The sequence below is a fragment of the Trachurus trachurus genome, assembly GCF_905171665.1.
Source record: "Trachurus trachurus genome assembly, chromosome: 1".
Taxonomy (NCBI): Eukaryota; Metazoa; Chordata; class Actinopteri; order Carangiformes; family Carangidae; genus Trachurus; species Trachurus trachurus.
In genome coordinates, this window is record NC_139891.1 from 34,742,235 (window position 1) to 34,873,291 (window position 131,057).

At 42.9% G+C, this 131,057-nt stretch overlaps 4 protein-coding genes across 4 annotated transcripts; all 4 read right to left on the reverse strand.

Annotated features, from left to right (window-relative positions):
- Window positions 1-36,641: 36,641 nt before the first annotated feature.
- Window positions 36,642-55,176, reverse strand: LOC310988853 (interferon-induced very large GTPase 1-like). Its single transcript, XM_083975639.1, has 3 exons — window positions 55,130-55,176; window positions 50,984-51,098; window positions 36,642-41,317 (listed from the first exon to the last, which is right to left on the reverse strand). The coding sequence occupies exon 3, from the start codon at window positions 41,312-41,314 to the stop codon at window positions 36,956-36,958; it is 4,359 nt and encodes a 1,452-aa protein (XP_083831765.1). The 5' UTR covers window positions 41,315-41,317; window positions 50,984-51,098; window positions 55,130-55,176; the 3' UTR covers window positions 36,642-36,955.
- Window positions 55,177-82,776: 27,600 nt separating this feature from the next.
- On the reverse strand, window positions 82,777-84,977 carry LOC310985529 (stonustoxin subunit alpha-like). Its single transcript, XM_083971142.1, has 3 exons — window positions 84,880-84,977; window positions 84,629-84,672; window positions 82,777-83,822 (listed from the first exon to the last, which is right to left on the reverse strand). The coding sequence occupies exons 1-3, from the start codon at window positions 84,927-84,929 to the stop codon at window positions 83,278-83,280; spliced, it is 639 nt and encodes a 212-aa protein (XP_083827268.1). The 5' UTR covers window positions 84,930-84,977; the 3' UTR covers window positions 82,777-83,277.
- Window positions 84,978-85,334: 357 nt separating this feature from the next.
- LOC310988941 (ribonuclease inhibitor-like) lies at window positions 85,335-88,769 on the reverse strand (the record flags this gene model as incomplete). Its single annotated transcript, XM_083975758.1, has 5 exons — window positions 88,604-88,769; window positions 86,559-86,726; window positions 86,282-86,455; window positions 85,661-85,801; window positions 85,335-85,464 (listed from the first exon to the last, which is right to left on the reverse strand). The coding sequence occupies exons 2-5, from the start codon at window positions 86,603-86,605 to the stop codon at window positions 85,335-85,337; spliced, it is 492 nt and encodes a 163-aa protein (XP_083831884.1). The 5' UTR covers window positions 86,606-86,726; window positions 88,604-88,769.
- On the reverse strand, window positions 88,769-100,649 carry LOC310989027 (NLR family CARD domain-containing protein 3-like; the record flags this gene model as incomplete). Its single annotated transcript, XM_083975879.1, has 10 exons — window positions 88,769-89,072; window positions 89,411-89,584; window positions 89,694-89,867; window positions 92,240-93,959; window positions 94,129-94,354; window positions 94,481-94,559; window positions 96,172-96,276; window positions 96,517-96,636; window positions 96,725-96,818; window positions 100,532-100,649. 10 exons carry the CDS (start codon window positions 100,647-100,649, stop codon window positions 88,895-88,897), a joined length of 2,988 nt encoding a protein of 995 aa, XP_083832005.1. The 3' UTR covers window positions 88,769-88,894.
- Between the last annotated feature and the right edge of the window lie 30,408 nt (window positions 100,650-131,057).

Consider the following 131,057-nt stretch of genomic DNA (forward strand, 5'->3'; position numbering starts at 1 on the left):
TGGCTCGGGCCCTAATAAACATTGCAATATCTGGGGTTTTTGCTGCCAGGTCTATGCAGTACTTGGTTACTTGCTTGCTTACTTGTTGTTACTCGTCGGCTGGCACGTTGACTAATGTGCATGTCGAATTACAATAGGGTCCTCCCTGGGACGTTGTCACAGGCTCGGGCCCTAATTAAAGCCGCAAGCGGCTATGACGGGCCCTCGTTCCACGCCACTCGGCGTCCCCGCTACCCCCGGGCCGCTCTTCGAAACCCCCGCGCGCAACCGGACGTGGGCGGCTGCGTCGAGGGCGGTCCCCTCGTCGAACACGTGAAGTTTCGAGCAAATCGGACAACGTACGATGGAGTTACGGCAGGTTTACGGTTCGTCCACCAGGGGGTGGTAACGGGATGTGGGCCGTTGTGTTTGGGGTCGTGACCTCATCACACTTGTGAAGTTTCGAGCTGATCGGACAATGTCGATGCAATACACGACATTTCCTGTGTCCACAAGGGGGCGTCTTGAGCGAGCTAGCGTACGATCAAATGGAGGCGTAGAGGGCGGGCCTCTGATCATGTACTGAAATTTTGAAGTGACTACGATCAAGTATGTGGGCGTGGAAGGCAAACGTAATAGCATGGCGACTAAACGAGCTGTTGGCCAACTTTGTCGCCCCCTAGCAGCCACGCCGTTTGACGTAGAGAAAAGCTTTTAATAGTGTTTGACCAGCTTGGTCTCCTGATGATCTGTAGCGAATATGAAGTCAATCGGGCAAAATCCGTGGGAGGTGGCAGTTCACGATGGAGCGCTATTCCTGTCGCCTCCACAAGGGGGCCATTAGCCGTAGCGTCATAGCGTTCATGAAATACTTTCACCAACTTGTTCGGCATGTTTTAGAAGTGGAATGAAGTTGATGGGGTCAACGATGTATTTTTAATGAATTTTAGCGCACTTCCTGTTACCACCGGGGGGCGCTATGAGTGACGTAGAAAAATAATATGTTGGATCGTTCAGGGTCACGCCCTCATCATGTGCACCAAGTTTGAAGCAGCTGCGATCAAATCTGTGGGCGTGATAGCATTTAAACCTTTTTAGCTGACTCGTGGGACTTGGCCGTGCCCTAGCAGCCACGCCCTTTGAGCTACACACCTGCGGAGTACAAGCCGTAATCAGCTTGGTCTGGAGATGTTCCCTACCCAATTTGAAGTCAATCGGACGAACTCCCTCGGACGAGTTCGTTTTGCGTCAAAGAAATGCTAACCAAAATGGCCGACTTCCTGTTGGGTTTAGCGCGTGGCTGCAATTCAATTTCTTGTATGTTTGGGTATGATACACATGTGTGTCGAGTTTCGTATGTGTACGACAAAGTAAGCGAAATTTGTCTATGGAGAATTTCGGAAAAACTTCAAGGGGGCGCTATTGAGGCATTTAGCCACGCCCATGGGAAACGACTCTATCCGCTGAAAGAGCTCGCCATTCTTGACCTGTGGATGAAATTTCGTGAGGACACGACTTCGTTAAAGCCACGAAAAAGGCAAACGTAATTGTACGATAAAAAATCGCCAGTCGCCGCGGCGGCACACGGACGCCGTTCGTCGTATCTTCACAGCGTTCATAATGTAGCTTCAGCAACTGGTTCTGCATGTATTAGAAGTGGAATGAAGTTGATCGGGTGAAGTATGGATTTTAAATTAATTTTTGCGTACTTCCTGTTACCACCAGGGGGCGCTATGAGCCAGGCAGGAAGTCGATATATCAAAACGTTCAGGGAGGAGCCAACGTCATGTCCTTTGAATTTCGAGTGGCTACGACGAAGTATGTGCGCGTGAATGGCAAACGTAATTTAAATTGGGAAGATACACTTTCGCCGCGACGGCACAGGGACGCCGTTGCTCGTAGGGTCAAAGTGTTCATGATGTAGCTTCACCATCCGGGTCTGCATGTATTAGAAGTGGAACGAAGTCGATTTGGTCAACGATGGATTTTTAACGAATTTTTGTACGTTTCCTGTTACCACCGGGGGGCGCTATGAGCGACGTAGGCAAATAATATGTCGGATCGTTCAGGGTCTCGCCCTAGATTTTTGCACTAAGTTTGAAGCGTCTACGATCAAGTATGTGGGCATGAAAGCCGTTCGTATTTACATGGCGAGCACCGAAACAGTCGCCAAACTTCGGGGCACGCCAGAGGCCAAGCGCTTTGAGCTACAGACCTGCGGAGTACAAGATAAGCTCAGCTAGGTCTGACGATGTTCTCTACCCAATTTGGAGCCGATCGGGCGTAACCCCTCGGAGGAGTTCGTTTTGCGTAAACCAAATTTGAAGCAAAATGGCCGACTTCCTGTTGGTTGTCGGGTATGTCCGTAATGAGATTTTTTGAAGATCTCAGGTTGATGAATATGTTTACCAAGTTTCGGACAAATCGGTGTCGCAGACTGCCATTTCCTATGCGCGGTCTAAGGGGCGCTATGGTGCCATTTGGCCACGCCCACATGCGAGACCACCACAGAATGGCAATTTTTGGGCTTCCCCCCCTGCGTGTTAAATTTCATCCGTTTCTCGGCTTGGGAAAGGGGTCGAAATCTTGTTCGAAGTCGCGGAATAATAATAATAATAATAATTAAAGCCGCAAGCGGCTATGACGGGCCCTCGTTCCACGCCACTCGGCGTCCCGCTCCCACGACCCCCCGGTCCCCGCTTCCCCCGGATCGCTCTTCGAAACCCCCGCGCGCCACCGGACGTGGGCGGCTGCGTCGAGGGCGGTCCCCTCATCGAACACGTGAAGTTTCGAGCAAATCGGACAATGTACGATGGAGTTACGGCAAGTTTACGGTTCGTCCACCAGGGGGCAGTAACGGGATGTGGGCCGTTGCGTTCGGGGTCGTTACCTCATCACACATGTGAAGTTTCGAGCAAATCGGACAATGTCGATGCAAAATATGTCATTTCCTGTTACCACCGGGGGGCGCTATGAGTGACGTATGAAAGTAATATGTCGGATCGTTCAGGGTCACGTCATCATCATGTGCACCAAGTTTGAAGCCGCTGCGATCAAATCTGTGGGCGCGATAGCATTTAAACCTTTTTAGCTGAATCGCGGAACTTGGCCGTGCGCTAGCAGCCACGCCCTTTGACCTACAGACCTGCGGAGCACAAGCCGTAATCAGCTTGGTCTGGAGATGTTCTGTACCCAATTTGAAGTGAATCGGGCGAACTCCCTCGGAGGAGTTCGTTTTGCGTTAACGAAATGCTAACCAAAATGGCCGACTTCCTGTTTGGTTTAGGGCGTGGCTACAATTCAATTTTTTGTATGTTTGGGTATGATACATGTGTGTGTCGAGTTTCGTATGTGTACTGCAAAGTAAGTGAAATTTGTCTATGGAGAATTTCGGAAAAATTTCAAGGGGGCGCTATAGAGGCATTTTGCCACGCCCATGGGAAACGACTCTATCGGCTGAAAGAGCTCGCCATTCTTGACCTGCGGATGAAATTTCGTGAGGACACGACTTCGTTAAAGCCACGAAAAAGGCAAACGTAATTGTACGATAAAAAATCGTCAGTCGCCGCGGCGGCACACGGACGCCGTTCGTCGTATCTTCACAGCGTTCACAATGTAGCTTCAGCAACTGCTTCTGCATGTATTAGAAGTGGAATGAAGTTGATCGGGTGAAGTATGGATTTTTGATGAATTTTTGCGTACTTCCTGTTACCACCGGGGGGCGCTATGAGCCAGGCAGGAAGTCGATACATCAAAACGTTCAGGGAGGAGCCATCGTCATGTCCTTTGAATTTCAAGTGGCTACGACGAAGTATGTGCGCGTAATTGGCAAACGTAATTTAAATTGGGAAGATACACATTCGCCGCGGCGGCACACGGACGCCGTTGCTCGTAGGGTCAAAGTGTTCATGATGTAGCTTCACCACCCGGGTCTGCATGTATTAGAAGTGGAACGAAGTCGATTTGGTCAACTACGTATTTTTAACGAATTTTTGTACGTTTCCTGTTACCACCGGGGGGCGCTATGAGCGACGTAGGCAAATAATATGTCGGATCGTTCAGGGTCTCGCCATAGATTTTTTCACCAAGTTTGAAGCGTCTACGATCAAGTATGTGGGCATGAGAGCCGTTCGTATTTACATGGCGAGCACCAAAACAGTCGCCAAACTTCGGGGCATGCCAGAGGCCAACCCCTTTGAGCTACAGACTTGCGGAGTACAAGTTAAGCTCAGCTAGGTCTGACGATGTTCTCTTCCCAATTTGGAGCCGATCGGGCGTAACCCCTAGGAGGAGTTCGTTTTGCGTTTACAAACTTTGAAGTAAAATGGCCGACTTCCTGTTGGGTTTCGGGCTTCGCTATAGGAGGATTTTGTGTTCAGCTTCCATTGATGAACATGTGTGGCGATTTTGGTCCGCTTTCGTTAACGTCGTTTTTTTCCCTATGGGTTTTTGGGAAAATTGTAGGGGGCGCTATTTAGCCATTTGGCCCCGCCCAAATGCGACACTGGCATCATACGTCAATTTTCGCGAAGCCCCACGAGGCTACAAAGTTTCGTTCGTTTCTCGGCTTGGCAAAGGGGTCAAAATGGCAATTGAATCGTCGGAAGAATAATAATAATAATAATAATAATAATAATAATAATAAAAAGAAACACTACAATATCTGGGGTTTTCGCTGCCAGGTCTATGCAGTACTTGGTTACTTGCTTGCTTACTTGTTGTTACTCGTCGGCTGGCACGTTGACTAATGTGCATGTCGAATTACAATAGGGTCCTCCCTGGGACGTTGTCACAGGCTCGGGCCCTAATAATAATAATAATAAACATTACAATATCTGGGGTTTTTGCTGCCAGGTCTATGCAGTACTTGGTTACTTGCTTGCTTACTTGTTGTTACTCGTCGGCTGGCACGTTGACTAATGTGCATGTCGAATTACAATAGGGTCCTCCCTGTGACGTTGTCACTGGCTCGGGCCCTAATAATAATACATATGCCCCCAGACTCCTCTACAGTGGTTCAGTTTGCAAGTATGGTGTGTTTTAAATAGATAAATAGCGTGCGTCCGGCACACACGTGGCACACGCCTGCCAGAGGCACAGAGGCATGTGTAAAAACACAATTTTGACCACTTTATGCTGTTTAATAAATTTTTTTAGTTAATTTTCGTTTCTTTTGAATTTTTGTACGTGTTATGGAGCTGTTTTGGTCCATGTTTGTAAGCCTTTTTTCCCCCTGGATTATGTTTTCCAAAGTTGCAACCAGCGGGGTTTGAGTGTGTGATTGAAAACCGCCAAGGTCTGCTTCCCGTTCACGCATCGCTTCCTTCGGATGCCGAGACTTTGTGTTTATTAGTCTTAAAACATGAAAAATGCCAGAACAGGAGGTGGACCCTCTACGTGTGTTAGGTGGTCCGCAGGGCCGTTGTATAGAGGAGAAAGGTGATGATAATTCTTGGGGCCCAGCGCCCAGTAGGGCCCACAAAAAACCCCAGTAGTCTAATCTTTGTATGACTGATTTATTCTGCATAAGACCCTGACTAATACTCATGCTGCATTAGCATCAAAACAAAGTAGGCTAAATAAAAAATTATAATATATACGCAGTCTAAGAAAAAAAGTGGAAAAGTCAGGGGCCCACTTTAGTATTCTTTCAGGGTCCCCAGAATTCCTAGCAACGGCCCTGGTGGTCCGCAAGTGTTTTTTTTTTATGGGTTAAGTGGTCCCTGGTCTGAAAAAGTTTGAGAAACACTGGTGAATTATGATGTCATGTTTTTCAAACAGAAAGTCATGTGCCTATGCCTTTTAGCCGATATGTCACAAAAAACTGTAGGGTAGGCTACATGGCCATATAAAATGAAAAAAAAAATGCTCCAGCAAACTATAAGCAAACAAATCAATGTTGACCCTGTTCAAAGACAGAAATATGACTGTTCTCATAATAGTTGGAGGAAATAAAATAATTTAAAAAATATATTTTATTGCAGTTTTTCAACATTTATTATGACGGATATTAGCATAATTCATTTGAAGACACCTAACCCTAAGCAACAAAAACAAATATTGTAATACCTGTTTTTACTTTATCATGGTGTGTGTTTGAAAACAGGGTACAAAAAATGTCCGAGGAGGACGTTAGTCATTTTTAACAGGATCTGAGGGTTAAGTGCAACATATAGCCTAGCCTAATGAATATATATATATGAATTGTATAAATCTTGAACGCAATATGTAATAAACTTTGCCGCATTTTCTAATAAGTTGTTACATTTTGCATCAGTTATTACAAATTGCGGGTTTTTATGAAGAAAATGTAATCTTTTGGTGCATTATGTAATGAACCACGAAAATGGATGTCTTAATTTTGTTTTTAAATTATCTGTTGGCATTTCATATTAGTTTTAAATCAGTCAACATAACATTCTAAAAGAGATTTTCTGAATCTGAAATCTGTTGTTAGTTCATACCTTTCCTCTTATTGCCTTTTGATTATTTGCCAGTTGAAGTTAAGCAACAGACAAACTGCTCCCCAAAACTGAAGCTGCATGTTTGGATCTCACCCTGGTGGCTGGCTGTAGTACTGTACATGCATGCATTCTACCAGGGCTCTAACAGGGCTTTAATTGTGAGTGATTTGAGGATATCTATGAGGAAAAATATCACACTATGGGCAACTGTTTCAGTTGTTATATTAAAATAAAAAGTGTGTCATTATGAAAAAAAAAAAACTTGTCCGATTTACGTGGCAGGCAGTTTCCCCTCTTAATTATAAGTGATCTACTGTAACAGGACGGCTCTCTTCTGCTGCTACACTCTCCCATTAATGACGTAAAAAATTTATTACATTATTAGATAATGTGGCGTTAAAGCAGATCATTCAGGGAACGAATATGAGTCAGAGCCTGACACCAAACCTGCTGCAGCCATGCTCAAGAATATGCTATCCATGCTGTGCTTCAGCTTGATATGCTTACGCTCAATAAATGATTTCTTCTCATTCCAGAGTTGTCTGATTGAACTGAGGGTTAAGTGCAACATCTAGCCTAATGAGAGTTGTGTTAGAGCAGGAATGTGTAAGAGTGACTACTGAGGATCAAAGGATCTCATCATTCCCTCTGTTCTAGCTGTCTTATCATACTATCAATTATTGCATGTTATTTAAGAAATACACACTCATATTCACCTTTAAGGTGAAATTCATGGGAATATTAGTTCATGCTCCAGTGATATCATGAAAGTAGGGCAGATCTGTTTCTGGTTTTGTTTTGCTGAGTCTTGACAACATATCCACTAAATCCTCTCTATTTTTGGATGGCTGTAGATGGAGTTTGTTTTTGTATTGTAAAATATAAAACAGAATACAAATTTAAGCAAAAAAAAGGTGTCTGCTATACAATGATACTTAGATTTTCAGAAAATATATAAGTAGTTTTGTACACTCACCTTTTCTCAGGCGTCTCCTTGTCTGTGTCTGTGTCTGTGTCTCTGTCAGGTCCGTCTGTTGCTGCTTTCTTTGTCAGAGGCTCTGTCTGGACTCATCCAATATATAGCCTGAGAGCTAAACTCCTCCCAGAAGACAATAAGCTGCACCAGTAAAAGTGAAAGTAAGAGAGCTGCCCCCAATAGCATTGACTTTTGGGCCACATGTGGCATTTAGCTGGCACCTCTGGTTGAAATGTGGTATGGCAAAATGTATGAGGACCAAATCATAACCACATACGCATTGCCATATATTCAAATTTGGAGGGAATTATTCTTCTGGTATACTTATTTAACTGAGGCACTTGGCCCAGATAATAGAATATTCTTTTGGGCTGCATGTGGTATGTGACTGGTAAAATTGGAGGGAATATCTCTTCTGGGGCAGTTCTGTAATAGAAGCACCTGGCCCTATGTAACTGACAAAATGGCAAAACACATGAGGTCCACATCATAACCACGTTGGTTTTGCCATACCTTCAAAATTGGAGGGAATTCTTCTTCTGGCACAGTTCTGAAATAAGGCACTCTCCCAGATGATAGATGTTAGCTTTTGGGCTACAGTTGGCATGCAACTGGCACAAGTGGCCATGTGTGGAGTTTATTCTGCGACACCCTCCGGACATTTTCATTTTCTCTCACTCAGTTTCTGGACTGGCTGCTGCTTTGGGTAAGTGAATTTTAAACCTTTTACATTTTTGTTGAACTACTGATAATTAATGGCACACACTAGACCTACATCTTTAGAGGAGAAAGCTACAAGTTAGCCGAACAGAACTCGGTTTTAATTTAATAAAGCGTGTGTTTGAAGCCCATGGTGGCAAGAGACAGGCTATGGCTGTGTTAGCAGCTTTAGCAGCTTTGCTAACCCTACTGCTCCTGGGATGAAAAAAAGCTGTTACTCCAATGTCTGATTTATTTTATTTTGATTCACCGGAACTTCACACAATGTTTTTTATAAACGCGTTAACGCAAAAATGATTTTAACGGCACTATTTTTTTTTTTAATTTTAAATTTAATTTTTTTTTTTTTTTTTTTAAATAACACGAAAAAAGAAAACACACGATTAAGTTAACGCTGTGACATTGGAACCTCAGCCGTTGCCGTCTTGTAATGTTACAGAAAAGCTGCATGTTGACACTAGAGAACTTGTTCTTCTTATCACCAAACAAGGCTGCTCTCTCTCTCTGACAGCTGATTTTTAAATACCATGAATGGAAAGCATAAGAAACATCCAGATGTTTCTTTTCTTATGTTTCTTATCCATTCATATTGCTGTGATTTCAAGCAAAAAAGAAAACGATGCGATTAATCACGATTAACTTAGGAAATTTTGAGATTAATCGCGATTTAAAATTTTAATTGTTTGACAGCCCTAACACTACTCTTTCAAAATGTCCCGTGTTCTCAAGGTGCCGTAGACGAAAACCTGACTGCAGCTGTTTCAGACAAGGAGGTGGAGGTGATGGGAAACTGGGCCTTGGTGTGAAGAGAGACAAAAAATACAAGCTGAAACTGACAGTTAAGACAGACAGTTTTGATGCACAAATTAAACTTTCTTCATTTCTAATATATCTTCACTGTTCTTGTATTTTTGTACAGTATTACTGTAACCTATCTGATCAGTTTTTTTTCTGATTCTGTTTTTATATGGATGTAATTTCTACATGATCTGTACAGTTCATTGAAGGCAATTTTGAAGTATGAAAAAATACAATTTTAAAGGGAAACTTGTGTGTTTCTTAATTTTTCATATTGATTTTGTGTGATTTAAGTGATCTATATAGGTATCGAACAACTTAATCAGTACTGCTATTGCACTAAAATTATCATTTTTTAATTTTGGTGCCAGAATTGACCTGTCATTCTCTTCATAATGTGGGGCAGATGGAAGGTGTGTTATCTGATGAAAAAAAAGTACCAGTTTTATTCTGTCAACCACATGTGGGCCACAATGATTCAACAGAACTGAGCCACACGTATTCTGTATGTGACATGAGCCATATAATTATTTGAATTTAGTTTACTCCTGGTAGAAGTCTGGTTTTGTTATGGTTCAGTTTGGGCTTATATACCTTAGGGCCAGATGTGGCCCATCATTCACTTCCAAAAGTGGGCCAGATGAAAGGTTTGGTGTATATTAGTTTAGGTTCTGGGTAAAATCTGGATTTTGGTCTGTCAGCCACATGGGGGCCACATAAGAGCCAGTAGGCTTTACCTGAACACAGCCATACAGGCAGGCCCTATGAAGCCCAGCTATAAGCCATATGTAGTTGGTACAGTTCTGGTAGAGGTCTGGTTATGTTATGGTTAAGCATAGCTTTCATATACTTGGGCCAGATATGGGCCGTCATTCACTTCCGTAAGTGGGCCAGATCTTTGCTGTTTATTTGGGCCACATCCAAGCCAAAGTCATGTGGTTTCAGAGAAATGCGCATTTCTCTGAAACCACATGACTTTGGGGAAAATGATGAGGGGGGTTGTGGTAGAGGTTGGGTGGGGCCGGATGTCAGGGCATTGAACAAATAAAAGCCTGGTCTCTTTTCTGTGCAAACTCTTGTGAATGAACAAAAGTAAGTCAAATTTTATTTATGTAGCACTTCTGACAGATAAGACTCACAAAGTGCTTCACAGATACATAAAAAATACAAACATCATACCATTATTATACAAAGTAAATAACAACAAAGCAGCAGCACAATTGAAAGAGACGTACAGCATCACAATACAATAATACATAATACAATACCCCCAGGCTTATTGAAATGCCTGCCTGAACAAATACGTCTTTAACTGTTTTTGAAAAGTTTCGGCAGAGGGAGCGGCTCTTAACTCAAAAGGGAGAGAGTTCCACCATTTTGGAGCAATGGACTGAAAAGTTCTATCACCTCTGGTTTTTAGTCTGCTGTGTGGAACATGGAGTAGCAGGCTTCCAGCAGATCGCAGTGACCTCACATGGTGGTAAACAGAAAGGAGATCAGCTAAGTATGGAGGGGCTTGACTGTTATGACTCTGTATGTAAGGGTGAGGATTTTGTATTGGATTCTGAAATTTACCGGGAGCCAGTGCAGGGTTGCTAAGACGGGAGTGATGTGAGAGAATTTGTGGGATTTGGACAGAAGTCGGGCGGCAGCGTTTTGAATTAACTGAAGGCGGTCTAGTGAGGCTTTACTGAGGCAAGTGAAAAGGGAATGACAATAATCTAAGCGTGAGGAGATGAAGGCATGAATGATCATTTCCAGTTCTGAGTGAGACACAATTGACCTGAGTTTGGAAATATTTCTAAGGCGAAAAAAGCAAGACCGGGTTATAGTTTTTATATGTTCATTGAAGATCATGGACTGGTCAAAAATAACACCAAGGTTTCTAGAGCTGGTGCGCACATTAGCAGAAAGGGCCCCTAAGCAAGTGACAGCTTTAGAGGCCAAGCCTTCGGGGCCAATAATCAAAACTTCAGTTTTTGCATCATTTAATTGCAAATAGCTACTGGCCATCCAGTCCTTGATTGCTGTCAAGCAGTCCTGCAGAGAAGTTATTCAGTAGTTCTGTCCTGTCAGGGTCAAAGGAAACATGTAACTGAAGGTCATCTGCGTACATATGGTATGAGATACCATCAAATTGAGAAATGATCTCCCTGAGAGGAAGCATATATAAAGGATATAAAACTGAACCCTGGGGAACGCCACAAGAAAAGGGGACCGACTCTGACTCTGACAAAACCTCTCAAAGCCCGCTCCCTGCTTGTTTGAGCAGTTTCAAAGCTGCGTAATTTGTGCTGGGGTTCTCAAAAAGCCTGTAAATTAAAACCTGACCTGGGACGGGTGCTGGAGCCTGGACCTGACATGGCCTGACTATAGCATTATATCAATTCTTGACCTGAACCCAAACGGTAAAAGAAGAAAGGAAGCCCGTGGCCTAGTTGTATTTTCCCAAACCAGACAGGTTGGCCGAGCCTATTAGTGTTGTTGTTGTATTGAACGAGTGAATGAACTGAACAGAGCCACTTCCTGACCTGATTTGTTCTTTTCTGTAAACAGGAAGTCACATCTTCCATCTGCAACCTTGACTGGTACTAGGTTTTACTGTAATTGAATCACTGTTTGCAATTCTTCAACATGCAGGGGTTTTCTGCATTAACAAAGAGCAAAGCAGAAAAGTTGTTGAAGGTCTGGTTACAATGTGTTTCAGTTTTGTTACAAGAGATTTTGGTTTTGAAGCTTTGGTCTAAGCATTCCTTTTTTTGGATGTAAGGATTTGTGTTTTTGTTACACCTTCATCTTAATGTTTCCTGAGGGACTGTTGTTTAGGAACCTGAAGTGTTCAGAATAAAGTAAATGGCTGAACACAAATAAAGAACTCTTTAAATCAGTACATGTCTGGGGATTGCTCCTCAGATGACAACGTGAGCTCAACCAGAATTAGAGATCGTGCGAAACTCAGATCCTCCAGAAACATGACACCTGTCCCCATCGTGGTTGACATCATGGCCGATGACTCCCTTCATCTGTAGAGTTTGTCCAAGGTCCTGCTCTGTTACATCAATACGTCATCTTTTAGGACAAAGAATATTTGTTTCAAGTTTCAGAATCATCAACCACAGTTCTATCACATTTTGAAGGTCATGCCAGGAAGGACACTATTATTGCTTTATAGCCCCCTCCAGGTAATATTTTTGTCTGCACCCACCCACCACCACCCTACAAGCCCCCACTCATCCTTTTCCCTAAGTCACATGGTTTCAGTGAAATGCAGCTCACTTTTACTGATACATCATGTCACTATACCCTTCACAAAGGGAGCCTGGTCTCTCTCACTTCCTCATCCAACAATATGGAGAGTAGTGCGTCTTAAGGTTCAGAGAAAACTGATGCAACTTGCTCAAAAAAAAGGATTACTGTAAATAATAAATCTGGTTGTAAGATAATTACACTAATGACTGATGTAGGTGAAGAAATAGTGCTTATACCTGCTTTCAGCTGCACTCTCCTCCAACTTGAATGCAGAGTCAGAAAAAGCAGAATACAAATGAATCTGACTTGAAAACAGTATTTGTTTTGCAAACCATATTTATTTTATTAAATATTATTTTCAAAAGATTAGATCGCAAATCTTCTTCTTTGTCACTAAAATAGGTAGAAACATTATGTTAATATTGGAGGGGAGTTGTGAGGTGTTCAACAGAAGGTTATGGGCCAGGTTTTCATCAGTCCATCTCTATGGACAGTACTTTGACTGTTCAGACCACAGCCACAGTTCTCCATCAACAAGCACTTCTTCTCCTTTGTTTTGTTTAGTCACGGGTAAAGCTGATCTGGTAACACTTTATAATGAGTACACACTATTAAGCATTAGTTAAGCATTAATAAATATTGAATTCATAATTTATAACACATGAATACTCATTAGTATGTAGTTAGTAAACATAGTTATAAATGTTTTACTCATCATTGATAAGCACAGTAGTTATGGATTAGTAAACACTGAATTCATCATTTATAAAGCATGTTTCTGACGTAAATACTCATTAGTATGTGGTTTACAATCACAGTTGTAAATGTTTTACTCTTCATTAATAAGATCATCTATATAAATGATGGATTCAGCATTTCCAAGCGCTCTTACGCGTTCAGTATGAATGGTTAGTGAGTGTTAGTAAATGTTTTATAAAAACTCACAAATTTAATTTCCAATGGATGACTTATAAACAGTTATTAATGCAGGAATTCATGAATTCAGGCAGTTACAAAGCACTTACTACTCGTTAATTAAGTATTTTGTGTGAGCTCATCTAAAGTGGGCACTATCTGTGCCTTGTAGAGCATTTACAAATGAGATATTAAGGCTGGCAATGCCTCAAGACTCACAAAAGTCTTGGTTATCTTAACTCATTGAGTGCCAACCACGTAATTTCTCGTTTTTCGTTCCCATGCGTTGAGTGCCGAAAACGTAATTTTACGTTTTTTGCTTTTTTTTTAAATTATGAAAATAGACACTTTAATACACATTATATGTAAATTTGGGGACTCTACGACGAGGAGAACTGAAATAGATGACGATCAAAGTCACATGACAGCTCATGATCTGGAAGTTTTTATCATAACTCGGCTTCTGCAAACGAGTTCTGCATGCAGATGCAGCAGCTGCTGCAGCGCAGCTGCTCTGCTCTCACCCGCGCTGCTGCTCCAGCTGCTCCAGCTGCTCGGAGCAGAAACAGGAAGCTCTCAGCCGACAGTCCGCCCGGTCTTCATCTGGAGCAACACCGTGTCCTCCCCAAAGTCCTCCCGCGGTAAAATCTGATGGTCTCTGGACCAAAGCGGACCGGCATCACCGACCCGAACCACAGAAGGACCGCGACCACCGGCGGGACCGGTGTTCCGGAGCCGCTGTGGCCGACAGACCCTCACGCTCCGCGGGGAGAAGCTGAGACACGGCACGGTGCGTCTGTGTTATTGTTGTTTAGTGGCGCCCCCCCCGCCCCCGATGGTGGTTTTGTGAAAAAACAACAACTGTTGTATATATTTATCTTATACGAGCCCTTTGATCCAGAAATGCGAGTGTCAGAAGAGCGACAGACACAAACAGAGCACCTTTCATAAAAGACGCTCTATCTCCTTTTCTAGAAAAAAAGGAGGGATTTTGGTGAAACCCAGCCATGTTTAGCTGGACTTTTCTCAGGAACAGAGGCACGTAGAAACAAACGGTTTGTGGCCACTTGAAGCATTAAGGTAAACCTTTCAATTGAGCCACAGTATGTGTTGGTGGCAATAATATAGAATACACTGTGGCTCTACATAAAAAGTCAAAAATGGTCTAAATTGCCGGTACACTTGACTAAAACTTTGGAAAGGAGCGCGGCACTCAATGAGTTAACAGACCAAGGAGAGACACAACACAAAGGGATAGTTCATATTGCATTGTATTTATTGCAACTTCCTAACATATTGTAACTGTACAACTGTTCTGTTGATGTAAAACAAACAAGGGTAAGCATGGCTGAATAAAAACTTGCCAACACCAACAGTGGATCACAGAAGTTTAAGTTCAGCAAATAATTCTTTGAAAAAAAAGAAGAAATCTTTTGGAGCAGTGTTCCGGTCCATCCCAACACGCTTGAAAACAGCAGACCAAACAGCCAGAGAATTTTCTTGTACCGGGACACGGCCTGATCCAGATTTTGGACTGCAATTTAGACAACAAAAATAAAAAGTAGAGTTATCAACAGTTTAAAAATAAAGAAAAGAAGATATTTAACTTGAACTGAAATGTGTGTTTACATCTCGCGGTAGTAGCCTACGTCAGGGAGTGAGAGCTAAAGCCTTCAGCTGCAGACAAGCCAACGTTAGCTATCATCCATGGACCATGTGTGGCAGCAAACAAAACAAACACATACTCACCACTAGTGCCGCTGACGGCCGCCGACTTCGATATCCATCTCCACACCGGCTTTCTTTTTGGCCCGCGTCCACCGGACTCGTCGATTCTGGGCAGAGTTCTCCGTCTCCAACTCCCCATTCATCTTTAGCTGCTGCACCAGGCTGCACCATGGATGTATTATGGGCTGCACCGGCTGCAGCGTTGCCGCCTCCCAGCGTCGTCACGTTGATGACGTGTTGGGGGCTCGTCGACGTACACGTCCAGCGACCGCCGGTGCGCGTGCAACCCAAACCAGGGGGCAAAAGACTGCTTCGGGGTCATGGATGTATGTTCGGAGCTTTATACAGTCTATGGTTTGGAGTGAACTGATATCAATGTAGATGCCGTATTGTTTGTAGGGCTGAAGCCGATGTCCGAGTACTCGCTCGGCTTGGGCGGTACCCAGGTGCCATTTCACTAGGAACCCCCCCATGGGGGGCGGATAGCAATTTGAACACATTAGCTAGCATTAGCATGTTACCGCCACAACACGACCTGTCCATCTGCCCGTGTGTGCGCCAGCGCGAGAGGGAGAGAGTCGCGGCCGCCACAGACTCGTTTATATACAAATGGTAAACGCTGGATGCGCTGGTTGATAAGTTTCGTTTTTTACCAGAAACTTATAATATTCCCTAGTTGCAATAAATACAATGCAATATGAACTATATCGTGTTGTGTCTCTCCTTGGTCTTGATAACCAAGACTTTTGTGAGTCTTGAGGCATTGCCAGCCTTAATATCTCATTTTTAAATGCTCTACAAGGCACAGATAGTGCCCACTTTAGATGAGCTCACACAAAATACTTAATTAACGAGTAGTAAGTGCTTTGTAACTGCCTGAATTCATGAATTCCTGCATTAATAACTGTTTATAAGTCATCCATTGGAAATTAAATTTGTGAGTTTTTATAAAACATTTACTAACACTCACTAACCATTCATACTGGACGTGTAAGAGCGGCTTGGGAATGCTGAATCCATCATTTATATAGATGAGCTTATTAATGAAGAGTAAAACATTTACAACTGTGATTGTAAACCACATACTAATGAGTATTTACGTCAGAAACATGCTTTATAAATGATGAATTCAGTGTTTACTAATCCATAACTACTGTGCTTATCAATGATGAGTAAAACATTTATAACTATGTTTACTAACTACATACTAATGAGTATTCATGTGTTATAAATTATGAATTCAATATTTATTCATGCTTAACTAATGCTTAATAGTGTGTACTCATTATAAAGTGTTACCGCTGATCTTTATCCGAACATTGTCAATTTACAACATAGAGTTTTTATGAGGAGGATAAAGGACCATTGCCCTGTGTGGTGATCTGCCATTAGGGGCTTCTCTCCTGGTCGGGGCTCTGAGGTCGGCTGAGGGACGGTGGTGTCTTGTCTGGCTTCAGATTGACTTGTAGTGTGCTGTGAGTTTGAGGCTTCAGGAATCATGGTTAGACACAAGCTAACTGACTCAACAATTGTTCGTAATAGACAATATATCTTATCTACATTTATTTAAGGTTAAGTTTATTTTGACAGAGACAGCGCACAGCTCCAAGCCGTACCAGAGTTAGCTAATGTTCATTTTCATATGTAGTCCCTAGGAAGGAAACAGAGAACATAAAAACACAACAGAGTCAACAATGACAACAAGATTTCACGACATTTAAGCCCCACTACGTAGTTTTTTGCAGCCTGAGCGGGGTCGCGTCGGCTGCAACTGCACTACGTCACTTTCCTGTGCGTAGTGTTGCATAGCAACACCGTGTTCCTCCTGGTACACCACAGCTCCTCTAAGCTCCAGAGCCCGAGCTCAAGCCCAGTCTCCCTGCTCCTCTGACCCACACACGAGCGCCCTGTGCTGGGCTGACCAGCCTCCCTTGAGCTCTGGTGTTTTGCTCGACAGTGGTACCGGCAACGACGACCACACTACAGGCGACCACGGTTTGAAGCCTGCATTGGGCGGCCATTTCTGGATGGATGGATGGATGGATAGATAGATGGATAGAGATGCAGAAATTTGTCTTTGACAGGGCTATCATCACTTTTTCGACCTCACTTCCTGCTCCACTCCAACCAGGTCAGAGTCTCTCTCTCTCTCTCTCTCGTCGCTCTGCAGCTGTTTCCTCTGCATGGAGGTCAGGTTACCGTGGCAACAGCACACCTGTCAGACTGAAGGTGCACCCTATTTATAGTAGCAGCACTGACTCCTCCACACATACACACACACACACACACACACACACACACACACACACACACACACACACACACACACACATATTGTAACAGTTGTAATGTTCCTTTAACAACGTAAACGTAATTGCGCCAGGACGTCATGGGTGACGCCTTTGTTTTGGTGAGTTGAGAAGACAAGTACATGATGAGTAGACGCCATTATTGAGCTCCCGTATTTCTCCTTTTTCTTAGATTCTCAACTCAGCTACCAGTTAACGTGAGACGCTTTGTCATGTCTGATAATACAGTGGTGTTCTGCTCAGTAAAGTAGCAACAGTAGTGGAGACCCAAGTAACTGCTGTGTGGACGTTCCTGTTTTTCTGCTCAACCATCACTCACTCACAAACTGTTACAACACACACACACACACACACGTGTAACGGAGGTCCGCAGGTGTGCCACAGTCACGAGGTACCTGCATAGATCCCACCATCAGATGTCCTCCCAAAGTCTCCCACCTGAATGAACCTGAAACGGTAGTCTGCATCCACCAGAGCCAGAAGCACTATAGAGAACGTCTTCTTATAGTTGAAGTATTGACTGCCAGATAGGGGTGGTGCTTGAATGACTATGTGTTTCCCATCAATTGCTCCCAGGCAATTTGGAAAGTTCCATTTTTCCCAGAAGCGTTGTGCTACAGCTTCCCATGTCTCTTCGGTCGGATGTGGAAAAAACTGCGTCATCATCACCTTCTCAATGGCAGCACACACCATGTGAACAGAGTTTATCACAGTTGCGTGGCCGAGGCGGTAGTTGAATGCTAGGCTGATAAGTGAGTCCCCAGAAGCCAAGTACCTGTGAAGTTAATAAAGAAAAAAAGATTAGTCAAATGTATGATTATTTTTTTTTAAATATGTCTCTCATTTTTCAGCCGATCTCTGCAAGGCAAAATGGCGTTCACTAAGGGACAGCTTTGTGAAGAGCCGAAAGAAGGTGCTTGCCAGTGGTTCCAGGGTTCCATTCCGAAGGGCCGCTGTTGGGGCGACTATGGATGGAATTAATGGTCGCCGAGAGACTAAGCGAGGGAAGTGTGTTTTTACTTGTCGGACGCGCTTCAACAATAAAACTAAGCTCCAGAGGTTGTCGTTTTACAAAAGTTTATTAAACTAAAAACATATCAGTGAAACAACCCCACATAAGCCTAAAAACATCCAAAAACAGTGTAAATTGGCGGTCAGCAAAAAGTAAGACCTTCCCCCCTCACCCTCTCAGTTCATTCATCCCCAGGTGAGGAACAGCTGATTTTACTATGCTTGGTGACGTGCATCCCACCTGACTCCTCCCCGGATGTGACACACCCACACACACACCAAACACTACCTGGCATCTACATTCCGGCCCCATAATTATTACACTTACCCCAGTAATAATTACAAATACATAACCCACATAAAAAAGCGCATTACATTTACATTCCTCACTATTTTGCACATTTAATCACATATAGTTCATCATAAAGTTCATTGTAGATCTTCATCCAATCTTCTTAAGTCAAGTCAAGTCATGTCTAGGACAGAGGTTACCAGCACATGTCCTTAGTGAATCATCACTCATGTCAAGTCTGAGTCAAATATGTCAAAAAAACAGCCTTCATGACTGTGCAGCCTCCTGAAGAAGGCAGATCTTGGTCACAGGTCTGCAGAGCCTAGGTTACTGGTCCGGGTCTTAACCTGGACCTGCCGCACCAATCCCCTTCTGTCTGTAACTGCTTCAGTGATTTTCCAATGATCCAGGAATTCCGAGGCGCAGAATGGTCCACTATTGGCACGATGTCTCCAACAACAAAGTTCCTCTTGACCTTTGTCCACTTCTGGCGCTCCTGTAGTTGCGGTAAGTACTCTTTAGTCCACCTCTTCCAAAATAAATCAGAAATATATTGGACTTGCTTCCATCTGCGGCGTGCATAACTGTCCTCCTTGCGAAACAGACCAGGTGGTAAACAGGGCTTAGTTTTAAGAAGCAGAAGATGATTCGGTGTTAATGCTTCTAAATCGTTCAGATCTGTAGACTCCTGTGTAAGAGGTCTGCTATTGGGAATTGATTCAACCTCGCAGAGGACTGTTTGGAGCCCCTCCTCATCCAAACTCTGTGCTCTCAAAGTGGAATTGAGAACCCCTCTGATGGAACGAATTAACCTCTCCCATGCTCCACCATGATGTGATCCGGTAGGAGGGTTAACGGTCCATTTGATTCCTTTCAATGAGAGTGTGTTGTTGATCTGTTCCAGGTTCCATCCTTCAATAGCTCTTTTCAACTCACTGGCTTTGATTTCCTCCAATGAGAGATGGCCACGACGTATCATAACATCCTTGTGCTGCTTTACATTTGATGCAGGCTGAGGAGAATGTACACTCACTTCCTTCCTTTTCCTGATATTCAATAACAAGGCCTTAAGTCTCAATATCCAAGCCATCACTCTTATGAGACGTGTCCAGGATGAGCTGCGGTTTATCAAACATGTCACAGCATTCTCTCTCTCTTGTTCCACAGATACAATGGCAGATACTTTGACTTCTGGGTCTCCTGGCCGAAGTCCTCCCATGTCATCTGGATCAGCGGGCCAGGTTTCCTTTGGTTGCAGGAGAAATGGGGGACCACACATCCACATTTCATTCTTTAGAAAATATTCCACTCTCACACCTCTGGAAGCAAGGTCTGCAGGGTTGTATTTGGTAGACACATACCTCCTCTTCAGGTTAAGAATGCGTTGCTCTGCAATTATGCGGTTGTTGGGCATACTGATATTTCTGTCTTTAAGAGGCAAAGCAATGCTGTAATTACCATTAACCAGTTTCACAGATCTGTCAGCCATTTCCAGGAACCTGCAATCCTCCCTTGACATCCCCAGCAGTTCATTGTGGTTGTTCTCGGGGAAGTCTGTTTTAAACTGTTTGTTCCAGAGCTCATCAAGTGCGATGGCTGAAATCCTATTGACTGAAACTGCTGATTGACTATCACTGCATCCACCAAGCGGCCCATTTACTGTCCAACCCAGCAACGTCTTGACAGCATATGGTCCTCCATCCATGCTCCTGATAACTTCCAGGGGCTCCAGAGCACGAGGAACATTTGTGCCTATCAGAATCTCCACATCTGCATCTATTTCTGGCAAACAGACATGCTTCAAGTGAGGCCATTTTTCCAAGGCTCGCTGTTGTGGGATGTTGCTTTTATCAACAGGCATCCTATTTTGTACAAACAACTTTGGTATTTCACAATAAACATCACTTTCCAATCCAGCAACTTCCAAATAAGATGCAACATGACTGTCCACTACTTTCTCTTGTCCCATCGTGCGCAGAAGAATCTTTGTTTTCCTCCCAGGAAGACCCAGCTTATCCATCAGACCCACTGTGCAGAAAGACGCAGTACTTCCTGGATCTAAAAAGGCGTACGTTTCAACTGACCTTTGACCTTTACTTGATTTGACTCTGACTGGTACGATGGCGAGTTTACAATCCTGGTCACCGGCCCCAGTGAGACCACTAGTTTGCACTTCAACCACACTATCGTCTGCTGCCTTTACAGAGATGCTCCTGTCCTCCTGTTCATTTTCCCTTTGATGGATGTGCAACATGCTGGGGTGTCGTGAGCCACATATTTTGCATGAAAGACGCTTCCTGCACTCTCTGCTGATGTGCCCAGTGCACAAGCAGGCAAAGCAAACCCCATTAGTTTTCAGGAAATTCATCTTTTCACCGTGAGCTTTCCTCTCCAATAGAGTACACGACTCCAGTGTGTGTCCATGGTTCTTACAGTAGAGGCAGAACCTCTCATATCCATCCCTCCTGTTGTCTGGTGGAGCTCCTCTTTGAACTGTGGTAACGGTGGTGGCAAAACTGCTCCCCCCAACATTTGAATGATACATGGATTTTACTCTGCCGCTCTCCTTGACTGTTGGAGCATCCTGTATGTCTCCAAATACAGGGTCCATAACAATCTTCACTTGACGTTCAATGAAAGTTACAATATCAACAAACATAACTCTGCGACTGCACCTTTCCTGTATGTCACAAGCTGATGTACGCCACTTGTCTCTTAGCCTGTATGGAAGCTTCTTAATCACAGTGAGCATGTTTGCTGATGTATTCAGGTCACACAAGTTATATACATCTTTCATGGCATTACAACATCCACGTAAGAACAGACCGAATGCTTGTAAAGCCTTTGTATCTTCTGATTTAATTGACGGCCATGATAATATTTTATTCATGTAAGCAGATGCTATGACATGATCATTTCCAAAATGTTCATGGAGTAAAGCCTTTGCTGTAGCATATCCATTTCCATCAGTCATATGTTGACAGCTTCTGATTAACTGCTGTGGCTGCCCCCTGGTGTATTGCTCCAGGTAGTGCAGGCAGTCCATCCCATTTGCAGCTTTTTGTTCTATTGTTTGTTCAAATGACTGCATAAAGGCATGGTATTGCAATGGATTGCCGTCAAAGATTTGAATGTCCCTTTTTGGCAGTGATGCTTGACTTTGCTGCTGCACCAGCATTGATGTTATTTCATTTTGTTTTTCCATTATAGAAATCATGTTATGTTCACTGCTGATGTTCCTGAAAGAAGGTGCATTAACATTTTGAAGATGAAACACAGGGGGCGCCGCATCCTTAGAAACTGTGATCTGTGGTTTTGTTGGTACCAAAGGCCCCTGATGTAAATAGTTGGCTCCTTCAGAGTGCTTTGATTTTGCACCTCCAAAGCAAGGATTTAAAGTTCTTACCACAGGTGGTGGTCCTCCTCCATCCTTTTCAACTTTGTATGGTGCAAAGGACCCCCCATGCATGATGCACACACAGTTGAACCAAGACGGCGGTCAAAATCACCCACGGTCTCTGCAGACAGGCAGGGAAAACCCTGCAGTCCAAACACTCCAAACACTCGCTCCCCAAACACTCGCGCATGGTGATTTGGGTTCGTCAGCGTTTCTGTATCCCAGTGCAGGGCCTCACAGGCACACACAAACGCTGTGAGCGTGTTTCCATGTCCCAGCGCATTGACTTACAGGCGCACGGAGCCCGAGAAATACAGTATACAGCAATATGTAAACTAGTAGAACTCAGTCGCGGGCCTGATTGGAAGGTTCGGCGGGCCGGATGCGGCCCGCGGGCCGCCTATTGAGTACCACTGCTGTAGTACATAGGCCAGGCGTGTGTGGAGCGTGTGGCGCTGCCACACACAAACACTTAACACAGAGAAGAAGACGGGAAGTCCCCGCTGAAATTCAAGAGAAGAAGAAGTCCCCCGCTGTATTCAAACTCAAACATGGGATTAAATGTTGACAGGGAGTCGTGTCAGAGTAAATATGACGATCAGTGATGATTAAACAGGCGCGATTCAGCTGCAGTGTCTGAGCGACCTGACGGTAGTTGGCCGTTGTTGTTGTTACGTCCATATAGACTGTCAGTGTGTAGCTGCTGCAGCGGTGTGTGTGTGTCTCAGGTTACAGGTAGAGCGGCGGGGGGTATGACATCATCGTTTCAGAAAAAATCAGTTTTGGCCGTCCAGACGAAAACGCTGGGGCGGCGTTTTCAAATTTTCCCACTCTGGACCCGTTTTCAAAAAATACCATTTTCACTCCCCGAAAACGCCGTATTCGTGTGGACGCGAGGCCAATCCGATAAAGTATTTATCCGGATTCGAAAAAAACGGATTCGTGTGGACGGGGCCTGAGCCCCACAGGTCCCGGAGCCCAAGAGAGAGGGGGGGTCAGAAGAGCCAAAGACCAGCGCAGAGCTCTGATGTGAAAGAACGGCTCCTTGAAATTTTACAAGAACCAAATCCAAAACCATCCAGTGACATCGATGAGTGCTACCACTTTGCAATGAGCATAATCCCACAACTCCACAGACTGGACCAGGGGAAAAGGCGACAGGCCAAAATTGGAATTTTGACCCTCCTCGACCACCGCTGAGAGCAGCCCGACTTCTACACAGCCATCACCACACCCAAGCTACACTCGTTCTCAACCCCTTCCTACATCCCACACACACTTTGCACCTCTGCAGAGGCCAGGTACTTTTACCCATCCCCCGCCTGTTAACCCTATTGGGCCCTTTACTCAAATGATGGCCTCCCAGGATGACCTGCAGTGGGGGGGGAGAGCAGCAGCACCCCATACACAGACCTTTAGTTATGTTTGCTGATTTGTAAATAGTTGTTTTCTTGTGATTTCATGTTAATATATTTTTACTGTGATTTTATATTTATATTTGTTTTTACCTATTTTTATTTTTTATTTTTTTGAACTTATTCCTGTTTTAAATTTGTGTGACTTTAATTTAAAATAATAAAAGGTCAAACCTATTGTGGTCAGTGATTCACTGTGTTGTGTACATAAGCTCACCGCAGTCCAACAGCCAGTCTCTGCTTTGCTTCTATGGCAGCTCTGTAGTTTGTGTTCTGCTTGGTGATTTCTGGGCCGATGATTGAGAGAAGCAGATCCATTTGCTGTGCACTCATTCTTAAGTACTGGTGATGCCGTTGACTGTCCAGGCGCAGTTCAGCCACAAGATGATAAAAATCTCCTTGTTGAGGCCTGGGCTGATTTAATGGATGGACCCAGTGCCGGCTTGTTCTCCTTCTACCCCTCCTCCGCAGTCTTGCAAGCAGAATCAACAAAATAGCTGCCCTCCTCCTAGGAAAAGGCACTGAAATACACAGAATAGTTTACTATGTTGTTATTACTATACTATGGGCCTACTGTATTAAATGTTATTGTCACAAGTACAATGTTAACTACAGCTATTTTCAATTTACAACAACAACAACAGTTAAAGCAGAAGTGAGTGATATATTTGTGTTAATATAAGTCTTAAATAGTTATATCTTCCGACAGCAATCACTTACATAGAGTGTTTGGACTGAAACATGGGTCTCTCAGTCCCTCTGCTCTGCTCTGAGCCGAGGAGAAAACATTTATCGTATCCTACAGTTTTTATCCAATGAGGAGAGAGAACGGCATGCAGGGCTGTGTGTGCAGCCAAGGAACGCCGTGAATGTGGTGACGTAGCGACGAGGACTGTTATGGTGCGTTCAAGGAAACTCGTATTTTTCCGACCGTGAAGTGGTACCAGTTCGATCTGGTACGAGTTCACCGGTCGGAAGTTACGAGTGGCCGTTATAGTGACTTTCACCGGTAAAACAGGTCGGAAAAACACGAGTGGGTTGCCTGGAACGCTACAAAGTCGTAAGTTGTGACTTGAAGCTGTAATTTACGATTTCAAAAGCCGGCCTGGAACGCAGCATTAGCGAAAACGACCGGATCACTCACTTCTGCTTTAACTGTATTTACATGGTTTTTCCGACAAATAAACTTAAATAAATGTTTAGTTTATTATCAGTTTCGTTTATATTGCACTTACCCATGGTTGAATCTCCACAAAAAAGGCAGATCTACAGGACAGGACCAAGTCAATCTTCTTCTACTCCTCTGAATGACTATGGAATGAACCTTTTAAATGCTTGTGGTTCTCTTCTGGTTATATTGCGTGATTATGCGTGAATTCGCGAGATCTCGTGCGCCCTCGGGACTCCACTGTCACAGGCGGACCCGCAACAGTGCAGATCACGGACGGAACCGGTGTGAGTTGACGGAGTCGGCGTACGCAGCCGTTCCGTAGCGGACCCGTTTCGGAGTCGTTCCGCATCCAGTGGAATCCCGGCGTAATAAGGCTTCCGGCCCTGATAATATCCAGCCGAGCTAATCCAGCATGGTGGGGATTACCTCTTGAAAGAAATCCACCGCCTTTTCCTCAAGATTTGGGAATCCAAGCAGGTCCCCCAAGATTTACAAGATGCAAACATCGTGACTATCTTCAAGAAAGGCGATCGGTCGGCCTGCGGAAACTATCGAGGAATATCCCTGCTCTCCATCACTGGGAAGGTCCTTGCCCGGATCCTCCTCAAGCGCCTCCATGACCTCAGCGAATTGGTCCTCCCGGAGTCCCAGTATGGTTTCCGACCAGGCCGTGGAACTGCAGAAATGATCCACTGTGCTCGCCAGCTGCTTGAAAAAGCCAGAGAACAACAGCAACCCATGTCAATGGTCTTTTTTGACCTGTACAAGGCCTTTGACTCGGTCTCCCGGGCGATCCTCTGGGGTGTGCTTGAGAAGTTCGGCTGCCCTGTGCACTTTATCCAGCTAGTGCAGGGTCTGCACGATGAAATGAGGGGTTCTGTCATCCAAGGATCATCAGTTTCACCATCTTTTCCAATTGCCGCTGGTGTCAAACAAGGATGTGTGCTTGCACCAACACTCTTCTCACTCTATCTTGCAGACATTCTGATACGTGTCAAAACAACTCACCCTCATCTTGGAGTGTGTATCAGACACCGGGTGGATGGAGGACTTTTTAATAGGGCCCGACCGATTTATCGGCGAGCCGATTAAATCGGCCGATTATAGCCCATTTGAGAATAATCGGTAATCGGCCAAAACTTGCCGATTGTCGCCGATATTTTCAGAAATAAAATGCAGGGAATAAGACTTGGTTTTACTTTGAAAATGTTCCCCCATTTAAAAAGATCCCCCGACATTAGGCTATTTATCCTGTAGAGGGCGCATCCAACTGCATCCACTATCCACTAACCACCTCACAGCACAGCAGAGTGACTGAGCAGGACATGCTTTCCTTTTCTTTTCTTTTTTGCCGCGGTCGGGTGAATTAATTAATACTCGTGACTCCGGCCGTGTTGGGTCCGAGATTCAACAAGCTGGTCGGGTTTTACCGTAGGCTAATTACAGGCAGTATGCCCGTTTATCACCAATAAACACAGTACCTAGATGAGGTGGGTGAGTGACTGAGCTGACTGAGGCTGTAACACGGGGGGGGGAAGGAGGGGCGGCGGTGCGGGTCTCTGACTGCAGCGGGACTATCATGTCTCTGCTCCGTGAGACTGACCGCCTGTGAGCGCTGTGGGACCGGGGCTCGCGGCAGCACCATTGACTGTTTAAAGAGGGCAGCAGCACCCGCTAATGGTTGAAAACAGCGGTGATACGTGCTTCCACGTCGGAGTCAACAAACCAGAAACGTCTGGAACAACATTGGAAAAAGTCGCAAAAAAAAGAGAGAGGGAGAGAGAGAGAGAGAGAGAGAGAGACCGCCGTGCCGTGTAAAAACAACAACAACAAAAAAGTTTCACGTGTCATGACTTCCTGTATCTGGCCCTTCAAATTAAAAGCCTATAGCCTTTCACAGTTCAGTCATATTGATATTGACTTAATTTTGACAAGACAGGGCTCTAAATGTTGTTGTTTTTTCCTGCAACCAATTGACCAAGGAAATTTTGGCAGCCCTAATTTATATATTATATAATTTCTGTAGATATATTACTTAAATTAATACAATTTTAAAACTTTATATAAAAAAAAATAATCGGCCGATTAATCGGTTATCGGATTTTTTCCCCCCTAATAATCGTAATCGGCATCGGCTCCAAAAAATCCATATCGGTCGGGCCCTACTTTTTAACCTTCGGCGGCTGAAAGCCCGAACAAAGACATCTAAAACATACATTTCAGAACTCCAGTATGCCGACGACAACTGTGCCCCAGTCTCTTCTTCTGCAGATCTACAGGAGTCCATTGATGCTTTTGTGGAAGCATATGAGAGTGCAGGCCTGGAGGTCAATGTTGGAAAGACAAAAGTCCTGGCACAACCCCACCCTGCACATCCTCTCCAGCCTTTTGACATCTTCATCCATGGCAAGTCAGTTGGAACAGGTCCCAAGATTCTGCTATCTTGGGTCTATGATCAACAACACTAGCAATCCTGGCGACGACATTAACAACCGGATCCGCTCTGCCCATCAAGCTTTTGGCAAGCTTTACCACCGCGTCTTTTCTCAACACAGCCTGTCCATACAAACTAAGATTAGCGTCTTACAGAGCTGTTGTAATCCCAACCCTCCTCTATGGGTCAGAGAGCTGGACTCTCTATCGAATGAACATCAGGACCCTGGAGAGGTTTCACCAGCAAAAGCTGCGGGCAATCTTAGGAATCAGCTGGGAAGAACGCATCACAAACAACGAGGTTCTAACTCGCGCTGGCCTCCCAAGCGTGGAGGCTCTCATCACCAAGAACCAGCTGCGTTTCCTTGGCCATTTACGTCGCAGGAAAGACTCATCCCTCCCCAAACAGACTCTGTACGGTGAACTGGCTCATGGTTCGAGGCCGATAGGTGGGCCAAAAAGACGGCTGAAGGACCAGCTCAAGCAGCTTCTCAAAAGGTCTTTCCTATCCCTTTAATAATTGTTTATTGTTTGATTAATCGATTAATTGTTGCAGCTCTAGAAGTTATTACAACCAGGCGCTCCTATCTATGTTTTTTTCTGCACTTATTAATTACGTAAGGGATAATGTATAGTTCGGAGGTCGTTATGGAGAAATAAACTCGGACAGGTTGTAACAACCTAGTGTGGCCGGAGCACGGCTCACTCCTCCTCACAGTGGGGCGCTGTGCTGTTCTGGTGCACTGATTTATGGGCGGGGAACACACCTCTATATAGGAGTCTGGTTTTACCTGGCGCGCGCCCTCTTCCCGTTCCGCTCGTCCGTGGTGGTGGCTGTGGCCTGGTGTAGCGGAGCTGGGGTTGGCGTTGTGAAGCCACGTGGCTGCATCGGCAGTGAAGCGTCTCTGGCGTGTTGCCAGGAGAGGCACGCTGTTTCCCTAAGCGCACAGTGTGGCATGCTGCTGGTGTTGGTATTGGTGAAGCCGTTTGGCTGTGCCGGCATTGGAGTGTCTCTGGCGTGGTGCCAGAGAAAGACGCACGTTCCCTCCTTCAGCGCACGGTGTGGCGGACTGCTGGGGCTACGGGGCTGGTTCGCCCTGCTGGAAGCCTTTCGGTGGTTGCTCTGTCTTCACGTGACTACGCCTCCCGGTGCTCCGTAATGCCCTGCTGGTGAGGCCCAAAAACTGTTAAAGCCACCATCTTCTGGACCCGCTGCTGTTTTGGCTCACTGGAATTGCTCTGACTCCTCGGCTCTCCTGAGCTACGACGGAGTGATTGATACGCTCCTCACGGAGCTGGTGTCAGGGCTTGATTGTTACTTTAGGAATTTGTTTAGTTTATTCATTATTGTGAAAAGATTTATTTTGTAGTTATTTGTTTATTTCGTTTGGCGAGCATCATTTATTCTTTTGTTTATTTTGTTTGATGAACATTTGTTTACTTTGGTTTGATTTGTTTTCTTATTTACTTAAAATACATTGTGTGTGTGTGTGTGTGTGCGCGTGCGTGCGTGAGAGAGAGAGGTTGGTGACACGAGCGCTGCATTAACTGGGAGGCTGGTTTATAATTTTGTTTCTTTTCCTTGTGGACAGGTGCTGAGGGCCAAGGCGGCGACCCAATCCCTGGTGGTGGTCTTTTCTTCACGAACCCCCTTGTGTGTGTGTGTGTGGTGCCACGGGTGTTTTTGGTTAGTTACTCCTCCCCTTGATTTGATTTTGGGCCGCCGTAGTGACCCCAGTTCTGTCCACCCTTGCCTCCATGCCCCCAGTCCAAGTAAAATGCAGCCAGTGTTGATGTGACCTGTTGTTAATAATTGCAAATAAAATATTTTTGTACTTTTCTAATATGTCTCTGCCCGTGGTATTGAAACTGTGAGGACCTTATATACGAGAGAAAGGTATTAACTATTTTCCTTTAAGAATATCTATAACTATCTCCTGGGGCGAAACTCCCCAGGTGGCGTTGTTGGTACATTTTCCACCCTCCACTTGCCACAAACTTGGCGTTGTTGGCAGGATCCATGTAGCACTAGGGGTGGGTCCATGGATTCCTAATGTGTGGCAGCCTGCGCGGAAGCACGAGGACGTGCTTGTGAAAAGAGGGGGAGAGATGTGACAGTTGAGGTTCCTGTCACTATGCCTCCAATTGATCATGGGCCCTGGCTACTTGGCCAAGGGGGATGTCCCTTTGGGTGACTGGCAAGCGCACATGACTCTTACCCGGGAGGTGTGGGTTCAATCCCCGCCCGGGCCCTCTTCACCTTGCCACACTAGGGATGGGAATTGATAAGAATTTAGCGATTCCGATTCCATTATCGATGTTGCTTATCAATTCGATTCCTTATCGATTCTCATTGGGTGAGGGAATAAAAGAGAAATGGGTTTGTTTGCATTAATTGCTCTAACATTAAAAAAGTAGACAGGACCGGTTACACCCCGCCTTTCCGAAGCCCCGTCTTTCCGACAATAGACTTCCATTCATCGTAATAGCGGGGTTTTCTATTTTTTCTAAAGACCCCGCTACTCCGAAAAGGCTATTGGGGGAAACCCCCAGCGCGCAGTGCGCATTGATCCTTTTTTCCTTTTCATGTGCATAATTAACTGCAAAACAAGCAAATACTTCATATTAATGACATATAATGTTCATTATGCTTCTAGCCTGTCTAGCCTCTACCTGGTCTTTTTACTAAACTTAACCAACTCCTTTCTTCATTGCCTAAGCCCAACCAAAGCATCTCCCTCAGTCAGCTGTCAGCACGAGCGGCGGCTGCAGCAGCCTCGCGCCCGTGTGAGCTCAAGCCGGCTTCAGCCGTGCTCGAGCGGAGCAGGGGGGGAGAAAAAGAAAAAAAGTTTATTTATTTTACTGTGTGGGAGATCTCCAACAACGGAGTCGGGGAGAAAGCAAGTGGGACAGATCTGCCCAGTCTCTGAGCAGCGCACGTTTCACAGACAAGCCACAAAGCAGAATGTAAACAACGTCACGCGGCTCAGCACCTTGGACAGCTGCGGGGGGGGGGGGGGGGGGGGAGGGGGTGTCGGAGTAGCGGTGTTTCGAAGTGGGGGTATTTCGGAACAGCGGGGTGTCGAAGTGGAGGTGTGTTGGAGTGGAGAGCTGTCCCCGACAGGACCGACCTGCCTAGAGAGGTTAACACTATAGACCACTGTGGCTGTGGGGCAGCTGTGCTCACAGGAGGGAAACAATGTTTCCATTTCATGGTTTTTACGTATTCTTCTCACTAGTTATTGTTTTCACATAACGTTCATTTTTATGCTGAGTGAGCGAGTGAGAGAGAGAGAGCGTGAAAGAAAAGACACAAGGCACCAGATTTCACGTGGCTACGAGCAAAACCTGAAAGAGGTGGTGAGAAATGAAGAGAGAAGAACACAATGAATAGACATGTAGCCTTTGTTCAGGAGATGTTGTCCTGTCCTCCTCACAACGTGAGGGAGGGAGGACCGGATGGTGGCTCACAGGCTTGATGAGGAAACTGTAACTGTCAGCTGCACATCTGTCAGCAGCTCCGCTCCACGCAGACACGTCACTAACTTTATTTTGTGAGAACAAACAGTGACATGTACACTAAGCACCCTCATTTGTAATGATGATTGAATTATAACGTAACATCATTAATCTCTTGTTCAGTCCGGTAATTGTGGGTTCTGTTGTGCCGCCGCCATCATCCCCTCTCGCCCCCCCGTCTGCTGGTATCGGCTGGCCCGCGCGTTTACGTTACGACACAGAGCGGGTCTGTGTGGGTGTGTAGCCACATCACCTCCAGGTAGAACCAGGGGTGGAAGTAACGAGTTACATTTACTCTTGTTACTGTAATTGAGTAGATTTTTTGTGTACTTGTAAGTTTTTTACTTTTACTTGAGTACATATTGTTGGAAGAAATTTACTTAGCTACATTTTAAATAGCTTCCGTTACAAAGTAAAAATAAATAAATAGATGAACTTGCACTGTGTCTGTGGGTTGTCAAAAGGCAAGGCAAGGCAAGGCAAGGCAAGGCAAGGCAAGGCAAGGCAAGGCAAGGCAAGGCATCTTTATATAGCGCATTTCATACCAAGGCAACTCAATGTGCTTTACATAAAGACAAAACATTAAAAAAAAGAGAAGCATAAAACAGAATAAAAACAGACAAACACTAAAAACAGAGTTAAAAGTAAGAGCAAATAAAAGTAATTTTTTTTTATTTTGCGTAAATTATGATAAAGTTCATCAGGTGATCAAGAGTCAGAGTCATTTATTTGCCATTTCATTGCAGTAAAATCCACATTGGAAAGCGATGGCGAGAGATTCATACTTAAGACAGAGCGCCATCTTCTGGATTAACAACATAGTAGCAAATAAAATATTTAAAGGTGTACAGAAATGGCCGTTTGTCCTGTTTGTCGCGCCTAGTTTCCACGAGTTGCTGCAGGAATTTACCCGAGTAAGGAAAACGAATTTGATTGGTTGTTATCGAGCGGGCGGGATATTCAAAGCTTGGGATGAGACCGAGCTCCGTGTGTGTGTGTGTGTCTCTCAGACGTTTGAATAACGGATGACGGATCCAATATCAGTGGCGGATGAATCGTGAGCAACGTGACGTATAATCCGTGCGTCTGCATTATCCAATGCAAAAAAAACACACTTTCATCCCGGATTTACTCAAAAATAGAATTTTGAACAAAGTTTGGGCTCCATCGTCTGATAGATGAGTTATTACACTAATGTTAAGACCCACAGTGGGCTCAAATTCAATTTTCTCTTCTGTACAGCTTTAAGGTTGAGCGAGTTGAAAGATTTAGCAGCATTTAAAAAGTGAGACTCAAGATCTCTCCAAAATGAAGTCACATGACGTCCGAGTTGATCACACTCTAGTCGGTGTGTTGTTGTTAGCACTGTGATGTCAAAACACTGTGTAACATAACAACATGTTATCAGTTGAGGTATTCACTTTTTGTTCAGTGTTGATGATGACAGGGGCCATCTTGGATTGTGAGCTCAGGGTTATTGAAGTTCATTGTGTCATGAATCCTTGCAGCAACGTTTTCTGCAGACGTAAACAGAACTCAGCATTCAGATGTAGGCTACGTCGGCCATTTCCTTTTTGATTCTACCCAGAATTCATTGCAACACAAAGATCAGTCAGTTGATTTTAATGGTATTATATAACAGGTCACAACAAGCTTCATCACCTTCAGAAGCTGCAGACAGAGAGAAGACACGACCTCACTTCCTGCTCCACTCCAACCAGGTCAGAGTCTCTCTCTCTCTGCAGCTGTTTCCTCTGCATGGAGGTCAGGTTACCGTGGCAACAGCACACCTGTCAGACTGAAGGTGCACCCTATTTATAGCAGCAGCAACAGGAAAAAAAAAAACATCAGCGTTGACTCCTCCACACACACACACACACACACACACACACACACACACACACACACACACACACACACACACACACACACACACACACACACACACACACACACACACACACACACACACACATACAGGTGGTAAAATACAAAGAGAGTCTTTTATTTTGTTCCGGGGGTTTTCTCCACCGAGTGAGACCTCCTGTCTGTAGGCAGCCTGAGGATCTTTGATCGGTCTCAGATGCTGTAAACAAACTGACGTCACTTTCCTCCTTTTACACTTAAATCAACAAAATGAGTTTAATTTGTCATTTTACTGATCTAATGACTTGTTTTACAAACTGAAGCTTCTTATTTAATTTGTTCAATTTATTATTATTGATGTGAATGAGACTGGAGCTCCACCTGGTGGCCGCTGCTCCTCATTACATCACCCTCTTCACTCTCTGTCCTTCTCTGATTGGTCGGTCAGAGTTCACTGCTGTCAGTCACAGATGTGTTTGTGCCATGAGTCCAGCAGAGGGCACCAGGACCTGGACCAGGACCAAGACCAGGACCAGAATCAGGACCAAGACCAGGACCAGAATCAGGACCAGGACCAGGACCAGGACCAGTATCTAGATTCATATCAGATCTGGTCTGATAAACAAAAAAAACTTTTCTGTGGACCAGTACCAGAACCAGAATAAAGGACCAGAACCAGGACTAGAACCGGAGCCAGATCCAGGATCGGGACTATACCCAGAACCGGGTCAAGAACCAGGACCAGGATCAGAGCCTGGATTGGGACCAGGACCAGAATTTGGAGGAGAACCAGGACCAGAACTGGAACCGTCTCCAGGACCGGATCAAGAACCAGAACTAGGACCAAAACCAGAACTGAAACTGGATCCAGAACCAGAGCCGTGATTGTGACAAGGACTGGAACCAGAATCAGGATCGGGACCAGGACCGGGACCCGAACCAGGACCAAATTGGGACCAGAACCAGGACCGGAATAAGAACTGAAACTGGACCCGGAACCAGAACCAGGATCGGGACCAAATCTAGAACCGAGTCAAGAACCAGGACCAGGACCAGGACCAGGACCAGGACCAGGACCATCCATCCAATGATTAGCCTACATTTTTAGAAGATTCAATGAACTTTATGTTCTGGAAATTGTAACAGTTCGTTAGTGAGTGGTGTTTGAGCAGAAAACAGGAACGTCCACACAGCAGTTACTTGGGTCTCCACTACTGTTGCTACTTTACTGAGCAGAACACCACTGTATTATCAGACATGACAAAGCGTCTCACGTTACTCACTGGTAGCTGAGTTGAGAATCTCCTCCTCATAGAGTGAATATACCTCAGTGGGAATAGAATATTTTGGACCTTTTGAGGTCAAGTGTGGGGGGAGTATGGTTATGAGGTATGTGGTCTTGTTTACATGTCTCACAGTCAGAGCAATTCATATAGAAGTTGCTAATTCTCTTGAAACTGATTCCTGTATAAATGCTTTTAGACGATGTATAGCGAGGAGAGGCCAGGTGTCTGTAATGACACAAATCTGGTGGGTGCAGAGAAAGAAATGTGTCAAGCAATCAAAGGCTGGAATCAAATGTGCTCATGCAGAAAGAAATCACCTGGATATTCAACCCACCAGCAGGTTCACATTTTGGAGGAATCTGGGAGAGGCAGATTCATTCTGTGAGGAGAATTCTTAACCAGATACTGAAACAGCATCCTCTTGATGACGAACATCTCCACACGGTGTTGTGAAGTCGAGGCGATTGTAAATGGCAGACCTATAACAAGAGTGTCAAATGATCCACATGACACCTAACCATTTACTTCTTTTGAAAAGACAACCAGTGCTGCCTCCTGGAGTGTTTCAAATCTGAAAGAAGATGTGGTCTTATAGTGGACCACAGTGCACCAACAAGTTCATGGTTGATGGGAAAAGTTGAAAAGACAGTTTCTGATGCAAAAGGTCTTGTTAGACGTGCTTTTGTGAAAACTAAAACTAGTGTTTTGGAAAGACCAATATATAAGTTAAGTTTATTGCTTGAGATGGAAGAATAATTCAATGTTGTGTGTGATGTACTTGTGTTTAAAGCATGTGATTTATGCTTCACACTAAACTTGAGTGATAGTTGAGTTACAGTAAGATAATGTTAGATAGATGTGTACTGTATAGAATACTCTTAATGTGAAGACATTTATACTGGTTTATGTAAACAAAAGGAACAAAGGGATATTCATTATTTTCAGTGTTTCAGATTAAATGACGCTTTAATGTGTAGAAATGTAATTGTTATGCCCCAGCAGTAACAATTAAAGCAATACTTACCGATCTGGCATTTCACTCAGCACAGCACAAACATTTGAAAATCAACAGCTCCACCTCCCTCACAAGTCCCACCCACCTCTCCCTCCTGCCCTGCTCCTGCCGCATCTCCACGTGCCCCCTCCCTCCCTGCTGCATGCGTTGGCATGGCAACGGTAAACAGAACAGGAACGTGAGTGAAACGGGAACAACACAAACAAACACAACACCGGAGTTTTAAACCGTATAAACGGACTCAGTGATGATGACTGATGAGTTTTATAATAAACTGTTGTTAGCCTACTGCTACTGGAGACGCAGGGGAAGTGATTGTTACAGATTACAGTTCTCAACGAGCCGGGCTGGCGGCCGGACCAGCGCCACCTGATGCGCTGGTTCAGGCCGAAAATAAATCCAGACCGAGCCGAGTCGAGCCGCGCCGGTCCGGAGTTCAACCGGGTCCGGACCGCTGAGAACTCCCAGAGCTAACAGTAGCCTAGCCGTTAGCACAGAGCTAACAGTAGCCTAGCCGTTAGCACTGGATGCTTTATAGACACATGTGACTTCCTGTGTTTACGTATCACTCGGGGCTGCTCACTATCAAAGTTACAATATCAGACATGAAACGCCACGACCAGCTGCGGCTGCAGTTATTGGTCTTTTAAAAAACTATTTATTTCCAAAAACCTTCTTTCTTGTGTGTTGTGACTCTAGTCTCCTCTGCTCTCTGTGTCCTGCTACTGCTCTGTGTCAATAAGCGTTCTTCCTGGTCGGGAGGGGGGAGAGGAGGAGAGGGGTGCACAAAGTGATTACATATTAAGTAGGTTCGGTCGCTCTTCAAATCTTATTAATCGGACCGAATAATATTATTCGTCAGACTTTTCTCAGAATTATATGAGAATGAAAAAATGATGAGTTTTTAACCCTGTTGGGTTTCTCTTACATTTTAATGTATCATCAGATTATTAATAGCATTTTAACTTAGACAAAGAAATGTGCAAAAGTTCCAGAAAGGTAAGTATTGCTTTAAGGGCTGCAATGTAAGCGCCATTTATTATTGTTTAGTTATTTGCATTGATTTATGCTGATTAATAATCAGTTTGAGTATGCTTTTGAGTTTTGAGCCACCTGTGTTACGGTCGATGTCTCATATGGCTTCCGTAGAGAAAGCAGGAAGTGAAGTGTTGTTGTGAAGAACGTGTTGAATAAACGAGAAAATGGCGGAGCAACACAGTTGTTTTGCTGTCTGTGTCGGCACCCAGCCAGCTCAACGAGTACAGCGCTCTCGTGTCATTTCTCATGAAGAACAAAGTAAAGAAAGTAAGGTAGCCACTACAACACCTATGAGAAAATAAATCAAAACGTTTAAGAGCCTTATGTTATTTTATTATACATTTGAAACAAATATGCCAATAAAGATCGATAAATTCAAGCTGTTTAGATGAATTTACTGTTCACCATGGATCAAGTCAAAACTGAGTCTCCTAAAATAAGATGTTCGTTCTCAAACATGAAAAATGAAATATTTACTGGAGAAATAAAACTTAACATGGTCTTTCACTAGATATGGTGTGGGTATTATATCATGCTCATTAATACCACAAAAGATTGATCACAACAAATATTTATAAGTGGTTGCGGAATCAATTTCATTTAAGCTAAGTTTAATAATTGATACACTTCTTTAAACATTTTCCTCAAATGACCATTGAACCTGAATATCAGAAATGCTCACACAGAACAAAACAACATTCATAAATGATAAAAACCTTAGAAATATTGTCTTTACATGACTTTGATTCTTTGCAAGATTCAATATGAGATAAACATGGACAGAGCACAACAAGAAAGCTCATGCCAACGTAGATAAAATTACAAATTATTATAAATGACGTTAACATAATGTCAGTGAAAACTTCAATTAACATGACTAAACTAAGAGACTTCCACAGGTTTAGAATCTTGCTCTCCGTTTTCTCTTCTCTTCTCCATTCAGTGTCTGGAAACATCTCTCTCACCAGCCTTCTCTCATTCATGTTCACTGAACCTCAAAATTTCAAATTCAAATTTCAAACTAAATAAAAAATCACTGCATTTGTTTCATTTGGTTGATATCGTCAAACAAAACAAACAACAACAAAACAAAAACAAAATAAATGAAATGGCAACATAGTGGGTTTTCCACCACTAAAGAACTCTTGACTCCATTAGTTTTTATGCCAGTTGTTCTTCTGTGCTGTATGTTTTAAGTCTTAATATGAAAGTAACAGAATCTGATTTGTGAATCCTGTTCTTTGCGTTGATATTTTATATATTACAAAAATGATCTGTGATGATGATGATGATGATGATGATGATGATGATGATGATGATGATGATGATGATGATGAAACCAGTTTGGAGTCTGGTTGTTTTTGGTTAATTCAGCTAGCACATCTCATCCAGACTTTGAATTGCATCGTGTTTTTGGATGTCTTTCCACTGTTTGGGAATTTCTCCATCACCCTGGAATTTTAATCCATGTTTCCTCTCCAGGTCACTTTGAAATCGACACACAAACCACTTCCAGTATTTCACTTCAGACCCTTGAGGTGTAATGCTCCAGTCAGCATAAGGTGAACCAGCAGTATGGTACTGCTTATGGGCAAAATGTTCACCTGAACCGGAAGGGTAAAATATCCAGTCACTTGCAACTTGTGTTGTGCAGAATTCAACAACCAAGTGATCTGTGTCTTTCCATTTCCGTCCCTTAATTGCACTAGATCGATGAAAAGGAACACTGTGTTTGTCAGGACTGTGATTTTCCATAGTGTTGGTGCAAACAGCTCCACAGAATGGACATTTTTCCCAGCAGCAGTCACACAGCCGGTCAATCAGGATTTGATCAGGCTTCCGTCTGCATTCATTCACCTTATCCAGTGAGACGTTGCTCATGATGAGTTCAAGGCCTTTCTCTATCTCTTCTCTGAGAACGTCAAAATTGTTTATGTCTTTGATGATTTGGGGACCAACATCAAATATCAATTCTTCTGTTATCACACTGGAAAATTCCTTCAGCCACATGTCTGTGTCTCCTCTCTGAGTTTTGACTTTGTCTGTTGCAGTACATAAGGCCTGATGCACAAGTTTTTTCACATCTTCAACATTTTTCTTGAGTATATCTTGTGCTTTGCCTCTGTGTGACATGAAGATGTATTTCTCTACCTCCTCTCTGATGAAACTCTCTACTTGTTTTCTTGGTTGATCAATGTAGGTCATGAAATCACTGAAGTTCTCTTTCACTGCCAGTGACTTCAACACATGTTTCTCCATGTTCAGTCTGTTCGTATTGAATGCTAGGACATCACTTTTCATCTTATCAGCAAGAGCAATGCCAGTCTTGTTACAGACAACCTCAACAATGGAATCCTTCAGTTTGTTACAGATCAGTTGTCTAGTCTTCTGGGCCTTTTTTTCATCATCAAGCTTTTTTCTCTCCTGTAGCCTCTTGTTCTCTAACTCTATCTCCATGGCCTTTTTTTCATCATCAAGCTTTTTTCTCTTGTTCTCTAACTCTATCTCCTGGGCCTTTTTTTCATCATCAAGCTTTTTTCTCTCCTGTAGCCTCTTGTTCTCTAACTCTATCTTCTGGGCCTTTTTTTCATCATCAAGCTTTTTTCTCTTGTTCTCTAACTCTATCTCCATGGCCTTTTTTTCATCATCAAGCTTTTTTCTCTCCTGTAGCCTCTTGTTCTCTAACTCTATCTCCTGGGCCTTTCTTTCATCATCAAGTTTTTTAAGAGCCTTCTGCTGGATAACTTCATCCAGTTTTTTTTTCACTCCTCCCATCTGTGCATCAAGAAAGTCCTGGATTCTGATTTCAAATTGGCCTCGCCACTGAATCAATGTTTCTTTGTCTCCGTCGTCAAAGAAGTTTGTCATTTTTTCTTTTATTTCTTCATAAGGCTTGCTCATTTTTGTTGAAAGATCATTGACCTCAACCTTGTCAAGTTTTCCATTTTCAATTCTGTTATAGAGCTGGTCTTCAATGGTCAACATTTTCCCCTTCAGGGTCCAGGTCCAGTTACTGTACTGATCCTCAAGTTTTCTGTACACAGCAATTTCATGAGAGTTTCTGAAACTGAAGACAAAGTTTTCACTCAGCAGGGCTTTCCACAGGTCCTGAACTTTGCTGTTGAACTCTGACAGAGTAAGGCCAGTAGACTTTGAGGCTTTAGAGAGGATGAAGTTCTTCAGATCTTGGATGCTCTCACTATAACCTGGATTTGGAGGAGCCATAGGTGGACTTCCCTCCCATAGCTGGGCAAAGTATTTCACATCTTTTTGCACATCAAATGCAATGATGTCACTGAAACACTTGGCATCACAAGCCTCCTCTTTGGCAGCTAGTTTGGCCATCTGGTCCAGCATCTCCTCCAGGCATCTCTTTCCTTCCATGTTCATCTCTGCAGCTGAAATATCTGTAACATTCTGGTGGACAAACACACAACTTGGAGAAAGTTTAACTTTCTTCATCCTCATGAAAGCCTGAACAACAATCTGCAGAATATCTTGCATGTCAGATGGATTCTCTCCAAAGATGTTGATCAATGTCATGTTTCCTAGACCAACAACAAATGTTGCCAGTTCGTTGTCGTGGGTACGAGTCATGTTACCTAATTCAGGAGCACGCAGTCCTTCAGTGTCCACCACCAGGACATAGTCAAACTTCAACTCTGTCTTCATCTCCTCTGACACTTTGACCAGCTGCATGAAGGCCCCCCTGGTGCATCTGCCTGCACTCACTGCAAACTGTAACCCAAACATGGCATTCAGCATGGTTGATTTTCCACTGCTTTGTACGCCCAAAACTGACAACACAAAAACTCTCTGCTTGCCCAGTTTCTTGATGACTTCATCTAAAAGACTAGAGACCCATGTTAGAGGAACATGACCTGCATCTCCATCCATCAGCTCCATGGGGTGTCCTGATATCATCAGCTCTGCAGCCAGCTCAGGGTATTTAGACCAGTCAGTCTGTTTCATCTGTCTTTGTTTCTGCAGGGATTTATGGGCTTCATAGATCTGTCCAATTTCTCTGAAGATGTGCTCCAAGCCAAAATTGGCTGACTGCAGTTTTTTGGAGATTTGTTCAAGCTCAGTTAATTTTTTTTTCAACGTATTAGGGTTGTAATTTGTCTCCACTAGGACCGAGATCTCAGACGACTTGGTCTGATAGCTTTGGAGGATTGACGTGAGATAATCTGTGGAGAGGCCATCCATTAAGATCTGAGTCCATTTCAGGAAATACTGTTTTTCTGGTGATGGCAAAGTTGAGAGACTTTGAATGAACAACTTGAACAGTTCACTGCAGGAAGCTTTACATTGTTCTTGTCGTATTTTCATCAGTTTTTCTTCCTTTTCATTTTTCATCCCCTCAATGTTTCCTTTGTTTTCATTTTTATCCTTCCCAGTGTTTCCTTTGAGGTTATAGGTTTCTCTGTGTGTTTTGCACCACTCATGCCACAGTCGACCATGACAAGGGAGGAATTCATCTTTGATGGTTGAAAGATCCTTCCCCTGAAGTAATCTCACTATCTTCATAGCAGCAGATTTCCCTGTTTGACAGACTGTGTCAGCTTCATCCACTCTGATTCCAGAGACCTTGGCCATGGTTTCAAGCTGGAAGGATGTATGTGGTCCAGACAAGATATCTCTAATGAGCCTTTTTAGTTCTTCAGAAACATCTGACTGGTTCCTGTTTTTTAGACCTGTTTTGTATTTCCCCCCTTTACCTTTAACTGTACTACGATCATCCTCAATGAGAAGGATGAGAGGCTTTGGAGACTTCCAAAGAGCGGAGACTACTTCATCATATTTATCACCTTTTTTCAGAGTTGGGACAAGAACAACATTGACTGAAGATTTTTTAGTGAGTATGTCACGTTGTTTTTCAATCAGCAGAGCATCACCATGAAGATTACAGAAGGCAGTGCAGTCAGTGAAGGTATCATTGGGATTCCCAGCAGGACAGTACCAGGCAATCTCTGCCACACCATCCATCAGATGGCGAGACTTGGTGCTACCTGGACAGCCTCTGTGGAAGAAGGTGTTGTGACGGCCGTTGATCAAAGTGTTGATCAGCTGAGATTTAGACACTGACAGTGAACCCAGCCGGAAAAATGACACCATGGGGGTCTGAGCTCCACTGATGGCCAAAGTCTTGGTGGTCATGATGTTTGATTTGTCTTCAGTTTTCTTCCATGTTTTTCTTATTTGTCTGAATGTCCACAGAGGACACTCAACATCCATTGTGACTGGGTCAGGGACAAGCAAAGGTAAAGCATACTGACACTGTGAGAGCTTGGTCACCATGTTCTGCTTCAGGAAGCTGTCTGAGCAGTGAAACACTGCCATTTGAACGTCCATTGGATGAACATGAGTCTGAAATGACTGATCACCATCATCATCATCATCATCAGCGCTGCTGTAAAGATCTAAATCACTGCCGTCTGTGTCAGCAGTTTCAGACGCTGCATCAGGTTTTGAATGGCTCTCCTCAGCACTTTCTTGTCTTACAGGAATATATCTGGCTTCGTAGTCTAACATCATCAACCTCTGAAGAAAAGTATGAGCGAGATCTTCCTCAGATATTTCATTTTTCTGTTTCACTGGCTGGCCTATTTTAAGAAAATCTGCAGGTGACAACTTCTGCTGTTGTTTGTCTTGCAGGTGAAGTCTCTTAAGAAGAGGTCCAGTTTCTCTCTGGTGATTCGTCATGTTCAGGTCTTCTGAAGTGTTCACCATCCGCTGTAAACGCAAACATAAATGTCATTCAGTGGGACAGAAGTAAAAAGTGCTCGAATCTTGTGGAAAGAAAAACTATTTGTCCATATCGAAGCACCTACAGAACAATGAAACAGATGAATGTGGCATTGATATATTTTATTTTTCCAGGTACCAGTGAGAATTATTTTCAGTGTTGAAGGTTAGTTAATTTAAGTTTCACTGTCAGTTGTATGTGAAAATATGTATTAGTGGCTTTGGCTTTGATGCAATTCACATATCAAGAATGTCATTCTGACAGCTCTAAATGCAATTTCCAAAACAGCAATGCATTTCTCATCACACTACAGTAAATCAATTGTACAAATACTTCTACAACAAACTAGACCTTCTTCACATGTGTTAAATCTGCAAAGTCTGTCAGTGAATCAAACCTTCTCAACAGTGCTTCAATAGTCAAACACCAAGTGATTTACAGATATATAAACCAGATAGATAGATAGATAGATAGATAGATAGATAGATAGATAGATAGATAGATAGATAGATAGATAGATAGATAGATAGATAGATAGATAGATAGATAGATAGATAGATAGATAGATAGATAGATAGATAGATAGATAGGAGTTAGCAGTCCCCGCCCTCGTCCCTACTTCACCACATTCACGTGCATCCCTTGGCTGCACACACAGAGAGGACCGCCCCTTTATGCCGTTCTCTCTCCTCATTGGATAAAGGTTGTAGGATACAAGGAAAGTTTTCTCCTCGGCTTAAAGCAGAGCAGAGTGACTGACAGACCCGTGTTTCAGACCAAACACTCTATGTAAGTGATTGCTGTTTAAGAAAAACGCGCTGCAAATTCCACAACACAACACATTAAGAAAAACGTGCTGCAAACTCCACAACACAATGGAAGTGTTTCCAAGGGACACTTGAAAGTGATGCACAGCCATCTCCACACCATGGATCTCCATGCCCCACACCTGCAGGCAGGGGGATCTCTCTAAAGTAAACGTGGAGTTTGCAGTGCGTTTTTTCTTAATGTGTTGTGACTTTTGCAGCACGCTGTGTTGTGGGATTTGAAGAGCGTTTTTCCTTAATCTGTTGTGCAGAGTCCTGCACGGGTCCAATTTTGGAAACCCGCGCCCACTCCACCCGTAGGTTTTCAAGCCCGGTTACATGCTGCTATTCCGACATGCCGCTATTTCGACATTGACTGCGTTTACATGCACTTCAGTACCCCGATTTCAATCGGGTTTTTTAAGTACCCCGAATTTGTGTTTGCGCATGTAAACACCATTTCCTGATTCCAGAAATCGGGATAAGCTCATATCCCGATTTTGAGAAACCCGATTTTGCTGCCCAGAGAACTCCGAAAGAAACCAGGATACTGGAGCATGTAAACACAGTAGCCCGATATCTGAAAGCTGCTCAGTCAGCTGACGTAACCGTTACCATAGATACGTTACGTACAAAATGCCGGCGACAACAAGAGCGCATACTGGAGCGACGAGGAGGACGAGGAGACTATTACGTTTTTTTTTCTTTTTTTCATGCGAGAAAGTAACTGTTTAGTCCCCCAATGTGCAGTCGGTTTATCCAAACGACGGCTGTTTAGACGTTTGCTACGACGTTTTTGGGAGGAGTGAAGCTCCATCTGTGTGTGAGCTGTGACCAGGGCCGGTTCTAGGCAGGCATATCTGAGGGGGCAGTCAGAAATGTGAAGGGGGCATCATGTGAACACATCATGCTCCAGCACTTTTCTTTCTCTGTGCTTATAGTAACTTCATTGAATTGGGTTGTTGGCTATGTGTCCAACGGCAACCTGGAGAAGTGGATTGCACTTTATCAGGCTCTACCTTCAGACCTGTCCAACTAGGGGCCGGGGGGCCACATTTTAGAAAAGAACACTGTCCCTTTTTCGGCGGATTTTTGTGCTACTGCAGAGAATTTTGTCAATTTGTAGGATTAAGATTATTAAGAGTAAGATTATTCTTCTTTCTGCTCCCTTTTGTTGAGATTTGGGAGGTTTTTGTTTTTATTGTAGCTTTGTTAAAATGCAAGATCATTTTTCTGACTGATTTATTGCCCGATGCCGTGTAGCTATCTCGCTTTCTTCCCCCCGCCCGTTGTCTTCGTTGTCACTTTGTTGTCGCTCCACAGAGCACATGGCTAATTAATATGCACGTGCTGACCATATATGGTTGTGTCGGGGACGGAGGTGCGTTCACGTGCACAACTGCGCACCATTCTTGGATCCAGTTTGATTTATCAAAGAGAAATTTGATTTGATGGATCTGAAAAAGGTGTAAATATTTTGGGTGTCTTTTCGCCGTAGGCCTAAGCAAAACATTTAGTAGCAGCAGTTTTACACTGCTATACAGTTTTGATAAATGAGGCCCCAGTTCATAAGCCCAGAGCCCAGACGCTCACAGATGGAGCTTCTCCGCGGCGCTGTCCGTGGTGCTGAAGGTGACAGGTTAACTTGACAAACAAACTGCAGCATAGTTCTGTTTGTGGCTTGATAGTTTAGTTGTTGAGATTAAGAACATCACTCCCTCATCAAACCGGTGATAGGCATGCTGAAAAGAAAAGAGAGAGAGAGACGCGCCTGGGTATCGCAGCTGTAAAAAAAGAAAAAGAAAAAAAAAAGAGACGCGCGGAATAGCGGTATCAAAAAGTGTCGGACTACCGGCATGTCTAGATAGAGGGATGTCTGAACCCCCAACTTAACTTCTTTCTCTTTGGTAATATACACATTTGTTGAGTATATTAAAATGTGCTTTCTCAACTTCTAAAATTTGGATTTGAGGGGGCAAGACATTTATTTGAGGGGGCACTGCCCCCTCTTGCCCCTGCGTAGAGCCGGCCCCGGCTGTGACCGGGACATCACAGAGGCAGCAACCCCGTCTCCTGACGTGCTCGGCCGGCCAGACTACTCCGTCACCTCGGGAGAGAAGACGGTCGTTAATTAACTTACCCGTAGGTTTTTAGAGGTTAACAGCCGGCTGGTTATATTCTTTTTAGGAGATAAATGCTGGTTTCATTGATGAAATCTAACAATTGTGGCAGTCGCATTAGTTTGTTTGAAGTAAAAGTGAAGCTTCATGTGTGTATTGGAGGAGCAGTGCTGTCTGGAGGCTCTGTCGCCTAACGTGTGTACAGAAATCACCACTTTTACATCAATAAATGCATGTTTTACAATAAACCGATCAGTCTGCATTGAATTTACCTTTCTTTTATTAAGTTATATAACATGGTAGCATTTTTAATTTGTAAATTTTCGGACCTACATATTTCCTAGTAGTTGCGCTTCCTGTTGTAAACGCACGTAAGACGCAGTAATCACAAACCGGGATACTGTATTTATCATGTATACAGGGATACTGAATAACCGGGTTTCTCTAAGTCCATGTAAACGCCATACCCCGAATTTGATCAAAAAACGGGGTACTTAAAAAACCCGATTAAAACCGGGGTACTGAAGTGCATGTAAACGCAGTCATTGACTTCTAATTGTCGGAATAGCGGCATTGAGTACACCCTGAGGAAGACCTATGTGAGGTCGAAACGTCGGTCCTTTTTTAATAAATTATATATATTTTTTCTACATCAAGGCTACGAGTTGAGCGACTGCTTTTTTCTTCCTTCACTGTTTTTGTTCCGGTTGTCAGCTCCTCTTCAATTCTGGTGTGTGCTCCTACCACGTTCTTTTCGGAATAGCGGCATTAACATTATTTTTCAAGCGTCCCACTATTCTGACTTTTTTTTTTTCATTGTCGGAGCAGCGGCACTTTACTATTTTTCAAACATTCTGCTTTTCCGACATTGATTACGTTATAGTCAGACGTGTCCTTCTGATTTTTTTAATTTTTTTATCTGAGACACTGTTTCTCATACACAAATACATAGGCCTATAAGAGAGAAGAAAAAACAAACCCGCCAAGTTTAAAAACACACCGGCAGCAGCGCACACTGATCTGCAGCTACTGAGACTGTTATTATTCTGTCACCTGAGTTAACGAGGTGCACGTGTGCTTGGAGCTGACGAGAGAATAAAGAGTGAGACAACGCGGCCCTGAGGAGGAACTGTGAAGGACTCAGCTGTAATGGAAAATGACCTAAACCGAGTCCAGTATAACTGTGTAGTGGAAAGACGTGCAAAGTAATGGTAACTATCGTCCTGCTTTACATTGTTTTAACATAGGTAAAAGGAAAAAAAAAAAAGATTTTCTGGGATAAAGAGGCAGATTAGATTATTCTTCTTTCTGCTCCCTTTTGTTGAGATTTGGGAGGTTTTTGTTTTTATTGTAGCTTATTAAAATGCAAGATCATTTTTCTGACTGATTTATTGCTGTGCGTGAGTTTTTCTGTGTATGCCTACACACCTTCACCCGCGTACCCACCCGCGTTCATTTGAGTTCCGCCCGTGCCCGACCCGTGAATTTTCACAAGACAGTTGATCCACCCGTTGAACACCGTTTTTGCGGGGTACCCGTTGGATACCCGCGGGGATCCGACCCGATGCAGGACTCTGGTGTTGTGTTGTAGGGGTTGCACAGACTAGTCGACTTTACTGCTCCACAATGACGTTTTGAGCTTGACGTCGACTAGTCGCTGATCATGTGACAGTAGCCTACAAGAGTAGTGGCTTGAACTAGGGCTGTCCCAAACGATTATTTTTCTCCCGATTAATCTATCGACTATTTTTTCGATTAGTTGATTAGTCTAACGATTAATTTTTTGACTAATGTAACAATTATTTTTTGGTTGACGATTAGTCATTTACAAAAAAAAACACTTCTGAACACTTCTCTTATTTAAATTCTTCAGATAGGGCCTACTCTTTCTGGTGTGCATTCCTCTAAATCAGTGCTTTTTTCCTCAAAGACCCCCCTTGCTTTTGTCAAAGACAAGCCTTTTTATTCTATTTTGTGCGATTGTTCCTATTTTTTTTTTTTGATTATCCAGGATGTATTATTGGAATTTTAAAATGTCAATATGCACATATCTAATTTTGATAACCTCACAACCTCAGAACAAACAAAGCTCTGTGGACCCTCTGACATCTCTGACGCCCCTCTGAAGGGGCCCGGACCCAAGGTTGGGAACCAATGCTCTAAAATTTAAATAATCTTTTTTTTTTTGGAGGGGAAAAACTGTGCCACATCAGTTTGCTTTAACCTGGAAAATAGACAGATAAAGCAGAGTGCATACTGAAATATTAGCACAATGATTTTGAATAGGCACATTTATTTAGTATAGTCATGGAGCAGACCAGTGTTTCCTCCAGGGCAGTTGCTAGGAATTCTGGGCCCCCTGAAAGAATATCGATGTGGGCCCCTCAGTGGCACAGCAGTTCACTAATAAACCAAAACAGCCAACCAGTGTCTACATCACTCACTCACCATCAAAAGCATCATTGGACTGCTGGGGGTGAGTGTGCTGTGGGGTCAAAATCAGATGAAGCAGCCACTGCTGATTCTGGAGCAGCAGAGCATAAAGATTTATTGTTCCATTATATATATTGTAATATTTCATGGAAAAACTGATGCAGAACTAATTGGACAAAATCTAAATGGGCTTTTTAGTACCATAACTTAAAAAATATTTTCAAACCATTTTAAACCATTCAAAAGTCAGTGTAAACTGTATTCTAAATAGTCTTTTTTTTTTTACTTTGTTGTTGTCAGCTATTATGGTGTATTTTATTTTATATTGCTATGAAAACAAACAACAACAACAAATCTTTTAACATTTAACTTTTTTGTATTTAGGCTATTCAAATGTCCCACCATAACACATTTTACAAGACCACATTGAACACATCATGATAACGTAAAGACCTTCGTCAGATGGTCATAATTACTGAGTGGAACTTGAATGCGTCATAATACAATTCAATGCAACCTCTGAGTGGGCGCATACTGGAGCACTGTCACTGTCCAGTGATACGTGTGAAACACACACACACACACACACACACACACACACACACACACAGTCACTGTAGTAGCTCCTAAATTAGTAACGTTCAGTTATAGCTACTCTAGGCACCGTTGTTGTAATGAACTGCCGACTTTTTTAAATTTTATTTAATGAACTGGCGACTTGTCCAGAGTGTAGCGCGGCCAGGTGACAGCGAGGCTCCAGCCTGCGCCCCGTCAAAGGTAATGTTACAGACATGAATGAACAAGTAGGCTAATTGTTTCAGCCGCCGTCGGTAGTTTTACTCTCACCATTCTTAGTAAAAAAGTTTTTGATATCCTGGGCCCCTGCTCTGCTGCTCCTACTCCTGGCCTCCTTCTCAACTCTTTTCTGGTGTCCAGACTCGTGCTTTTTGGAGGCCATCCTAACCCTGCTGGAGTTTGCTTGAGCTCACTTTACGTAATCCGAAGAACAAACCGCTGTGTGGACCAAACCATTTTTTAAGAAGGGGCCATAGGGGACGGGTTATTGAAATTATTAAATTTAAATATATGATGTGTGGCTTTGGTTTAATTCGGATTCATTTGTATGAATATATTTTAGTTCAAGTGTATGCATAATAAATTTGTCATAGAGGTTACTGGGGGCTGTGTGTGGGCCCCAGCGGGCTGTGGGCCCTTATAATTGTCATCACCTTTCCCCCCATACGACGGCGCTGGTTTGTGTTGTTGTTTTTTAAGCTGGGGGTGCAGGACATCACCCTCACATACGATATGCATGCTGTGCTGCGTCCGGGTGCACAGAGATGGATACATAAAGCAAGGAGACTGTGGCGGGTGGTCTGATTGTCCGACGAGGGAGGGGGGCGCGGGGGGGTCCGCGATTGGACGGTATGAGTTTTGTTTTTACCGCGCACCCTTCGCTCTGTGTGTGTGTGTGCGTGTGAGAGAGAGAGAGATAGAGAGAGAGCGTCAACAGAAATTAAGGTACTTTATTTGTCACATATACAGCTAGTCAGTGGCGGACTGGGACAGAAAATAGGCCCTGGCATTTTTGACAGAGAGAGGCCACACATTATATATATATATATATATATATATATATATATATATATATATATATATATATATATATATATATTGCTTGAAATAACAGCAATATGAATGGAAAGCATAAGGAACATCCAGATCTGGACGTTTCTTATGCTTTCCATTCATGGTATTACAAAAGCAGCCTCGTTTGGTGATAAGAAGAACAGGTTCTTTAGTGTAGGAACATGAGGAGAAAAAACATGCAGGTTATAACTAAGACTGCGCCACCCCCCCTCCCCCTCTCATCTCCCTCCCCAGGCTGAATGAACAGGCGATTGGGGGAAAAAAAACAAAAAAAACAATTGCTAGTCGAAGCGTAAAAGCGTTAAAAGCATTTCGCGTTAACGCGTTAACTTTGACAGAGTGATCATAATGATGGGGAAAGAAAATGCATTATCCAAACTCAGAGAGTTATGGAGGGATTCGATCCCACACAGGAGCAAGATTTTTGATCACAAGGTTAGGTGCTTTACCAGTTGAGCTACACTTCACACCCACTCCTCACTGTCAACGGCTGAGTGACGAGTGAGCTTGCGCATCTATGAGCCTGCAGGCACGTTGTTGCCACCTATTGGTCTGGACATGGAACAACAGTAGCAAGAGAAAAAAAAACTGTGACGGCCGTTCTGGTGTTCTCCAGAACGTACAGATGGCCAGTCCGCCCCTGCAGCTAGTACAGTGAAATTCTTTCTCTGCATTTAACCCATCCCTGAGGAGCAGTGGGCAGCCACGGGGGACCAACTCCAGATTATGAGCCAGTGCCTTTGGTCAGGGGCGCTGACTGGAGGATCAGGCTAGCTGGCATGTTTTTAGTGGTGGGGGAAACCGGAGCACCCGGAGGAAACCCACGCAGACACGGGGAGAACATGCAAACTCCACACAGAAAGGACCTGGGCGGCCGGGGATTCGAACCCAGGACCTTCTTGCTGTGAGGCAACAGTGCTAACCACTGTGCCACCGTGCCGTCAATAACGGTGAAAGAGCGCTATGCGGAGCTTCAAGTGTTGGGCACAGAAAAGGCAAGAGAATCCGGTCAATTTTCAAAATAAAATAAATGATGATTAAATTTGCTTGTCCGTCTATAAATATTTGTCAGTTGCGTCTGCACACAAGACACACATCCATACATACAGCGCTTGAGACAGACCTGTGTGTGTGGAAAACACATGCTTTGCTTCGCAAGATTGTGGCAAAGCATTTCCCTCCTCCTGTGATTTTAGTTATGATGGGAAAAATATGAATGACGTCATCAGCGACTAGTCGACGTCGACTTGACTTTCACAACGTTAGAGTCGACTTTAAAAAATCTGAAGTCATACAACCCCTATTATGTTGTGGAGTTTGCAGTGTCCTGACCCATCAGGGCCACCGTAGTATTCTCACCTTGGCTAGTCAGAAAGATCAAGTGAGATGTTGAAAACAATCAAAGGATTACTGCCAAAGCTGTCCTGAAGAAACTGATTGCAAGTGGTGTGACTATATCAAGGCAGACACTACAGCAGACACTGCACGAAAACGGTCGCTATAGACCCCTGCTTCAACCAAACCATGTAAAAGTTAATTTGACCTTTGTAAAGTTGCACCTTGAGAAAGACAAAAGTTTCTGGTCATCTGTTCTCAGATGAAACAAAAATAGGCTAGAACTTTTTGGGTAATCAACGTGTCAGGGCTTGCCCCACAGGGGTCATCCCTATGTTCCCACAGCCCTATGTTCCCTCAGCCCTATGTTCCCTCATTTCTAACTTTTGTCGTCACTGAAAATTAGGCCCTATGTTCCCTCAGCCCTATGTTCCCTCATTTCTAACTTTTGTTGTCACTGAAAATTAGGCCCTATTCCCACAGCCCTTTGGTCCCACCATTGGTTGGGTTTAGGCAATGAAGAAAGGAGTTGGTTAAGTTTAGTAAAAAGACCAGGTAGAGGCTAGACAGGCCAGATAGACAGAGTCCAGATAGGTAGAGAGAGTCCAGAGGGAACATAGGCTGAGGGAACATAGGGCTGAGGGAACATAGGCACGCTCCCGCCCCACAAAGCGGCTGGAGGAAAGTGGGTGAGTTGTGTTTTCGTCTCTCTTCAATCAACCAGACAATGTTAGCAGGTGTTAGATGCTTCATATTATGTGCTGGGACCCTATTTGTACTGTTGACAAAGTATGGTGCAGTTCTGAGCATTAATTATGGCTATGAGTGGATTTTAAGTAGACAGCAGTATTTTTGCTATTGTGTGGTCTGCGCTGAAGTTGCTACAACTAGTGACGTTTGCGGTCGGCAAAGTTGTTCCCTTGTTTTACCAGGATAGCCCTAAGTTTTATGACAGATTTGGATACATGAATGAGTCATACTGAATTAATTATAAATGTGATGTGGAGTGGATGTGATGCTCAATAAATGAAAGAATGTTTATTTAAGAGTCCACTCAGAGTTTTGACCAGAGAGACAAGGGGTTTGTGCAACTTTGTAGTGTTGTACTTTTGCACACATAAGACATAACCCCCAAAACAAGTCAATCTGGTTATATGAGAAATTCTGATGTGTTTTTTTTTTTCATTTGATACTTGAGGTGAATGAGAAAACTGTAACTGTTCTGCTTTAAAAAAAAATGTGAAAATGATCTTTTGATAAGAGAATTGCATGGCAGTTACTAACAGTAATTATAATAATAATAAATCACCTTTCACACTGATTGCTGATGTAGCAGAAGGCTTGAGTTGAGATTCTTCTTCGACTATTGTCCTGTCATCGTTCTCCTCTGGGTGTTCAGCAGCTGTGTCATTCTCTGGATCACACTAAGGAAACAAAATATTTTATACAGTCAACTGGTATAGAATTGATAAGTAGTGGAGAGTGGGGTAAGATGAGCCACTTTTTATTTTCAGGATCACGACATAAAGACAATTACTGTATAGGTTTGTTGCTAACAAACATATCAGCACATATTTCAGGATGTTGTGTATATTCCTACAAACAAGCAGCATGAGCGTGAATTGTTGATAATATAGTGTATCCCAAAAAAGTGGTCTCATGGCATAACTTAACCCATGTATGGAGTAAGTTGAGCATAGGAGCAGGGTAAGTTGAGCCACCCCACTCCTTCCTTTCCATTCATCTCCCTCGTCCCCCTTTAACTAATATTCCACCTGTGTTGCAGCTGAACAGAAACTGCTGGGACTTCCTGCATATCATCTCCTTCATCTCTTCGTCTTTTAACTCTCCTCTAGCCATATGTGTATTATGATGTCATGTTTTTCAAACAGAAAGTCACGTGACCATGCCTTTTAGCCGACATGTCACAAAAAACTGTACGGAACATGGCCATATAAAATGAAAAAAATGCTCCAGCAAACTATAAGCAAACAAATCAATGTCAGCCCTGTTGAAAGGCAGACATATGACTGTTCTCGTAATAGTTGGATATTAGCGGTCCCTCACTAAAACAGGCCATGGAAGGGTTAAATTATATATATATATCTTTAAAAATGATGAAATTACACATCATTCATTAGAAGACACCTAACCCAAAGTGACAAAAAAAAATTGTAATACCTGTTTTTATGTTATCATGGTGTGTGTTTGAAAACGGGGTACAAAAAATGTCCCTAATAGGAGGATGTTAGTCATTTTAACAGGATCTGGGGGTTAAGTGCAACATCTAATAATAATAATAATAATGGATTACATTTATATAGCGCTTTTCTACCGTTACCCGATACCCAAAGCGCATACAGTAACCATTATTCATTCATACACATTCACACCAGTGGTGGTAGACTACGTGTGTAGCCACAGCTGCCCTGGGGCAGACTGACGGAAGCGTGGCTGCCATTTCGCGCCAAACGGCCCCTCCGACCACCACCATGATCATTCATCTAAGTGACTACTAAGGATCAAATGATCTCATCATTCCCTCTGTTCTAGCTGTCTGATTATACTACTTATATACTACTATTGTTGTATTTTATTTAAGAAATACACACTCACAAAACGTTAGGGATTGTAGCACCCTATAATCGAATAATTTCCTAAAAATGTAATAACATCTGAAAATTGCACTTAACTTGATCGAAAATGTAATAAAACCCAATAATGTAATAACTTAACCAATAATGTAATAAAATATCCTGACTGATATTGTACTAACATTTTTACCAATAATGTAATACCTTATTACATTATTGGGAATTTATTACATTTTCAGGTGGGTCTTTTTTTTCTCCAAACTGATAATGTAAGACAGATAATATAGCCTAATATATGTTCATTATTAGTCTAGAGCTCTACATTCTGTATTCTGAAAATCCAAGAGTGGATTTGAACCATTTGACTATCGGGTTAAAGGGATAGTTCAACACTTTTGGCAATTTCTATAATGCCTATTCACCTAATTTTCCGGGGGGGGGGGGGGATCAATTCATCAATCATCAATTCAAATGTAATCATCAAATTTAAAATTACGTTGTCATTGTTGTGTTGTAATCCCACCATTTTCGCCTGTGGTACAGTGTTGCATGTTATTGACTCTGTTCATAAATGTGTTCAATACGATGATCAGACCCTGAATTTTTGTACGTGTTATGGAGCTGTTTTGGTCCATGTTTGTAAGCCTTTTTTCCCCCTGGATTATGTTTTCCAAAGTTGCAACCAGCTGGGTTTGAGTGTGTGATTGAAAACCGCCAAGGTCTGCTTCCCGTTCACGCATCGCTTCCTTCGGATGCCGAGACTTTGTGTTTATTAGTCTTAAAACATGAAAAATGCCAGAACAGGAGGTGGACCCTCTACGTGTGTTAGGTGGTCCGCAGGGCCGTTGTATAGAGGAGAAAGGTGATGATAATTCTTGGGGCCCAGCGCCCAGTAGGGCCCACAAAAAACCCCAGTAGTCTAATCTTGGTATGACTGATTTATTCTGCATAAGACCCTGACTAATACTCATGCTGCATTAGCATCAAAACAAAGTAGGCTAAATAAAAAATTATAATATATACGCAGTCTAAGAAAAAAAGTGGAAAAGTCAGGGGCCCACTTTAGTATTCTTTCAGGGTCCCCAGAATTCCTAGCAACGGCCCTGGTGGTCCGCAAGTGTTTTTTTTTTATGGGTTAAGTGGTCCCTGGTCTGAAAAAGTTTGAGAAACACTGGTGAATTATGATGTCATGTTTTTCCAACAGAAAGTCATGTGCCTATGCCTTTTAGCCGATATGTCACAAAAAACTGTAGGGTAGGCTACATGGCCATATAAAATGAAAAAAAAAAATGCTCCAGCAAACTATAAGCAAACAAATCAATGTTGACCCTGTTCAAAGACAGAAATATGACTGTTCTCATAATAGTTGGAGGAAATAAAATAATTTAAAAAATATATTTTATTGCAGTTTTTCAACATTTATTATGACGGATATTAGCATCATTCATTTGAAGACACCTAACCCTAAGCAACAAAAACAAATATTGTAATACCTGTTTTTACTTTATCATGGTGTGTGTTTGAAAACAGGGTACAAAAAATGTCCGAGGAGGACGTTAGTCATTTTTAACAGGATCTGAGGGTTAAGTGCAACATATAGCCTAGCCTAATGAATATATATATATGAATTGTATAAATCTTGAACGCAATATGTAATAAACTTTGCCGCATTTTCTAATAAGTTGTTACATTTTGCATCAGTTATTACAAATTGCGGGTTTTTATGAAGAAAATGTAATCTTTTGGTGCATTATGTAATGAACCACGAAAATGGATGTCTTAATTTTGTTTTTAAATTATCTGTTGGCATTTCATATTAGTTTTAAATCAGTCAACATAACATTCTAAAAGAGATTTTCTGAATCTGAAATCTGTTGTTAGTTCATACCTTTCCTCTTATTGCCTTTTGATTATTTGCCAGTTGAAGTTAAGCAACAGACAAACTGCTCCCCAAAACTGAAGCTGCATGTTTGGATCTCACCCTGGGCTGGCTGTAGTACTGTACATGCATGCATTCTACCAGGGCTCTAACAGGGCTTTAATTGTGAGTGATTTGAGGATATCTATGAGGAAAAATATCACACTATGGGCAACTGTTTCAGTTGTTATATTAAAATAAAAAGTGTGTCATTATGAAAAAAAAAAACTTGTCCGATTTACGTGGCAGGCAGTTTCCCCTCTTAATTATAAGTGATCTACTGTAACAGGACGGCTCTCTTCTGCTGCTACACTCTCCCATTAATGACGTAAAAAATGTATTACATTATTAGATAATGTGGCGTTAAAGCAGATCATTCAGGGAACGAATATGAGTCAGAGCCTGACACCAAACCTGCTGCAGCCATGCTCAAGAATATGCTATCCATGCTGTGCTTCAGCTTGATATGCTTACGCTCAATAAATGATTTCTTCTCATTCCAGAGTTGTCTGATTGAACTGAGGGTTAAGTGCAACATCTAGCCTAATGAGAGTTGTGTTAGAGCAGGAATGTGTAAGAGTGACTACTGAGGATCAAAGGATCTCATCATTCCCTCTGTTCTAGCTGTCTTATCATACTATCAATTATTGCATGTTATTTAAGAAATACACACTCATATTCACCTTTAAGGTGAAATTCATGGGAATATTAGTTCATGCTCCAGTGATATCATGAAAGTAGGGCAGATCTGTTTCTGGTTTTGTTTTGCTGAGTCTTGACAACATATCCACTAAATCCTCTCTATTTTTGGATGGCTGTAGATGGAGTTTGTTTTTGTATTGTAAAATATAAAACAGAATACAAATTTAAGCAAAAAAAAGGTGTCTGCTATACAATGATACTTAGATTTTCAGAAAATATATAAGTAGTTTTGTACACTCACCTTTTCTCAGGCGTCTCCTTGTCTGTGTCTGTGTCTGTGTCTCTGTCCGGTCCGTCTGTTGCTGCTTTCTTTGTCAGAGGCTCTGTCTGGACTCATCCAATATATAGCCTGAGAGCTAAACTCCTCCCAGAAGACAATAAGCTGCACCAGTAAAAGTGAAAGTAAGAGAGCTGCATTTCTCTGAAACCACATGACTTTGGGGAAAATGATGAGGGGGGTTGTGGTAGAGGTTGGGTGGGGCCGGATGTCAGGGCATTGAACAAATAAAAGCCTGGTCTCTTTTCTGTGCAAACTCTTGTGAATGAACAAAAGTAAGTCACATTTTATTTATGTAGCACTTCTGACAGATAAGACTCACAAAGTGCTTCACAGATACATAAAAAATACAAACATCATACCATTATTATACAAAGTAAATAACAACAAAGCAGCAGCACAATTGAAAGAGACGTACAGCATCACAATACAATAATACATAATACAATACCCCCAGGCTTATTGAAATGCCTGCCTGAACAAATACGTCTTTAACTGTTTTTGAAAAGTTTCGGCAGAGGGAGCGGCTCTTAACTCAAAAGGGAGAGAGTTCCACCATTTTGGAGCAATGGACTGAAAAGTTCTATCACCTCTGGTTTTTAGTCTGCTGTGTGGAACATGGAGTAGCAGGCTTCCAGCAGATCGCAGTGACCTCACATGGTGGTAAACAGAAAGGAGATCAGCTAAGTATGGAGGGGCTTGACTGTTATGACTCTGTATGTAAGGGTGAGGATTTTGTATTGGATTCTGAAATTTACCGGGAGCCAGTGCAGGGTTGCTAAGACGGGAGTGATGTGAGAGAATTTGTGGGATTTGGACAGAAGTCGGGCGGCAGCGTTTTGAATTAACTGAAGGCGGTCTAGTGAGGCTTTACTGAGGCAAGTGAAAAGGGAATGACAATAATCTAAGCGTGAGGAGATGAAGGCATGAATGATCATTTCCAGTTCTGAGTGAGACACAATTGACCTGAGTTTGGAAATATTTCTAAGGCGAAAAAAGCAAGACCGGGTTATAGTTTTTATATGTTCATTGAAGATCATGAACTGGTCAAAAATAACACCAAGGTTTCTAGAGCTGGTGCGCACATTAGCAGAAAGGGCCCCTAAGCAAGTGACAGCTTTAGAGGCCAAGCCTTCGGGGCCAATAATCAAAACTTCAGTTTTTGCATCATTTAATTGCAAATAGCTACTGGCCATCCAGTCCTTGATTGCTGTCAAGCAGTCCTGCAGAGAAGTTATTCAGTAGTTCTGTCCTGTCAGGGTCAAAGGAAACATGTAACTGAAGGTCATCTGCGTACATATGGTATGAGATACCATCAAATTGAGAAATGATCTCCCTGAGAGGAAGCATATATAAAGGACATAAGATGGGCCCCAAAACTGAACCCTGGGGAACGCCACAAGAAAAGGGGACCGACTCTGACACTGACAAAACCTCTCAAAGCCCGCTCCCTGCTTGTTTGAGCAGTTTCAAAGCTGCGTAATGTTTTGCTGGGGTTCTCAAAAAGCCTGTAAATTAAAACCTGACCTGGGACGGGTGCTGGAGCCTGGACCTGACATGGCCTGACTATAGCATTATATCAATTCTTGACCTGAACCCAAACGGTAAAAGAAGAAAGGAAGCCCGTGGCCTAGTTGTATTTTCTACCTGAACTTTGCCCAAACCAGACAGGTTGGCCGGGCCTATTAGTGTTGTATTGTTGTTGTATCCTCCAGTCAGCGCCCCTGACCAAAGGCACTGGCTCATAATCTGGAGTTGGTCCCCGGGCGCCGCACCGTGGCTGCCCACTGCTCCTCTGGGATGGGTTAAATGCAGAGAAAGAATTTCACTGTACTAGCTGTATATGTGACAAATAAAGTACCTACCTTGTAATGAACGAGTGAATGAACTGAACAGAGCCACTTCCTGACCTGATTTGTTCTTTTCTGTAAACAGGAAGTCACATCTTCCATCTGCAACCTTGACTGGTACTAGGTTTTACTGTAATTGAATCACTGTTTGCAATTCTTCAACATGCAGGGGTTTTCTGCATTAACAAAGAGCAAAGCAGAAAAGTTGTTGAAGGTCTGGTTACAATGTGTTTCAGTTTTGTTACAAGAGATTTTGGTTTTGAAGCTTTGGTCTAAGCATTCCTTTTTTTGGATGTAAGGATTTGTGTTTTTGTTACACCTTCATCTTAATGTTTCCTGAGGGACTGTTGTTTAGGAACCTGAAGTGTTCAGAATAAAGTAAATGGCTGAACACAAATAAAGAACTCTTTAAATCAGTACATGTCTGGGGATTGCTCCTCAGATGACAACGTGAGCTCAACCAGAATTAGAGATCGTGCGAAACTCAGATCCTCCAGAAACATGACACCTGTCCCCATCGTGGTTGACATCATGGCCGATGACTCCCTTCATCTGTAGAGTTGTCCAAGGTCCTGCTCTATTTGTTTCAAGTTTCAGAATCATCAACCACAGTTCTATCACATTTTGAAGGTCATGCCAGGAAGGACACTATTATTGCTTTATAGCCCCCTCCAGGTAATATTTTTGTCTGCACCCACCCACCACCACCCTACAAGCCCCCACTCATCCTTTTCCCTAAGTCACATGGTTTCAGTGAAATGCAGCTCACTTTTACTGATACATCATGTCACTATACCCTTCACAAAGGGAGCCTGGTCTCTCTCACTTCCTCATCCAACAATAGAGAGCCTAAGCGGAAGCAGGAAGTAACGGCGCCATGGGACCTCAACTCTGAAAAACTCGCCATTCAAATTAATGAGACTGAAAATTTTATTTCGTGATCCGATTGAATTGCGCCATGAGAAAAAAATATGTCCTCTACCTGTTTAAAACATCACGTTTCATGAAGAGAAATCAGCCGTTTATCATAAAACGGCAACAGAAGAATGTATTTTGTGTAAAGACCGCTCCACGGACTACAGATCTGTGTCCCACAGAAAATACGTCACCAACTGACACGGGAAAGGGCGGCATTTGGTGTGTGACGTCACCTACGCAACTTGTAGTCTTTCTGCTTACAGATTCTTCTGAATTTTATTCTACAATAGCTTTACAACAAACTGCTGATTTCTCGGGATGAAACGTGATGTTTTAAACAGGTAGAGGACATATTTTTTTGTCATGGCACAATTCAAACGGATCACGAAATAAAATGTTCAGTCCCGTTCATTTGAATGGCGAGTTTTTCAGAGTTGAGGTCCCATGGTGACCGTTACTTCCTGCTTCCGCTTAGGCTCTCTGTATGGAGAGTAGTGAGTCTTAAGGTTCAGAGAAAACTGATGCAACTTGCTCAAAAAAAGGATTACTGTAAATAATAAATCTGGTTGTAAGATAATTACACTAATGACTGATGTAGGTGAAGAAATAGTGCTTATACCTGCTTTCAGCTGCACTCTCCTCCAACTTGAATGCAGAGTCAGAAAAAGCAGAATACAAATGAATCTGACTTGAAAACAGTATTTGTTTTGCAAACCATATTTATTTTATTAAATATTATTTTCAAAAGATTAGATCGCAAATCTTCTTCTTTGTCACTAAAATAGGTAGAAACATTATGTTAATATTGGAGGGGAGTTGTGAGGTGTTCAACAGAAGGTTATGGGCCAGGTTTTCATCAGTCCATCTCTATGGACAGTACTTTGACTGTTCAGACCACAGCCACAGTTCTCCATCAACAAGCACTTCTTCTCCTTTGTTTTGTTTAGTCACGGGTAAAGCTGATCTGGTAACACTTTATAATGAGTACACACTATTAAGCATTAGTTAAGCATTAATAAATATTGAATTCATAATTTATAACACATGAATACTCATTAGTATGTAGTTAGTAAACATAGTTATAAATGTTTTACTCATCATTGATAAGCACAGTAGTTATGGATTAGTAAACACTGAATTCATCATTTATAAAGCATGTTTCTGACGTAAATACTCATTAGTATGTGGTTTACAATCACAGTTGTAAATGTTTTACTCTTCATTAATAAGCTCATCTATAAATGATGGATTCAGCATTCCCAAGCGCTCTTACGCGTTCAGTATGAATGGTTAGTGAGTGTTAGTAAATGTTTTATAAAAACTCACAAATTTAATTTCCAATGGATGACTTATAAACAGTTATTAATGCAGGAATTCATGAATTCAGGCAGTTACAAATTAAGTATTTTGTGTGAGCTCATCTAAAGTGGGCACTATCTATGCCTTATAGAGCATTTACAAATGAGATATTAAGGCTGGCAATGCCTCAAGACTCACAAAAGTCTTGGTTATCTTAACAGACCAAGGAGAGACACAACACAAAGGGATAGTTCATATTGCATTGTATTTATTGCAACTTCCTAACATATTGAAACTGTACAACTGTTCTGTTGATGTAAAACAAACAAGGGTAAGCATGGCTGAATAAAAACTTGCCAACACCAACAGTGGATCACAGAAGTTTAAGTTCAGCAAATAATTCTTTGAAAAAAAAAGAAGAAATCTTTTGGAGCAGTGTTCCAGTCCATCCCAACACGCTTGAAAACAGCAGACCAAACGGCCAGAGAATTTTCTTGTACCGGGACACGGCCTGATCCAGATTTTGGACTGCAATTTAGACAACAAAAATAAAAAGTAGAGTTATCAACAGTTTAAAAATAAAGAAAAGAAGATATTTAACTTGAACTGAAATGTGTGTTTACATGTCGCGGTAGTAGGCTACGTCAGGGAGCGAGAGCTAAAGCCTTCAGCTGCAGACAAGCCAACGTTAGCTATCATCCATGGACCATGTGTGGCAGCAAACAAAACAAACACATACTCACCACTAGTGCCGCTGACGGCCGCCGACTTCGATATCCATCTCCACACCGGCTTTCTTTTTGGCCCGCGTCCACCGGACTCGTCGATTCTGGGCAGAGTTCTCCGTCTCCAACTCCCCATTCATCTTTAGCTGCTGCACCAGGCTGCACCATGGATGTATTATGGGCTGCACCGGCTGCAGTGTTGCCGCCTCCCAGCGTCGTCACGTTGATGACGTGTTGGGGGCTCGTCGACGTACACGTCGCAAACCAAACCAGGGGGCAAAAGACTGCTTCGGGGTCATGGATGTATGTTCGGAGCTTTATACAGTCTATGGTTCGGAGTGAACTGATATCAATGTAGATGCCGTATTGTTTGTAGGGCTGAAGCCGATGTCCGAGTACTCGCTCGGCTTGGGCGGTACCCAGGTGCCATTTCACTAGGAACCCCCCCATGGGGGGCGGATAGCAATTTGAACACATTAGCTAGCATTAGCATGTTACCGTCACAACACGACCTGTCCATCTGCCCGTGTGTGCGCCAGCGCGAGAGGGAGAGAGTCGCGGCCGCCACAGACTCGTTTATATACAAATGGTAAACGCTGGATGCGCTGGTTGATAAGTTTCGTTTTTTTACCAGACCCTTATAATATTCCCTAGTTGCAATAAATACAATGCAATATGAACTATATCGTGTTGTGTCTCTCCTTGGTCTTGATAACCAAGACTTTTGTGAGTCTTGAGGCATTGCCAGCCTTAATATCTCATTTGTAAATGCTCTATAAGGCATAGATAGTGCCCACTTTAGATGAGCTCACACAAAATACTTAATTAACGAGTAGTAAGTGCTTTGTAACTGCCTGAATTCATGAATTCCTGCATTAATAACTGTTTATAAGTCATCCATTGGAAATTAAATTTGTGAGTTTTTATAAAACATTTACTAACACTCACTAACCATTCATACTGGACGTGTAAGAGCGGCTTGGGAATGCTGAATCCATCATTTATATAGATGAGTTTATTAATGAAGAGTAAAACATTTACAACTGTGATTGTAAACCAAATACTAATGAGTATTTACGTCAGAAACATGCTTTATAAATGATGAATTCAGTGTTTACTAATCCATAACTACTGTGCTTATCAATGATGAGTAAAACATTTATAACTATGTTTACTAACTACATACTAATGAGTATTCATGTGTTATAAATTATGAATTCAATATTTATTCATGCTTAACTAATGCTTAATAGTGTGTACTCATTATAAAGTGTTACCGCTGATCTTTATCCGAACATTGTCAATTTACAACATATAGTTTTTATGAGGAGGATAAAGGACCATTGCCCTGTGTGGTGATCTGCCATTAGGGGCTTCTCTCCTGGTCGGGGCTCTGAGGTCGGCTGAGGGACGGTGGTGTCTTGTCTGGCTTCAGATTGACTTGTAGTGTGCTGTGAGTTTGAGGCTTCAGGAATCATGGTTAGACACAAGCTAACTGACTCAACAATTGTTCGTAATAGACAATATATCTTATCTACATTTATTTAAGGTTAAGTTTATTTTGACAGAGACAGCGCACAGCTCCAAGCCGTACCAGAGTTAGCTAATGTTCATTTTCATATGTAGTCCCTAGGAAGGAAACAGAGAACATAAAAACACAACAGAGTCAACAATGACAACAAGATTTCACGACATTTAAGCCCCACTACGTAGTTTTTTGCAGCCTGAGCGGGGTCGCGTCGGCTGCAACTGCACTACGTCACTTTCCTGTGCGTAGTGTTGCATAGCAACACCGTGTTCCTCCTGGTACACCACAGCTCCTCTAAGCTCCAGAGCCCGAGCTCAAGCCCAGTCTCCCTGCTCCTCTGACCCACACACGAGCGCCCTGTGCTGGGCTGACCAGCCTCCCTTGAGCTCTGGTGTTTTGCTCGACAGTGGTACCGGCAACGACGACCACACTACAGGCGACCACGGTTTGAAGCCTGCATTGGGCGGCCATTTCTGGATGGATGGATGGATGGATAGATAGATGGATAGAGATGCAGAAATTTGTCTTTGACAGGGCTATCATCACTTTTTCGACCTCACTTCCTGCTCCACTCCAACCAGGTCAGAGTCTCTCTCTCTCTCTCTCTCTCTCGTCGCTCTGCAGCTGTTTCCTCTGCATGGAGGTCAGGTTACCGTGGCAACAGCACACCTGTCAGACTGAAGGTGCACCCTATTTATAGTAGCAGCACTGACTCCTCCACACACACACACACACACACACACACACACACACACACACACACACACACACACACACACACACACATATTGTAACAGTTGTTCTGTTCCTTTAACAACGTAAACGTAATTGCGCCAGGACGTCATGGGTGACGCCTTTGTTTTGGTGAGTTGAGAAGACAAGTACATGATGAGTAGACGCCATTATTGAGCTCCCGTATTTCTCCTTTTTCTTAGATTCTCAACTCAGCTACCAGTTAACGTGAGATGCTTTGTCATGTCTGATAATACAGTGGTGTTCTGCTCAGTAAAGTAGCAACAGTAGTGGAGACCCAAGTAACTGCTGTGTGGACGTTCCTGTTTTTCTGCTCAACCATCACTCACTCACAAACTGTTACAACACACACACACACATGTGTAACGGAGGTCCGCAGGTGTGCCACAGTCACGAGGTACCTGCATAGATCCCACCATCAGATGTCCTCCCAAAGTCTCCCACCTGAATGAACCTGAAACGGTAGTCTGCATCCACCAGAGCCAGAAGCACTATAGAGAACGTCTTCTTATAGTTGAAGTATTGACTGCCAGATAGGGGTGGTGCTTGAATGACTGTGTTTCCCATCAATTGCTCCCAGGCAATTTGGAAAGTTCAATTTTTCCCAGAAGCGTTGTGCTACAGCTTCCCATGTCTCTTCGGTCGGATGTGGAAAAAACTGCGTCATCATCACCTTCTCAATGGCAGCACACACCATGTGAACAGAGTTTATCACAGTTGCGTGGCCGAGGCGGTAGTTGAATGCTAGGCTGATAAGTGAGTCCCCAGAAGCCAAGTACCTGTGAAGTTAATAAAGAAAAAAAGATTAGTCAAATGTATGATTATTTTTTTAAAATATGTCTCTCATTTTTCAGCCGATCTCTGCAAGGCAAAATGGCGTTCACTAAGGGACAGCTTTGTGAAGAGCCGAAAGAAGGTGCTTGCCAGTGGTTCCAGGGTGCCATTCCGAAGGGCCGCCTTTCCGAACGTTTATTTTAATTTGTCGGAATGCCAGCCCTTAATTATTTATGGAAAAGGGCTGCCATTCCGAACCTGAAAAAAGTCTGCCATTAAAAGGTTTAAGGCACTGGGTACACACATTGCAGCGAATGCTTTGGTAGTAGAGTGGTTAGAGCATCTGCCTGCACCACGGGAGATCAGGGTTCGGCTCCCGGAGGAATTGCATATAAGCAGAAACTTTCTTGGCCTCTACCTGATCTTTTTACTAAACTTAACCAACTCCTTTCTACATTGCCTAAACCCAACCAAAGCACAGAGCAAGGACATTTATTTTTCAGCAGGAGCGCCGCGGCTGCATCAGACTCGCACCTGGGTGAAACTTTGGAGGGGGAGGGGGGGGCTGTCCCCGCGGCGCAATCGTGTCAAGCCGGGCAGGAAGTCAAACCACGAGAGAATCCGGTCAATTTTCAAAATAAAACACATTCGGAACAGCGGCCCCTCGGAAGGAATTTTCGGACTGGCAGACTGTCGGAATGGCGGTCCTTCGGAATGGGGGTCGCCCCCCCTTGCCAGTGGCTCAGCAGGGGGATCACAAAAAGACTGGAAATACACAGACAGTACGTTTACATGCAGAGCTTAATCGAGCTATGCTCAAAATTCGATTTTGGCGTCAAGTCGGACTTCTGTCCTTGTCTCAATTTACATGCAACTGAGAAAATCGAATAACTGACGGGGTCCGCCCCCTCATGTGGCGTCACCCGTTGTTTCAGCGGGTTAATACGCTGCCCTGTCCTGTTGACTTTTCTGTCACCTCGTAAAAAACTGAATATAAAAAACTTAGTAAGCTTAATAATAAATTCTCAACTGCAGTTCCCGACCAGACGCACCAGTCTGGGCTGGATGAGCGCTGAGAATAGGATACAGGCTTCCTTTTCTCCTCTCTCTCTCTTTTTTTAATTAAACACTCTTGCCGGTCGCGCTGTGTGAAATGCATTGCATCGGCGCTGACGTTGTGTTTTTTTTTTCTTTACTTTGCCGGGTTCGGGTGGCTTCTCTGCTCCACTCTGTGCTGTCTCTATACTGTTGTGGAGCATGCGCACATGCATTGTCCAGTTATACTCCGACCAAGGCGTATACATGACGGAGAAAATCGAATTCCAATCACATTATCTGGGTGTCTTAATCGGAGTTCTCCAACTCCGATTTCAGTCGGACTAAGGTGTTTACATGCACTTCAGTTGTCCAGTTATAGTCGGATTAGGGCAATAATTCGGTTTTTTCAAGTGTCATGTAAACGTACTGAGACATCATGTCTTTTCTTTTGCCCCACCTACAGCCGAGAAGGTCTGTATGAAATTATTATTATTATTATCACTTTTAGTATATAACATCATTGATGGTATTATATTTAAATTCTATGAGCACATTTCAAATTAAGTAATAGATAATTATTGTGTATCTGACACCAATGTGACTAATCTGTTTATCTGTGTGTGTTTGTTTTGTAGTTCGAAAAGCAGCCTGAGCACTGCTTTGGCAGAGGGGGAGAGATCATCCACACCAGTTTCTGCATGTGGATCTGATGACCAGACTTCCTCCACTGCATCAGTGCCACCAGTGTCTGTTTCTCCAACACCAAGCACATCTACAGCGCCAACAGTTTCAGCAGCCCAGTCTGTGCCGGGGCCATCTACATCTGAGGCCCCATCCACACGAAAACGCGGCTTCACTGAATCCGATCTTTTTCTTAATCGTTTTGAAAAAAATCTCCGTAAACACGGCATCGTTTTCAGAAATATCTGCGTCCACACGGATCCACTGAAAACGACCCAAAACGCTGTAGTACAGGGGTACTCAAATACATTTTTCGAAGGGCCAGAATTTTTCTTAACAGACACCTTGGGGGCCGCACATTCAAATAGGCCTAGATTGTAATTAAATTCACCTTTTTCATCTAATAATTTAAATATTTTTTATTTTACTTGTAAGCACATAATTTTTATTTTTACACTTCATGGTGTTTTGTATGATATAAAATGAAAAATCTTGACATTGTCATATCATCATTTACATATCATGCTGGAGCTTTACACTGCTGACTTGTATCCTCAGACATGCCCTGTGATTTTCAACTTAAATATGAAAGGAGGCTGACCATCACAGGACATGTCTGACTCTGTTCTGAGGATACAAGTCATTGGTCCTGAAATGTGTGTTTCTCTTCTATAATACACATTCTACATCTCGGAGGCGACGTCTTTCCACACATGGGCTTCCTTCACCTGTCAAACGAGGCAGAGCTCAGTGGGAAACAGTAGGAGAGACACAGGCCGAAGGCAGCGGGACACAACAGCGCGCAAAAGACGCTTCATCTGAACGGCCCCCCATGCATGATGCACACACAGTTGAACCAAGACGGCGGTCAAAATCACCCACGGTCTCTGCAGACAGGCAGGGAAAACCCTGCAGTCCAAACACTCCAAACACTCGCTCCCCAAACACTCGCGCATGGTGATTTGGGTTCGTCAGCGTTTCTGTATCCCAGTGCAGGGCCTCACAGGCACACACAAACGCTGCGAGCGTGTTTCCATGTCCCAGCGCATTGACTTACAGGCGCACGGAGCCCGAGAAATACAGTATACAGCAATATGTAAACTAGTAGAACTCAGTCGCGGGCCTGATTGGAAGGTTCGGCGGGCCGGATGCGGCCCGCGGGCCGCCTATTGAGTACCGCTGCTGTAGTACATAGGCCAGGCGTGTGTGGAGCGTGTGGCGCTGCCACACACAAACACTTAACACAGAGAAGAAGACGGGAAGTCCCCGCTGAAATTCAAGAGAAGAAGAAGTCCCCCGCTGTATTCAAACTCAAACATGGGATTAAATGTTGACAGGGAGTCGTGTCAGAGTAAATATGACGATCAGTGATGATTAAACAGGCGCGATTCAGCTGCAGTGTCTGAGCGACCTGACGGTAGTTGGCCGTTGTTGTTGTTACGTCCATATAGACTGTCAGTGTGTAGCTGCTGCAGCGGTGTGTGTGTGTCTCAGGTTACAGGTAGAGCGGCGGGGGGTATGACATCATCGTTTCAGAAAAAATCAGTTTTGGCCGTCCAGACGAAAACGCTGGGGCGGCGTTTTCAAATTTTCCCACTCTGGACCCGTTTTCAAAAAATACCATTTTCACTCCCCGAAAACGCCGTATTCATGTGGACGCGAGGCCAATCCGATAAAGTATTTATCCGGATTCGAAAAAAACGGATTCGTGTGGACGGGGCCTGAGCCCCACAGGTCCCGGAGCCCAAGAGAGAGGGGGGGTCAGAAGAGCCAAAGACCAGTACACAAAAGCTCACACAAGCTCACACAAAATACTTAATTAACGAGTAGTAAGTGCTTTGTAACTGCCTGAATTCATGAATTCCTGCATTAATAACTGTTTATAAGTCATCCATTGGAAATTAAATTTGTGAGTTTTTATAAAACATTTACTAACACTCACTAACCATTCATACTGGACGTGTAAGAGCGGCTTGGGAATGCTGAATCCATCATTTATATAGATGAGTTTATTAATGAAGAGTAAAACATTTACAACTGTGATTGTAAACCAAATACTAATGAGTATTTACGTCAGAAACATGCTTTATAAATGATGAATTCAGTGTTTACTAATCCATAACTACTGTGCTTATCAATGATGAGTAAAACATTTATAACTATGTTTACTAACTACATACTAATGAGTATTCATGTGTTATAAATTATGAATTCAATATTTATTCATGCTTAACTAATGCTTAATAGTGTGTACTCATTATAAAGTGTTACCGCTGATCTTTATCCGAACATTGTCAATTTACAACATAGAGTTTTTATGAGGAGGATAAAGGACCATTGCCCTGTGTGGTGATCTGCCATTAGGGGCTTCTCTCCTGGTCGGGGCTCTGAGGTCGGCTGAGGGACGGTGGTGTCTTGTCTGGCTTCAGATTGACTTGTAGTGTGCTGTGAGTTTGAGGCTTCAGGAATCATGGTTAGACACAAGCTAACTGACTCAACAATTGTTCGTAATAGACAATATATCTTATCTACATTTATTTAAGGTTAAGTTTATTTTGACAGAGACAGCGCACAGCTCCAAGCCGTACCAGAGTTAGCTAATGTTCATTTTCATATGTAGTCCCTAGGAAGGAAACAGAGAACATAAAAACACAACAGAGTCAACAATGACAACAAGATTTCACGACATTTAAGCCCCACTACGTAGTTTTTTGCAGCCTGAGCGGGGTCGCGTCGGCTGCAACTGCACTACGTCACTTTCCTGTGCGTAGTGTTGCATAGCAACACCGTGTTCCTCCTGGTACACCACAGCTCCTCTAAGCTCCAGAGCCCGAGCTCAAGCCCAGTCTCCCTGCTCCTCTGACCCACACACGAGCGCCCTGTGCTGGGCTGACCAGCCTCCCTTGAGCTCTGGTGTTTTGCTCGACAGTGGTACCGGCAACGACGACCACACTACAGGCGACCACGGTTTGAAGCCTGCATTGGGCGGCCATTTCTGGATGGATGGATGGATGGATAGATAGATGGATAGAGATGCAGAAATTTGTCTTTGACAGGGCTATCATCACTTTTTCGACCTCACTTCCTGCTCCACTCCAACCAGGTCAGAGTCTCTCTCTCTCTCTCTCTCGTCGCTCTGCAGCTGTTTCCTCTGCATGGAGGTCAGGTTACCGTGGCAACAGCACACCTGTCAGACTGAAGGTGCACCCTATTTATAGTAGCAGCACTGACTCCTCCACACATACACACACACACACACACACACACACACACACACACACACACACACACACACACACACATATTGTAACAGTTGTAATGTTCCTTTAACAACGTAAACGTAATTGCGCCAGGACGTCATGGGTGACGCCTTTGTTTTGGTGAGTTGAGAAGACAAGTACATGATGAGTAGACGCCATTATTGAGCTCCCGTATTTCTCCTTTTTCTTAGATTCTCAACTCAGCTACCAGTTAACGTGAGACGCTTTGTCATGTCTGATAATACAGTGGTGTTCTGCTCAGTAAAGTAGCAACAGTAGTGGAGACCCAAGTAACTGCTGTGTGGACGTTCCTGTTTTTCTGCTCAACCATCACTCACTCACAAACTGTTACAACACACACACACACACACACGTGTAACGGAGGTCCGCAGGTGTGCCACAGTCACGAGGTACCTGCATAGATCCCACCATCAGATGTCCTCCCAAAGTCTCCCACCTGAATGAACCTGAAACGGTAGTCTGCATCCACCAGAGCCAGAAGCACTATAGAGAACGTCTTCTTATAGTTGAAGTATTGACTGCCAGATAGGGGTGGTGCTTGAATGACTATGTGTTTCCCATCAATTGCTCCCAGGCAATTTGGAAAGTTCCATTTTTCCCAGAAGCGTTGTGCTACAGCTTCCCATGTCTCTTCGGTCGGATGTGGAAAAAACTGCGTCATCATCACCTTCTCAATGGCAGCACACACCATGTGAACAGAGTTTATCACAGTTGCGTGGCCGAGGCGGTAGTTGAATGCTAGGCTGATAAGTGAGTCCCCAGAAGCCAAGTACCTGTGAAGTTAATAAAGAAAAAAAGATTAGTCAAATGTATGATTATTTTTTTTTAAATATGTCTCTCATTTTTCAGCCGATCTCTGCAAGGCAAAATGGCGTTCACTAAGGGACAGCTTTGTGAAGAGCCGAAAGAAGGTGCTTGCCAGTGGTTCCAGGGTTCCATTCCGAAGGGCCGCTGTTGGGGCGACTATGGATGGAATTAATGGTCGCCGAGAGACTAAGCGAGGGAAGTGTGTTTTTACTTGTCGGACGCGCTTCAACAATAAAACTAAGCTCCAGAGGTTGTCGTTTTACAAAAGTTTATTAAACTAAAAACATATCAGTGAAACAACCCCACATAAGCCTAAAAACATCCAAAAACAGTGTAAATTGGCGGTCAGCAAAAAGTAAGACCTTCCCCCCTCACCCTCTCAGTTCATTCATCCCCAGGTGAGGAACAGCTGATTTTACTATGCTTGGTGACGTGCATCCCACCTGACTCCTCCCCGGATGTGACACACCCACACACACACCAAACACTACCTGGCATCTACATTCCGGCCCCATAATTATTACACTTACCCCAGTAATAATTACAAATACATAACCCACATAAAAAAGCGCATTACATTTACATTCCTCACTATTTTGCACATTTAATCACATATAGTTCATCATAAAGTTCATTGTAGATCTTCATCCAATCTTCTTAAGTCAAGTCAAGTCATGTCTAGGACAGAGGTTACCAGCACATGTCCTTAGTGAATCATCACTCATGTCAAGTCTGAGTCAAATATGTCAAAAAAACAGCCTTCATGACTGTGCAGCCTCCTGAAGAAGGCAGATCTTGGTCACAGGTCTGCAGAGCCTAGGTTACTGGTCCGGGTCTTAACCTGGACCTGCCGCACCAATCCCCTTCTGTCTGTAACTGCTTCAGTGATTTTCCAATGATCCAGGAATTCCGAGGCGCAGAATGGTCCACTATTGGCACGATGTCTCCAACAACAAAGTTCCTCTTGACCTTTGTCCACTTCTGGCGCTCCTGTAGTTGCGGTAAGTACTCTTTAGTCCACCTCTTCCAAAATAAATCAGAAATATATTGGACTTGCTTCCATCTGCGGCGTGCATAACTGTCCTCCTTGCGAAACAGACCAGGTGGTAAACAGGGCTTAGTTTTAAGAAGCAGAAGATGATTCGGTGTTAATGCTTCTAAATCGTTCAGATCTGTAGACTCCTGTGTAAGAGGTCTGCTATTGGGAATTGATTCAACCTCGCAGAGGACTGTTTGGAGCCCCTCCTCATCCAAACTCTGTGCTCTCAAAGTGGAATTGAGAACCCCTCTGATGGAACGAATTAACCTCTCCCATGCTCCACCATGATGTGATCCGGTAGGAGGGTTAACGGTCCATTTGATTCCTTTCAATGAGAGTGTGTTGTTGATCTGTTCCAGGTTCCATCCTTCAATAGCTCTTTTCAACTCACTGGCTTTGATTTCCTCCAATGAGAGATGGCCACGACGTATCATAACATCCTTGTGCTGCTTTACATTTGATGCAGGCTGAGGAGAATGTACACTCACTTCCTTCCTTTTCCTGATATTCAATAACAAGGCCTTAAGTCTCAATATCCAAGCCATCACTCTTATGAGACGTGTCCAGGATGAGCTGCGGTTTATCAAACATGTCACAGCATTCTCTCTCTCTTGTTCCACAGATACAATGGCAGATACTTTGACTTCTGGGTCTCCTGGCCGAAGTCCTCCCATGTCATCTGGATCAGCGGGCCAGGTTTCCTTTGGTTGCAGGAGAAATGGGGGACCACACATCCACATTTCATTCTTTAGAAAATATTCCACTCTCACACCTCTGGAAGCAAGGTCTGCAGGGTTGTATTTGGTAGACACATACCTCCTCTTCAGGTTAAGAATGCGTTGCTCTGCAATTATGCGGTTGTTGGGCATACTGATATTTCTGTCTTTAAGAGGCAAAGCAATGCTGTAATTACCATTAACCAGTTTCACAGATCTGTCAGCCATTTCCAGGAACCTGCAATCCTCCCTTGACATCCCCAGCAGTTCATTGTGGTTGTTCTCGGGGAAGTCTGTTTTAAACTGTTTGTTCCAGAGCTCATCAAGTGCGATGGCTGAAATCCTATTGACTGAAACTGCTGATTGACTATCACTGCATCCACCAAGCGGCCCATTTACTGTCCAACCCAGCAACGTCTTGACAGCATATGGTCCTCCATCCATGCTCCTGATAACTTCCAGGGGCTCCAGAGCACGAGGAACATTTGTGCCTATCAGAATCTCCACATCTGCATCTATTTCTGGCAAACAGACATGCTTCAAGTGAGGCCATTTTTCCAAGGCTCGCTGTTGTGGGATGTTGCTTTTATCAACAGGCATCCTATTTTGTACAAACAACTTTGGTATTTCACAATAAACATCACTTTCCAATCCAGCAACTTCCAAATAAGATGCAACATGACTGTCCACTACTTTCTCTTGTCCCATCGTGCGCAGAAGAATCTTTGTTTTCCTCCCAGGAAGACCCAGCTTATCCATCAGACCCACTGTGCAGAAAGACGCAGTACTTCCTGGATCTAAAAAGGCGTACGTTTCAACTGACCTTTGACCTTTACTTGATTTGACTCTGACTGGTACGATGGCGAGTTTACAATCCTGGTCACCGGCCCCAGTGAGACCACTAGTTTGCACTTCAACCACACTATCGTCTGCTGCCTTTACAGAGATGCTCCTGTCCTCCTGTTCATTTTCCCTTTGATGGATGTGCAACATGCTGGGGTGTCGTGAGCCACATATTTTGCATGAAAGACGCTTCCTGCACTCTCTGCTGATGTGCCCAGTGCACAAGCAGGCAAAGCAAACCCCATTAGTTTTCAGGAAATTCATCTTTTCACCGTGAGCTTTCCTCTCCAATAGAGTACACGACTCCAGTGTGTGTCCATGGTTCTTACAGTAGAGGCAGAACCTCTCATATCCATCCCTCCTGTTGTCTGGTGGAGCTCCTCTTTGAACTGTGGTAACGGTGGTGGCAAAACTGCTCCCCCCAACATTTGAATGATACATGGATTTTACTCTGCCGCTCTCCTTGACTGTTGGAGCATCCTGTATGTCTCCAAATACAGGGTCCATAACAATCTTCACTTGACGTTCAATGAAAGTTACAATATCAACAAACATAACTCTGCGACTGCACCTTTCCTGTATGTCACAAGCTGATGTACGCCACTTGTCTCTTAGCCTGTATGGAAGCTTCTTAATCACAGTGAGCATGTTTGCTGATGTATTCAGGTCACACAAGTTATATACATCTTTCATGGCATTACAACATCCACGTAAGAACAGACCGAATGCTTGTAAAGCCTTTGTATCTTCTGATTTAATTGACGGCCATGATAATATTTTATTCATGTAAGCAGATGCTATGACATGATCATTTCCAAAATGTTCATGGAGTAAAGCCTTTGCTGTAGCATATCCATTTCCATCAGTCATATGTTGACAGCTTCTGATTAACTGCTGTGGCTGCCCCCTGGTGTATTGCTCCAGGTAGTGCAGGCAGTCCATCCCATTTGCAGCTTTTTGTTCTATTGTTTGTTCAAATGACTGCATAAAGGCATGGTATTGCAATGGATTGCCGTCAAAGATTTGAATGTCCCTTTTTGGCAGTGATGCTTGACTTTGCTGCTGCACCAGCATTGATGTTATTTCATTTTGTTTTTCCATTATAGAAATCATGTTATGTTCACTGCTGATGTTCCTGAAAGAAGGTGCATTAACATTTTGAAGATGAAACACAGGGGGCGCCGCATCCTTAGAAACTGTGATCTGTGGTTTTGTTGGTACCAAAGGCCCCTGATGTAAATAGTTGGCTCCTTCAGAGTGCTTTGATTTTGCACCTCCAAAGCAAGGATTTAAAGTTCTTACCACAGGTGGTGGTCCTCCTCCATCCTTTTCAACTTTGTATGGTGCAAAGGACCCCCCATGCATGATGCACACACAGTTGAACCAAGACGGCGGTCAAAATCACCCACGGTCTCTGCAGACAGGCAGGGAAAACCCTGCAGTCCAAACACTCCAAACACTCGCTCCCCAAACACTCGCGCATGGTGATTTGGGTTCGTCAGCGTTTCTGTATCCCAGTGCAGGGCCTCACAGGCACACACAAACGCTGTGAGCGTGTTTCCATGTCCCAGCGCATTGACTTACAGGCGCACGGAGCCCGAGAAATACAGTATACAGCAATATGTAAACTAGTAGAACTCAGTCGCGGGCCTGATTGGAAGGTTCGGCGGGCCGGATGCGGCCCGCGGGCCGCCTATTGAGTACCACTGCTGTAGTACATAGGCCAGGCGTGTGTGGAGCGTGTGGCGCTGCCACACACAAACACTTAACACAGAGAAGAAGACGGGAAGTCCCCGCTGAAATTCAAGAGAAGAAGAAGTCCCCCGCTGTATTCAAACTCAAACATGGGATTAAATGTTGACAGGGAGTCGTGTCAGAGTAAATATGACGATCAGTGATGATTAAACAGGCGCGATTCAGCTGCAGTGTCTGAGCGACCTGACGGTAGTTGGCCGTTGTTGTTGTTACGTCCATATAGACTGTCAGTGTGTAGCTGCTGCAGCGGTGTGTGTGTGTCTCAGGTTACAGGTAGAGCGGCGGGGGGTATGACATCATCGTTTCAGAAAAAATCAGTTTTGGCCGTCCAGACGAAAACGCTGGGGCGGCGTTTTCAAATTTTCCCACTCTGGACCCGTTTTCAAAAAATACCATTTTCACTCCCCGAAAACGCCGTATTCGTGTGGACGCGAGGCCAATCCGATAAAGTATTTATCCGGATTCGAAAAAAACGGATTCGTGTGGACGGGGCCTGAGCCCCACAGGTCCCGGAGCCCAAGAGAGAGGGGGGGTCAGAAGAGCCAAAGACCAGCGCAGAGCTCTGATGTGAAAGAACGGCTCCTTGAAATTTTACAAGAACCAAATCCAAAACCATCCAGTGACATCGATGAGTGCTACCACTTTGCAATGAGCATAATCCCACAACTCCACAGACTGGACCAGGGGAAAAGGCGACAGGCCAAAATTGGAATTTTGACCCTCCTCGACCACCGCTGAGAGCAGCCCGACTTCTACACAGCCATCACCACACCCAAGCTACACTCGTTCTCAACCCCTTCCTACATCCCACACACACTTTGCACCTCTGCAGAGGCCAGGTACTTTTACCCATCCCCCGCCTGTTAACCCTATTGGGCCCTTTACTCAAATGATGGCCTCCCAGGATGACCTGCAGTGGGGGGGGAGAGCAGCAGCACCCCATACACAGACCTTTAGTTATGTTTGCTGATTTGTAAATAGTTGTTTTCTTGTGATTTCATGTTAATATATTTTTACTGTGATTTTATATTTATATTTGTTTTTACCTATTTTTATTTTTTATTTTTTTGAACTTATTCCTGTTTTAAATTTGTGTGACTTTAATTTAAAATAATAAAAGGTCAAACCTATTGTGGTCAGTGATTCACTGTGTTGTGTACATAAGCTCACCGCAGTCCAACAGCCAGTCTCTGCTTTGCTTCTATGGCAGCTCTGTAGTTTGTGTTCTGCTTGGTGATTTCTGGGCCGATGATTGAGAGAAGCAGATCCATTTGCTGTGCACTCATTCTTAAGTACTGGTGATGCCGTTGACTGTCCAGGCGCAGTTCAGCCACAAGATGATAAAAATCTCCTTGTTGAGGCCTGGGCTGATTTAATGGATGGACCCAGTGCCGGCTTGTTCTCCTTCTACCCCTCCTCCGCAGTCTTGCAAGCAGAATCAACAAAATAGCTGCCCTCCTCCTAGGAAAAGGCACTGAAATACACAGAATAGTTTACTATGTTGTTATTACTATACTATGGGCCTACTGTATTAAATGTTATTGTCACAAGTACAATGTTAACTACAGCTATTTTCAATTTACAACAACAACAACAGTTAAAGCAGAAGTGAGTGATATATTTGTGTTAATATAAGTCTTAAATAGTTATATCTTCCGACAGCAATCACTTACATAGAGTGTTTGGACTGAAACATGGGTCTCTCAGTCCCTCTGCTCTGCTCTGAGCCGAGGAGAAAACATTTATCGTATCCTACAGTTTTTATCCAATGAGGAGAGAGAACGGCATGCAGGGCTGTGTGTGCAGCCAAGGAACGCCGTGAATGTGGTGACGTAGCGACGAGGACTGTTATGGTGCGTTCAAGGAAACTCGTATTTTTCCGACCGTGAAGTGGTACCAGTTCGATCTGGTACGAGTTCACCGGTCGGAAGTTACGAGTGGCCGTTATAGTGACTTTCACCGGTAAAACAGGTCGGAAAAACACGAGTGGGTTGCCTGGAACGCTACAAAGTCGTAAGTTGTGACTTGAAGCTGTAATTTACGATTTCAAAAGCCGGCCTGGAACGCAGCATTAGCGAAAACGACCGGATCACTCACTTCTGCTTTAACTGTATTTACATGGTTTTTCCGACAAATAAACTTAAATAAATGTTTAGTTTATTATCAGTTTCGTTTATATTGCACTTACCCATGGTTGAATCTCCACAAAAAAGGCAGATCTACAGGACAGGACCAAGTCAATCTTCTTCTACTCCTCTGAATGACTATGGAATGAACCTTTTAAATGCTTGTGGTTCTCTTCTGGTTATATTGCGTGATTATGCGTGAATTCGCGAGATCTCGTGCGCCCTCGGGACTCCACTGTCACAGGCGGACCCGCAACAGTGCAGATCACGGACGGAACCGGTGTGAGTTGACGGAGTCGGCGTACGCAGCCGTTCCGTAGCGGACCCGTTTCGGAGTCGTTCCGCATCCAGTGGAATCCCGGCGTAATAAGGCTTCCGGCCCTGATAATATCCAGCCGAGCTAATCCAGCATGGTGGGGATTACCTCTTGAAAGAAATCCACCGCCTTTTCCTCAAGATTTGGGAATCCAAGCAGGTCCCCCAAGATTTACAAGATGCAAACATCGTGACTATCTTCAAGAAAGGCGATCGGTCGGCCTGCGGAAACTATCGAGGAATATCCCTGCTCTCCATCACTGGGAAGGTCCTTGCCCGGATCCTCCTCAAGCGCCTCCATGACCTCAGCGAATCGGTCCTCCCGGAGTCCCAGTATGGTTTCCGACCAGGCCGTGGAACTGCAGAAATGATCCTCTGTGCTCGCCAGCTGCTTGAAAAAGCCAGAGAACAACAGCAACCCATGTCAATGGTCTTTTTTGACCTGTACAAGGCCTTTGACTCGGTCCCCCGGGCGATCCTCTGGGGTGTGCTTGAGAAGTTCGGCTGCCCTGTGCACTTTATCCAGCTAGTGCAGGGTCTGCACGATGAAATGAGGGGTTCTGTCATCCAAGGATCATCAGTTTCACCATCTTTTCCAATTGCCGCTGGTGTCAAACAAGGATGTGTGCTTGCACCAACACTCTTCTCACTCTATCTTGCAGACATTCTGATACGTGTCAAAACAACTCACCCTCATCTTGGAGTGTGTATCAGACACCGGGTGGATGGAGGACTTTTTAATAGGGCCCGACCGATTTATCGGCGAGCCGATTAAATCGGCCGATTATAGCCCATTTGAGAATAATCGGTAATCGGCCAAAACTTGCCGATTGTCGCCGATATTTTCAGAAATAAAATGCAGGGAATAAGACTTGGTTTTACTTTGAAAATGTTCCCCCATTTAAAAAGATCCCCCGACATTAGGCTATTTATCCTGTAGAGGGCGCATCCAACTGCATCCACTATCCACTAACCACCTCACAGCACAGCAGAGTGACTGAGCAGGACATGCTTTCCTTTTCTTTTCTTTTTTGCCGCGGTCGGGTGAATTAATTAATACTCGTGACTCCGGCCGTGTTGGGTCCGAGATTCAACAAGCTGGTCGGGTTTTACCGTAGGCTAATTACAGGCAGTATGCCCGTTTATCACCAATAAACACAGTACCTAGATGAGGTGGGTGAGTGACTGAGCTGACTGAGGCTGTAACACGGGGGGGGGAAGGAGGGGCGGCGGTGCGGGTCTCTGACTGCAGCGGGACTATCATGTCTCTGCTCCGTGAGACTGACCGCCTGTGAGCGCTGTGGGACCGGGGCTCGCGGCAGCACCATAGACTGTTTAAAGAGGGCAGCAGCACCCGCTAATGGTTGAAAACAGCGGTGATACGTGCTTCCACGTCGGAGTCAACAAACCAGAAACGTCTGGAACAACATTGGAAAAAGTCGCAAAAAAAAGAGAGAGGGAGAGAGAGGGAGAGAGAGAGAGAGACCGCCGTGCCGTGTAAAAACAACAACAACAAAAAAGTTTCACGTGTCATGACTTCCTGTATCTGGCCCTTCAAATTAAAAGCCTATACCTTTCACAGTTCAGTCATATTGATATTGACTTAATTTTGACAAGACAGGGCTCCAAATGTTGTTGTTTTTTCCTGCAACCAATTGACCAAGGAAATTTTGGCAGCCCTAATTTATATATTATATCATTTCTGTAGATATATTACTTAAATTAATACAATTTTAAAACTTTATATAAAAAAAAATAATCGGCCGATTAATCGGTTATCGGATTTTTTCCCCCCTAATAATCGTAATCGGCATCGGCTCCAAAAAATCCATATCGGTCGGGCCCTACTTTTTAACCTTCGGCGGCTGAAAGCCCGAACAAAGACATCTAAAACATACATTTCAGAACTCCAGTATGCCGACGACAACTGTGCCCCAGTCTCTTCTTCTGCTGATCTACAGGAGTCCATTGATGCTTTTGTGGAAGCATATGAGAGTGCAGGCCTGGAGGTCAATGTTGGAAAGACAAAAGTCCTGGCACAACCCCACCCTGCACATCCTCTCCAGCCTTTTGACATCTTCATCCATGGCAAGTCAGTTGGAACAGGTCCCAAGATTCTGCTATCTTGGGTCTATGATCAACAACACTAGCAATCCTGGCGACGACATTAACAACCGGATCCGCTCTGCCCCTCAAGCTTTCGGCAAGCTTTACCACCGCGTCTTTTCTCAACACAGCCTGTCCATACAAACTAAGATTAGCGTCTACAGAGCTGTTGTAATCCCAACCCTCCTCTATGGGTCAGAGAGCTGGACTCTCTATCGAACGAACATCAGGACCCTGGAGAGGTTTCACCAGCAAAAGCTGCGGGCAATCTTAGGAATAAGCTGGGAAGAACGCATCACAAACAACGAGGTTCTAACTCGCGCTGGCCTCCCAAGCGTGGAGGCTCTCATCGCCAAGAACCAGCTGCGTTTCCTTGGCCATTTACGTCGCAGGAAAGACTCATCCCTCCCCAAACAGACTCTGTACGGTGAACTGGCTCATGGTTCGAGGCCGATAGGTGGGCCAAAAAGACGGCTGAAGGACCAGCTCAAGCAGCTTCTCAAAAGGTCTTTCCTATCCCTTTAATAATTGTTTATTGTTTGATTAATCGATTAATTGTTGCAGCTCTAGAAGTTATTACAACCAGGCGCTCCTATCTATGTTTTTTTCTGCACTTATTAATTACGTAAGGGATAATGTATAGTTCGGAGGTCGTTATGGAGAAATAAACTCGGACAGGTTGTAACAACCTAGGGATGGGAATTGATAAGAATTTAGCGATTCCGATTCCATTATCGATGTTGCTTATCAATTCGATTCCTTATCGATTCTCATTGGGTGAGGGAATAAAAGAGAAATGGGTTTGTTTGCATTAATTGCTCTAACATTAAAAAAGCAGACAGGACCGACCTGCCTAGAGAGGTTAACACTATAGACCACTGTGGCTGTGGGGCAGCTGTGCTCACAGGAGGTAAACAATGTTTCCATTTCATGGTTTTTACGTATTCTTCTCACTAGTTATTGTTTTCACATAACGTTCATTTTTATGCGGAGTGAGCGAGCGAGAGAGAGAGAGCGTGAAAGAAAAGACACAAGGCACCAGATTTCACGTGGCTACGAGCAAAACCTGAAAGAGGTGGTGAGAAATGAAGAGAGAAAAACACAATGAATAGACATGTAGCCTTTGTTCAGGAGACGTTGTCCTGTCCTCCTCACGACGTGAGGGAGGGAGGACCGGATGGTGGCTCACAGGCTTGATGAGGAAACTGTAACTGTCAGCTGCACATCTGTCAGCAGCTCCGCTCCACGCAGACACGTCACTAACTTTATTTTGTGAGAACAAACAGTGACATGTACACTAAGCACCCTCATTTGTAATGATGATTGAATTATAACGTAACATCATTAATCTCTTGTTCAGTCCGGTAATTGTGGGTTCTGTTGTGCCGCCGCCATCATCCCCTCTCGCCCCCCCCCGTCTGCTGGTATCGGCTGGCCCGCGCGTTTACGTTACGACACAGAGCGGGTCTGTGTGGGTGTGTAGCCACATCACCTCCAGGTAGAACCAGGGGTGGAAGTAACAAGTTACATTTACTCTTGTTACTGTAATTGAGTAGCTTTTTTGTGTACTTGTACTTTTTTGAGAATTTTTTAAAATCAGTACTTTTACTTGAGTATATATTGTTGGAAGAAATTTACTTAGCTACATTTTAAATAGCTTCCGTTACAAAGTAAGAATAAATAAATAAATAGATGAACTTGCACTGCGTCTGTGGGTTGTCAAAAGGCAAGGCAAGGCAAGGCAAGGCAAGGCAAGGCAAGGCAAGGCAAGGCAAGGCAAGGCATCTTTGTTTATATAGCGCATTTCATACCAAGGCAACTCAATGTGCTTTACATAAAGACAAAACATAAAAAAAGAAAAGAAAAAGAGAAGCATAAAACAGAATAAAAACAGACAAACACTAAAAACAGAGTTAAAAGTAAGAGCAAATAAAAGTATTTTTTTTTTATTTTGCATAAATTATGATAAAGTTCATCAGGTGATCAAGAGTCAGAGTCATTTATTTGCCATTTCATTGCAGTAAAATCCACATTGGAAAGCGATGGCGAGAGATTCATACTTAAGACAGAGCGCCATCTTCTGGATTAACAACATAGTAGCAAATAAAATCTTTAAAGGTGTACAGAAATGGCCGTTTGTCCTGTTTGTCGCGCCCAGTTTCCACGAGTTGCTGCAGGAATTTACCCGAGTAAGGAAAACGAATTTGATTGGTTGTTATCGAGCGGGCGGGATATTCAAAGCTTGGGATGAGACCGAGCTCCGTGTGTGTGTGTGTGTCTCTCAGACGTTTGAATAACGGATGACGGATCCAATATCAGTGGCGGATGAATCGTGAGCAACGTGACGTATAATCCGTGCGTCTGCATTATCCAATGCAAAAAAATACCTCACTTTCATCCCGGATTTACTCAAAAATAGAATTTTGAACAAAGTTTGGGCTCCATCGTCTGATAGATGAGTTATTACACTAATGTTAAGACCCACAGTGGGCTCAAATTCAATTTTCTCTTCTGTACAGCTTTAAGGTTGAGCGAGTTGAAAGATTTAGCAGCATTTAAAAAGTGAGTCTCAAGATCTCTCCAAAATGAAGTCACATGACATCCGAGTTGATCACACTCTAGTCGGTGTTGTTGTTGTTAGCACTGTGATGTCAAAACGCCGCATAACAACAACAAGTTGAGGTGGAAATGTAGCCAGTCAGTATGACTAATTTATTGACACAAGTGTCTGATCAACAGTGTTATTCACTTTTTGTTCAGTGTTGATGATGACAGCGGCCATCTTGGATTGTGAGCTCAGGGTTATTGAAATTCATTGTGTCATGAATCCTTGCAGCAACGTTTTCTGCAGACGTAAACAGAACTCAGCATTCAGATGTAGGCTACGTCGGCCATTTCCCTTTTTGATTCTACCCAGAATTCAATGCAACACAAAGATCAGTCATTTGATTTTAATAGTAGTATTAACGGGTCACAAGCTTCATCACCTTCAGAAGCTGCAGACAGAGAGAAGACAAGACCTCACTTCCTGCTCCACTCCAACCAGGTCAGAGTCTCTCTCTCTCTGCAGCTGTTTCCTCTGCATGGAGGTCAGGTTACCGTGGCAACAGCACACCTGTCAGACACACACACACACACACACACACACACACACACACACACACACACACACACACACACACACACACACACACACACACACACACACACAGGTGGTAAAATACAAAGAGAGTCTTTTATTTTGTTCCGGGGGTTTTCTCCACCGAGTGAGACCTCCTGTCTGTAGGCAGCCTGAGGATCTTTGATCGGTCTCAGATGCTGTAAACAAACTGACGTCACTTTCCTCCTTTTACACTTAAATCAACAAAATGAGTTTAATTTGTCATTTTACTGATCTAATGACTTGTTTTACAAACTGAAGCTTCTTTTTTAATTTGTTCATTTTATTATTATTGATGTGAATGAGACTGGAGCTCCACCTGGTGGCCGCTGCTCCTCATTACATCACCCTCTTCACTCTCTGTCCTTCTCTGATTGGTCGGTCAGAGTTCACTGCTGTCAGTCACAGATGTGTTTGTGCCATGAGTCCAGCAGAGGGCACCAAAACCAGGACCAGGACCAAGACCAGGACCAGGACCCAGAGTCATATCAGATCTTTTTCTGCAAAAACAAACTCTTGTGTGGACCAGTACCAGAACCAGGATAAGGGGCAGAACCAGGACTAGGACTGGAACCAGAACCAGGATCGAGACTATATCCAGAACTAGGTCAAGAACCAGGACCGGGACCGGGACCAGAACCAGAGACAGGACCAGAAATGTAACTGGGTCCAGGATCAGAGCCTAGATTGGGACCAGGACCAGAATCGGGAACAGAACTCAAACTGTGTCCAGGACCAGAGCCGGGATCCGAACCAAAACCAGGACCAGGACTGGAACCAGAACCAGGATCAGGACCATATCCAGAACCGGGTCAAGAACCAGAATTAGGACCAGAACCGGAATTAGGACCAATACCAGGACCAGAACCAGAACTGAAACCAGATCCAGAACCAGAGATGGGATCGGGACCAAAACCACGACCAGGACTGGAACCAGAACCAGGATGCGACCAAGTCCAGAACCGGGTCCAGGGCCGGAACCAGGACCAAATTGGTACCAGAACCAGAACCAGGACTGAAACCGGATCCAGAACCAGAGCCAGGATCAGGACCAGAACCAGGACTAGGACCAGAATCCATCTAATGATCACATTGTTGGAAGATTCACAAGAGACTTTGATACTTTCTGTTCTGGAAATACTGAAACAGTTTCTCATTTATTTTGTCCAAAGCCTGTGGATAGACATTTGTAACTTTACAGCTTTTTGTGTGATAAAGAATATAAGTTGTTTTTGGAGGGATGTGCTGTTTGGACTCTATGACTTGAACAAAAATAAGGAAAAAGCCCAATTTAACATTTATTATCAACCTCATCAAACTGATGGCAGAACTTCACATTCAAGTTTATACGAAGGAAACAGTAGCCTACATCGATTGAACATGAACTTGCGCTTCAACTGGGAGCAGCAAAATCTGGTTGCTCTGAGTTTTTACTCAACCTTTACTTAGGTCTAGTAAGACTAGTAAGGTCAGTACAGAAAAACAATTGCCCCTGTTTTGTATAAAACACGTGAAACTAAAAATACAAATCACTGCTCATCAGCACATATCTGTGTTCAAGGGAACAACATTCATATAGAAACATGGATATCTCATATCTAATTAGACCAGTAACAGCGTTTAATCCCAAAAGTCAGTTTGTATCAAGTTCAATCTATCATATTTACAACAACACAAATTTCAGGAACTGTGGTTCAAGATTTCGTTGGTCAATCTTTGTCATAGAATCTACATCACTGCTTGTGTCATCAGATCTTGACCACTTCAACATGGCACAGAAACATGTATACCACTGAATGCTACATTTACATTTCTATATCTATGGTCAGCAGCATCCTCTGGTAGTCTGTAAAGGTCCATGTGACAGATATGTGTATGTAGGCCTACATATGAGACCGATGTGGATGTTATAGGCATTCCCTAGGTGAGTCTCGAACCTCGGTTTCCCACACCACAGGCGACGATGCAAACCGTTTCCCAAAGAGGTCAATGACCGATTGGTAGTCGGGTTTGAACGTCTTTTTTGAGTAAGTGAGTTTAACTTCAGAACCGCTAACCGCCACAAGTCGTCACTTCACCTCACTAGTCCCTTGTGACTGTTAGTGGCGATATCCGCGGACCTCCGTTACACATATTCAGAATTAGCGCTAGGGCTAGTGCACTATGATTATGTTTATCAAAATACCAAAGAAATGCCAGTTTTGTGCACTGATGTGTGTATAATCATCTACTTTATTTTACTACTGTTATTGTTATATTCAAGCTTTTGTTTCTTGTGTGTAAAACTACAATTGTCGTATGTTGGGTTCTTAATCCCACCCTGAAGAACACTGAAGCTGCAGCTGTAGCTCTACAAAGCCTGTATGATCTTTGTGTAGGTTTCTGGTTGGATGTGTCCTCACAAAGTAGACCGCCTGTTCCACATTGAACACAGAGACACTGAGGAACCACGTCCCAACTCAAATCCAGGGTAGACAGGTTCAGTGAAGGTTGTGTCAAAGGTGTGGATTAAGATCCGTTTGTCAAAAGAGACTCTGTAGAAGGACAGAGAGCCAGCACGACAGTCTACATATACTCCTATTCTGTTAGACACAGAGGAGGAGGAAGAGGCGGCAGGGGGCGGGGGGACGTCTGATTTTATATTATCGTGCCAGAAGGAGTAACCAAAACCACCAGAGCAGAAGAAACTCCAGGACTGATCATTTCGTCCAAACCTGCAGGCAGCACCATCTCTCCTCCTCCAATCTCTGGAAGCCAGTACTATATAAATGTTTCCTGTGTATTCAACCTCCCAGTAGCAGCGACCAGTCAAACCAGGTATACACATCACTGGGTAGTATCCATCCTGTGGCCCGTCTGTGGTTGCCTTCACTGTCCTCTTGTTCTCAGACAGTTGGAAGTGTCCGTCTGTGGGATTTATGTCCAGTGAGAGCTCAACAGCACCTGATGGAAAGAACAAGACCAAACAGTCTTTTAATGGCACACATTTTGACTTTAATTGACTCAAATATGGAAGCCCAAACTGTTCAAAAACATAGCAATAAATGAATCACAAGCTCCATTCATGGACAGATGAGGGTTGAGTGGTAATACAGTAATAAGGTATACCGTTGTATCTTAAATAGCAACGGTATCAGTTTCAATACCGTCATTAAAAAATATATGCAGTGCACTCACATAGGGGCCTGAAATATAATTTATTTTACTGCCTAAATAATGAGTGTATGTCCAGCAGCTACATATGTGTGGTGGGGTTTTCAGTTTTTACTCCAATAGTATCATGTTTTCCTTTGGGGGTGAGTTGGTCCTCAAGAAAAACACAACTTCTGCTGTTTGTTAAAGTTGGTAATGTACATGCTTTGTTATTGTTTCAGTATTCTTATGTCGTGTTTGGAAGGGTATGCCCTTTCTGAATGACATTTTGGTGACTCCGTCTGAGCTGTACAACATGACTTTTATTTGGCCACCATAATACCGTATACCTCTGTAAAATGTGGAGGAGGTTTAACGGTATCAACATTTGGATACTGCCCAACCCTGGGACAGATATAGACATGCATTTTCTGGCAAGTTAAAGCCAACATAACCGATCAGACGTCACTGACTGGTCCATCAACCGGTACCAGTACCAATGACGGCAATGGCAAGGGCAATGGCAAAAAGCACCATCAGTACCGGCGATGACAGAGGCAGCAACGCCACTGGTACGGACGATGGTAGATGGTAGGGGCAAATTAATCCACACTTACACATTGTCAGTTCAGTTCTCAGGAGCTGCTCTGTACGTTCCAATCTAGAAGCAAAGCAAAACAAGACAAGTTAATTTGTGTTGACATTTAGACACAATGTAAAGCAACCACAAGGTAGAGGATAAAGAAGATTATATACACAGACACAAAGGAAGAAACAAAGCAAGAATAAAAACTCCAGCAATCTACAATGTCTTTAAGTGCTGAATTTAAGGCATTTCACATTTTGAAGCTGTTATGACTCATCTCACCCGAGATCTGTACACTGAGGACTCTGCAGTGCAGCAGTGAGCAGCTTCATTTCTGAACCCTGTGGGATTTGATTGGACTGGCAAATCAAAGCTGCAGCCAGGACTTCACTCTTCTTCAGGCAGTGAGACTCCACTCTGTTTGGGAGAAGCTGTGATGACTCATAAAACCAGTAGTGATGCTCTTCAAATTTACTAATCTGTCTATTTAAACTTCAGCAAGTATCTGTATCTGGTAACTCATTGGGCCCTAGTTTGGTGGCGCAGCGCAGGTGGCACAAGGTAGAGTTCTGCTTTCTAAAAGTGCCACATTTCAAAGGATGCCCTCTCTTGAGCAAAACAATTACTTGTGGTGAAATGTAATGGCCATGTGGAATAATTTCCCTAATAAGCGACAATAAAAGTCTATCGTCTAATGTCTAATCTTTCAGCCCTGTATTGAATAAAAAAGCTGATGTTCACCTGTGACGTTGTGTTTCTGAATCCAGCAGGTCATTGTCTTCCACATCCAGATGTTTCAGAAAAGACAGGGACCTAAGAAACTCCAATTCCTGACGGTTTTTCTTTGTGAGTCCAGTTTGAAGCAACCTAACAAAACATTACACAGTAACAAACCATTAAAAGTGCCACATTTGAAAGGATGCCCTCTCTTGAGCAAAACAATTCCTCGTGGTGAAATGTAATGGCCATGTGGAAAGGAATTTCCCTAATAAGGGGTAATTAAAGTCTAATGTGTAATGTCTAATATTTCAGCCGTGTATTGAATAAAAAAGGTGATGTTCACCTGTGAAGGTCAATTGTAACACCTTCTGTTTCTGAATCCAGCAGGTCTTTGTATTCCACATCCAGATGTTTCAGACAAGACTGGGATCTAAGAAACTCCAACTCCTGATGGCTTTTCTTTGTGAGCCCGGTTTGAAGCAACCTAACAAAACATTACACAGTAACAAACCATTAGAACATTAAACATTGTGTTTGATGCGGTTCTGCAGCTGCTTGTTTTGGGTAGAGATGTACCGAATCCTGATTTTTTTGGGTTCTGCCAAATAGTGTTGTCTTGTTCGCATACATTTCATGTTCAAAAGACTGAATTGTTTGATTGAATGAACTGAAGAAAATCACTTCCTGAACTGCTTTGTTCTTTTCTCAGTACAGTTGGGCTCCGCAGCATGCGTAAACCTTCCTGTAATCATTGGTGGTGTCATTATGCTGACGTGTCTCAGACAGACCTGAGACCTGTCCATGGTGTACTGCACCAGGATTGGCTTACTTGCTGATTTTCATCATTAATCAGGTCTGCAGCACTCTCTAGGCTACAGGATTCAACATGGGTCTTTGTATTTCTTTTAAACATTTACAAGACTACTATTTGCAATGTATTTTAAGTTATAAAACATTTACCTACCTGAGAGTCTCCAGTTTACAGTGTGGACTCTTCAGTCCAACAGAGAGCAGCTTCAGTCCTGAGTCCTGCAGGTCGTTGTTTCGTAGGTCCAGTTCTGTCAGACTAGAGGACTGGGAGCTGAGGACTGTGGCCAGAGATTCACAGCTTCTCTCTGACAGATTGCAGTGTCTCAGCCTGAAGTCACAGATAATGGTGAAGACACAACTTTCGACAGACCGCTCTGGATCAAATGCTCAAATGATAATTTCAGGAAATAAAAAAATAGTTTCACCCTGACCTGAGAGTCTTCAGGTTTGATTTGTCCAGTCCAGAAGAAAGCAGCATCAAGCCTGAATCCTGCAGGGTATTGTTACTCAGGTCCAACTCACGCACAGTTGAGGACTGAGAGCCAAGAGCTGCTGTCAGCCCCGGACAGCAGTTCGCTGTGAGCGCAGTTTGACTAAATCTGATTAATAAACAAATTATTAATATTCTATTGATATTGATCTTTATGGTCATTGTTAGGGTCCAAGTTCTGGGGCGTAACATTGATATTGCAAACCAACAGTTAAAATGTATTAATCCATTGTTTTTAGGACCTTGGGAAACATTTCACTGCTTGTGTTTTTAGCAGCAATAAATACAAAACCAGCATTCTTTTGGAGCAATGTTTAATTGACCAGCCAGCACGTCCGACAGTCTTTCCCCCTACTTATCCTCTTGGTGACTATACTGTTGTTTTATTTGATAGTCATTCTATAACCCAAATTACTTGACGATTTTAAGATAATGGTTTAAGGACATCAGAATGAAAATCTAAATATAATACCATCTTAATCTAACAATGACAGAATGTATGATTTGTTTTGGTTATGGATTAGAAGTGATTTTAACTTGCCATTTTGCTCTTCTAGGGGAAGGGTATGAAGTGGCGATTGAATATCTCCTCATTCCATCTATTGATAGCTTTCAGTCACGTGACTTCCCAGGGACCTGGCGGTCAAAAGCAACATTCCAAAATAGCAGCGCAACGGACTTTCTATGGACAAACAACCGAGTAATGACTTAAATGATCTGCCAGCGGCCGAGAAAGAAAGATATAAAAACAACTTTGAAGTTTTGGGCACTTGTGACCCATATTCAACACCAGCTGCTGTATACGAGCTGTTTAATATGACCAGTTCCCTGTCGAAGCTCGAGTTGGGCGATGTTTACATTTACCTGGTGGAGAATCCATCATCCTCCACCGATTGCAACCAATAATTCCGGTGTTATGGCTCAACTGGTTTCTGATTAAAAGCCCCATTTTGTAGTTTTTTTAAAATAATGTTTCTGAACTCATTGAAGTGGTAGAAATGTACCTGTAACTTTCCTGTGTGGGAACACCGTCCTGGTACTGCAGCTCCGCTGAGCTCCAGCCCACTGAGCCCAGGCTCCCTGCTCCTCTCACCCACAAACCAGCCCTGTGTTGGGCTGCACGGTGACCAGCTGCCCCCCTCCTTCCCCCCGGAGCTTTGCTACGCACCGCTACCGACGGCAACGATGACGGCGGTCCGATAGCAGCGGGACCCGGCGGCGGCGATGGTAACAAAGGACCGCCGCCACCGGACACGGCAGCAGGACCGCCCGCGGCGGCAGCGACACGGTAACGGGGGTCGGGACCGACCGCGGCGCGGCGAGGACGATGACCGGTATTGTTTAGCGTATTTTCAGAGTGTTTTCCATTAGTTCGTAACTTTAACATGACAGGCTTTGTCATAGTGTGCAGTGTTGTGCAGAGTGAGAGTAGTGTGGCGCTGACTGACTGTAGATTGGCGGAACAGGTTCACTCACAGAAGCATATTGGCTGCAGTAACATGTGAACTGTGGCTTGATTTGTGAATTTGTGACAAATCTGCGGACGGAAGTGCAGCACAGCTGTTGTTCGGCACGGTAACCAGTTAAATCAGACACCAGTTGGGCCATAACACCGGTATTTTTGAAGCAGCAGGGAGCAGTGTGTGTTTTTCTGCCTTGTCCTAAGCCGCGGACAGCGGGGAAGTGGATTGTTTTGACCGCCAGGGGGGCGTTCCATACGGGCCGTGACGTCACATGAAAGCTATCAATTAAGGACTTATTATAAGTCACCACAACTGAATTGGGTAACTGGCAGATTGGATGGTTTCCCAGTGGGTCAACACAACAGATTTTCCCCTATCTCTTTGTTTGAAGAGTTCACAAAGCAAGCAAGTTTTGTTTGTTATTTCTTAGTTGGTATTAGCCTGGAAGAATCACATTTTAAAACTATCCCCCTGGTGGCTCAGTGGCAGTAAATATAAAAAGGAAAAAGAGACATAGTCTAACCTGAGGGTCTCCAGTCTACAGTGTGGACTCTCAAGTCCAGCAGAGATTAGATTCAGTCCTGAATCCTGCAGTTTGTTGCTACTCAGGTCCAGTTCTGTCAGACTAGAGGACTGGGAGCTGAGGACTGTGGCCAGAGCTTCACAGCTTCTCTCTGACAGATCGCAGTGTCTCAGCCTGAAGCACACATAGTGGTGAAGACACAATTTGCTTTGTACAGCGAACAGGACAACTTTCAACAGACCGCTCTGGATCAAATGCTCAAATGATAATTCAGGATATAAAAAAATAGTTTCACCCTGACCTGAGAGTCTTCAGGTTTGATTTGTCCAGTCCAGAAGAAAGCAGCATCAAGCCTGAATCCTGCAGGTTATTGTTACTCAGGTCCAACTCTCGCACAGTTGAGGACTGGGAGCCAAGAGCTGCTGTCAGCCCTGGACAGCAGTTCGCTGTGAGCGCAGTTTGACTCAATCTGATAAATAAACAAATTATTAATATTCTATTGATATTGATCTTTATGGCTTAGCTATTATACCAGGTATTATTCCAGATAAAAAGTATGAACATTTGTGAAATATTGTAATGGTTGAAAATATGAAGAACATGATGATGATTGAAACTGTATTGAAATATCCTTCATGGTTCTCTTTAGGTCTTACATTTACTAAAGGTTTAGCATAGCAAAGAGAGTCAGGATCAGTATAAAATCAGGATTTCATCCGTCTCTTTGTGTAATACCACTAGGCCAATATTATCAGTGGCAGTAAATATGTAAAGTGAAAAAAAGACATAATTACACAATAATCTAACCTGAGGGTCTCCAGTCTACAGCATGGACTCTCAAGTCCAGCAGAGATCAAATCCAGTCCTGAATCCTGCAGTTTGTTGTCACTCAGGTCCAGTTCGGTCAGACTAGAGGACTGGGAGCTGAGGACTGATGAAACCTCCTCACAGCACTTCTCTGTGAGTCTGTTTTGATTCAACCTGATGAAAGTAATTGAAGATTAAAAAAACTTAATTACAATAATCTAAGAAGTACTGACGAGATCTGAGGTACAACAGAAAACAGAAAGTCATCACACCGTGATCTGACCTGAGAGTCTCCAGTTTACAGTGTGGACTCTTCAGTCCAGCAGAGAGCAGCTTCACTCCTGAGTCCTGCAGGTTGTTGTTACTCAGGTCCAGTTCTGCCAGACCAGAGGACTGGGAGCTGAGGACTGACGACAGAGCTTCACAGCTTCTCTCTGAGAGGTTACAGCTACTCAATCTGAAGGAGAGTTAGTGGTTAACAAAAGCAATTAAACCTTTTCTGTTGCAGTGTAACCAAATGTAAACTCTTCAAAAAACGTTCAGAAATATTTGTTCAGTCAATCATTTCTCCCTTTGATAATGTCAAATGGTGTTGTATTTTATATTGTTGGAATGCCTGATTAGTCACCTTTATAATGAGGTACAAATTATAAGGATCGTGCATTCATGGAATGAGCAAGTCAGCTATGTGCCAAAATCCCCAAAACAGAGCTTGTCATTGTAGAAGATAATAAGATAAGATAAGAAGACTTTATTGTCCAGTGGTTTTAAAAACACAGTGGAAATTTGCCTTTGGCATCTTGGTAGTCAGCCAACAACAACAGCTGGACACATCCAGCACAGTAACAAATAAACACATGAAATACAACATTACAATATCATACAACAGCTGCGGTTTCACTGTAGCTCAAAGTTCACCTGAAGATGCTCTGGTTCAAGATATCCACTGCAGACGGCACAAATGACTTTTTGTACCCTGCTTTTTTAGCTAAGGGAACTCTGAGCCTCCTTCCTGATGGCATCAAAACAAATGCAGAGTTGAGAGGGTGGGTGGTGTCATTGTAAATCTGAATGGCTTTTTTGGCCATAGAACGATTGTATATTTCCTTGAGCTGAATTTGCTTGTCTCCTGTTATCTTACTGGCCTGGTTAACTACCTGGGCCAACTTATTCCTGTGTCTGACTGAGAGGTTCCCATACCAGGAGATGATATTAAAGGAGAGAACACTCTCAGTGAGTGACCGGTAGACCATGGTCAGGGTTTGTTTACTGGCATTAAAGCTCTTTAATTGTCTAAGAAGATGCAGCCGCTGTCTAGCTTTTTTGTAAATGTTGTCTGCATTTCCCTGAAAGGTGAGGTTGTTGTCTATGGTTGTGCCAAGATATTTAAACTCGCTGACCTGCACCACATCCTCCCCTCTCATGCCAACAGGCCTGAAGATAGACCCTGTGCATTCTGCTCCTGCCCTCTCTCCCAAACACATCTCCTTGGTTTTACTGACATTAAGGTCAAGGAAGCTGTTCTCAAACCAGGTGGTAATTTGGTTGATGTGTTGGGAGTAGGAGGGACAGCAGGCATCCTGCAGGCATCCTGCAGGCCGGCAACCAGGGCCATATCATCAGCATACTTAATAAGAGAGAAGTCTTTGCTGTTATATTGCAACTCATTTGTATACAGGGAGAATAAAAGCGGCGATAAGACGCACCCCTGAGGAACGCCGGTGTTCAGGACAAGACAGTCAGAAAGTATATTATTAACACACACACGTTGGGGTCTCTCTCTCAAAAACTCCCTGATCCACAAAGTGAGATTGCTACTGACGTTCAGGTCACATAAACGTTTCAGGAGAATGTGTGGCTGAACCGTATTAAAGGCGGAGGAGAAATCCATAAAAAGTACACGAACATAGGTTTTAGCATGATTATTTAAGTGACAGAATATTTTATCCAAAAGAGTGAGAGTGGCATCTTCCACACCTCGACTAGCTCTATAGGCAAATTGCATGGGGTCCATGAACTCTGCTGTTTGTAGTGTGAGTTCCCTGCTCACTCAATGGCAGGCAATCTCTGAGTCAGTGGCATTCCCATATCTCTACCTACCTCCTTCCTACTGGATGACAATGCCCCCCAGGAGCCAGGATCATTACAGAGAACCTTCAGAATGTGGGAGTGGAAAGTATGGAGTGACCTACCAAGAGTCCAGACCTCAAACCAAATGGGATCAGATTGGGTGTGCTGTACCTGCTAAAGTGACAAACACAACCACGCTGGTTGACCTTCAACAACTCCTGCGGAATGGGATGCCATTAGGGTGACCAGGTCCCAATAAACCAAGTTGGACAAAGGATATGTTTGTGAGGGACAAAATGGGATTTTTTTTTTTTTCCTTATTAATGTCAGAGTGTGCAATCATCCAATCCACCAAGCAACTCGGAACAAGAGTACCAACAGAAGAATATTGCAAGGGATTTTGGCACATTTTTCTTGGGTGCTACCCACACGTTTAGCTGTGTTGCTCATTTCACAGATGCATGATCCTTAAAAGTTGTACCTCATTGTAAAGGTGACTACACAGGCTTTCTAACAATATACAATATAACACGAATTGGTATTATTAAAGTGACTGAAGAATCAGATCTATTACAACGTTGACTTATTCTTTCGATATAATTTGTATATTTGACTTATTTGCTGATCCCCCTACAAATGATAATTACAGTCACTATCTGCAGTTATCTCTACACTTACAGAGCTTTCTTGGAGGCTTTGATCACCGGCAGCAACCTCAGAAGAGCCTTCTCTGAAGCAGAGTATTTCTTCAGGTCAAACTCGTCCAGATCTTCTTCTGATGACAGTAAGATGAAGCCCAGAGCTGACCATTGAGCAGGAGACAGATAACGTGTGGAGAGACGTCCTGAGCTCAGGGACTGTTGGATCTGCTCAACTAGAGAACGATCACCCAGTTCATTCAGACAGTGGAACAGGTTGATGCTTTTCTCTGCAGAGGGAGTCTCTCCAATCTTCTTCTTGATGTACTGGACTGTTTCCTGATTGGTGAGTGTGTTACTTTTTGTCTGTGCCATCAGGCCACGTAGGAGTCTCTGATTGTTTGGTAGTGAAAGACCCAGGAGGAAGCGGAGGAACAAGTCCAGGTGTCCGTTTGGACTCTGTAAGGCCTCGTCCACAGCGCTCTGGTGAAGATGTCTTAGTTCAGGTTCATTTCTGAACCACTTAGACCACCAGGAGGTCTGTTGTTGTGACATCAGGTTGAGTCCAGAGTTGATGAAGGTCAGATGGACATGAAGAGCAGCCAGAAACTCCTGAACACTCAGATGGATGAAGCAGAACACCTTGTTCTGGTACAGGCCTCTCTCCTCTTTAAAGATCTGTGTTAACACTCCTGAGTACACCAAGGGTGCTCTGATATCGATGCCACACTCTGTCAGGTCTGATTCACAGAAGATCAGGTTTCCTTTCTGCAGCTGCTCAAAAGCCAGTTTTCCCAGAGACCTAACCATCTTTCTGCTCTCTGGACTCCAATATTGATCAAATGTAGGTCTACCATAATACCTATCATTCTCTCTTTTCATATAGACTACCAGGAAGTGGATGTACATCTCAGTCAGGGTCTTGGGCAGCTCTCCTCCCTCTCTGGTCTTCAACAGCTCCTCCAGAACTGCAGCAGTGATCCAGCAGAAGACTGGGATGTGGCACATGATGTGGAGGCTTCGTGATGTCTCAATGTGGGAGAGGATCTTTCTGGCCTGCTGCTCATCTCTGAACCTCTTCCTGAAGTACTCCTCCTTCTGTGGGTCAGTGAACCCTCTGACCTCTGTCACCATGTCAACACACTCAGGAGGGATCTGATTGGCCGCTGCAGGTCGTGTGGTTATCCAGAGGCGAGCAGAGGGAAGCAGGTTCCCCCTGATGAGGTTGGTCAGCAGCACGTTGACTGAGGTGGACTCTGTCACATCAGTCAGGATCTCAGTGTTGTGGAAGTCCAGAGGAAGTCGACACTCATCCAGACCGTCAAATATGAAGACGACCTGGAACTGATCAAACCTGCAGATTCCTGCTTCTTTGGTTTCAGAGAAGAAGCGATGAACAAGTTCCACCAAGCTGAACTTTTTCTCTTTCAGCACATTCAGCTCTCTGAAGGTGAAGGGAAATGTGAAGTGTATGTCCTGGTTGTCTTTGTCTTCAGCCCAGTCCAGAGTGAACTTCTGTGTTAAGACTGTTTTCCCAATGCCAGCCACTCCCTTTGTCATCACAGTTCTGATTGGTCGGTCTCTTCCAGGTGGGGCTTTGAAGATGTCTTCTTGTCTGATGGGTGTTTCTGGTCTGTCTGGTTTCCTGGACGCTGTTTCAATCTGTCTGACCTCATGTTCATGATTGACCTCTCCAGCCCCTCCCTCTGTGATGTAGAGCTCTGTGTAGATCTGGTTCAGAAGAGCTGAATTTCCTGCTTTAGCGATGCCTTCAAAAACATGCTGGAACTTCATCTTCAGAGCAGATTTGAGTCGTTTCTGACTAACTGCAGCAACAGTTCCTAAATAAGGAACAGAATGCCAATATTGACAGCAGTTAGTGAAATATTAACCAGGTCAACGCCCCCTATTCATACACATACACAATGTATTGTGGCACACCACTGCTGTTAGATTATGAGGGGAAACATTGGAACATATATGAAAGTGGATGGTGAAACAGCTCCTTACTGCTCTGAAGACTTTCAGCCACATCCTCCTGTTTCATTCCTCTCAGGAAGTGTAGGGTGATCTCAAGAAATGTTTCTCTGGTGCGTCTTCTCTGGTCTTCATCCACACCATCCATTAGCTCATCATCCTCACTCATCTTTAAGCATTCTGGGTAATCTGAACTCAGAACCTTCTGGAACATCTTCAGCTGAGTCTTTATAAAAGTTACAATGTTCTCCTCAAGATGCTACAAAACAATCACAGGTCTTGTATAAGTATGGAAACTCGTCTGTAATGTTGGGAGAGCTTCATTTTCTATAAGACTGCAATAAAATTAATTAAGTAAAATTTGCTGTTGGACATCATCACATACCATAAATATGGACTCCAGCTCTGTTGGACGCAGCTGGACGATTTGACTGCTGAGAGGCTCTGAACTTTGCTGCTCAATGCTGTAGACAAAACAGAAAGATGAATGTAGAGTTCCCTCATGAGATATTCCATGGATGAGATGCTACGGATACAATATGTTCAGCGATGAGAAAATAGAACATTGCAACACCTTATCAACATTAAATACTTAGTTTACAACTATTCATAGTGTCCAATACCCAAACTTCAAAGTCTAAAGAATGGTGAATCTACCCAGACGGGTTGTCCCTTTTTATTCACACTTCTTCTGTTCCATTGTTTGAACAAAAGAACCGCTGGCGAACAAGACGTTTGTTTAAAAGGATTTCCTCACATCCTGAAGATTAGATTTCCTCTGTATCACTGAGAAGTGGGTGAGTGTTGGTGAGTCCAGTGCTTTTACTCAACTTTTGCCCAATGACTGCAACTCCCCGTGGATGTCTGGACGAGGTGGAGGAATAGCGACTGTTTACAAGAGTCACTATAAATGTAAGCAGCTATTGCCATCGTACTTGTTCACCAGCTTTGAACTGAGTTTATTTGAGCTGGGTCCCTCTCACATAGTGCTGTGTGCAGTGATCAATCAGCTTCCCAAATACAATAAAGACTTTGTAAAAAAAACTTCCTGGCTGAAGTTATGCCTAAATATGACCATGTTCTTATAGTTGGGGGATTTTAATGTCCACGTGTGTTCTGAAGGCTGCAGGACAGAGCAGGTGATTTAGCCAGATCCAGCCCCTAACACACACACAACCACACCTTCAACACACACCACATCTGTGTGCACTGCTTACATTAGATTAAAGAACCATAAAAGGATCGACTGTATCCTGCTTCCTTCTTCATTTAAGTCTTGGGGGAACTTTATAGACTGTGTTCTAATAGACGCACACTTCGCGATTACAAATCAGAGAAGCCAGTCTGCATTCTTTAAGCCTTCATCGTGTGTTGTGTTGTGGACCCCCCATGCAAACTTGGTTCCTTAGCCCAGTATATTAAACCTGAAGCTCAGAGGGGACGGTTGTTTCGCTGTTGTAGCTCCAAAACTATGAAGCGATCTGCCTCAACACATCAGACAGTCCTCTTCCCTGCCTGTTTTTAAATCTCTTCTTAAAACTGACCTTTTCTCCTTGGCCTTTGACCCCTAGTAAGACACTTTGTCTGATTTTATCTTATTTTTATTGATTTTATTGTACGGCACATGTTGTATGTTTTAATTCATATTATTTGTATTTTACAAAAAAAAAAAAGTTACCGATAGGGGGCGACTTCCACCAACTCCACCGGGCTTTTTATTTCATTTTTTTTTTAATTTTGCTACAGATTTTGTTGTTTGTGTGTTGAAATATTTACAAACTTGGAGTCAATTTGTGTGCTTATAAGAAAATTATTGGCATTAAGTCAGTGAACTGTCATCATGATGGTGGAAGAGATTAGAAAGAAGAAAAAATATATATACTGTATATATATATTATTTGTATTTTACAAGTAATTTCATGCCCTATGTGAGGTTTTAGGTCTTTTATTTCTGATGTCATTTATTTATTATTCTGTGCAGCACTTTGGTCCACTATGGATAATTTAAAGTATTCAACAAATAAAGTTGGATTGGACTGGATTGGAATCACAAACACACCTGGTATAGATTCTTACCTTTCTTCAGTAGAACAGTGATCATCTGTGAAGTTAAGAGGAGGGGTCCTAGACCTCATGGACACACAACTGGGAACAGAAGAGTCTGGTCCCTGCTGAAGAACACTGATAGAAACAAGCCTTTAAAGAGGAACTATGCAAGTCTGGCTGGCCATGTGCATTTGTTTACAATGAAGTTGGCAAAAAATCAATACATGGAGCGGTGGATAGCGCTATATAACATATACAATGTTACAACGTGTATATTTGTGTAGTCTTAATTGTCATAAACAAAAGATTACGAGTTACAGAGCATGTTTGTGTCACGGTGGACAGAGACGAGAGGTGGGACTTATATTTACTTACGGAGTTTCTGAAGGAGTTTGTCCTTTAAATTTTGAAGGTAACTCCATGGACCAGTGGCTCTTGCAGGATGTATAGCTGGGCTCAAGTCCAGGAGAGTCTGGTCTGTGCTCCTGCTCTGGGCTTCAACACAACACAACACAACACACACACAGGTTTGTAAATAATGATGATGCAGTGATTTGACAACAGTTATAGATCTTCATCTCACCTATGAGCTTTGGATGGAGTCTCATGTTTCCCATGCAGCATTGAGTTAGAGGGAAGGACTCCCTCTTCACCCTGATCCATGGTAGGAGCTCCACCTTCACAACACAACAATTATGTGGTAAAAACAGGAAGCTAGGGAGCTGCATGACGCAGTTTTCGAATGGTCGCCAATCAAGTTGAATGTCTGTGAAGCACCACTCACTCAGAAAAGAATGCTTACTACTAGAATGAGACTAGGCCTGAGTTCGTAAACAAAAATGAATACTACGATCTTGGAAAAATATCTGAAACAAATACTAATTTTGTTTAAATTTCTCTAATTAACATTAAGGACCACCATGGCGGTATTTTAAAAGCCATAAGCTTCACAGGTGTTTATTTACAAAATGAAATAAATTAAATTGTTGTGAGTGTTTCTCTCAGGAAGTAAAATATAAAATAAAAATAAATGCACAACAGAAAACCACAGTCTGGGATTGTCTGCTGCTGTGGAGGACTTGTGGAGGTGATTAGATGGGTGGAGGTGAAACTAGAGCTGAAGGTAGCAGGTATGCTATCAGGGGAGCTCGGGCTCAGAGGTTGGAATTTGACTAAAGTCAACTTCCCTAACAGGAGAAAACACTATGTGATACAGTTTCTGTTAAAGGCCATTTGAAAATCATATCTTCTTTTAGTCTTCTACAACAATGATATAATAAAAAAGTAAAATACAAGCTAAGTGTTTGTGAGTTATCACACTTCTTGACAGCCACATACAAGTAACTGTTCCTTCAGATATATAGGAATGTGCAGTATTTACACTCAGACAAGTGCTGTGCTCAAATTTAAATAAAACAGTTTACTTATCCAAGTCTAACCTTGAATGAATAACTGCCATTACATCATAGTGACATAAATCTGCACTTATTACTCAGTGACAAGAAGAACAGATGGATCATCTATTTGATTTGATCTATTAAAGATCAAGGAAACAGAGAAAACTAGAATAGAATCACAACGCATTTTCTTTATACAACATATAAGTTATTTACTTAAGCTGAAGCAAGAAAAGGAGAATGAGACTCTTACCTGTTTCCAGTCTGAAGGTTCTGGTGAATACTGAACCACCTCAGAGCAGTAAATCTGTTTACTTTGCATGGCGTCAATGAGGAAGTGAAATTCAGCCCATTCAGCTTCCTCTTTATGGTCATTGTGGAATCTCACCATAACACGCTGTTCTCTGTGTGTCTGAGTCTGTGGGGACTAGATTATTTGATTATTTAACATCCAAAAACACACCGTTTCAACATTTACTCATATTTATTTCGAAGGCGACAAATGAGTATTCTGATGATGCTAATATGAAATTCCCTCTTTAACAATTCCTCCACTGCAGCTCAGCAAGGAAACACAGGGACTTTTTGTTTTTCAAACATTGCATTTCAAGGCTTTAAAGATTCAACTCTATATTTTTTAAGCCTGCCCACAAGCCTTATCCTTCAGTGCCATACAATAACAATAATCACCTGCCTGTCCAAGCATTAAATGTAAATATATGGCTCTTAGTTGAGTTGACCATTGTTCAGATTGTAACTGAACTAAGCAAACAGTGTAAATTAGATTTCGCTATATGGTCCCAGTAACTCTCTGCTCCAAAGTTAACACCACCAACTGTATAAAAATGTTAACACTGAAACTTTTAAAAATATTGTTAAAATACAGTTAGTTTAAATAGTTTAAATAATGTGTTATCTTAGTTTTCACCTTATTTAGAAATTGAGTGATCTTAGGTGGTAATTTAGCTAATTTTTGTTTGTGAATAAGGAAGGAATAAGAAAATGTTGTGATTTTCTTTGATACTGTCAAATTGTGAAATTGCCTTGGCTGGGAAAGAAAGAAAGAAAGAAAGAAAGAAAGAAAGAAAGAAAGAAAGAAAGAAAGAAAGAAAGAAAGAAAGAAAGAAAGAAAGAAAGAAAGAATAATACATTAATTTATTTTTTCATTTGCAGTAAAATCCACATTGGAAAGCAACAGCGCTCCAACAGTGTACGTGCTTCAGTGTAAGGAGGTTGTCGGTATTTCATTGGTCTCAGTAGTTTTAGGCGAGAGTGTATTGTTTTTTAAATCAGTGGATTGCGTCTCTGGAGAGAAGTCAAGGTCTTTGGAGAAGAAAAGGCTTTCTCTGGCATTTGATGCTTTGGTCGTGCAGAGGACTGGGTCTGAATGGAGAATTCAACTTCCCCCCAAAAAACCGACAGATTGTGAGAAATGTCTTTGCCTCTTTCACTTCCTTCTCTGTCTTTCCCTTAAGTGGTTTGCCTGCCTCGTGCAGCTTAGGTTTTGTTTGCTCCACATTTATTTGTAGTTAAAAACATGTTGCAATCACTCAGTTTAGGTGGGGCGCTTTCACAATCTCGGAACATTCCCTTTTCTTGAGCCTGTGAATATTCTCATTTGTCCAGGTTAGGGTTATCTCAAGGACATTTAAATAGAATTTAATTCAATTAAAATTTCCTTGTGATATTCCCTTATCTTGCAAGTCCCTCGTCCAGTCTACAAATCTATTCATTCCCTTCTTTTCATCATCCTTTGGGACTTATCTGGTTCCTGTTTCATACAGTACCAGCCCCAGAGAGCCGGGTTTACAATCTCTCCACTTATCCACAATTTTCTGTGACACCTTTAAGTAGCTTTACAGATGTTAGACAGATAAGGATGAATGACACAATGTCCAAGTGAGGACCAGATCAAGACTAATCACTCACATTCTATTCCAATGGCCCCAATCAAGTAACCACCCCACATTTATATGAAAAATAACAAACCTTTATTATTATTATTATTATTATTATTATTATTATTATTATTATTATTATTATAATATAAAAACAACAAACATATCCCTGTGTCCTCATAAAGATTTGATCTTTACCCTATTAGCAGGAATTAAACCATTAAACCATTGAGCTTTCTCAACATTGGGATTTCCCAACATTGAATTTCTTCAGCATCGGGCTTTCCCAGAATTATAATATCCTCATAAAATTTAGGTGACAACCCTTAGTGGTTTTCCATTCAAGTAATGACTTTTACATCTTTTAATTGGTCAAATCAAAACTAGACTAGGACACTAGACTGGATGTGTTTTTATACTTTATATGTGACCTTTAAGTATAGCCTACTAAACAGACAACTAAATAGGTCAATTTCGTCCTTATAGACTCATTTTACTGATCTAATGACATGTTTTACAAACTTAAGCTTCACATTTAAAGCAGAAGTAAGCGATCCGGTCGTTTTGGCTAACTTTTTGTCAGCCGATGGAGTTAGCAGCCCCCACCCTCGTCATGGATCTATTGGTCCTCGTCCCTACGTCACCACATTCACGCTCATCCCTTGGCTGCACACACAGCCCTTCATGCCGTTCTCTCTCCTCATTGGATAAAGGTTGTAGGTTGTGTTTTCCTTCATGTACAACCCTTTAAAACAATGAGAAAGCAAACAAGTATTTACATTCCCTACATGAACCACTGTTGTTTATGTGTCTGTATTTTTCCTTGTTTTATTGATCAAAGTATGAACAACAATCCACAGATTCATGTGTGTTTGTTGACTGTGCTGTACAGTGCAAATTCATCGTTTCCATCTTGTTGTCGTCTTGTTCTGTGAAGAGAAGAATAAAACCTTCACTCTGACAGTTATTAAGATGATGTGTATTGTTTTCATGTGAGAGGAGCTGCTCACCCTGATGCACTGCTGGTGTTGTTCAGTCTGACAACAGAATATATAACTCCATTTTCCTCCTCCTCAGTTTCTCTATGGAGATGACCTCCCTGGTTCTGCTGAGAGAAGCTGATGCTGGCGTACTGAAGGTCATCCTGCTGTCCTGCTGCAGATGACGGCGAGTCAAACGCTGGACCCACGTTCAGCTGACGGGACAAACACATCTCAGTTATAACTAGACTTTTACTGTGTTGTAATTCCTATTGTCCACCACCAGAGGTCAGAGTATTCACACACTGCTTCATGTTCCTTGACACATTCTGCAGAGTCAATGAATCAACATGCAGTGAGGTTCCACAGTTTAAAGCCACTTTTCTCAGCCTGAGGGATCTACTACACCATCATCCACAGCTTTAATGAACCATTGTTTGTAAAACACCACCCAGCACCAAGAAGGCAGCCATGAAGAAAGTGGACTAAACAGCTGATACAACAGTTTCCAGGTGAGTTTTAACAGGACAAGTGCAGTCTAACATTCATGCTTCATTTCACACTGGCAGACTTGAACTCTTCCTGTCTCACCTCTGCTCCGTTGTCAGGTCTCTCTCCTGGTTCACGCTGCTGTGTGAACAACTTGTCTCTTCTAGACAGGAGGAAAAACAGTCGAATGAACCAACTCCTACATTTAGATGGATCAGTGAAGATGACGATGGAGACACAGACGTTCTCACCTGATCCACAGGAAGACAGTGAGGACCAGAACCAGGAGAACAACAGTGATTGTTCCAGCAGCTGCTGATTTCCATGAACCTGGAGGATCAGAAGGAAACACCCAGTAGCTACGTTTACATGCAGAGCTTAATCGAGCTATGCTCAAAATTCGATTTTGGCGTCTCAATTTACATGCAACTGAGAATCAAATAACTGACGGGGTCCGCCCCCTCATATGGCGTCACCCGTCGTTTCAGCGGGTTAATACGCCCCGCAGTCCTGTTGACTTTTCTGTCATCTCGTAAAAAACAGAATATAAACAACTTAGTAAGCTTAATAATAAATTCTCAACTGCAGTTCCCCACCAGACGCGCCAGTCTGGGCTTCCTTTCTCTCTCTCTCTCTCTCTCTCTCTTGATAAAACACTCTTGCTGGTGGCGCTGTGTGAAATGCATTGAGTCTGCGCTGACGTTGGGTTTTTTCTTTACTTTGCCGGGTTTGGCCGGCTTCACTGCTCCACTTTGTGCTGTCTCTACTGTTGTGGAGCATGCACATGTAGCTGATGTCATATCTGGCCCTCTGCGTTGTGTTTCTCACGGCCTGCCCTAGGTGGGGTTCGATCCCGCGACCTCCCGCACCGGAGGCGACGATACTAACCTCTTCGCCAAGAGGTTGACAACCACTTGGCGGGGTTGGTTAGCACGTCTTTTATGGGTGGAGTGAGTGCACATCCGTTACACACATATGCATTGTCCAGCTTCAGTCTGACTAAGGTGTACATGACGGAGAAAATCGAATTCCAATCGCATTGTCTGGGTGACTTTAGTCGGACTAAAGGTGCGGCCACACTATCTCCGACCAATTCTGGGAGCATCGTGTCGCACTCATTGATAATACGTTGGGTTGCGCCGTAGTGTATCCCAGCATGCTTTGCGCGGCGACGGCGACTCCCGACGGCGCCACCCAATGTATTCTCAATGGGAGCGACGCAACACTCCACGAATTGGTCGGAGATAGTGTGGCCGCACCTTAAGGCATTTACATACACTTCAGTTGTCCAGTTATAGTCGGATTAAGGCAATCATTCGTTTTTTTCAAGTGTCATGTAAACGTACTGACTGACAACTGATGAGATAGTTACAGGACGACTGAGTCAACAGAGGATTAACATACATTTACTCACCTGAAACAACAACAGTCAGATTTAAGGTGGACTTCTGACGTCCTCTTGTGTTCTGGGCTTCACAGGAATAATACCCACTGTGTTCAGGTCTGAGGTCAGTGATGGTGAAGATCTGTCCTGAAGCTTTTGGTGAGTCTTCATCCTCCTTGTACCAGGTGTAATTAGCTGCTGGGTTAGCATCACTGCTACAGGTCAGAGTCACTGAACTGCCCTCCACTATCTCAGCAGAGGGACTCACTGACACAGAGGGAAGCTGTGGAGCATCTGGAGGAGGAAACATGAAGACGCAACATTAAAACTGTTGTGTACAACTTGAATATCAAGATGTGTCTCCTACTTACACAGGACGTCTACAAACAGAAATGTAGAGTTGATCTCTCCATATTGATTCTCAGACTTGCAGTGGTAGGTCCCTCTGTCCTCAGAGCTGATGGAGGAGAAATGATGAACTCCTTCTGCTCCTTGAAGCTGAGTTTGTTTCTCCTTGTACCAGGTGAGTTTAGCTGCTGGGTTAGCATCACTGCTACAGGTCAGAGTCACTGAAGTGCCCTCCACTATCTCAGCAGAGAGACTCACTGACACAGAGGGAAACTTTGGAGCATCTGGAACAACAAACATCAACAACACAGTTTAACTGCAGAGCTACATGTTGTAGTTAAATGAGAAACAGTTCATAGTTTTATGTTTGGGAGCATAAGAAATGTTGTCTGGAAAACATGGTTCTGATTACTATTCAGCTTCACATAGGCTTTTAAAATAAACTCTCACATTTGACATCAATAGAGAAACGTGCTGATATAGATCCCTTCTCATTCCAAGCTCCACACTCATACTCTCCAGAGTCAGAGGGCTGGATGGAGCTGAAGACAAACTGTGGTTGGTCACTGAGACGTTTCCATGTTTCCTTCTTCTTGTACCAGGTGTATTTAGCTGCTGGGTTAGCATCACTGCTACAGGTCAGAGTCACTGAACTGCCCTCCACTATCTCAGCAGAGGGACTCACTGACACAGAGGGAAGCTTTGGACCATCTGGAACAACAAACATCATCAACACAGTTTAACTGCAAAGCTTGAGTTGTATTTAAATGAGAAACAGTTCATAGTTGCAAAATAAATGTTGTATCTGGAAGAAAATGTTGTGGTTACTATTCAGCTTCTTATAGGTTTAAAATAAACTCTCACATTTGACATCAACAGATAAACGTGCTAAATTCGAGCCCATCTCATTTCTAGAAGAACAGCAATACAGTCCAGAGTCAGAGGACTGGATGGAGCTGAAGACAAACTGTGGTTGGTCACTGAGACGTTTCCAGTCCTTCACCCTGTACCAGGTGAGTTTAGCTGCTGGGTTAGCATCACTGCTACAGATCAGATTGACTGAACTGCCCTCCACTATCTCAGCAGAGGGACTCACTGACACAGAGGGAAGCTTTGGAGCATCTGGGGGAGGAAACATGAGGAGAAGTCAACTTTAACTGTCTTTTCACAGTAGAAGTGAATATGATGTAGTTGATAGTTTTGATCCAGTATGAGACATAAACTGTGTAGTGGAAGGTTTTAGTTTGACATTGTATTAGTGACACTGTGGAGTAAACTCACACACTGGAGGAGAGCGGTGATCCTCACATCCTTTAAGAGCACAGGAATATCTGTTGGTATCATTAACAGAGACTCTGATGGAAAATGTTTCCTCATCCATCTTCAGTTCGTTCTTGTACCAGACAAAAGAAGGACCATCAGCTGCTTTAAAACTGCTGTGACACTTCAGCTCTACCTGGTCTGATGGTCTTTTCACCAGCACCTGGAGGTCTGGATCAGTGAATAAAGAACAGACATGAACTAAACTAGAAAAGTACAAACACAGAGACAAATAAAGATTCTCAGTCATCAATGACTTGAGCCAAACTGATAAATATTCCAGTGAAAACGTTACCTCTGACAGTCAAAGTCACTCCAGGTCGCCCTGTGAATTTCCCATCTTTATTTGTTGTAATTCTGAACCTGTAAACAGCTGAGTCACTCTCTCTCAGGTCTTTGATTCTCAGTGTGCAGCGTTTCCTCTTATTACAGTGATTCTCCACACGACCTCTGTAGTCTGAGTCTGTTGTCAGATCCACAGCAACATTATTAACCCACTTAGTGAACCAGTATCTTTTCTGAACTCTAGTAGAATAGCCATTTATCCACTCTGGGTGCCTGTATGTGCAGCTCATTTCCACTGTTGATCCTTTAGAGGCACAGATGTGAGTGTCAGTGTAAGTCACTCCCCAGTCACTCTGACCCTGTATCACTGTAACACAGAGCACAGCAGAAACCACAGTCAGACTCAGAACAACACTGAAGTTTTATGGAGCTAATTCAACATGTAAACCTGCTACATGACTAAAACACATTTACTAAACTACTCGGCTCCAACACGTCTCACTGCAAGTTTAAGACAAACATGACTGTGACAGTGTTCTATATTGTTATTTATATGTCACTGAAGAAAAGTCATGTTTTTCTCCTGTGGTCTCTTCCTTTTTATTCACTTTCAAACTCAGAATGTGAACAATGTTGCATGTATTCACACTTTGTTACTACTGTATGTGATAGATGTGTAGATAATCACAGGTTGAGGTCAATGTGAACTAGCCTCGTAAACCAGCCTCTCGCGGAATTGCATTTCATTTCATTTCTCAGGAGAGTCTGGCCTCATCCCCGCTGTAAGCGTTTGGCCTGAAACCGGCCTGACACAGCACGTTGGCCAATCAGGGACCAACTGGTGCAACGCCCCATCACTACACCAACTTGCTGACTGGCTGAATGGGGTTGTCTGTCAATGCTAATAGCCTACTCCCGCCCAGTCCAAACGCTTACAGGGGGAATGAGGCCAGACTCTCCCGAGAAATGAACTGAAATGCATTTCCGCGAGAGGCTGGTTTACGAGGCTAAATGCGAACTATACAAGGAGCGGAAACGTCACACTGAAACCACCAAGTAACAGAATTAACTGACATTCAGTTCCTTATTTTCAGCCTTGGTAGCTGTTCTCTTGTTCTTTTAAACTGAATGTACAGACATTTGTAGATAAACTCTACAGTTACTGAATCCTTCAGATGAACCACATACAGCTTCATTCATACAGTTAATTAACTGTTGCTCCGTTTTTTTTACACAGCCATCATTGAAAGTATCCTCACCTCATCCATTACAGTCTGGTACAGCAGTCTTGACACACTGTCAAAGAAGAAACTACAGCGCATCATCAACAGAGCATCCAGAATCACTGGCTCCCCCTTACCATCACTTGAATCACTTCACCACAAACGGACACTGCGCAGAGCCCGGAAAATTGTCACTGATCCCACTCATCCTGCACACTCTGCCTTCCAGCTGCTCCCCTCTGGGAGGCGCTACAGGACAGTGGCCTCCAAAACAACCCGCTTCAGAAACAGTTTCATCCCCACTGCAATAAATATCTTGAACTCTGTTCACCGTGGAACAAGCATGGCATTATAAGTTGTAATTGTGTGTTTGTCTATACATGTTATATGTTTGGAACCTGTACCAATGAGCTGTACTGAAAGCAAATTCCACCAGCCTGGCTGTGTGGTCATTAAAAGAATCAATCAATCAATCAATCAATTGAAACAGCACCAGCCTAACTGTGTAATAACACAGATGCACAACAAAGACTCACATGTGTTTGAATGACTTGTATTATATGAGATCAAATCAACCATAAACACATAAAGGAGAATAATGAGTTATTTATCGCCTCAAACCTGTTTTGTTTTGGTCTGAGTGTGTTCACTAAATGTCCTACAAAGTAAATGTAGACGTACAGTACCTGGTACAGTGAGAAGAAGTATGACGACAAATCCACTTGATGCTGCTGTTAAACTCATCACTGCTCCTCTCATCTCTCTGTGTGACTTCAGACACAATAAACCACATAAGCTGATGAACAGTGCATGAAAGAAACATCAATTTGATCAAAAACTAGTTCTAGTCTGACAAGAGAGGAAGGTGATGATCGTCTGTGCTTAGAGGACAGAAGTCAAGTTGTTAAAAGAAGACAAATAACTTCCTCTTTACATTATGAATATTCATGAGGTCAGTACAAGTCTCATTTACAGTCATGTTGTTGTCTTACAAACTGCTGAGGAAGTCTTGAGAGACACATGGGAACTGAAGAAATAATTAAAAACAAGTGTAAGCGCCATTTATAATTGTTTGTCAGTTGCGCTGATTTATATTGACTCGTAACACGTTTTGAATGTGCCTTGAGTTTTGAGCCGTCTGTGTTGATGTTTGGGTTTGTGCGGCTTCCATAGCAAGAGCAGGAAGTGAAGCGTTGTAAAGAATGTGTAAAAGTGTTGAATAAATGAGTGATGGTGGAGCAACACAGTCGTTTTACCGTGAGGTACGCGACGCACGCGATGTCTGCAGCTCGACGAGTATAAACGGTCTCCTGTCATCTCTCATGAGTGGTTGACAGAATAAGAAATGAAGAACAAAGAAGAGAACGTAAAATAGCCACTACAACAAGTTTTAATCTTTCTAATGTTCAGCAAGTCTCTATTTATCTCCCTTGCACATTTCCCTTTGGAGCATCCTGGCAGAAGAATTTCCTTCGGGATGAATAAAGTTTGTTTGTTTGTACGTTCGTCCGTCCGTCTGTCCGTTCGTTCGTCTGTTTAAGCAAGTGAAATACACACGTTTTGCAGTTGAAAAAACTAGACAAGTCACGTTTGTCACTCACTAGCTACTGGGCTAACACCTAACATCACTATAACAAAAGCTAACAGCAGATTAAAAAATCGAATTGTGTCCAAGTGATTGTTCTGTTGTGAATAAATATCATTAAATGTGTAACATCATCCTGTAACCATTGAAAGCATAAAAAAGTCAGTTTTTAAACTTTCCACTCATAAATGGTGATGTGTTTGTTATCGTGACTACAGTAAGCTAATGTTAGCTGGACAGATGACTTAACCTTGGTAGCAGTGGGTTAGCCATGTGCAACGTGTTAACTAGGATACCTAATCTAACTACTTAGTTGAACCATTGGCAGCCTATATAAAACAATTCACTGTCAGACATTGACATGTTAAGGAAACTGTCATTCACACAGGTTCAACCATTTTATGTTTTTCCCTCACTAGCTGCTTCTAGCTAATAGGATATTTGCTAACATCAGTGTAGCAAACACTAAGAGCAGATTAGCACAGACTAAAATGTATTTATAACCAAAGGAAAGACATGTATTTAATAAGTTGCAAACATACAATATATTGACCCTTTGCATAAAGTACAGGAGAAAATTAAAACTCACCTGGCAGAAAAACTTACAAGCTGCTCATTATGAAGATAAATGGTTTTTAAATCCAGTTGTTGACTGTCATTATTGTCCACGTATCGTCAATGATGTCTGACCGTCTCCAACCTGTAGGGGTCTTCAAACTCCCACCAAATGCATCTGTTTTATTAATTTATTCAATTTTAAATCTAATTTACAAAAATTAAACGTGGTTTCGTTGTTGTCCTTTTTTACTTACAGATGAAAATTTGCTGGCTGTGTCTGGGGGCTAAGCTAGCTGCTTATTACGACATCATGTTAAAGACAGTGTGACAACAGGGGGGTAATTTGTAATTACAATTATAAATTAATCTGTAATTTATAATTACAGGTACAATGTTACTTTAACAATTGAACTTATGCACACTACTGACAATTTCTAAATTGTATAAATCCATGTGAAATAGTCCATGACTATAAACAAAAAGCTAAATTCTTAACACTAAATGCATTTATAGAGTAAATTAATAAACAGGGAGCTCACATACCTGCGTAACACGCCATAACATCAGTAGGCCTACAGCAGCTTCACAAGGTCTGGTTTCTAACATCCACACCTTCACAGAGAACGAGGAAAACAGTGATGCACAAGAAAACGTAGCTACTCATGCTCATATAGCCTAGCTTGACGACGTTAGGTTAGCTAGTTCAACAAAAGTGCTATACTCGATTAAAAAAATATATCACACCAAAATAATATTCTTACTGTGATGGACTAAACTGTGACCTGTACAAAGTAATATTTGCAGCTCGCAGTAGCAATTTAATTACATTTAACACAGCAACAACAGGAGTAGTTACAAAGTCTTACTTCTGCTCTGGAAGACGTAGAGCCGACTGATGGAAATGACCGCGATATAACAGGAAGTGGAACGGATTATCAGGCGCCAAAATGAAATGCCATTGTTGAAATAATCACCTCTTTATTGTAGGACAGGCAGGCAGGACAGACGTTTCGACCGAAGTCTTTTTCAATGTAAACACACAGGTGCCTGAGGTGGGAGATAAATACCCTAGAGGCTAATTGAACCAGGTGTATGACTCTCAGTCATTAGACCTCCTCACAGAAAATACACATGAACACACATAAGGCCCACAGGGCAAAACATTAAAAACGAAGGGCTACAAAATACCCTCCAGTGTACAAGAATACAAAAATATATACATTAAATATTAAATATTAGAAAAAATGTCAAGGCACCAGAGCCACCATGGAGCCTTACATAACATGAAGCATAGTGACACTTACAATGAAAGTAAAGTTCATTGTAAGTGTCACTAAGTTACCAGGAAATAGACCTTCTTACAGAAGCCAGAGCCACAACCTTGGCCTTCTCTGACTCAGATTCAGACAGCATTTTGAGCCGGTTCCCGGAAGATTCACTGCTGTCCTCCTACGCGAGCTCGGACCCGGCTCCCTCTTTATTGCAGCGTTTTGATTACCTCCTGAAGAGAGAAGTGCGCACAAGCCTCCACGGCTCCACGCTATCGCATTACTGGAGGAATAAGAGGATACCGAGGGGACTCCGCATCAACAAAGAACCAGCACTGGGGAGAGAAAACAGTGAGTTTTGTCGCAAATGGTGCGAGATTCTCAACAAATGCTCCCTCGATTTAATGTTACTTGTCATCCAACACGCAGACAGTGAACTTTTGAAGACTCGAGCAGAGATCTCAGACACCAAGAACGAGATGAAAGCTAAACTCACGATGCAACAGTTCCAGGAGATTGAAGAAAAATGTACCGCGGCTCTTGACTCCTACAAAGCACAACTCACCGAGACAAAACTAAAGAAATACCACAGGGATACACTAGATTATAAAAACGACCGAGTGTATTCCTGGATGACCTCAGACGGACGCACAGCTCATCGCCACAGACGTCACCATGGCAACTTCACGGGCTCCAGTGAAACATCTGCAGGGGAGTCAGGCAGCGATGGGCCTTCTAACCACACCAGGAGACGGCGTTTTTTAGAGAAACCCACCACCAGGTATTACACCAGAAGAGCGGCAAGAAACGGGCCACCAGGCGGGGCGGGAGGAGACACCGCTCACACCGGGGGGCCCAGGACCGAGACCTGAATGTGATAAATCTTTCCAACAGGCCTCTTACAGAACACGAGATCTCCGTCCTCTCTAAAGGTCTGTCTTTTGTTCCTTGTAAAAAAGTTGATTCATTTAATACGAGAATTGAAGTGTTTAAGTTTTTAAGGTCTGTGAAATTGAGAGCTTTCTTTGATAAGGAGACTTCTAACCAGTTGCCTCCCTCACAACAGACTTTTGAAGATGAGCCCGAATCTGCTGGGACCAGCGCTCCTCACAGACTGAAAGCTAAGAGCACCTTTGTTCCTCCTGCCCTTAATTCATCTGTAGCCACGTTTTGCAGGCTGGTTGAGCGGGATGTATCTTCTCAGGTACAAGAGACTAACAAAAATAAACTACATTCGAACATTTCTCCACAAGAAAAGAATGCTCTGCTTGAGTTATCCAAACACAATTCTATTGTTATTCGTAAAGCCGACAAAGGTGGAGCTATCGTTGTACAAAGTAAAGAAGCATACAGAAAAGAAATTTTGAGACAACTGAGTGATAGTTCTTTTTATACACCTCTTACATGTGATCCCACTATTAAGTTTCTTAAAGAAGTGGATGTTTTTTTGAGTAAAGCTGTAAGCGAGATGCTCATCTCTCAAAGTGAATATAAGTTCTTGCTTCAGAAACACCCTGTACGTCCAGTGTTCTATACACTTCCTAAGATTCATAAGAGCAATGTAGAACCAGTGCCTGGCCGGCCCATCGTGGCTGGCACACAGTCTCTCACTGAGCCTATTTCACAATATCTTGATTTACACATTAAAGCAGAGGTGTCTCGATTACCTTCCTTTATAAAAGATACTACTGACTTTTTGAACAAAATTGATGCTTTACAAAATATCCCTCATGATGCACTTGTTTGTACTATGGATGTCACTAGCTTATATACTAATGTTCCACATGCAGCTGGATTAGAGGCCTTGGAATATTATCTCAAGAAAAGAGATGTCCTCTCTCCTCCTACTGATTTTTTGGTAGAAATGTCTGAACTTATTTTGAAGAGGAATTATTTCAAGTTTGAAGACTCTTTTTATTTGCAATGCCAAGGGGTTAGCATGGGCAGTCCTTGCTCTCCAAACTATGCAAATTTATTCATGGGCAAGTTTGAGGAGGATTTTGTTTACAACAAGAATCCATTTTTTCCTTTTTTAATATGCTGGTATCGCTACATTGACGATGTGTTTTTCATTTTTTCTGGCACGGTAGAACAACTGGAGGAGTTTAAAGAGTATATCAATTCTAGGGTGCCCTCCATTAAGTTTTCTCTGGAGTTCAGCAGAGATTCTATTTCTTTTCTGGATGTACATGTTCAAAAATCTGAAAAACTTAATACCAAGGTATACAGAAAAGAAACCGATACAAACAGTGTTCTAGATTTTACGAGTTACCATCCTCCAGGCTTAAAAAGAGGGTTACCATACAGCCAGTTACTCAGAGTTAAGAGAATATGCAGCTCCAACACTGCTTTCGAGGAACAAGCGGCAGAGGTTTGTGCCCGTTTTTTATCAAGGGGCTATGATAAGTGTACCCTTGATAGGTGCCTACAAAAAGTTAGGTCCCTAGAAAGAAAAAACTTGTTGACATCAAAATCCCCCCCTCCCACCCCTACTCCCACCTCTAGTATTGTGTGTGCCTTTACCTTCTCTAATGTTTCTGTTAAAATCAAGAACATTGTCAAGAGTCACTGGCATATTTTGTCCAGTGATCCCACTGTGGGACATGTTTTTAAAGATATTCCTATTTTTGCCCAGAAACGGGCCCCAAATTTGAGAGAGAAGCTTGTCAGAGCCGACTGTTATGTTCAGCCACAACATTTTTTGTCTAGTTTACCCAGTGGCAATTTCCCCTGTTGTAACTGTGTACACTGCAATGCCATGATTAAAAGTGAGGTGTTCACACATCCACATTCTGGGAAAAAAATTCAGAGTTAGAGGCAGGATTTCATGCAAAACTAAGTATGTTGTTTATTTGTTAAAGTGCCCCTGCGGCTTATGCTACGTCGGGAAGACTAAAAGAGAGCTCAAGACCCGTATCTGCGAACATAAGAGCAGTATTAGAAATAAAGATGAAAAATCGTCTGTAGCAAGACACTTTAATGCAGCAGGCCATGATGTCTGCTCTTTAAGATACCAAGGTATTGAAGAAGTTAAACCACTAAAAAGAGGGGGGGACAGGGAAAAAGCACTTTTGCAAAGGGAGGCATTCTGGATTCATAACTTACAGACAGAATATCCTAGGGGAATGAATGAAGAACTGCTCTTAAATTGTTTTATTTAATGTGATTTATGTATACGGACGTGTGACTTACTAGTGGTCAGCAGTCTCTATTTTAGAGGCCTGCTGGTCTCTGCTTTATATACCCCTTGTAGAGGGGTTCTGATACACAGAATTACAACTGTCAGATTGAGGCACCGACGTCTTTGTTTGCGCTGTAATGTTATGATGCTATGTGTTAACGTAAAGGTCTACTATAGTCTCTCTTGCGCCTTGTCAGATTTGATATTTATATGTAGATAATTTTTTTTGTATACTATACTGTAGCGTTTTCTCATTCTATACTTAAATGATACTATACGAACAATTTTCAAAAAATATTTTTGTACTTTGACCAGCGGTTTGAATTTTACGGGGTCTATATTCAGTGGTCTCTTTTTGAGGCTTGTTTGGGTCTGTTTTGTGGTCTCTGTTCGAGGCTTTTTTTGAGTACCCCTCCCTTCACTTAATGTGGAGGTGGTCAGATATTTATTTATTAACATGAGACACTGTTGCCCTTATGTCCTTGTTTTTCATTGTAAGTGTCACTATGCTTCATGTTATGTAAGGCTCCATGGTGGCTCTGGTGCCTTGACATTTTTTCTAATATTTAATATTTAATGTATATATTTTTGTATTCTTGTACACTGGAGGGTATTTTGTAGCCCTTCGTTTTTAATGTTTTGCCCTGTGGGCCTTATGTGTGTTCATGTGTATTTTCTGTGAGGAGGTCTAATGACTGAGAGTCATACACCTGGTTCAATTAGCCTCTAGGGTATTTATCTCCCACCTCAGGCACCTGTGTGTTTACATTGAAAAAGACTTCGGTCGAAACGTCTGTCCTGCCTGCCTGTCCTACAATAAAAAGTTAAAAGGAGCTGATTGGAGGGTGCTGGTTTTCTCTTCTCTTCTTGTTTGCCTTGGCCGTGCACCTCCACATGAGAGTTTTTTTCTCCTTTTTTGAGATTCAGGGTGAGTGCTCACTACCTCCGTTCTGAAATAATCACCTCGCCAGAATAAGAATTCACACAGTAACAGATATGTATGAGAAAACTAATAATAACCTGGGAACATGGGCTACACTAGCATTAGCAAAGAGCTTGAGGAGGACGATGCTAACATGGCTGAGGAGATTATGTTTTTTGTTTTTTTAAAGGAGTAAGACCAGAAAGAAGACCATAACAAGTAGATGTTATTCACCCATCATGGGGTATCGTATCCTGTATCTATATATTATAGTCTTCAAGCTGTTGTGTTTGTACAATGAGAAGTATAGATGACATCACACTGCCTGTTTTTAAGTCTCATTTAAAAAACCCTTCTTTCCATGGCCTTCACAGTCTCTTCACAATGTGATAGTGGGTTGCTCTGTGGTCTGAATTTTTTTTTTCTGGTCTGCATTTTGTATTTTTTCATGCTTATTATTGTACAGCACTTTTTAAAATGTGCTTTATAAATAAATGTGTATTGTATCAGTTGGTTTTGGCAACATTGGACTATCGTGTTGAGTTGTTCACCATCAAATCACTCACACAACACAAACTGTTTGACTGTGTTTTATTTAGATATTTATCCATGTAATGTACATGTGATCCAGTGTAGCCTGCTGTTTACAGTTTGTCATATGGAGGATTCTTCCTGTGTTTTAACTGAAGTCACTCCCCCCCCCCCCCCCCCCCCCTTCAGGCTGCACTTGAAAATAAGAATTTTGTTCTTAATTTGCTCACCTGGTTAAATAAAGGTTAAATAAAAATAAATAAAGATACATGTTTAAAGCAAGTCTACACATGATTGGATGAAAGTACTGTAGGAGTAAGTGAGAAAATATGTTTTCCTTCATGTACAACCCTTTAAAACAATAAGAAAGCAAACAAGTATTTACATTCCCTACATAAACCACTGTTGTTTATGTGTCTGTATTTTTTCCTTGTTTTATTGATCAAAGTATGAACAACAATCCACAGATTCATGTGTGTTTGTTGACTGTGCTGTACAGTGCAAATTCATCGTTTCCATCTTGTTGTCGTCTTGTTCTGTGAAGAGAAGAATAAAACCTTCACTCTGACAGTTTTTAACCTGATGTGTATTGTTTTCATGTGAGAGGAGCTGCTCACCTTGATGCACTGCTGGTGTTGTTCAGTCTGACAGCAGAATATATAACTCCATTTTCCTCCTCCTCAGTTTCTCTATGGAGATGACCTCTAATGTTGGAGTAGACAACATCTCCCTGGTTCTGCTGAGGGAAGCTGATGCTGGCGTACTGAAGGTCATCCTGCTGTCGTGCTGCAGATGACGGGGAGTCAAACGCTGGACCCACGTTCAGCTGACGGGACAAACACATCTCAGTTATAAAGACTTTTATTGTGTTGTAATTCCTATTGTCCACCACCAGAGGTCAGAGTATTCACACACTGCTTCATGTTCCTTGACACATTCTGCAGAGTCAATGAATCAACATGCAGTGAGGTTCCACAGTTTAAAGCCACTTTTCTTTTCACCACCCAGCACCAAGAAGGCAGCCATGAAGAAAGTGGACTAAACAGCTGATACAACAGTTTCCAGGTGAGTTTTAACAGGACAAGTGCAGTCTGACATTCATGCTTCATTTCACACTGGAAGACTTGAACTCTTCCTGTCTCACCTCTGCTCCGTTGTCAGGTCTCTCTCCTGGTTCACGCTGCTGTGTGAACAACTTGTCTCTTCTAGACAGGAGGAAAAACAGTCAAATGAATCATCTCCTACATTTAGATGGATCAGTGAAGATGACGATGGAGACACAGACGTTCTCACCTGATACACAGGAAGACAGTGAGGAGGACCAGAACCAGGAGAACAACAGTGATTGTTCCAGCAACTGCTGATTTCCATGAACCTGGAGGATCAGAAGGAAACACTGACAACTGATGAGGGAGTTACAGGACGACTGAGTCAACAGAGGATTAATACACATTTACTCACCTGAAACAACAACAGTCAGATTTAAGGTGGACTTATGACGTCCTATTGTGTTCTGGGCTTCACAGGAATAATTCCCACTGTGTTCAGGTCTGAGGTCAGTGATGGTGAAGACCTGTCCTGAAGCTTTTGGTGAGTCTTCATCCTCCTTGTACCAGGTGTAATTAGCTGCTGGGTTAGCATCACTGCTACAGGTCAGATTGACTGAACTGCCCTCCACTATCTCAGCAGAGGGACTCACTGACACAGAGAGAAGCTTTGGAGCATCTGGAGGAGGAAACATGAAGATGCAACATGAATTATAGCTGCTGCGCAGCAATGATCGGGGCCGGGCAATTTTTTTTATAGACAAAATTGGGTAATTTGAAAGTGAAAGTTGCAAAGCAGTAGCACAAATGGTTTATCTATTATGAATTTATTTTCAAAGTTTTGAAATTTATGTAAGGCCACCATCAGGACTATTGTCTTGTGTTACTAGTTGACAACATCTGGAATAGTCATCATCATTACCCTTGCTGGGGCTTGAACCCACAACCTCTGGCACCAACAACCAGCTCCTAACTCACTGAGATAATTGTCTGGAAGTGGGTCCTGGTGAGTGACTTATCAAATAGCCACAAGCCAGGCAGCAGTTGTCAAAATGTCAGAAATACAGTTATCTAAACAAAAATCTGATAATACATTAATTGCATTTAGACAGCATGGAAATGTTGGTGATTTGTTTTTAACAATAAGTGTTTTGCATCATAAGATAAAATGTGATGTTTAAAAATGCCTGCAGTTGTTCCCATGAGAGCATATTTAAAATGTATTTATCAAGAATTGGATGGTATATGTTTACAGTACTGTTTACAGTCAAACGTTTTCATGCACTGTAGGCTCAATTTTCGATAAATCAAAAAAATCTGTGTGGATCATTTGTGGAGGACAGTCTGAAGATGCTCTCTAGCAAGTTTGGTGTCAATCCAGCAAGTGATGGACTTCATAATTTGTAATGAGTTTAAGTGGACAAAAGTTTCAGCAGTATTGGGGCAACATTTTGGTGAGAGTTGCAAATGTTGGTTTGGTAAAAATTGTCAAAGTTTTCAAATTGAAACACTTATTGTGAAAAGTCTGAAAGTCTTGTGAACATTTTACAAGAAACATGTTAACATAAACCAAGAGAAAGAGGTAAAGAGACAGATCAGTTGGAAAATGCACCAACAAGGTTACTTGAAGCAAGATACAAATCCACATCCTTTTTGTTGCCAAGCTGACACCATACGCACTGAGCTACAGTGAGACTCTTATGCTGCAACAGGGATTTTGCACTGTGATCAATTTGATGTTATTCAATGATGGCTGAAAGCCAAGCAATATGCTAGAAAATGACACTGACCAAGTGTGGTAGTTTAAGTTCAAAGAGGCTGGTATACTAACAAAGTTGGCATGGTGGGATTAGAACCAGTGACCTCACAGTTGGGAAGCAGCCACTTTACCGCTGGACTATAGCAATACTTGAGAGGTTGAGACTTTTATGAATGTGAGATTATTCATTGATTCACACTAATACAGTGGGAGCCACATAGAAATTCCCCTGCCATGCTGCTGCCATGCTGTTCCCATGCTGTTCCCATGAGAGTTCCAGGAGAGCTCCAGCAAAGTCCCAGCAGCTGGAGTGACCCCCTCCTTTTCCTGGGTGTGACTAGTTTTTACTGGAACTCCACCCATTCATTGAAATACATGACATGACCAGGAGATGGCGCTTCTCTCACAGAACAGTACATATCGCCAGAGGCGGCATTTAAAGTGCCGCCGCTGGTGGTGAGTGGAAATTCACATAATTCATAGAACCACGAGTACATGTTTGATTTAAGAAGTGAAATTATAACAGACCTAGCTACTGGAGATGCGCTGGCCACTGTTTTATCTGGAAATAAATTGTTGTAGCTAATAATACCTACTATCAATTTTTTTATCACAATTTATTTACTGTGAATCTACATTTAAATAGGAAAAAACTAAGGGAGTGATGAAAGCCTTTTTAAGATGTTTGCAGTTGCAGGTATTCAGTGCATGCCTTCGACCAGGGAATTAGCATTATCATTGCTCAATCTTTTGTTTGCCCTAATGGGCCACCTATTGGTCACCCATTGTCACACAAATCGCACAGAGCCTGCAATGGAGCTGGCTGTTCCACTTTGAAGGAGGACCGGGGGAGGGGAGGTTATGTTGGAAGGCTAGCTGGACCAGACTCTCTCCTGAGCAACAATACACCCCAAACCCCTGAACCTTCACACCTGCTCCAGAGCATTACCATCTCCAAGCATCCCCCACTGCTTTGACTATGAATTGATTAGAAAATGAGCAGGTATTTCCTTAGAAGGTCCTGCTTTAAACATTTTTATTTTCATGATTGTCTTACATTATTATCTATCTTACAAAAAATGTTGTAATTTTGCAACAGTGCTTCATGGCAGAGGTTAGGAAAGGCACATGTGGCAAGGTGAAGAGGGTCCAGGGCGGGCTTCGAACCCCAGACTCTCGGGTAACAGTCATGTGCGCTAACCATTCGGCCAAAGGGACATCCCCTTGGCGAAGTAGCCAGGGCGCATGATCAATAGGAAGCATAGTGACAGGACCCTCAACTGTCACACACACACACGCACACACACACACACACACACACACACACACACACACACACACACACACACACACACACACACACACACACACACACACACACACACACACACACACACACACACACACACACACACAGCATTGCAGATGTTCTGAACATATGGAGTCAGTGCTGGAATTTCATTTAACTCTGTACTTCCTCTGGATTCAATTTATTAATTAAATGTATTGATTTTTCACTATAATTTACTAGTTATAGCACTAGCCTATACTGTCAATCCCCCTATAAACCCCATTCCGATTTGATATCACAACTTCACAAAGTTGAAGACACCTGCTGCACCTAGTCTAATCTTTGTATGACTGAATTATTCTGCATAAGACCCTGACTAACACTCATAGTAATGCTGCATTAGCATCAAAACAAAGTAGGCTAAATAAAAAATGATCATACATACGAAGTTTAAGACAAAAAGTGGAAAAGTCAGGGGCCCACTTCAGTATTCATTCAGGGGGCCCAGAATTCCTAGCAACGGCCCTGATTATCTGACTAACTTGCTTATTAAACTCAGAGGACCGGCGGATCAGCTGGTGTGCAGTGCGCGCTGTATAGCCTACTGTATTCTCTCTCTCTCTCTCTCTCTCTCTCTCTCTCTCTCTCTCTCTCTCTCTCTCTCTCCCCATCGCGCTGTACGTCTTCACAAGACACAGGTCGACGTGTGTGGGCAACACGGGGGAGCATACATCAGTCCGACTGCCCATAAGTCCGACGGCTCATTTCTCCGACTACCCATTCTAAAGTGTTAAGGTTAGGTTTAGGGTAAGGTTAAGGGTTAGGGCTACTTAAGTCGGAGAAATGGGAGTTCGGACTAATGGACGCAAAAATAAAGAAATGTATGGTCGGAGAAATGGGTAGTCGGACGGACGTCATGCGCCCGGCAACACGTTCTCACTCCCAGTGCGTCAACAGCCTGACGGTCACTATCCCTCATCGTCACATGCCTGACTCATTAGGTGCCCGTTTTTCGTCAGGTTTTGACGCGCTCGGCTTTCAGTTGATTCCAATGCAATCCCCTTCGCGGCGATATGTGACGCTCAGAGCAAGTGATCCAGCAGCCGACCCGGCTGCGGCACTGAAAGACGCTGTGAGCAGAGGATAACTTTTTTTTTTTTTTTTAACTTTTCCTTAAAGCTTTTGTTGTGATATTTACCCCAAGATTGATCCTAATTCTTATATTGATATAATGTTTGTGATATTGACATTTTGCCTTAGACATATGATAAGTTCGTGACAATCAGGTTATTAATAAAGCATGTAATCAACTTTTTATAATTGGTGTAATTACTGGGTTTTACTCTTACAGCCCAGAGAGGAGGACATTCACAGGACAGGGGAAGTTGCAGTTACATACTGACTGAATGTATGGGTTTGTTTGGATAACAACAGGGACAGTACGACCTTACACCTAGTGCAGATATGGTAGTCAGTTGACGCAGGAGAAGCTGTAGAGCATGGAGGGGTTGTGTGTCTCTGTCCTTTTCTCTGTCTGTTTCTCTTCTTGATAGGAGCTATCAGCAGTTGACCGGGACAAGGCGTGAAAATGGAATTAAACAACTGCAGGATGGCGTGTTGGACCCCAGCCAATGAGGATGCATTCACTAATCATATTGCAATTGTGTAATCAGTAATACAAAATACCGGACAGGGACAGAGTGGAGCATCAGACTTCGTGAACTGGTGCTGCTGCTGTATGTAATCAGGGAACTTAGTCTGGTCCGGAGCTCTGTACACGATCTCTATTTCCTAGGTGATTCTTTTATAAATAAATGTTGGTAAATTTTGTAATTGAACGTCTCCTGCGTACTTCATCAAACGAACACGTGAGTTCAAGTTTTAGAACTCTTCACTTTATTGAACCTGATGCTGCTGTGTCTGACGTAGCTTTCGGCAAGGATGTTATTTATTTATTTATTTATTTAGTGATCATGGTGTTGGTGCAGAATAATCAATCAATGAATAAATAAATTACGTCCACTTTCGCGTTCAAAAAGCTACTCTGTTTAGATTAATCAATATTCTGAAGAAAGATCTGATTATTAGCCACAACGCTGTAACCATCCAAGGAAGACTGTGTAACAATATTATGTGCTTCTGCTGAGTCCAAAAGCCTGGTGTAATATCAACTTTATTTTAAGAAAACACGCTTTGTTTGTCATATCACGGAGAAGCACTACATTACCCATAATCCTCATATTTATCAGCGACGTGTCTGATTGGTTGAGCTTGCTGTTACCAGCAAATGAAAAAATAAAACAAATTGAGCATTATTTTCTTAGTAACTAAAAGGTCTTAAAGCAGAAGTGAGTGATCCGGTCGTTTTCGCTAATGCTGCGTTCCAGGCAGGCTTTTGAAATCGTAAATTACAGCTTCAAGTCACAACTTACGACTTTGTAGCGTTCCAGGCAACCCACTCGTGTTTTTCCGACCTGTTTTACCTGTGAAAGTCACTATAACGGCCACTCGTAACTTCCGACCCGTGAACTCGTACCAGATCAAACTGGTACGACTTCACAGGACGGAAAAACAGGAGTCTACGAGTTTCCTTGAACGCACCATAACAGTCCTCGTCCCTACATCGCCACATTCACGGCGTCCGTTGGCTGCACACACAGCCCTGCATGCCGTTCTCTCTCCTCATTGGATAAAAACTGTAGGATACGATAAATGTTTTCTCCTCGGCTTAGAGCAGAGCAGAGTAACTGACAGACCCGTGTTTCGGTCCAAACACTCTATGTAAGTGATTGCTGTCGGAAGATATAACTATTTAAGACTTATATTAACACAAATATATCACTTACTTCTGCTTTAACATCTTTTTTGTTTTCAACATTGAATAAAAAAACGGTGCTATATTGTTAAAATTCAACAATAAAGTGCATGAAAGTTGGCTTGACTTCTTATTTTTTTTCCCATAATTTTCACCAGCAACTTTCTGGTCCACATCACATCACATTTAATGTAATTTTTAATTCAATGAGTGAACTTTTATATTTTATCTGAAAAACATTATTATGAATTCAATTCATTTTGATAGGTTGTTCAGAGCACTAGGGACAAAGTTTCTGTAGAATTTTAGACCTGTCGGACCTCCAGAAGGGTCACAGCTGACCGTCCAGGCTCGTTTCTCGGCCTTCAAAGCCTGGATTTAGAAGCCTTTTGTCTAATAACGTCCACATTCTTGGGGTTATAAGGCTGAAAGTTTAATTTCTTTGTCCGGGGCCTAAAGCCATCCGCCGTGTGCAATTTCAAACCCGTGCCACCTTCACAAGTGTCAAAGGTCGCTGATCTGTGACCTTTTTGACCCTGTTTCCTTGAATAAAACACCAAGACTTTGATGCAGGAAGATGAGCTTTTAAAATGTGGTCCAGAATGTCTAGTAGATTGTGTGTGCAAAAGATTCAGAGCTCTGTGACATTCAGAAGGGTCACAAATAGCCAAAAAGCAATGCTCCTTTCTCTGACCTCATATTAAAGGAGAAATGTTTCAACAGCAATTCTTTAATAGCTTCCAGATGCTTTGGCCTATCAGGCTGAATTTTTAGCTAAAGGTGCTGGTGTACGATCAGGAAGTAGGGGAGCTGTGCATAAAGCCAATTGGTAAGTGTCAAAGGTCACAGGGGTCAAACATCAAAGTGAATCCAGCCATTCCTGCTTTTTCTCAACAAAACATACACGCTTTAAGTTATCATCATGAAATATATAGGCTAAATGTTGTATATCAGAGAGTCCTCTATCAGAATATTTTGGTCCCGTTGCTCTAGGGGCCCCGGGGGGCCACTTGGCTTTCCCATGCTCCCACAGAGCTGGGTCTCGGGGTGATGGATAAGGGCCTCACCATGAGTCCACAGGCCAAGTTTCAAGTGATTTGGTCGGTTTCTATGGAAACGGCGGCCTCAAGGATACAGAGGAATGCGGCTGTTTGAAGCCCCACCTCTCGAAAAGTAATGGCTCGATCAGGACCGAACACACATCTACGCGTTCGTCTTGGGCCCCCGAACCATGTATTACAAAATCAAAAACGACTTTTGGAAATGTGTTTTGTCTATTTCGGCTTTTCTGACTAAGAGGGTCTCTCACGCTTTAAGTCTGACAGACTCTAAGTCAGAAAAGCCGAAATAGACAAAACACATTTCCAAAAGTCGTACAGTTCTGATTTTGTAATACATGGTTCGGGGGCCCCATTTCCATAGAAACCAACCAAATCACTTGAAAGTTGGCCTGTGGACTCATGGTGAGGCCCTTATCCATCACCCCGAGACCCAACTCTGTGGGAGCATGGGAAAGCCAAGTGGCCCCCCGGGGCCCCTAGCGCAACGGGACCAAAATATTCTGATAGAGGACTCTCTGATATACAACATACTTATATTTCATGATGATAACTTAAAGCATGTGTGTTTTGTCAGGAAAAAGCAGGAATGGCTGGATTCACTTTGATGTTTGACCCCTGTGACCTTTGACACTTACCAATTGGCTTTATGCACAGCTCCCCTACTTCCTGATCGTAAACCAGCTCCTTTATTTCCTGTCTTACATTATTGGACAAACTGATTAATCTAGGTGTGTCTGACCATTGTTAAGAGGTCGTCAGACACACCTGATTAATCAGTTTGTCCAATGTAAAACAGGAAGTAGAGCGCTGGCTAAAGTTCAGGAAGTAGTGGAGCTGTGCATAAAAATTACTACAGTGGATGGGTAAGCCCCCTGGTGAACTTATTTACAATTTAGCCTCTTCGATCTTAGCGTTTGTGAGCTGTTGACAAAAAGACTTGTAAATTTGAACTCAAATCTGCCAAAAACGTTCCTTTTGAACCTTCCAAAGGTCAGAGAGTCAGGACATTTTGCACAAACAATACCCCTCCTCATGCTATGAACACTATATTATAAGCTCATGCTTCCTAGGAGGGAGGAAGGGGGAATGTGGAGGGAGGGAAAGGTTGTTTTCTGGAATAAAAAAATATATATATTTGAGTTAACTTGAACAATTTGGACTTTGTTCAAAAAGATCTTTCTAACTGTTTTGATTCCTCTGTTTATTCACATTTTGTTGAATTAAATCAACATGGCTTAATTTTCACTCCTTGTGATCACACTCAGCAGGCCTGACACACTTTAAGGTGTTGTCATTGCGTTGTAGACACTCGGAGTGGCGCTGTTGTGTCCAGCGCTGGCACCGAAGGTATTGACGTTATATCCTATCTATGATTGATAAATGAATGATCATAATTTAATATACACTAGTCTACAAGTTTTTACTACGTTTTGTTTGCGTAAGCATCAATGAGCCGCGTAATATAAAGATACCAGGTTGAAATTAATGAGTTTATAGTTTCAGTCGGCGGAAGCTGTCCGTCCGTCGGTGAATTAGGTCCGGGCTGTAATATGAATACTGTCAGTTGAGGTCACATTGCATTTTACATTTCTTAGAAGGGTTTAATAGTGTAGCAGTTAACTCATCATGGCCGATCGGCCTAAAGGATTTTGACTCCGGAAAGGAGTATTTGATAATTTTATTTGATTGGACGAAACAAAATTATAGGACAGAGTCCAGGGTTTGTTTACCAATGAAAAGCCGCCATAAAGATTCGGAGAATCTAACCCACTTATTTATTGATTGAGTGATTATTCTGCACCAACACCATGATCACTATATAAATAAATAAATAAATAAACAAATGATAACAGAAATTACGCCCTTGCCGTCAGACACAGCAGCATCAGGTTCAATAAAGCTTTAAGGGGGAAAAAATTATCCAATGGGACTGACGCTCACTGCGTCTTTCCATGCCGCGGCCGGTCGGCTGCTGGATCACACTCTGAGCGTCACATATCGCCGCGAAGGGGATTGCATTGGAATCAACTGAAAGCCGAGTGCGTCAAAACCGGTGTTTACGGTGTCCGGCGACTCTGACCCCTACACCGCAGCAGCCAGCAACAGACTTTTACAAAATAAAAGCATGTGAGCAACATGCATTAATGCGCGATAAAATAAATGTCGGCGTTGATAGTTTAATGAGTTGCCATAACGCAACTTGCCCAGCCCTAATAAATACACAAATGAAGCCCGTGGTTCTGAGACGTGACGCGCTGTGGTCACTAGAAATTTATTTATTTATTTGCGGATCGGGAGTGAATGAGCAAGCCAGAGATGCACAGCAGATTTCATGGTTGCCGACTGGCAAAAACTGAAAGAGGGGCTTGTAAATAACTGTTTACATTACAGGTTTCACACAAACAAACAAAAACCATCCAGTATGTTAAAGCAGAAGTAAGCGGAATATTTGTGTTAATATAAGTCTTAAATAGTTATATCTTCCGACAGCAATCACTTACATAGAGTGTTTGGTCTGAATCACGGGTCTGTCAGTCACTCTGCTCTGCTCTGAGTCGAGGAGAAAACATTTATCGTATCCTACAGTTTTTATCCAATGAGGAGAGAGAACGGCATGCAGGGCTGTGTGTGCAGCCAAGGGACGCCGTGAATGTGGCGACGTAGGGACGAGGACTGTTATGGTGCGTTCAAGGAAACTCGTTTTTTTCCGACCTGTGAAGTCGTACCAGTTCGAGACTGTACAAAAAGACGTACTGGTACGATTTCACGGGTCGGAAGTTACAAGTGGCCGTTATAGTGACTTTCACCGGTAAAACAGGTCGGAAAAACATGAGTGGGTTGCCTGGAACGCTACAAAGTCGTAAGTTGTGACTTGAAGCTGTAATTTATGATTTCAAAAGCCTGCCTGGAACGCAGCATTAGCGAAAACGACCGGATCACTCACTTCTGCTTTAAGTCTCAGCTGTGTCATTGCGATTTCATTTATGAACCTCATAATTATTTATCTTTCCTCTTGTTTGAATATAAGGGCGGTCACTTAGGACCACACTTTCATTTTACACATACAGTCTCATGCGTTTATATTCACGGACATGTCGACATGTTGTTTATTTATTCGTTAGGGTTTATTTGCGCACCGTATGCTTCAGTGTTACCATTAAATCCACCACAAGGCAAACATTTACTAGAATGCAAAATCTGTAGACAGGTAAACTGCGAGTGATATAGCCTACATTTTTATTTGTGCTCTGTCGGTATTTATTCATCTTTTAAGCTACTTATAGATCGCCTGTTTTGGAGGGAATTATAGCAATTCATCTGAGGGAAAAAAGAAAGGAGGAGGAAAAGTGATTGACAGATTAACTCGGGTCAAAATCACTGCTCCTCCCCGTGGACAAATGAGACACTGCAGTTGATTTTCACACGGGCTGCAGAGGGGCGTTAACAGTCGTGGCTGCATTCGCTACGTCATCGCGGGGGATTAAATTATCGCCACGGGCCAAGCGGGAGCCCGTCACGGACCCGCCACGGACCCATCACGGTCCCGCAGAGGTCCCACCAGGGACCACGGGGAACTTCGAGGTGGCTACATCTGTAATAATAAAGAAAATGGCTGACACAAACAACAATAGTGTGAATGCTGGAAGAAAATGGCGGACACAAACAACATTCACACTAATAATACGGTCAATGGTTGGCACTGGGCAAGTTTTCTTTTTTCCTTTTTAAGGAATGAATTTTTAAAGGCATGCTGTGACACTACCATTGAGGACATCTGGTGTCCTCATGTGTCACCCTTACTGGGACTTGAACCCACAACCTTTGATGCCAAGAACCAGCACCTATATCACTGAGCTAGGCTAATTGTCTTGAAGTGAGACTTGGTGTGTTGCTTCTCAAATAGACTCAGGGAGTCACCGACCGGGCAGCATCTGTCGTAGCAGATTTCGAAAATTGTCAAAATGTCACAAATTGTATTATCTAAACAAAAATCTGATAAAACATAAATTGCATCTTGACAGTGTGGAAATGTTGGTGATTTGTTTTTAATGATAAGTGTTTTTCTTCATAAGAGAAAATCTGATGTTTAAAACCACCACTCTTACATTGACTGCAGTTGTTCCCATGAGAGCAGAATTCAAAATGTTCTCAAAAATTTAGATTTTTAGATAAAATTCTGATATTTGCCAAACTTCATCAACAATGATTCCAAAATATTGTCAATTTTTTTCAGGAAGATTGAAAATGTATTTATCAAGAATTGGATGGTATATGTTTACAGTACTGTTTACAGTCAAACGTTTTCATGCACTGTAGGCTCAATTTTCGATAAATCAAAAATCTGTGTGGATCGTTTGTGGAGGACGGTCTGGAGATGCTCTCTAGCAAGTTTGGTGTCAATCAAGCAAAAATTGTGGGTAGGTTTTATAAGTTTTACGGATTTTGAAAATAACAGAGTGATGGACTCCATAATTTGTAATGAGTTTAAGTGGACAAAAGTTTCAGCAGTATTGGGGTGATATTTTGGTGAAGTTTCAAAACTTTAGCATGTACCGTTGCTTTGGTAGAAATGTTCAAAGTTTTTAAATTTAAACGCTTATTGTGCCCCCCCTAGGAGAGGGGGGGCACATGTCCTTTTTTTCACTGATTATGCATGGGAAGTAGGACTTCCTATAGGAAGAAGAAAGAAGAAAGAAGAACACTGGGAAAAACAATAGGGTCCTGGCAGCTGATGCTGCCCGGCTTTGATGAATTTCAACAAGTGGTTTCTACTTACACAGGACGTCTACAAACAGAAATGTAGAGTTGATCTTTCCATATTGATTCTCAGACCTGCAGTGGTAGGTCCCTCTGTCCTCAGAGCTGATGGAGGAGAAATGATGAACTCCTTCTGCTCCTTGAGGAAGAGTTTGGTTCTCCTTGTACCAGGTGAGTTTAGCTGCTGGGTTAGCATCACTGCTACAGGTCAGAGTCACTGAACTTCCCTCCACTATCTCAGCAGAGGGACTCACTGACACAGAGGGAAGCTTTGGAGCATCTGGAACAATAAACACCAACAACACAGTTTAACTGCTGTATTTGAATGAGACACAATTCATAGTTTTGTGTTTAAATGCAAATGAAATGTTGTGTCTCGAAATCATTGTTCTGGTTACTATTCAGCTTCATATAGGTTTTGAAATAAACTCTCACATTTGACATCAATAGAGAAACGTGTCCATTTCCATCCCATCTTATTCTCAGCTTCACAATAATACTTTCCAGAGTCAGAGGGCTGGGTGGAGCTGAAGACAAACTGTGGTTGGTCACCGAGACTTTCCCCGTCCTTCACCCTGTACCAGGTGAGTTTAGCTGCTGGGTTAGCATCACTGCTACAGGTCAGAGTCACTGAACTGCCCTCCACTATCTCAGCAGAGGGACTCACTGACACAGAGGGAAGCTTTGGAGCATCTGGAGGAGGAAACATGAGGAGAAGTCAACTTCAACTGTCTTTTCACAGTAGAAGTGAGTAGTAGTAGTAGTTGATAGTTCATACAGAGGTTGATTCAGTATGAGACATAAACTGTGTAGTGGAAGGTTTTAGTTTGACATTGTATTAGTGACACTGTGGAGTAAACTCACACACTGGAGGAGAGCGGTGATCCTCACATCCTTTAAGAGCACAGGAATATCTGTTGTCATCATTATCAGAGACTCTAATGGAAAATGTTTCCTTCTCCATCTTCAGTTCGTTCTTGTACCAGACAAATGAACGACCATCAGCTGCTTTAAAACTGCTGTGACACTTCAGCTCTACCTGGTCTGATGGTCTTTCCACCAGCACCTGGAGGTCTGGATCTGTGTAGAAATAACAGACATGAACTGAATGAACTAGAAAAGTACAAACACAGAGACAAATAAAGATTCTCAGTCGTCAATAACTTGAACCAAACTGATAAATATTCCAGTGAAAACGTTACCTCTGACAGTCAAAGTCACTCCAGGATCCCCTGTATAGTATATATAAATGTTTGTTATAAATCTGAACCTGTAATCAGCTGAGTCGCTCTCTCTCAGGTCTCTGATTCTCAGTGTGCAGCGTTTCCTCTCATCACAGTGATTCTCCACACGACCTGTGTAGTCTGAGTCTGTTGTCAGATCCACAGCATAATTATTCCACTTACTGAACCAGTATGTTTTCTGAACTGTAGGGCTATTCCATTTATCTCGTGAGTCCTTAATCCTTGATGGGTGCCAGTATGTGCAGCTCATTTCCACTGTTGATCCTTTAGAGGCACAGATGGGAGTGACACTGTAAGTCACTCCCCAGTCACTCTGACCCTGTATCACTGTAACAGAGCACAGCAGAAACCACAGTCAGACTCAGAACAACACTGAAGTTTTATGGAGCTAATTCAACATGTAAACCTGCTACATGACTAAGGCCCCGTCCAGACGAATTCGTTTTTTTCGAATCCGGATAAATACTTTATCGGATTGGCCTCGCGTCCACACGGATCCGGCGTTTTCAGGGGGTGAAAACGGTATTTTTTGAAAACGGGTCCCAGAGTGGGAAAATTTGAAAACGCCGCCCCAGCGTATCCGTCTGGACGGCCAATACGGACTTTTTCTAAAACGATGACGTCATGCCCCCCGCCGCTCTACCTGTAACCTGACACACACACACACACACACACACACACACACACACACACACACACACACACACACACACACACACACACACACACACACACACACCGCTGCAGCAGCTGCTGCACACTGACAGTCTGTGCACGTAACGTAACAACAACAACAACGGCCGACTAACGTCGCGTCGCTAGACGCTGCAGCTGAATCGCGTCTGTTTAATCATCACTGATCATCATATTTACTCTGACACGACTCCATGTCAACATTTAATCCCATGTTTGAGTTTGAATACAGCGGGGGACTTCTTCTATTGAATTACAGCGGGGACTTCCCGTCTTCTTCAGCTGTTTTTTAGCTGTGTTTATGTGTGGCAGCGCCACACACTCCACACACACGCCTGCAGTATGTAGGTACTACAGCGTTTTGGGTCGTTTTCACTGGATCAGTGTGGACGCAGATATTTTTGAAAACGATGCCGTGTTTACGGAGATTTTTTTCAAAACGATTAAGAAAAAGATCGGATTCAGTGAAGCCGCGTTTTCGTGTGGATGGGGCCTAAAACACATTTACTAAACTACTCGGCTCCAACACGTCTCAATGCAAGTTTAAGACAAACATGTCTGTGATATTGTTCTATATTGTTATATGTAACTGAGGAAAAGTAATGTATTTCTCCTGTGGTCTCTTCCTTTTTATTCACTTTCAAACTCACAATGTGAACAACGTTGTTGCATTTATTCACACTTCACTGCTACTGTATGTGATAGATGTGTAGATAATCACAGGGCGAGGTCAATGTGAACTATACAAGGAGCGGAAACATCACACTGAAACCACCAAGTAACAGAATTAACTGACATTCAGTTCCTTATTTTCAGGCTTGGTAGCTGTTCTCTTGTTCTCTTAAACTGAATGTACAGACATTTGTAGATAAACTCTACAGTTACTGAATCCTTCAGATGAACCACATAGGCTACAGCTTCATTCATACAGTTAATTGAAACAGCACCAGCCTGACTGTGTAATAACACAGATGCACAACAAAGACTCACATGTGCTTGAATGATTTGTATTATATGAGATCAAATCAACCATTAAACATATAAAGGAGAATAATGAGTTATTTATCGCCTCAAACCTGTTTTGTTTTGGTCTGAGTGTGTTCACTAAATGTCCTACAAAGTAAATGTAGACGTACAGTACCTGGTACAGTGAGAAGAAGGACGAGGACAAATCCACTTGATGCTGCTGTTAAACTCATCACTGCTCCTCTCATCTCTCTGTGTGACTTCAGACACAATAAAACACATCAGCTGCTCAACAGTGCATGAAAGAAACATCAATCTGATCAAAAACCAGTTCTAGTCTGACAAGAGAGGAAGGTGATGATCGTCTGTGTTCAGATGACAGAAGTCAAGCTGTTAAAAGAAGACGAGTAAGTTCCTCTTTACATTATGAATATTCATGAGATCAAGTGTGAACTACAGTCATGTTGTCTTCTTATAAACTACAGAGGAAGTCCTGAGAGGCACACTTTCTATGAAGCCCATTCTTATAACGCATTATGATGCGATCATAATACAGTTATAATGAGGTTATAATGATTTATAATTGGTGTTATAATTACTTATACATGTTCATGATGTGTTATAATAACAATTATAAACAGATTATAATTTTTTTTATAATGTTTTATAAAGGTTCAAGCATCATAATGTATCATAAAGTATTATAACTAAACTCTCAATCACTATTATTATACTTTATAACTTGATTATAATTTATTATAAGTGTGACATAACACTTATAATAAATTATAATCAAGTTATAAAGTATACAATAGTGATAATTAATTCTGTGGTCTCGAGTACTCGTGAGTGAAAGTGGAGCGAGCCTTTTCCGGGTTTGCCAGGGAGTGTGTAAATGGTGAGAGGCTGTGTAGCTGTGGGCGTATGTATGAATGGCCGGATTTATGAATGAATGTGGGCGTGGCTTGTACAAGGAAAGATCAGGGAGCACCTGGGTTGCTACAAAGTGAGGACACTCTGGTGGGTTATAGAAAGTCATAATACATTATTAGCTAGTTATAAATCAATACAAGTGGTCATACTTTGCCTAAGGTCCATGTCCCTCTGGCACCCTCTAGAGGGCACTTCTATAGCCACTGTGCAGAGAAACAGACAACCCATTGTTTAAAATGAAATATTTTTATTTTTGACAACTTGTAAAAAACATCCTCAAAGACCTCAAAGGTCAACAAGAAAACAGAAAATTATGCCAAAGTGCATGGTCAAAAACAGACCAAATTTTGTATGTCCTTAGTGAACAAAAAATTGTCAGTCACATGTTAAACGGTGAGATGACATCTGTTTAAAGATGACGCCTCACTTTGTAGATAGTGCGGATGCAGACCTTTCAGAGGAAAGGAAAACATATGTAAATTGGTATGGGGCTATCATGTCAAAATATAACATTTACACATTGTTTATAGAGCAACATTAGGATACATTGGGATTAACATTAAAATAGTCATTTGAAAGACACTTTTATCCAAAGCGACTTCAACTAGATAGTCATGTGTAGACTCACAGAAAGAGATACAGTATATTGAATGCTGTTGGTTTCCACTATTCTACATTTTAACTTTAAATGTTTCATTTACACAAACAGTTCATACTTTTCTCATGGATGAGGCCATTTTTGTTCATCACCCAATCCAATAGTAGTCTACTTGCCAACAATGAGTACCCGGAAATGTTGAGTACCCCAAAGTTTTATGTTAGAAATAGATAGTATGGGTCCCCAGTATTCAGAAACTGCCGGATGCTAACTTATTGGGCAATTAGCATAACAGACACAATTAGCATAAATTAGCATCATTGCCTATATGGGCAATATTTCAACAAAATTGACTTGGCTGATCTGGGCAATATTGGAGTGGT

Bases quoted from the DNA above. Each gene is read 5' to 3' on its own strand.
- LOC310988853 (XM_083975639.1), bottom strand. From the start codon at position 41,314: ATGGTGAACACTTCAGAAGACCTGAACATGACGAATCACCAGAGAGAA.
- LOC310985529 (XM_083971142.1), bottom strand. From the start codon at position 84,929: ATGAAGCTGCTCACTGCTGCACTGCAGAGTCCTCAGTGTACAGATCTC. The intron at 84,673-84,879 runs GTGAGATGAGTC...CTTTGCTTCTAG, and splicing joins CCTCAGTGTACAGATCTCGG to ATTGGAACGTACAGAGCAGC. The intron at 83,823-84,628 runs GTAAGTGTGGAT...TCTTTCCATCAG, and splicing joins GAGAACTGAACTGACAATGT to GTGCTGTTGAGCTCTCACTG.